We start from the raw sequence: 141,021 nt of genomic DNA, 5'->3' as shown, positions 1-141,021 counted from the left end.
TTAACCATTTGATTAAGTAGTACCAACATTATTATTATAGTCTATCTATACTGTATATTTTTTCACACCATCTTTAAGCTTAACAGCTCAGTTTGTTTATCATGTCACGATGGAAGTAATATCTTCAGCTCTCAATTTATTTTTCTTTCAAAAATATTCTTGAAATAAAATAGAGAAATGGAGATAAAGGAATTTAATCTGAAACAAACTATTCATCTTCATTAATTCATTCATTCATTTGTGTTCTTCAAACAAATCATTCATCTTCACCAATCTTTTCTTCCTCAAAGTTGAGATCTGGAACATCAAAACAACAAGAACAAATTGGGATCTGGAAAACCACCACAACAAGCTTCTTTGTATTTTCTAAAATTTGCATCAACCAAGACAACAAATAAGAAGAGAAATAAAATTGTATAGGATAATTAATTTGATTTTGGTTCTGAAGGAAATAAATTGGGGAGTTAGGATTTATTTTGATAAGTTGTTACTGAGTAATTGTCATTGCTTTCATTGCTGTTTGTGATGTTTTGAACTACACGGTTATGTGTTTTTAATGAAGTTTTGCACATGATTGTAGTAACATTGTTGCGTGTTAATAAACAAAATGATCCAAATGATGATGATGAAGCTAGTTTGGATTTTGATGGGATTCTATCACAAAAGAAGCAAGTTGATGTTGCTTCCATTACTGAATTTTTTTGGATAAAAAAATATGAAACTCTTGAGTTTTTGCTATTCAATAATGGTTAAGTATATGGTGGAAAGAAAGAAAAATTCAGATCTGAACAAAAAAAAAAGTGTAAAAGACAAAGGAAAAAATATGGTGTAGGCAATCCATGATAAAATCTTTAATCTAATGGTTGAAAAAAACTTTTCCATGATGGGAAACAACTCTCCATTCCCATGCTAAACCCCTCCTGTCTTTTTAGGGTGGCATTTAGCATGGGAAAGGAAAAGAGTTTCCCACCATGGGGAAGTAAATATTGACCATCAGATAAAGTAGGGAACATGGTTTTATCATAGACACTCAACACCAAATATTTTCCTTTCTTTTACTCTTAATATCTGTAATAATTCATTTTTTTTATATAATAAGAGAAAAAGTAAGCACTAAAACACGACTATAGGGGTCAGGCTCCCTTATTGAGAAGACTAAGACTAGAAGAGATATCATCTAGCATTACAAGAGAGAAATCAACATCATGACATCTATGTTTGGTTCTGGAGAGAAGTTGAGGAGAGAAATAAATGAGTGAGAGAAGTGAGAAATAGAGTATATTTGATGTATTGTTTGGTATATGACAATAGATTATGTGAGTTTGGTGTGGAGTTTGAAATCTGAGGCAACTAAAAAAATTGTGTCCCAATGTACTTTTGGGTTGTGGAATGAGAAGCTGAGAATTCCAGCTTCACTCCAGACGCACGTTAAGCCCTTCCCACCATTAAACCAAACATACACTATGTGGTTATCAAGCTCGGTTTATCTAAAGAACAATAGAAGAAGGCAAAGTGGAATTTGTTGGGGAGGATCCAAGAAGAATGAAACTATTGAGGCAAAACTGAGTTTTGCTGCTGAACACATGGTAAATGATGAGATGATAGAGGCTAATGTTGTGCCTTGTTTAGAGACCTTGGATTCTGGAATTAGTGGTCAAGATAATGATTATCAGGATAACAAGGTTGATGGCACTGGTGCTCAAGCCTCAAATGTTGTGAGTTCTGAATTTGTGTCCAATGACATGGAAATTGATGGTTCTCTTGAGCATAAAACAGTGGTCATTGAAGAAAGCTTGCCAAGCACTAGTGTTCCAGCAAAGGAAGAGCCTCTGAATTTTGAGGTATATTTTTAAAACATAAAGAGGAGGCAGATTTGCGACAAATAGGGTATGTAGTGTTAAAACAATGAGCATGGAAACAATGTTTGCATTCAGGAATGCATCTGATTACATCCTTGTTGTTACACTCTGTGAGGCATATTGAGCAACACCCGGTTCCATCATTGTTTTTCGACCCATCCTATTATGTTACAGCTAAATCATCTTTTAATTCAAGTCATCCTATTATAGAATACTAAATACATAGATTCTCATGCAAGCTCATTCCAAAGTTAACTAATTGGATTTTTTTTCTTTGTCGACATTGTTCCAGTTTAGCAGTTTAGTTTGGGTGTGATGATTTTTTTTTATCGGTGTTTGAGTTCAATCTCGAGTCACCACTCTTTCCATTCTCTGTGTATTTATTTGAATATATGTTTGAATTTGAATTTTTAACAGGTAGTTATAGATCACATACAATAATTTTGGCATATCTACAATATGAAAGATTGGATGAACGGCATATCTTTGGTGTTACGAAGAAAAACAGAGAGAGCAACTATGAGAGGATGAACCGCCTTCATCATTATTTAGGTTTATAGGTTAGATATTCACCATATGTTTGATTGTTTCATGGGATGACGTTTAAATAGTTAAACAGTTGAGTGCAAAGATCTCTTATTTGGTTCAATAGAATGGTCCAACACATCATGATCCATTCAGAAACAAAACTCAATCAAAACTATTCATCAATAATTAGTGCACAGTAACAATTGACCATTTATATATTAGTAATAATTCATAAATAATTGATTATGTTAATCCATAATTAATTCATTAAATAATTAATCCAACATTCCGCCTCGGTGAACGTGGGTCTTGAGGCAAATCTTCAACTCTTTTGATGGGGACAATGATGGTGTAATTACTGATGAAGAACTAAATAATCTCGAGGTTTCTACATTTCCTTATTAAATTTAAATGTATGTAGGTTTGTCGTGTGTGTTCTTTAAACTGAAAATTATGGTCAACTTGCAAAACCACTTACTGAGTTTGACAACCTTGGTTAGAGCTTCAAGCTCTACAACAGTGAAAAACAGAACCAATATGAGAAAACCATAGTACAATGAAACTCCTAATCCATAGGAATTTCTTGTCTCTTGGAAACTTCTTCTGTTATAGTGTTTTATGTGTGTTATAATAAACATAAGAACCTCTGTTGATACAGTCCCATAGAAGGTTTATTTCTATCAATTATCTTTAATTTCATTAGGATTACATGCCAATTATGAAATGTTTGCAGGTTACATGTTTTTATGCACCTCTGTTGCTATCTAACATTGTCAAGTTAAAGGAAAGCATTCCTCATGCTCGGAACAAGGACTTAGCTTTGAACATTTTTTATACGTTGATCAGAACCATTTCATTTATACTCATATTGAGCTAGCATGGGTTGTATTGAGGAAATTTGGTTACAATGATGAACTAAAGCTTTCTTGTCATATAATTCCACCAATTATACATACTTTTGATCATGTGTTTCTCCCTTGATACTATTTTCTATTTTTACTTGTGTGTGTTTATGTTGCTCTATATTATTTGTTGTACTATTATTAACACAATAGCTTGGTTTATTATATCATATATCACATGATATAATATATGTTCCATCTAATTATATTTACATTTCATTTAATGTTTGCAGAGTGTTGAATTGTCAGGCGCTGTAATTGCTTTCTTAGAGAGAATTTTGAATGAGTTTGATACTAATCATGTATGTCATTTTTTCTCCAATCTTTTTCAGATATTTTCTCAACCGTCTTTATTGTCATACATACTAACTGAGGACAAATTATCAATCCATTTTCTTTCCTCTAGGATGGAATTCTACAACATTCAAAATTAGTTGCATTTTTTTCTATGTTTCCTGAAAGGTAGACTGTTTTCTTTATATTTTGTGCTTAAAGACCAATTAATTTTAGCATATACATTTCTTCATAAGTTGGGAATGACTTAGTGATGTAGAAGATTTCTTATTTCCCATGTTGTGTAAGAAAGTGGTATATTCTTTTGACTTTTGTTATTCAATGTTCTTATAAAGCCCATGGATTGGACTCCATGTGAGCAGAAGGTCGGAGATCTATTTAATGAACTGTCACTAGATGCCTTTTTGGCTCAGGTGGATATATTTTATTCTCTAGTCTATTTTACATGATGTATGACTGTACTAGGTCTTTTGAAAAAATTATCGTTGTAATTATTTAGAAATATTTGTGTTTAGTTATTGAAAAACAATTCATAATAAACATATAGTGTGATCACGTGATTTGGTGGCCTCTCAAACCCTTCATAGTAGGTGCCAAGGGTTTGAGAGACCATCAAATTAAGTGATCACATATTTGTGTTTAGTTATTGAGAAACAATTCATAATAAACATATAGTGTGATCACGTGATTTGATGGCCTCTCAAACCCTTCATAGTAGGTGGCACCTACTATGAAGGGTTTGAGAGGCCATCAAATCACGTGATCACACTAGATGAAAAATAGCATCATCAGTACACCACATGAAAGTTAACATCTTGCCAAAAATACACATGCATAATCCTAATATGCCTTCAATACAAACACTAAACTCGGTTGTAAACTAATAACAATAATAACAACTACAAGGTATCACCGATTAAAACAAGCAAAATAAAAATACACAACCATAACAAAACAAAATTACACTCAACCAAAACAAACAAAAGAATTTAAACTGATATGTTTTGATATATCATGTTTAATAGTTAATGTACAACATTGATATATGTTTATTGTGGATTGTAATTGTTTGTTACATGTTATTGTTTCTCAATAACTAAACACAAATATTTTTTAATAATTACAGCGTTAATTTTTTCTAAAGACCTAGTACGGTCATACATCATGTAAAATAGACTAGAGAATAACAAAAGTCAAAAGAATATACCATTTTCTTACACATCATGGGAAATAAGAAATCTTCTACATCACTAAGTCATTCCCAACTTATGAAGAAATGTAGATGCTAAAATAAATTGGTCTCTAAGCACAAAATATAAAGAAAACAATCTACCTTTTAGAACATAGAAAAAAATGCAACTAGTTCTAAATGTTGTAGAATCCAATCCTAGAGGAAAGAGAATGGATGGATAATTTGTCCTTAGTTAGTTTGTTTGACAATAAAGACGGTTGAGAAAATATCTGAAAAAGATTGGAAAAAAAATGACATACATGATTAGTATCAAACTCATTCAAAATTCTCTATAAGAAAACAATTCCAGCGTCTGACAATTCAACACTATGCAGACATTAAATGAAATGCAAATAAAATGAGATAGAACATATATTATAATATGTTATATATGATATAATAAACCAAGTTATTGTGTTAATAACAGTACAACAATTAATATAGAGCAACTTAAACACACACAAGTAAAAATAAAAAATTGTATTAAGAGAGAAACACCTGATCAAAAGTATGTATAATTGGTGGAATTATATGACAAGCAAGCTTTAGTTCATCATTGTAACCAAATTTCCTTAGTACATCACATGCTGCCTCAATATGAGTAGAAATGAAATGCTTCTGATAAATGTATAAAAAAAATTTCAAAGCTAAGTCTTTGTTCTAGACCATTATGAATGGTTTCCTTTAGCTTGACAATGTCAGATGGCAACAGAGGTGCATAAAAACATGTAACCTGCAAACATTTCAGAATTGGTATGTAATATTAATGAAATTAAAGATAAAATATATTTGATAGAAAGAAACCTTATATGACAGTGTATCAACAAAGGTTCTTATGTTTATCATAACACACGCAAAACACTATAACATAAGAAGTTTCCAAGAGGCTTCTCATACTGATTTTGTTTTTCACTGTTGTAGAGCTTGAAGCCGTAAACAAGGCTGTCAAACTCAGTTAGTGATTTTGTTAACTGAGTTGGTGGTTTTGCAAGTTGACTGATAAATCTCTGGCAAGTGCACCAAATACTATCGAAGTAGTAAAAATATCGATCCCACGAGGACTGTTTTTAACTTCAATAATTCAATCGCGTTATAAAAATAGGATGTATAAAAGTTTATTTTTGTTTGCCACTAGGCAGTAGATTTGGTTTGATTTTATGAAATCAAATAAAAGAATAGATTTGATTAAGAAAATATGGAGAGAGATGAGATCAGGTCTTCGAATCCTCTATGTTTCCCCTAATTGGTTACTGCACCTATTATTACTAATGATTTTCTAGTTTCACGATAGTTAACAAATTAGCCCTAATCAATCCCTTGAGTTAGGACCCTCTTCTTAAACTACAGCCCCTAATTCCTTAGGTGGTCTAATAATCCTTGAAGGTTTTATGAACGTTAACCTAATATCACTAACAAACGATTATCTATTCCTAGACTAACCATGTTTATCAGAACAATTCAATTAGGTCTAAGTCGAAAGCTATGGTCAGTAGTCATTCGATCTCACAAAATCATGTTTATATTTGATCAGGATATAAAAAGCATTAAGAACAACTGAATTGAATAAAGACTAGAAATTCATTAATAAACATTAGAGTTTCACAGCAACATATGATCAATTAGGGTTACATAGGTTCATCTCCGACCTAATCTCTAAGAGATTTAGCTACTCATAATTGAGTTTACAAATAGCATAATCAATGGAAGAATTAAAACATACATAAACTGGGTTAGAGATGATGAAATCCTCTCCGCTGCAGCCTTCTGGGTGTTAAAATCGCACTTTAGCTCTCCAAAATCGTAATCCCCTTTGTTTGAGACTGACTTCAGCTTAAATAGGCAAATCTGGATCGCCCTCAATCGTACCACAATGGCACAAATCGTACCACGATTGGTACTTTAAACCCTAATTTCCTTTAAAGCCCTTCTTGAAATCGTATCACGATTGTCTGGATCGTATTGCGATCCAGCACCTTCAAAAACATGCTCTCTGACTTCAAGAAATCGCATTGCGATTAGAGAATCGCAGTACGATTGGCTTCAATCCAGTTCTTCCAAATTTGTTGCTTTTAACTGCTCCTGGACACTTAATGTTGCTTAGAACTCTATCAAAATGTCAAAATAAGTCCTAAAAATTACGTAATGACAGCATGTCATCATTGACCATAATTTTTAGTTTAAGGAAATGTAAAAACCTCGAGATTATTCAGTTCTTTATCGGTAATCACACCATCGTTGTCCCTATCAAAAGAGTTGAAGATTTGCCTCATGACCATCATTGTCCCTATTAAATAATTGATTATGTTAATCCATGAACATCATATCTTTGGTGCTATTTGGATAACAATAATCAACTATTGAAACAATGTGAATTTTAACACTAGAATATCAACTATGGTTAAAACAGTAATCAAAGAAAAGATAAGTAAGCTTCAACGCTTCAAAAATTGAACTCGATATGGAAAACATACCAACGAGTCAAAGACTTATATAAATACATTCATAACATAATATTATACCCGACAGAAAAATTAATATTCTATTTGTACTTTCATATTTACGACCTTACAAAATGTGAAATGTTTGTAAAACAATATCATAATATAATTGTATACTTATAGGTTATTGTGCATTTTTCAACCAATCCAAGCATCCAATTATGATGCTTCTTGATTAAAGAATTTTTATATACATCTCACAATAATATAGTGAAGTTTGTTATTTATACCAATTTTACGACCTTGTAAAATGTGAAATGTTGGTAAAATAATAGCACAATATAATTGCATGTTTATTTGTTATTGTACATTTTCCAACCGACCCAAACATCCAATTATGATGTTCACTAATTAAAAATATTTTTATATACATCTCACAATAATAGAGTGAAGTTTCTTATTTTATAATAAAAAAAATAATGACTTTGTTGTAGACTCCCATAAAGAGTTTGAAAAGACATCCTTGTTTCTTTTCAAAAATCATCAAGTTTATAATGTGAATGATATATACATACAATTAACAAGTTTTGCTTTAATAAACTACAATGATTTTAGATTTAGTATTGTATTATTGCACATGGCTTGTTCTACATTCCTAAAAAAAAAACTTGTTCTACCTTTTTTACTTTTTTTTAGTAAAAGGCTTATTCTACCTAGGGTAGATTCAACACTATGTTTTTGGTGTGACTAAAATAATATTATTAAATAATTTTGTCCAATGAGATTAAGTATCATGCATTATTTTACTAAAATAAAAGTTGTAGTTATTTTATCTGGACTAGTTTTATTTATCGAAATCTATTTGTAACTTTAACAATTGCTAGTTGTAACAAAATGAGTCATCAACTTTCTCTAATATTTTCCTTCAAAAAAAAAAAAATTTCTCTCACATTTGATTCTTATAGACATGTTCGTATGTCAAAAAAATTTGAGAAAAATTTGTAAAAAATAAATACTTTTATAAAGTGATATTCTTTTTGAAAATATTTTTGTAATATTAAAACTTATTTACTTATTTTTAATTTTTTTTAATATGTAAAATATGTTAAATAAAACTTATTTTTAATTTTTTTTATCTAAATAAAACTTATTTATTTTGCATAAATAAAACTTATTTATTTTGCATAAATAAAACTTATTTACATTGATTAAACTCGTTTAAGTCTTATTCAGCTAGGAAAAAAAACCAATTGTTTGATTCTGTCTTTTTTTTTTTTTATGAAAGCTTAAGTCTATCTTTTAAAACGATACAAGTTGCTTAATTATATAAAAGTAAAAATATTTAGCTACACATGAAGATATCATACGATCCTCTCAAAAAATGAAAATATCATATGAAAAATCAACGGAAGTTCTAAAGTTATTGATACGATCAACGTGTATTTCTTTAAAGTTACAGATATTTAGCCCAACCGTAATTGTCAATTTTTTTTAGATAGTAATTGTCAATTTTTATTTTATTTTATTTTATACAAATGAAACCAAAGTTGATCGATCACCCATATAGCTTCTATCCTTGGTGTGTAAATACCAAATGTTTGTTTTGATACAAAAAATACCAAATGGTTGTTAGAGGAGTATAATTTTTTCAAATTTTTTTTTCGGAGTTGTGGAGGGGAATGAAGAGTTAAGTTTTGGAGGTTGACAATAGAATAAAATAGAGAAACCTTTTAAATTTTTTGATAGTTTTTTTTAGAGAATAATAAACAAATACTTATAATTAGTATATTTTTAATCTTATAACAACATGTATTGGATTTGAAAAATTTATCAAAACCTATCAAAATCTTCCTCCAATACAAGTTCCACAAGATTAGAATTTTTTTTGTCTTGTGAAAAAAATAAACCCCGCAAAACTCTCCCCTCCTAAAATCTCATTCATCGTTGTTGTTCGTTAGTGATGCCACTTCAACGCGGTTAGGGCTCCTCCTCGTAGGCCTCCGTCTCCACTGCTCATGATGATACATTAGCCACACTCCACCACCACCTCGATGTACTAAGAAATCCTCCTTTTGGTTACGGTAAACACAAAAAACACATCCCCAAGCGGGATCACCACCATTCGTGGACCGTTCACTAGAAGATCATATATTATGTATTTTTGTAGCAGATGTAAGATTGATTTGGGATTTGATGCTTCCCATCCGTTATCATCACCAGCGGTCCAAACAGAGCAAGACGACACATGGGCAAGGTGGTTCCGAGAATAAATCTACCCCATTATTGTTGAATTGGTAAGTAAAGGAATTTTGCTAAGTTATTAGATTTTTTGGTATTTGTATTAATTACATGATCTTGAAATTTTTGTTCTGTTATTTGATACGGAAATTTACCTTATGTTTTTTAAATTATCGTAGGTTGCTTCGTTCTTTGAGTCCCGTCGCATGAAAAACGAGATTAAAGAGTTGGGAAAGTGCCCCAAGTGAGAAGTTCTACACATTTTCAAAGTTGCGTAATGTGGCAAATTGACACAATTTAGAAAGTTGATTTTTTGTTCTCAAAAAATGAAAATATCATATGAAAAATCAACGGAAGTTCTAAAGTTATTGCTACGATCAACGTGTATTTGTTTAAAGTTACATATATTTAGCCCAACTCTAATTGTAAAAAAAAAAAAATTAGATCGTAATTGTCAATTTTTATTTTATTTTATACAAATGAAACCAAAGTTGATCGATCACCCATATAGCTTCTATCCTTGGTGTGTAAATACCAAATGTTTGTTTTGATACAAAAAATACCAAATGGTTGTTAGAGGAGTATAATTTTTTCAAAACTTTTTTTAGGAGTTTGGAGGGGAATGAAGAGTAAAGTTTTGGAGGTTAACAATAGAATAAAATAGAGAAACCTTTTAAATTTTTTGATAGTTTTTTTTTAGAGAATAATAAACAAATACTTATAATTAGTATATTTTCAATCTTATAACAACACGTATTGGATTTGAAAAATTTATCAAAACCTATCAAAATCTTCCTCCAATACAAGTTCCACAAAATTATAATTTTTTTTGTCTTGTGAAAAAAATAAACCCCGCAAAGCTCTCCCCTCCTAAAATCTCATTCATCATTGTTGTTCATTAGTGATGCCACTTCAACGCGGTTAGGGCTCCTCCTCGTAGGCCTCCGTCTCCACTACTCATGATGATACATTAGCCACACTCCACACCACCTCGACGTACTAAGAAATCCTCCTTTTGATTACGGTAAACACAAAAACACATCCCCAAGCGGGATCACCACCATTCGTGGACCGTTCATCGGAAGATCATATATTATGTAACTTAAAGCCTTAGAGAAACCACAAAAGCTTGAAACTTACGGGAGTGGAGATCCTAACAAGCACCTCAAACACATAAGCATCCTTGGATTACCAGAAGGTAGCAAGAAGCATAGTTAGCAATGATACACATTCACATAGTCGAAAAACCATGGAACTCACTGGACGCATTTGCATTGAAAGTTGATCAAGAAGAGATCCTCCGTTCTTTGTTGGAAGAATACGGTGGAGAAGAGATTGGTGAAGAAGAGCATCCTCAGTAGCAAAGAGTTGTTGGAGACGATTCCCAAACATCAACCTTTGTTGACCTCATTTATTCAAAATTTGAACCCTGGGGACATCACCTAATATCATCTTTCCCTTGTGACACATGCACGATGGGGATGAAAGCCATCTTAGTTTAGCAATTGTACCATTACTAACTCTGGAGGGGCAGTGACTGAACTAGAAGGCACTTCATCAATAGAGAGAGTGACTGAACTAGAAGGACAAGCACAATAACTGAACTAGGCGTCCCTTCTTCCAAGTTATATTTAGTCAGGAGTTCAACAAGTTCAGAGACATCAACATCAAACACCTACTCGGATACATATTGGACAACTGAACATAATTAATTAAAATCCACAAAAGTTGCCCATCCAGGTAATTTGATTGGCAACACCTTTGATAAAGTTTGTAACCTTTTTACTTAATTGGTTGCGGTTGCAACTAATCCACAGTTATTTTTATGCTGATTTATTATTTGTTGAATACATTTTATCTCTACTTGTTGATAAAGTGGTATATTCTTAAACGTGAATATGAACACCAATAATTCTTAAATCTGATTAAGATGAAATTGTTTCGGACATCAAATTTTTTTACACCTACAATATCTAATTAATCATGTGTAAAAATGTTTCAATTTAGTTGAGTCGATGGTTAATGTTGATCACGAGAAACATACAAATTCTTTGAAATTAACATACTCATCTTATTTTTTTAGGGAACATACTCATCTTATTATCTATCCACTATTAACGATTCACATATATGTATAGAAAGATATAAAAATTCGAAAGTCATGTTGATACATGTATAAGATAAAATATTAAATATGTATTTATATTGATGAAAAATGAAAATTAATATTAACAATTATCCCAATTCGAGAAGGGACATCTCTCCAAAGAAAGGGAGGAAGACTAGAACTTTTGTTTACTAACTTGCTTGATTATTCATTCACAGATTACAACCTTAATATAACACACCAATAAGTAACTACATTCTTATAACTATTAACTACTAATAACTTCATAAAACTACTACTAATAACTACATACATATATAATTAATAATTAACACTATAATATAATATATTGACATAATATACACATATTATAATTTATATTACATATAAATACATATTTAATATTTTATCTTATACACGTATCACATGTACACAATAATTATTTAGAGATGAAATTATAATAAATAAATTGATGTCATTGAGAAAATAAAACAACAATAATTTGGACGACTTGGTCAAGTTTGATTTTGTAGTCTAAAGTCAAAGTTGAAGCGGTCTGGTCTGATGTGAAGATGGCCACTAGAGCAGCTTTCCTTTACCAAATTACTACCAGCACCGTTATTTATTCCTTTTCCATGGATTGATTGGTATCAGATATACGACTTTGAAGCAATGTCCATGTTCTATTGTCCCTTTCCATCGTTAGTATTAGTAAACTCTTTTGAAATACCAAGTCACTGCCGCTTGTTACAAGCAAAGCACTTATCTCTCACTTTCATTTATCTAAGTGTTTATTACTTATTTAGTTTCAAAACTTTGATATTCAAAATATATAAATGATAAAATAATAACATTATTCCCCTAAAAAAACATTACTAGCATTAGCAAGTTTGTTTGTCCATTTTTTCGATATAAACAATAGGAACTAAAATTAAAAAATTAAACAAGTTTTATTTAACAAAGATTAAATTGTTAGTAGGATAATTTTGTAGGAATTAAATGTGCAATTTTTGTTATGGGGAGGACGAAAAAAAATGAAAGTTTCTAATTTTGTAGAAATTAAAAAACATAGATACATATATAACATAAATCACATTGTTTTCAATGTGATACTTAAACATCCCAATAATAAAGCAATCACTATTGTCGTCTTTGATGAAAGTTTTAGTGTTTAGCCATGGATCAATAGATACAAATTATAGCATATCATCAGTAACAAAAGAAGGAACAAGAAATTGTGTACCTTTGAATTAGGTTGATGAAGAATAAACGTAGACAACCCCGACAACTATGAGAGGGATAACTACCCTCATTCCGTCTAGCTTTAGGTTTTCACAACACTGTTCAGAATAATTAACCGTCTAATGGGATGACGTTTAAATAGCTAAACGGCTAAGGGCAGGGACCTCTCATTGGGCTTATCTAGATGGTCCAACCCATCACGGTCCATTTAGTAACAAAAGCCCAATCACTCAAATTCATCATATAATTAGTGCTTAACACAATAGACCATAATTTATATTATGACATCAACTTATAATAATTGATTATTGTCAATCCATAATTGATTAATTAAATAATTAATCCAACAATCTCCCACTTGGATGACAATACTCAATTACTGAAAAAATAAAAAATTCACTTGTCATAAAGAATTTAAAATTTAAAATTACATGTATGGTCAAAGCACTAATCATTCAAAAGAAATGTAAGCTTTAATGCTGCAGAAGTTGAATCCGATAGGGAAAACAAATCATACAGATCAAAGACTCACTTTTCTAACAAATGATGAATCTATAGTGACACGTTTGAATTAAAAAAAGAATATGTCACTAAAGAATAGCCCAAGCATTTTAAAAAATGCTGTAACAAACTCCCACTAACTCAAAATAACATAGACTTAATCAAACCATTACGAGTTACAATACTCATATATATAAGTCTGTGGTTAGTGGTTCTGCCAATGAGTTTTCAATATTACAGAAGTCATATATCCACATAGGTACACGAATAGTAATTACTTATAGGGATAGCCTATTAAGAGAGTGTAATTACATATAGTCAAAATCAATAAATGTTCTACGACATTCAATTAATCCAAGTTTTATAAAAAATGTGACTATGAAAATCCATAAAAACAAAATAGGAAATTCAAGAATCTCCAAATTGGATTAACATAGACACTTAGTTTAAAGAAAAAAATGTGGATTAATGTGGCCACTAGAATGTCAATAACAAAAGAACATGTATGATTATCTCAAATTATAAGTACCACAAGAACACAATATCATACTCGATAGGAATATTGATATTATACATTGTACTTACTATTTATGACCTCATAAAATGTGGAATGTTGGTAAAACAGAAGCACAATATATATTTGCATGCTACGAGGTTATTGTGCATATTCCAACAAAATTGACTTAAGCATCCAATTATGATGCTCATTGAGATCGATAGAATTTTAACATATATCTCAATATAATAGAATGAGACTAAAGTTTAAAGTCTCTTAAGCTATGCCATATTTTATAGTGTGCACAAGAGTATATGGCGATAACAACAATAATATTGTGTACACATTTCTTCTTGATCTCACATATATATATATATATAAACAAGAGTGAGATTTCTCATTTGAGCTCATAATATATAATATTGTGTACACACTCCCACTGATCCCACATATATATAAACAAGAGTAAGTGGAATTCTCATTAGTGATCACTAATACAAAATATTATAATAATGTAATATTCAACAGTGGGATACTCAATTACTAGTGCAAGATCATCAACATAAGTGGTTATATAATTTTAGCCAATAGAGTTTCATGAACTCAACCACATATTTTGCACATGAGCATAGCAGAATTATTAACACAAGTGGTAACTCAAGAATAATATGAAACCCCCATAAATACATATTTTATCAATGGCAGATATTATCAAGAATTGGGTTTCGTAGTTAACCACATATTCTGCATTTACAATTAAGGAGAACGCAAATTTTCATTTAAGAATTTTATAACACAAGATCTCCTTTTCACAATTAAAATTCCACAGAATTTTATAAACATAGTAACCGTTATATGACAGAGTATGATGATTATATAAAAAATTTTATCATCATATGAGTGAGATGAGTCTCTAAAAATAGGATATAAGACTCTGTTCACAATTTTAATAACTCACTCAAAACTCAAACGCTACAATTATATATACTTACACAAATTTGAGAAACAATTAGGTTACAAGCAGCGGAAATACACAAGACTTATATTTTATTATTATTGAGGATATAAGAGAAAATAGTCATAAGCTTCCATAAGTATTAAAGAATAGCAATAACATAATTAATATCCTCAATATAAGTCTCTATTTCATATCTAAAATATGAAAACAAATAAATATATTTGTTTATGAGATATAGTTAGTTGACATGTAGAATTTTTATCACTTGTTGAAAAATGATAGTTAAACTATCTTACCCACAAAAGGATGATTATGTTAAGTAATGTCATACCGATAGGGTATGTCCATCACGTTACACAATACATAGCAATGATTCTCCCACTTGATAGAGAATAGACAATGATAGTTGAATTAAAAAAGTTTGAAAGATATTTTAAATAAAATATTCAACTATTTCTCTATCACAAAATGATATGTTAAGTAACGTCACACCGATAGGGTATGTCCGTCACTCACATAACAAAGGGATAGTAGCAATCCGATATATTTATATATATATAAAAATCACATTTAGGTAGAAATTTAATTCAAAATGTAATAATATTGGATTGCAAAATTTATACAATTTTCTACATGTCTTTTAACAAAGTAACTTACTTATATTAATCTCATTTAAGGATCTTAACGATAATAAGTAAGAACTATATCATCACAATGTACCATTCTTATGTATTACAAAATTTAAACATTGATAGAGTATTCTAATTATAATTGACATAAGTATAAACATTTTAGGTACATTGAATAATAACAATTATATTAATAACAACACATCGATAGGGTATGACTGTTACCAATATAATGTTAATCTATTTAACAAAATTCGCATAATTGTACCCACGATGGGTGAGATTACAATTATACAAATAAATAATGTTTATGCTTAAGAGAGTATGATACAATAATATCATGCATAAACAATTGTACTTAATTTACTCAACTTCGGTCATATTCAAACGATAGAAAAATGTGCTTAACAAAATTTTAAATTAGCACATCATAAATATGACTTTAGAATTTCTTTTATATGAAGTAGTATAATAACAAAAATTGTTATTTGGAATAGAAGTGTGTCAAATAGTTTTCTAATTTATCCAGAAAAGAACTCTTAGAATAAAATTTTTCAATGCTCCCACTATAAATTAGAAAAAACATAAATACAAAATGGAGCATTATAGTAAGAAATTAAAATAGTATATAACAACAGAGTTCTGTTTAGAATATTCTGAAAAAGGATTTCACTTCTATATAGGATATCATAATTGCTCAACAAAAGAGAAGAAAGACTAAATTTCTTCATATATGCAATAATAAGCAATAAGTCACAAGATGATAAAATAATTAAATCACAACATACCTCGGAGAGTGTGACATTCATCCTTATACTTAGAGCCACTGAATTTTGATGACTTAACGAGAATATCTTATAATATAGTCATCTCAAAATATTCATCAATGGAGAATAAGCAATTGTAAATAAACATATTGGAGACTCTAATTATAAATCAATATGATTTACATAAGAATTCAGGTGTAAGGATGATAAATATTTTCAAAATTGCCTCAATTCTTAATAAGTTGTTCTGATAATAGTTAACAGATAAACAACAAAGAGGCTTACAAATTTTAATTCATCATTAGAATTTTAGCATAAAAAAAAATGCAACAAGACAATTTAGACATAATTGTGATCCAAATATTTAATTGCGACAAGACACATAATTAGATAGTTAATGGTGTTTGTCACAAAATTTAGAGTAATAAATTAAGGGTCTAGATTAGAGAGTATAGCAGAAAGCATAATGTATATTAAAGAGAAATATGTCAATATTATATTCAATTAATATAAATGACATATATATACAACTCACTATACTCATTTTGAAAACAAAATATTATGAGGACCCTTCAAAACAATTTGTGACAAGAATCAAAGACAAGTGTCTTAGTTTAAATATGTTGCCAAAAGAATGATCAATTAGTGAACTTTGGATCTTTATGCTAAGACAATATGAATTCAAGAATATCTTACATTAGAATATTTATAATGCCAAGAATATTTAAAATCGTAAAATATAAATTAATTATACTTGGCATTAAAATTAACAAAATTGAGCCTTCTATAAATTCACAATAGTAAATATAAGAGAGAATTTTCAAAAACAGTTTAAGCTCAAATATTGAGAATACATGATTTGAAATAAATTATTCTCAATTTAATCGATATATGATCTTTTCAAGATTTGACAAAATTTTGAAATCCATGCATCAAAAAAAAAAAAAAAACAATATCAACAATTCTCAAAAAATATTAGTTTGTACAAGATATTTGAGACAAGAATATAAGACTGAGTCTAAAGGTTCTTCACAATACTAACACTTTAAAAGAATAATGTACATAAGTGTTATATTTTAGACTCAAATCTAAAGAATGCATGATTTAATATTAGTATACATCAAATATTTAGAGATCTCATAAACTAATTTAAATCCCAATTTTGTATGGGTACAGAATAAATCAATAATATTTACTAATTATTTGGGGATGTAAAATTTTCCGGTGACACATTAATCGCAGATGAGATGAGAAAGTGAGATTTCTCATAGTGTCAGATAAGAGTAAGGAATCTTACCATAAGAGAATATGATATTTTAGGAAACACAATTTATCCACCAAATAATAATGTATAAAATATCAACATATATCAAACTATTCCAAATTTATACCAAAATAATTAGATAATATAAAATAATAATTATTTGGTATAAAATAAAATAAAATTGGAAATTTAGAATATGCACGCTCTACCACGCGCCTGGGTGTCATTGTAGATCCGGAAAATAAAACTGAGTTCGTACAGAACATTGGATATGGGTTTTAACACAGAATATTCAACAACATCAAAACGGCAGATTCATATCAAATAAGAGATTTTGTAAATGGAATCATTCTATTTGCATATTAAACGGCAAAAATTAACATGCATCTATTAGAGAGAAATTGCATGTTGACCTTGGATTTTGTGTGTAAATGTTTGTCAAGAATAACCTCACTAATTTGGTGAAACACCAATAGCAAACTTAAAATTATTTTCACCGAAGCATACATGAGGTCTATTGATTCAGTAATCGTAGCGATTAGAACACACAAGCTTTAATTAAGAGTAGCCATAACATGTATCTAAGTGGCTCTGATACCAATTGATGAAAGTTTTAGTGTTTAGCCATGGATCAATAGATACAAATTATAGCATATCATCGGTAACAAAAGAAGGAACAAGAAATTGTGTACCTTTGAATTAGGTTGATGAAGAATAAACGTAGACAACCCCGACAACTATGAGAGGGATAACTACCCTCATTCCGTCTAGCTTTAGGTTTTCACAACACTGTTCAGAATAATTAACCGTCTAATGGGATGACGTTTAAATAGCTAAACGGCTAAGGGCAGGGACCTCTCATTGGGCTTATCTAGATGGTCCAACCCATCACGGTCCATTTAGTAACAAAAGCCCAATCACTCAAATTCATCATATAATTAGTGCTTAACACAATAGACCATAATTTATATTATGACATCAACTTATAATAATTGATTATTGTCAATCCATAATTGATTAATTAAATAATTAATCCAACAGTCTTCTCCTTTATTGTCCTTTACATGGGATGAAAGGAAACGAATTAAGTCTGCCATTGATTTTGTTGGTCCGCAATGCAGTTGGATGGTACGTAGCAGCTTCTTTGGTTGACTTAAAATGTGAATCATGAACTGCTTTCTTTACTTTAATCTCAAGATAACTGATGCATGGCTAAACCTGCTACACAAATACGTCCCTCTTTGTCCAATTAAAAAATAGAGTACGCTGTTTACTAGTAGATATTTGTGTAAAATACACTCTCTTAATTCTCTTGTAATAATCGTCACATTTGTAAAATAAAAATTATCCTAAAATATATAATTGTCACTTTTGATTTAGAGCCCGTTTGTTATAGCTTTTTTAAGAAAAAAATCACTTTTTTTAAACAAATAATCACTTTTAAGAGTTTTGCATCCGTTTGTTACAGATTTTTAAAAAAATCAGAATCTAAAAATAATCTAAAAACAGCTTCAAATGAGAAGCTGTTAGGAGCAGCTTAAAATAAAATAGATTTTTTTTAGAGGAGAGAGAAAATATAATTTAAAAGATTGAACTAATTTTGTAACAAAAAATCCCTTTTATATAGTTGTATCCAAACAAACTAGATTATTTGTTTAAAAAAAGTGATTTTTATTACAGTAAACAAACGCAAAATAGATTCTGATTTTTCATATAATCTCTAAAATATAATCTCTAAATTATTTTATGTCAAAATCACTTTTATTTTAATCTGTAACAAACGGGCCCTTAATTTCCAACGTAAATTAATTATTAGTACTTTTTCTATTTATACTCTTTAATCAATAGTAGTACTATATGTGCATAACTTCCAAGCTATTATTTACACTTTGCATTTATCATAATAAAATCAACTAATTTGGTAAAATTATTATCTTTTTTATTTTATTTACATAATTTTTTAATTGTGTGAAATTATCTACTATAACAATTTATTATAGGGTGAGATTTCAATGATGTTTTTGATATGAACCTCCAATTAAAAAGAGTCTAACTGGACCCTAAATCACATTTTTTAGGGTAATACCACATTTTTTTTTTCTTTCTAATTTACGAAATCCACTATTTTATCATAATTACGGAGGATCCACATCTTTAAACTCTTTTTTAAAGAATTTAGCGTCGAAATCCATGTACACACTAAAAGGTGATTGAGAAGAAGAGTATTGCATGTTCAATCCTAAGTTGTACCCAAATTTATAATGGAAATGTTACAATAGTCCTGTAAGTGACATCGTCACTTTTCTTTATTTATAAAACAATGCAGAATATATACATTTTTTTTTTAAGAAGAATATATACATACATATTTTTGTTTGGCCTGGTTTTCCCCGTTTTTTAATTACAAAAGTCCTTAAGTTCATATCCAAATATATCTAGTCTGAATAATTATATATGACCTCATTTTAGCAAGTATATATACCTTTTTTTTTTAAAAAAAAAAAAACTATGATCTAAAACTAGTTTTTTTATTTATTTAATCACCTTGGTAACGTCTTCCCCTCTAACTAGTCACTATATATCCTCTTGAGTCTACCACTAATTGAACTAGCTAGGTGACTTTATATATCTTACGTGGAAAATTTAATTTCTTGATAACAAGTAAACGAAGAAATTAAGAGTCCATGTACACACCCTTTATATAGTTCGGTAGGAAGGCTGCATCCATCATTCATATATTGTTGCTACAAAAATGGAAGGGAAAGTTGCACTGCAAAAACTAGTACAAGTTGATGAAAGGATATATGATAAAAATTCTGTGAGTTAATTTCCATCCATGTAATTAATTAGTATATTTATCATTCCTAATTAGTATATTGATTATTGCTTTTGAATAATAATTTATAGGGGAATTACATGTGCAGGTAGGAATAGGATGTAGTGGTCTCAGTTTGAGTCTGAATAGTAATTCAGAAGAGCTTCCAATGAATAATCAAGACCAGCCTATCCCTCAACTCGAAGTAATCTCATAACTTAAACTGATACATATATAGGTTATACAATTATTTTCTTCTAATCTGTGCTTAACTTTGAACTGATGCTGGTCCAATATTTTTTTATTTTTTATGAGTGGACTTAATTCAGTTGGGGTGGCTGGAAACTAAGGTAGAGGAGGTGAAGAGGGAGAATCAGATTTTAAGATCTATGTTAAATCAAGTAACTCAACACTATGCACTTCTTCAGAATAAGTTCTTAGTGGAGACGATGCAGCAGCAGAACCAACAATCTCCATCACCTAATAAAATCAATAAACAAATTATAATGGAAGATGATCGAGCATCTGAGTTAGCTTCTTGCAGAAAAGCTAGAGTGTCCATTAGGGCAAGATCAGATTTCTCATTGGTATGTATAACATCCACTTACTATACATATTTCAATCTTAATCAATAAAATCAATATTTTTCTTTCATTTGATTGCTATTATTGATTGATTATAACATCCATCTATATATATTATTTTATGCATTTAATTAACCGCTAATTAAGTAATTTGATTGTGATCAGATGAGTGATGGGTGTCGATGGAGAAAATATGGACAAAAGATATCAAAGGCTAACCCATACTGTCCCCGGGCCTACTATCGTTGCAATATGGGATTGGGAACAACACCATGTCCGGTTCGTAAGCAGGTAGTAATTCTTTAATTTGTGGACACAAGTATATATTGTTGTGCTTTTTCCACACCTTTAATTTTGAAGCAAATCAATGATCTTGATTATTGACGTGATTCTTATCTTTCCCCCCCACTTCAAAACCTTATTTCGATTTTCGATACTACTTGCATCACTTCAATTCAATATCTTCCATTTTACATTCATAGTAAACGTGAATACCGCAATACATGATAATGATTTTTTAGTAAAATTATTATTCTCTCTCCCTCTCTCTCACAAACACATTTATACATTTTTTAACTTGTGTGAATTGATCACCTAGGTTATTTATTAGTTATTCTATAAATTATTAATATAATATAGAAATGTGCATCATATTTCAAAATTTCTTTATTCGTATTTTAATAGCTCCAAGTGTAGTCCATAGATGGATTTGTGAAACTATCTCCTCCAACATTGATACTCTAAGGTACAATAATTGATTTTCAAAAGTATTACCTTCACCTTGATGTTTATGTTGTCTCACCTCTTGCCGCAATATTTGTTATTGGTCTTCTTTTCGGCCTTGTTGAAGACTTCGGGCATGAACCATTCTCGTTCTTTAGATGCGCTTGTGAACCCTCTTGTCGGTCTTGTTAAAGATTTCTAAATGGGACTGTTCTTGTTTCTTAGTTGCATGTGAATCTCCTTGTTGGTCCTTACAAGGACCACTCTTGCTCCTTAAATTACAAGGACCACATGTCTCCATTTTATTTATCGTTTGGACTTGTGTGCTCTATATGAACTTGAATCTTATAGCCATAAGTTTTCTAATTTAGTAGGATAGTGGTATTCCTATTGTAGAATAGATAGTTGAAAAAAATATATAGATGTTGACAAGAGAAATTATTTTGCTATGCCTATTGTATGACCGAATGCAACTCTAATACTACTATTAGAAAATACAATGTGAGAAAGTACTAGTGAAATGTTTAGTGGCATGAGACAAGCGGCAACCGGGTAGTGATTAACTTATTGTCGGAAGACAAATACAATGTTGTGAAGCCCTCAACGTTACTAACATTTCATCTCAAAGACTTGAATACAATTATATTCTAGAATTTTTACAACATTTACTACTACAAAAGTAGTATTGGTTTATGCTATGCACTACTAATGTGTTTTAGAAAATTTTAAACGTATGCATCATTAGTTCTTAATTAACAATAGTTATTCTATAAATTGATAGCTAATAATGCATTCTACAAATGTGCATCATAAACAGGTTCAAAGGTGTTGTGTAGATGAGACAGTATTCATCACAACATACGAGGGAAATCATAATCATTCACTTCCACCAGCAGCCAGGTTGACAGCAAGCACAACATCAGCAGCATTGAGTATGTTACTTTCTGGTTCAACTACTAGTTCACATGGAAGCACCACTTTCTCAAATGCAAACCTCTTCTCCTCCTCCTCATCTAGTATTTCCTCAAACTCCACTGGCTTGTCTGATTTCTATTCATCTGCATCATCACGTCCGACTATAACATTGGACTTAACCCAACCCTCTAATAACTTCTTCAAATTCCAAATGCCAATTTCTTCAAACCACTACCAACCGTTTCCTGTTACCCTCAACAGTCTGAGGGATTGTGTCTGTCTTCTAATGTTTCAATTAGGAAACCCTCAGACTCAAAGAAAAACCTTGCCTTTATAGATGTTGTGTGTGAAGCTATAATCAAGGACCCGTCTATTAAGGCAGCATTAGATGCAGCACTTTCTTCACTCACTTGAGCAGTACTGCCTCAGTCATGTAGCATAGATAAATTATTTTAGAGTTTGTTGTAATTATTATTGTTGACAAATTAAGCTGCAAGTTACCAAAATTAAACTTACATGTTTGAATACATATATCTTGACACATGAACAACGATTATTGTAAATTATATCAGTCTGTAATGCAGGCTTTATGAAATTGCCATTTATGAATATATTTTTGTACATGTATTAAAATCAAACTCAAATTAAGAAGATTTATTCAATATGTACATGTATTTGATAATAATAAATTAAAAGAGCATGTACATAAAATGAGAAATTCTAGTTTGGGGAAAAAACATGATGCCCATAACTTAACAAAATTTGAACTATTGTTGAAGGGGGCCGCGCGAACGCAGGCCCCCACAGCAACAAATTATGATGTAGGCTGTTCTACTTGAGAACACCTTAGGCAGGCGCCCCTCCTAAGTGCAATGGAGGTCACCAACCTAGGCCATGGACCTTCTTGATCGCCCATTGACCCCATCCAGGTAAGTATGTTGCTCATTCTCATACCCTTTCTTTTTATAACCACTCTCCCTCACTCTTTTTCCCAATCTCCCCGATGTGGGACATATACTAATGCTACTACACATACAAATTCTGCATAACCCATGTTATTTTATGCTATGGTATGGATGGAATTGGAGTTGGCCACAATGGAAGATCAAGCGAAATCATTTGCAACGATTGAAATCCATGAATCCCATAACCAACACCCTCAATCTTGTTAGTCTTTAAGTTTCCAACAAAAATTCTATGAGCACGTTGTAAGAACACAACATCACCATCATAAGGATGAAAAGCTCTTACTTGAGTCCCCCCATATCAACAATTTCATTCCTTCCACCAGTCATCAATAACTCTTCTACAATACAATCCCTCACTAGTATGGGAGGAAAACAAGTCACGTGCAACAAACTCCAACTATAATCATGTTCCAATTCCCACACCTTCACAAAGCATCGAAGAGTACAAAAACAAGCCATTCAAAATTTTCCACGACACACACCAACATGACCATTAAATAGAATATCATTTGCAGATGCATCACTAGGAAAATTAATGATCTCACATTTTTCATCACTGTTGAAAGGGTCAATCACCAGAATGCTACTTTTCCCCATGAAATACAAAATGTTTTCATGTGCAACTACGTGCGGCAAAATGGCAGATTGTGTAAAGCTAAGACCATTTGAGCAGGACACATTTTTTTTTGCTCCATTGTCCAGTTTCCGAAGAGAAAACAACCATTTCAAATTCAGACTCTGTTATACCCCAAAGAATCTCATTAATTGTTCCTTCAAAACAAGGAAAACGAACTACCCTGAACCTGTGATGGTTGAAAGATACTTTCTCTGTGTTTTCTCCGATGCTATAATAAGGTTCACAAACAAATCCTTCGAGTACACGGTCACGTTTATTGTGACCGGTTCGCGGCGGTGGAGGGAGTGGAAGTTTGATCCAATCTTTTGTGAGGATGTTGCAGACATGGTAGACTCTACCACGTGTGGTTTTCTTGCAGAGAAACAAGCCATTTGAAAATCCGACAATTCTCGAATACAAGACATGTTTTTTTCTTGTTATATTGTCGAGTTTAGGGTCGAATTTTCGGCCAAGAAAACTCAAGGAAAATTGGTTTTCAGGAGTAGAAAGATTGAGATTAGGGGAGAACGAAATGAGAAGTTTACGCTTTGAGATAAAATTGAAGTGCCATTTTTTCTGGTTTTCTTGTTCTTTCATTTGTTGGAGCAGAGTATGGTGATGAAGAATGGACCGTTCAATGAATTGGAGCTGTGAGATTAAAGCTAAGAAACGCTTTGAGATGGATTTGCAACTAACTGCTGTCTTGTATGAAACACGACTTGTTGGAACACTAGTTAAAGTCTAGTGAAAAAATTGGAAAGAAAGAAAACACTATGAGAAACTAGTGTGTGGGTATGCGACTTAAAAATGTCCCACATTGGAGAGTCACCCCAACTAGTAAGTGTTTATATAAGGGTGGGGTGACCTCCAAGGGTGTGCCCTTGGGGTACCCATTTTTGTGAACAGGTGAACGCTTACAAAATACATATATCACACGCGCGACGCCGCCATCCGTCCGACCGGGCCGGTCGTGGGCTGGAAAATTGATATATATTTTTTTGTCACTTGAAAATGTTAAATTAATTAATTAATTTTTCATTATGCGAAAGCGTTCGCGTAACAAATTAATGTGTTACATTTCGACCCGATCCAAACCAGTATCCAGAAACTTCCGGATATTTCCAATTAAAGAAAACGCGTTTGCTTTGCTTAAGGATTAAGCAAACTTAATCCCCAAGTCAAACGCGTTTGCTTAAGGATTAAGCAAACTTAATCCCCAAGTAATTCTCGCGAACTCTGCCTATAAAAGGAGAGCTCCCCCCACTCATTCTTCACACCAAAATCTCACGGTTGATGCTTCCTGTGCGATTTTCTCTCTTCTCCCTTCGATTTTAAATCGTTCTTCTTCTTCTACTCCTTTCTGTCCCATCGGTTTCGAATAGAGCAGCTGCGTACCGTATCGAGTGGCTTCGATCATACGATTGAACCATACTTTGAGGTGTAATTCTCGAGCGACTATATACTGTGCAGTATATACTCGTAACAGTGATCTGGGCTGTTTTATCCTGGAGACGGCGTGGTTGGTAGTCTACCTTGCACAAACTAGGGTAGTGCCGCGAAACGTCTTAAAGAAAGCGATCTGGTCGTGACTCACCCAGTAATTTCGTTCGGTATAATTTTTAAATCGAAAAACAACACGACTCCATATCTCTATCAATAAATCATCTGATAAATTCTCCATGTTGATTTCAGTAAATAGTGCTATAATATTGTTATTTGCACGAGCTATAAAGCTTACCAAATTTTAATTGGAGAATCGATTCTGATACTTGGCTGTGCAAATATTTGTTGAACAATTGTTTCTTTATATCCTTTTTGAATCCTAACATACTATATATGAACCGGTCCATCAACTATTTACTAACTAGGAGCTGGTCCATGCGTGTTTACTTGGTCTAAAATATAAAATATTAACTTGGAAAGCCAAGTATATATGTCTTATGAATTATTCGCATTTGAAAGATACAACATAAGCTCTCTACTCTTTGAATTTTCATTTGCCAAAACAAACAACTATATTTTCACTTTTTCTTTCTAGGAGCTTTTTTATGGTTACTTTTTCTTTCTAGAAGCTGCGCTCAAGTTGACTACAGCTTTTTAAATGTAATCTTGTTAAAAAGTCTGTAATGTTTTTTTTGGAAGGGTGTGCAATGGCTTTGTTTAGGATAATAATGGGAAAATTCTTTTAATGCATCAGCAAGTCAGCAACAACAAAAACTAAGGTGATGAGGAAAACGACGTCGAGTGAGCACTTTGGGGTGTTTGCTTGCGGAGAGAGGGTGAGGTACCTGCAAAAAGTATTACGACGCTCAAGCCAGTATATGAGTAAGAAAATAAGTTTAGGGTAGAATGAATCATACCTTGGAGGACGTTGGGAGTCCTTTTTTATCTAGATTTATGCAAAGATCAGTAGAGTGATGATGGGAAAAGTCGTTTGGAGGCTGTTATGATTGACGAGTATTGTAATAGTCAAGCATTAGTGATCTGATGAAGAGCAGTACTAAGCTCACGGGGCTAATGTGACTTGTGTATTTACTACTATGACAAATACAAAGTATAATATATTGATTTGGGAATGGTACATTTAGTATTAATTAGAAAAAAAAAATAGTAATTTGAATTAAAGAATTATCTATGGACATTTTTTTATTTAAGGACAATTTATTTTGAAAATAAATCATATATTTTGAAAATTAGGAGTATTAAATATTTTTTGGTTACTAACATTAAGAAAATCCTCTAAAAAAAATTAAGAAAAATGTTCCTCAAAAAAAAATATTAAGAAAAATGTTAACAAGTGTCATTATGATATTTGTTAAAAAGTTTGCTTTTAAAAATTCTAAAAAAAATCTCTTTTAAACATAAAACTTTCTTTTAATTTTTTTTTACCTGGTATACACTTGTTAGCATGGGGTGGAGATCCTCTCATGTGGAAAGTATGTGCAGCGAAATCACAACCACACACTTCTTTTTGAAACAAATAGTTATAAGAAAAGGGTTTTTCTATCATGAACTTGCACATGTTAAGAAATTTAATATAGTAACTTTGCATTGGAACTTGAATATTTTGTATTAAATATATAACTTTTTGTTAAATAATCGTTGATTTCAATAAAAACTTGCTGCTTTTAGTTACCTTAACATGTGCAATATTGCACATGTTAGACAAATCCATAAGAAAAATAATAAAAACTTGCTGCTTTTAGTTACCTTAACATGTGCAATATTGCACATGTTAGACAAATCCATAAGAAAAATAAGGTTTGTCTAACATGTAAAATATTGTACTGATAAAGCTACTAAAAGTAGCAACATTTTATTGAAAACAACAATTATTTATTAAAAATAGATATATTTAGTTAATATAAAATGGACAAGTTCCAATACAGATTTATTATTTTGATCTTCTTAACATGTTCAAGTTTGAACATAATAAAAAATGCTAAAAAAAAGTCCCCATGAGTTTAGCTCATTTGGTAAGGGATAATGCACAATATGTGCAGGGGCCGGGGTTCAAACCCCGAACACCCCACTTATTCATCTTTAAGGTGAATTTCTCTAGCCACTAGACTACTTGACCAAAAAAAAATGCTAAAAAAAAGGAAGATTGAAAAGTTGGGATTTTCACAGGACACCCTTCAGTAAAAAATTCATCGAAGGGGATCTACGTCCGTTAGCATGACCTTAACATTAAATAAAAATACCCTTAAAAAGTTTACAATGTTAATACTACTATTTGAATTGATTTTTTTTTATATGGACATGATTGATTTTTTTTTGTTTGTTGCTTATTGACATAAATGAATTGTTTTTCTCAAAGAAGATAATTGAATGTTAGTATTGTTACAAATTCAATTCAAATGTTTAATAATATTTTTAAAACTGCTAAAATATACTTTTAAATTAAAATGATTTTTTAGCTAGGACTTACTATACTTTTTTTTACCAAAGCTGGGACTTATACCTTAGTCTTTTAAATCGTTAACTTATTTGACTCATAGCTCAAATCAGTTAAGCCATCAAACCATATAGAATGAAGATTTAATAATGAATATTTTTAAATATCCTTCCATTAATTTAGATTTTATTTTTCGAGTTTTTTTCTTATTTTTTATAGCATAGATATAATAAATAATGTTTTATGCAATTTACTTATTCTTTTTTTTTTTAACCATGATATTTTCTGTTCACAACTGCAAAGATTAATCTCTCGAAATAATTATTTAATGGTTTTAATCTCTATCAGCAAATGTTTTTCATACTTTGCGACCAATGGTGGAACCGTGAATCAAATGGCTAAGAGCCCCAAGTAGCATTCATTTGTATCACACTATTTCGGTAATTTAATTATTCTATTGATTATAATAAAAAAATTAGATAAGATTAACTATTATCATGTATGTTCAGAATAATTGTCACATTTGCAAAAAAAAAAAAATCCTAAAATGATAGTCATTTTTTGATAGAACGTTTTTTTTTTACTAATTAGATACTCTAATTAAAACTATGTGTTTAAGTATAATTCTCAGGTTTTTGTCAAAATAAAAGTATAAATAGTTTTATTTTAGGGAAAAGTATAAAAAGTATTATTTTTCATTTTGGTTAGCATACAAAAAGAATTATTTTTCACTTTATTTTAATGATAATGAGAATAAATTAATAGTTAATATGGTTAATTTGGTAAAATTGTTATTTTATTTCCTTCATTTATATATATTTTTAATTTGTTTGAAATGATCAACTATAATAACTTTTTTTTTTTGGTAAACAACTATAATGATATTTTTTATGGCACGGATGGAGTATTATTTTTAATTAACATTAGATTCTTTTTTTGTTTTGTTTATATTGATCAAAATCAGAAAAAGTATTTGAAAGAAATAAATGCATTTCAAGTTAACAACGTTAAATAAGAATATCGACAAAAGAGAAGTCTACAACATTAATTAGTCAAAATAAAAAGTTTACAACATTAAGTATGACTTGAATGAAAGTTTTTGCTATAAATTCAAAGGTACTCTACCTCTTGGTTCAGTTGAGTCATTTAAGACAATGGGAGATGGGGTGGTGATGTTGGGTTTTCATCTCAGCATGTTTGATATACGAGTTAGGATTGCATTGGCAGAGAAAGGGGTCAAGTATGAGTACAAGGAAGAGGATCTTGTCAACACCAAGAGTGCACTGCTTCTGGTAATGAATCCAATTCACAAAAAAGTTCCAGTCCTTATTCATAATGGGAAGCCCATTTGTGAATCCCTAATTATTGTTGAATACATTGATGAGGTCTGGAAAGATCAAACTCCATTGCTGCCCACCGATCCACATCAGAGAGCTCAAGCTAGATTTTGGGCTAATTTTGTTGATAATAAGGTTAATTAGTTTAATTTTTTTAACTAAATTTTATTTTATCCATAAGATATTAATAGTTTTTTGAGAGGATACGACATTAATATACAGCCTACAGCACTATAATAAGCAAAAATTTATATTTTAGGTTCATTCAATTAATGATGTATATGATCTTTATTATAAACCACATGCATACTTTAATGAATGCATCGAAAATGTTATTTTTATTTATAGAAAATTTGATAGTGTTTAATGTGATGTGAAATTGACGTTGTCGGAATCGCAACCACATGACAATTGAATTCCGTGCACTGTGACTTTACGCAATCAAACATCTGCATCTTTAGCATTCGATCAAACTTAGATGGTGCAAATATTAAACAAATTTTCAATTTTTTTTATAACGACTCAAATTTTAAAGCAAGTTTTTATATTTTTAAACAGTTCAGAGTTGAAATGCTAATCATTCGATTTTCAATGGTCAAAATGTGTATGACCGCGACCCGTACATAACTTGAACTAAATCACAAATACATTTTTTATATCTCCCTGTGTGTCCTAAATTACAAGGATTATCTTGACATCAATGTTATTGTTAAATATACAGGTGCATGAAGTTGCAAAGAAGATGTGGACCGGAAAGGTGGGTGAACATGAGAAAGAAAAGGAGGAATTGATAGAGAATTTGAAGACATTGGAAGAGGTTCTTGGAGACAAGCCATATTTAGCGGGAGACACATTTGGTTTTCTTGATATTGCTTTAATTCCATTTTATAGATGGTTTTCTACTTATGAGGCAATAGGCAAAATGAAGTTAGACTGTCCAAAACTTATTGCATGGGGAAAGAGATGCTTAGAGAGAGAAAGTGTCTCAAAATTCCTCTCTGATGAAAAGGAGATTTATGAGTTTGTTCAGATGTATCGGAAAAAAATTGGAGTGGATTGAGATACAATGTTAGAGTTCGGGAGTTTGCGACATTGTGATCAGCCAATCCAAATAATCAAGGAATATGTGGAATTCCTCAATAAATAAAATTGTTATATTGTGAGTTGAGCTTGTCTATTAAGATTTGTTTTGCTACTTCAAACAAAATTGTGTTTTCTTTTCAACAAATTTTTTTAATTGTTTTCTTTTCATTTTTTGTTTTGTAAATTTCTCTTCTGAGATATATTTATTTATTTTATGTTTAAAAGAAACTATACAAAATTCTTTGGCCACCTGAGAAATACGGACAAAAAAATACAGTAAAAATAATACAAAAAGAATAGTATAAATTTGATAAAAATATAAATCTTTAATTTATTTTGGTTGACGGACTTTGTTTCAAAAATAAAATAATTTGGTTATCGGAAAATGAATACACAGCCGCAAAAAAAAGAGATCTCTAGCAATGTGTTTGTTTCTACAGTGACAAACCTAAACCTTGAACACATGTTGGTAGTGACCCACTGCTTCAATGCAATTGTTCTTCAAGATTCTATGTATAGGATGTTCAACATACCGCAAGATACTCCCTCACACACAAGGACAGATACACATGCGATGTATGAGAAAATGTACTTGTACTGTGTTAGAATTTGGACTATGGCTTAACTCTACTTCTAAAACTAGTTAAGGACATGTTTGGAATCAAGTTTGGTTTGACAAAATTACGGTAGCATTGTAATTCTACCAAACTCGCCCACTTTGGTCGCGAGTTTAGAGGGGAAGGAATGAGGGACTTTAAAAAAGAAAGGAGTAAGTGAAAAGAATATAGAGTTTTGGAAAGGGAGAATTTTGGAGTGTTTAATTTTCCTCACAATACAAAATCTCCCTAATTTGGGGAAACTCACAAATTGCATTGGATGAGGATTTTGGAGGATTTATATGAATTTTTCAAATTCAATTTATGTTGTTATAATATTCTTACAATTGTCTTTGTGAGTTTAACTCAGTTGGTAGGAACAATGCATAATATATGCAAAGTTCGGGGTTCAAACCCCGACCACCACAAAAAAAAAAAAATCTTACAATTCTTGGAAACAAACACAAAAAATAGTGGGACCCCTTCCCGGACCCTGCGTATGCTCCGTATTAGTGCACCGGGTTGCTTTTTTTATTTTATAATATTCTTAAAACTAAAAAATATATATATACTATAAGTATTAATTTATTATTCTCTTAAAAAATACTCCTTTGAAAAATGTAAAAGCCGTATTACAAATGGTACCCTACTCTGTTCATATGCATCGACGGTATTACAGTTTGTATAAAAACAATTGGAATCAATGTTAAATGGCACATCCATGACAAGAAAAGTAGTTAGAAGGAATAGCAACAGTGATAAAGCATAGAAATTAATCTTCTTGTCAACATAGTCAGCTCAGCATCTGACCTGAGCTCTCTCAAGGACCAGAAGGCAACAAGTGATAGATTCATTTTGAATGGGAACCCGGATTTTTGCAAGTGAACAAAGTTCATTGAAGGCGAAGAGGGATCTTGTTGGTCAAGCCCTCCTCTCTGTACTTGTAACTGATACCATTTTCTTTTTGAGCAAGAGAATTCAGACCCTCATCCTAAACGAGCAAGAGAATTCAGACCCTCATCCTAAACGTGTGTGAAAGGTAATAAAACCAACTCATCCACCATTGCTTAGTTTTTAATGAACGCCGGTCAGACAAGAGCAAGAGGCTCACAGAAAGCAAAAGCTGCTGGGACAATTAAGTGATTTACAGACAGTTTACTCTTGTTGTCAATTAACAGAGAAAATTCGAAATATCTCAGAGTTGAAAAATGACACCAAATGTCAAGGAAAGCAGGGAAGTTCCAATCATAGATAAGGAAAAAGTGAAACATAGTTCATATCGAAAAGAAAAGTAACTTAAGAAAAGAAAGAGCAAAAAACAGTGAGCTAAGCACACCAGTCTGCCAGGGATTTTGGATGTCTGTACCCACTAGGGGCTGAACATCTCATAAGGTGTCTTGCAAGGTAAGCTGAGCCCTACTAAGCTATATGGTTAACGGTATCAAGCTATGAAATTGGGAAAACAAGAAAAAGGATAAAAGAAAAAAACCTCTTCCATAACAATAATTTGGGATTGAAGACAGCAAAGCTTGAAGATCCCGACCAACTGCATGTCCCTTTCTGCAACTCAACCTCCACTGTTTCAATAACAATAATATTACACTACAGCATAACTTACTGTATCTATTGCAAATAGGTGAGTGAGTCTGTTCATTAGACAAAAGAATGACTATATAATTACAGAGATTTCTAAGTATATTTTGTCCAGGCTTCCAATTTGCCAACATGGAACAGAATTTGTTTGGTTGAAACTGCGACGCAGAACAGAGTTATAAGAGATTTTTAATCACTAACAAGCAAGAAACAATATTTAGAGCAAGCAATATTTGACAACACTGATGTTAAGCATATACACCCTTGCTCCTACTTATTTGGATTATCTTTGATATGGGACCATTGATAAAAAAATGTGTATATTAGGAGGAATATGAAGGGAAGCAGGGTATAATATTCAGTTGTATCATCTGAAACAAATAACAGCCCAGTTCTACAAGTAGGGTAGTCATAGTCACATGCAGTTATGACAGTTATGATAGGGATGGAATATAAGAAGGGAACAGAGGGAGGAAAGGGGGAAGGAAGTTGACAGTAGTGTATACGAGAGTATTCCAGGACTCTTGAATTTTCCCTAAAGATTGTATACAATTCCTCGTTCTTCCATTCTCTGACTCATGTTGTAAAGGATAAAGATTTGTTCTTGGTTCTTGCATACCAGTTGATACTTGATCGTATCAATCTTATTATACCAAGAATCCCTTTCTTTTCTAAAAACTATTTCTAAAAAGGCCATTGAAGAAGTAGCCAAGATAAAATGAACCTCAGAGAAAAGCCATCAACTATGATTTGTTAATTGTTTAGGTTATCCCGCATCAGACTACTAAGTCGCCTATTGATATGGATAGATCTTACTACGGTGAGAACCATGCTTTGCTTCTTTAAACTGATTCTAAGCAAGCCAGTGGAAAACGTAACAGCTAAGACGTATACCAAACCTCATATTAAAAAGCCATCGACTAAGATTTGTTCCTCATTTAGGTGTTTTCCTACCTCATAGGATAACCCTTGTACTCAATATCAAATCGGAAGAACAGCATATTGGAATAATTTATTTTCAGATTTCAGAATACAAATCCTAAAGGAGAATTATCAAAATTTACTGAAAACATCATACCAAACTAAAAATGTAACAGATAGTGATGGGGAAAAAGACCTACAACCTGTAACTTCTGCAATAACAATTTTATGTAGTAGATTTATATATAAGTTGGAGGAAACCAGCAACAGAATTATTGGGTACAGATATTGTCAGACAAACAGATATTGGATCAAGCAGCGTACACATCTAGAGAACATTCATTGTGACACAACCCACACTCATAATTGACATGTATTTCACTTCTAAGATGATGGATTGGCGCAAAAGTCTTATGTCCTCTAAAGCAAAGTAATCTCTCTTTTCGGAGACATACACAAACCGAATACCTGAAACAATATTTCAAAAAAGCAATTGAATATAGCTTAAAAACTCTTTTAAGTACAGCTTGGTTACGGTTTGAGCATAACTTGATGAAACACCACATTATTTTGGGTACACGATTAAATTTGTAAACTTTTTCGTCAGGCCTGTGAGAGAATAAGTTGTATTCGCATCAATCATTGTCTAAAGCATTGATCACTGTCTTCTCTACCTTCGTCGTTAGAGCTCAATGGCCTACTCTTTTATACATACAAATATTTGTTTCCTTTCAAGAAAGAGCAAGAGTTATAATAATGACGGTGAAACTAAAATGTGGTAAATTTGTGCTGTTATTTTCAGTAACAACAAGCAGATAAATAATGAAATAAACACCATAAAAGTATGATCTTCATAGACATGTCTAGATCTTATGATATGACTGTTGAACATTTTTCTAGTCCAGTTTCTTAGTAACAACGTGTTTGTGTAGACTAGAGAATTTTATTTTCTTATGCATGTGTTTTCTAAGTATCTATACTAAGGTAGCTGTAGCTGTGCCCTAGATTCAGTGTTGTCAGATAGTGGCACCATAACACTATATCATAGCGGAATTTGAACAAATCCCTTTTACTCTGTGATACGCTCCTTAGTACAAAGTGTTGTCAAATAGTCGCTATCGCGGCAAGCTGTAGTCTGTAGCATAGTAGAATTTGTACAAACGCTATTTTCCACAATCTGCATCTGACAACATTGCCCTAGATTTATTAATAATCTAACAAGTTATCTGTGAAAGATATATTATAACATGCAAATTACTGCATTTGAACAAGGAAGAACAAAAATAACTTACTCTTATAAGAAGCTACAATATGTGAACGATGCAATCAAACTCATCAACTAATCCTACAAAAATCACTGTAATTTTATAACAAACACAAACAACATTTGATTTGAAAAATGCAATCAACCTAATCAACAACTAGTCCTAATCAAAACCTGCCACAATAACACCAGAACTTGAACAGGGAATTTAATTCACAACAAGATAAACAATTCAACAACCTAAATTCCATTCTAAATTCCAATAGCAACGACGAAAAACACATTAATCTGATGATTCTGAGTCAGAATTCTGAGTACCAGAATCATCCTCCTGCTCCGTCGAACCGGCCTCTTGCACCTGCGCAACCACATCAGCAAAAAGCTCCAACGCTTCAACAGCTCTCTTCCTAGCTCCAACCGCAACCATAGCTCTTCTCTCAGCATCCAACCGAATCGCAGCAGCCGATCTAGTCAAAGTATTCGCCGAAATTTGCGCGGCGGCCGCAAGAACCTTGTTAGCATGAAAATCAATACCACTCCGATCAATTTTGAAGTAAGAGAAATTAGGATCGGCGCAAGGAGGACAAAGGAAAGCAAAATCCGGCGTCGACGAAGGAAGAACACAAGATCGATGAGCAATTGAAGGACAACGGATGCACATGATGTGAAGATTAGGGAGGAAAGTATCGTCGAAGAGTTCGAAGCAAATAGGGCAAAAAGTGCCTTGTTGTTGTTTGAGAACGCAGTTTGTGCAGAAACGACGGTTGATGGCTCTGTAGGTGATGGTGTGGAGGAAGAGAGAGGTTGTCGGTGTGAAACTTTCATACTTTTTCATACTTTTTCTAGGGGTGTTCATTGTTCTAAACTGCATTGGAACTGAACCACATTAATGGATACAATTCAGTTTTTAAAACCACTTTAAAAAAAACTGGTTAATTTTTCAAACCAGTTCTAGTTCGGTTTAGAACCGGTTCAGAACCGGTTTACAGTTTTGAACCGGTTTATTTATTTTGAACCGGTTTCGAACCGGTTTATAGTTTTAAACCGGTTTACTTATTTTTAACCGGTTTTGAACCAGATTTTTTTTGAACTAGTTTTCAAACTGGATTTTAGTTTTAAACTGGTTTACTTATTTTTAACCGGTTTTGAACCAGATTTTTTTTGAACTGGATTTTAGTCATTGTTTTTTTTTAAAAAACCCATTTTTTTAGTGACACTAGTAAAAATATTGGTTTTCAGTTATTATAATTTATTTGTGATTGTGACTTATTTTGTTCAAAAACAGATTATACGCAAAAGCTAGAAACATTATGACTTATTTGTTCAAAAACAGATTATACGCAAATGGTTCACAAATTATGTTTCAATTTTCAATTTTCAACTAAATGGTTCTCTGTTATTATTTTGAACTTTTTTTGTCCTGCACGAAGCATTTCTCCAGAAGCATTTTAGATTACCAACATAGAACATAGTCAATGGTAAAGATTCATTCATACAAACAGACAAAAGATCACAAAAAACTGAAAGGAAACTATAAGAAGAGCAAAAGCTTGCCACTTGAACAACTTAACTCCAAAGGAACATCCCAGACACTTAAAAAATAAATCTCCATAACACTGTAACAGATACTCTACTAATAGTAAAATAGAACAATATCCCCTCCTACATAAATGTCAAATTAAAATTGCTGAATCCTGCCAATAACAAAAATCCTATGTGGATAACAAAAATCCAAACTTGCGAATCGCCAAAGTATTGGCGTTGTGAATCGCCAAAGTTGAAAAATCCCGCTTCAAAGGTTCCAGCTGCAGAGACAAGCGTATCACTGTATTGCATAAACTGATTTGGAGCAATAGTAGTAAAAGTGTCCTGTTTACAGAAAGTGGGCATGGAACAAAAGAAGAAAGTAGACAACATTAGCATTAGCAGCTTATTATGGTTCAAAACATTCTAAGTCAGACAAATGACCAGATTCAATTTGATCAACTAACTATAGTCAGAGCCAGAATATAGAAACATGTTGTTCAAGCTCTGAACTCTGTTTTTGACATGATGGCATTATTGCTAACTTCAATTCAATTTTGCATTCTCTCTCCAATTCTCTAATTTAGTGATTCTACAAACATGTTGACTGGACCAAGCACATGGGATATGAAATTATGAAATTGTAACGTAACAGACAAATTAAATTCGAAACCGTCCTCCTCCAATATTTGTTATAGCACATAATCCCCATCACGAAATAGGTATTAATAACTTAATAATAAAACATGATTGAGGGATCCTAATGATCTTGTCATCAGCTATGGTTGTCTCTAAATCACAGACACAAAATGAACTAAGAAACTACGTCCTGTTTCCGTATGGTCAGTCACTTGGTCTTAAGACGTCAAACCTCAGGAAACATTAATTCTTGTGCTAACTATACAATATCTACTCAATCTAATCAAACGTTTCCTTTTGTACATGAACAAACCAACACTAATAACTGCACTAATCTCTGCATGTTACAGAACTGCACTAATCTCTGCATGTTACAGAACTGAACAAAAATACTTTAGAACAAATGAAAAGGCCAAACTTCATGTGTTAAGTAAATAAACTATGATTACGCTTGGTAAAATTGAGCATGACATAAAACAAAAGGGCAATGCATTTTTATTATTTTGAAAAAGGTGGAACCAAAGAGAAAAGAAAAGAACAAACTGTGAGCTGTCCTATTGCAAACATTGATTCATCTTATGTAAACCACAAACATGATTCACCAACTAATGATACTCAAAAACTTTACAAAGCCAACATTGCTAATCTTAAGGATGCTGCAACACCATCTTAAAATTCACTTTGCAAACATGATTCATCTTATGTAAACCACAAACATGATTCACCAACTAATGATACTCAAAAACTTTACAAAGCCAACATTGCTAATCTTAAGGATGCTGCAACACCATCTTAAAATTCACTTTACAAACATGATTCATCTTATGTAAACCACAAACATGATTCACCAACTAATGATACTCAAACTTTACAAAAACAAATAGGAGACTAGACATTTGACACCGCGTAGATTGCAAACTTTCAAAAGAGGTTGATTTTGTGATATTTAGAAAAACCGGTTCATAAACTTAAACCGGTTCAAAACTGGTTTTAAACTGAACTTAAATTGGTATTTAAAAAATGGTTCAGTTCAAAACTTTATTAAGTGGTTCAGATAAAATATGGTTCAGATACAGTTCAGTTAGTAGTTTGGTTCAGTTAACTGGATATTTTGAACACCCCTAGCCGCAACAGTCGCATGGCTCCGGTGAGGATTGGAAGGGATTCATCGGAATGGCATTGGATAGGGCTTCGATCGTGGATTGTCTTAACGGTAACCCTAGAAATGTAGTGAGAGAGTGTACAAAAAGGGAAATGTGAATAGGAAAACTGGTGGGAATTGTAGGAACTAAAATTCTCTTCTTTAGTTCAATGAATTTTTCCATTAAATTACCCACAAAGATATTTTGGTCAATTTTACCATAGATTAAATCAAATTGATTAATGAGCTCCTATAATATGAATAGTCAAGAGATCGGTTTGAGTTTCGATCAGACGTTATTACTCTAATAACTGAAAGGTTAACATTAACTAACTTTCTTTTTTTTTTTTTTGACAAGATTAACTAACTTTCTTTGTCATTGTAAAATTAGTTTTTTTTCTTCTCATAGTATTATAATAAAATAGTTCTATCAATATTATAATGATTTAAATTAACTTGTGTCGATTTGACCTTTAAGAATGCATTGAAAAATCTATCTTTTTTTTTTATAAAATAATGATTTATCTTCTAGTTTTTTTTTTTTAAAGAATTTATCTTTTAGTCTTAATAATCTGATTCAGTCCTAGTATTTATATTTTATCGAAAGATAAATAAATTTTAATTAATAATTATTTTAGATAAAGATAAAAAAAAAGTATGAAAAAACTAATTTTTTTTAGACTTAAGTGTAATTTTGCCCCCCCCCCTATTTTGACTAAATCGGAATTTTACCCCCCCCCCCCCCCCCCCCCCCCAATTTTAAAACTCGGAATTTTACCCCCCCAATTTAATGTTTTTCGAAATTTTACCCCCCCTATTTTAAAACTCAGAATTTTACCCCTCAATTTAATGTTTTTCGAAATTTTACCCCCTCCACCACATTATCTTATTATCCACTTAATTAATTATTTAAATTAAATAATTTTTAATTACAAAAAATAAATAACTTTTTAAAAAAATGGAAAAATTTTTTAAAAAATACCTTAAAATGCAGAAAAAAAACTAGAAAATATAGATAAAATGTAGGAATTACAAAAAATAAATAATTTTTTATAAAAATCGAATTTTTTTTAAAAAAATACCTTAAAATGCAGAAAAAATACTAGAAAATAAAGATAAAATGTAGGAAATAAACCAGAATAAACAAAAAAAAATCCATTAAAAATACATGGAAAAACAGTATAAATGGAAAAAAAAATCCCATTAAAAATACATGAAAAAAAACATAATGCACCTGTAAATATTTGGATGATCATTACCCAAATATACGAGTGCAATAATACACCTAATAATTGATCATCCAAATATTAGCCATGTATTTTTAATGGATTTTTTCGTTTATTCTGGTTTATTTCCTACATTTTATCTTTATTTTCTAGTATTTTTTCTGCATTTTAAGGTATTTTTTAAAGTTTTTTCGATTTTTTTAAAAATTTATTTATTTTTTGTAATTCCTACATTTTATCTTTATTTTCTAGTATTTTTTAGAATTTTTTTCTGCATTTTAAGGTATTTTTTAAAGTGTTTTTTGATTTTTTAAAAAAGTTGTTTATTTTTCGTAATTAAAAATTATTTAATTTAAATAATTAATTAGGTGGATAATAAGATAATGTGGTAGAGGGGGTAAAATTCCGAAAAACATTAAATTGGGGGGTAAAATTCTGAGTTTTAAAATAGGGGGGGTAAAATTTCGAAAAACATTAAATTGGGGGGGGTAAAATTCCGAGTTTTAAAATAGGGGGGTAAAATTCCGATTCAGTCAAAAAAAGGGGGGCAAAATTGCACTTAAGCCTTTTTTTTAAAAGGGTCAAATTTTATACTTTATTATTTTTTATATTGGGTCAAACTTGATACTCCTTATCAATTCAAATATTAGTCTTTGATTCTCAGACTTGATCCAATCACATTTGACCTATTAGTTCACCAAAGAACATTAGTATTTGATTCTTAGATTTATTCCAATCGCATGTTACCTAATTGTTCACCAAAGAACATTAGTCTTTGATTCTTAGATTTATTTATTCTAATCGCATTCGACCTAGTTGTTTACCAAAGAACATTAGTCTTTGATTCTCAGACTTAATCCAATCACATTTGACTTATTAGTTCAGCAAATAACATTAGTCTTCGATTATGAACATATATTTGTAGCATATATTTGTTATTAAAAGGTCGAATTTAATGTGTGAATTGTACATTTTAAAACAGCTTTTTGTTCTCTCTCTCTCTCTCCACACCGATTTGTAACATCTGTAACCTAGATACCAATATAAGAAATTAATTAAAAAGAAAGAGGAGAAAAACAAAGAGCGACATAAACCCTTCAAAAAAATCAAGCGGGTTTGAAATTGAATTGAAAGTTAGTAATGGAACCAGAAGACTGGGATTTGAGCGGTGAAGACCTCGATTCTCTTGAAAGAGACGCTTTCCAGAAAATCGCTCAACTCCGCTCCCACCCTTCAAACCCTCCTCCCCCTTCACGTCCTCAAAGAGTAACTAATTTCTTCATTTTTCGCTCACTCATTACCATAATAATCTTTCTCTATTTCCTCACTTAACTCTTCTCATTTCAGGTTGATGCTTTGCCCCAAGCAGCTGCTAGAGCACTTCCAACGTCGATAAAATCAGCCACAAACAACACTACCAATGTTGAGCATTCTAAAGAATTGACTAAAGTTTCGGTCAAATTTTTTCTCCATTCCACTGGAAACATTGCGGCAAAGTTTCAGTATGATCAGGTTTAATTCAAATTTGTTTTGTTTTTCAATTATCATGTCATTATTCCACAAATTAGGTTTTATCATTACACTCTTGTTTCTGTTAGGTAATTGTTGCTGCTTTTAGAAGAATCCCTAAATCTTTTTGGAATGCCAAAGAACGCTTATGGTTGTTCCCTCTCTCCTCTTTGTCAGAAGCCGAAAAGGTTCTTAAAGACATATCTGGTTATAACGTTCAGGTATTAATCAATAACTTCTTCCATTTATCATTTCCTTTACACTTAACAAATTAGTCTTACTATTTGCAACTGTAAGGACAATGTCTTGTGAATCGTGATCTGGTGGGCACATCAGCACATGTGGTCGTTATCCAAACAACTTCTCCACTCATAGGGATAACAACGTTTGCATGCGACCCTCCTTAGATTATCACTTTAAGACCGGCAATGTTCTACCAATCAACACGAAAATAAATTAAGTGTAGCAGAGAAGAGGGTGTTGCGTTGGATGTGTCGTAAGACTAGACAAGATAGGATTATTAGAAATGACTACATTAGAGAGAGTTGGGGTAGCACCTCTGGTAGAAAAGATGGTGGAAACTAGGCTTAGGTGGTCTGGGCATGTAGAGAGAAGACCTGTGGATTCTGTGGATACAAAATAATGAGTTGGATACAAATATGGTATTTGATAGAACATGAATACAATATCTTTGATTTTCACATTTTGAGAGTGAATATGAATACAATGAGAAGAGCATGGTCTAGGGAGTCAAATACATTTTGGGTAGGACTGAATGAGAGTGGAGTTATGATTTATGAAAAACTGATTACCTAACCATTTGCTATCCCCTGTATATCTGCTGGTGGATGGACCTTTCCTGGTCTGTTTTGGGAATACCATCGCACTGTTTGGGGTTTTATTGTGAAGTAGCTTAATCATGGGTTTGATGCAAGTTTCGTTTCTCAGCACATATTGGCTGTACTGTGGTCCTTCTGAAGATCTTTTGCATCACTAGTGACATTGTTCAACCACCGCATATGGTTGTTGATTGTCCTGACAGTTCGAACATAAGCTAGAAAGTAATGCTTCTCTTTTTGGTGGTCTGTTTCCTCCTTTTCTTTGCTAATAGACTGTTTAATGTGATTGATTGGGATTTTCTGGCTTGACAGAATCCATAGTGTTCACGAGCTTCAATTTAAATCTCTACAATGGAGATAATTTAATTTCATACATGCTTTGTAATTATTTTTTCCTCCACCATCTTTATTTTGTACAACCTGCACATACTGTATATGCACCCTTAGATGTTCCAAATTTCTAATGAGAGAGACAGATGACCAGAGAAGTAAAGCATCATATGCGGATAATAGGACTGGGCTCGAAGTTGGGATCACTAATTCAATAAATGTTTTGATCATTGAATAATAATAATCTATCCTAGGGTGATGATTACTGAGGATATATGCCATATTTTTGTAACTAAGTTTGTGATTTTATTTGAGATGATTTAGGCCCTTAATTTCCATATTTTTGTAAATATTTTACAGGTGGAGAACTTGGATCCCTTAGTGCAACGTGCTATTACTGCTGCCACTTCTGTTCCTGATCTTCGAGGTATTAGCTGAATGTTTTGACACTCAGTTTTTCTGTTCTTTCCTTTCTAGATAAGCAAAGGCTTTATGTATATATTGTTTATTCCCCAAAAATTTCTGAAGTTTCTTATTTTTTATCTTTACTGGAAGATCGATATGATAAGATCCCTAGCGATGTTGAATCAAAACTTTTGCCATTTCAGCGAGACGGTATAAGGTATGTACTGGCTTGCTCACTTTTCCCCCATCATTCTCATATAATATGGATTGTTAGTTTTTTTCTCCTCTATAATTTGTTCTTCTACTATTCCTTGATATTAGTTATTATTTATTTGTTTTCAGGTTTATATTGCAGCATGGAGGTCGTGCTTTTTTAGCAGATGAAATGGGACTGGGGAAAACGTTGCAGGCAATTCATTGTCTAAAACTAAACTATTTCCATACATTCAACTGTGTTCTGTGTGTGTTTGTATAGCAGTGCGACAAACATGCAACTTTTGTTGATTTTCTCCTTTCTCCTACCTTCAGCATTTAAAATGAGTATCTTAGTATCTTAGATGTTAATTAACTTATCATAGAAATCATACTTGACGCTATGGCAGTATCTATATATAACTTGATTCACAATAGTATGCAAGAATAACATCACAATCACAGTAGCATCCATGCAATGAGTTTAATTCTCTTTTGCAACTCAGGCCGTGTAATATGTTGGAGCTGTGATCTTCGTTTCTTAGGTTGATTCCTTATTATGACTGCAACTACCTTTTAGCTAGTACAGTTCTTGCTACCCCTGCACCATCAATGTGGGTGCTTGTTCATCCAAAATTATCTTGCCTGCGCAATTGCCTCTTGTAGGAGTTCTCGCTACCCCTGCACCATCAATGTGGGTGCTTGTTCATCCAAAATTATCTTGCCTGCGCAGTTGCCTCTTGTAGGATAATGATAATTTCTATCAATTTCGATCGACTATGCTGAATTTCATAAACTGAACTGGACTAAAATTAGATGGTAAAACTTTAAATTTTTAATTTGTGCAGATACATGTACACATCAGCTCTTTGTTCAAAATACATATACTTAATTGAAACCCACTTGGGTTGGCCTGGTGGTATTGGCTTGGGATCTGGGAGTGTGCTCCGCCTCAAGATCTCAAGTTCGATTCCCTCCGGTGCCAATTTGGGTGGGCTAATTTAGCTTCTTAAAAAAAAAACATATACTTAATTGATAGTCTGAAATATGATTATACTTTTAGTTGTCTCAAGGCCATGCAATAATTCATATTTTCTATGTATTTGTTTGCCTGTCAATGATAATCATTTTTTTGCACCCATAGCAATTGTGTATATTGTTAGATATAAGTTCTTTTCGTAGATCTGATCTTGTGTGAATAAATTGCTAGATCCTAATTATTTTGATTTTGGTGACTGGGCAGGCTATGTGGTGGTTCTTCACCAAAATTGCCCTTTTATTTCATAAGAGCTTACATTAGTTTTGAAATAAAGCATATTTTGAGGATGTTTTTATTTATACGCAGCTTCACACCAACCATTGATTATTACAAAGTCCAATATGATTTGGTTGCTGTCCCCTGTCTTCCCCTTTTATCTTCTAGAAGAAAATTTAGCAACATTTATTCTGTCGGAGTACTGTATTTCAGAAGAGTAAGTGAATAACATTTATAACTTCTCTTGGTTTTTGCAGGCCATTGCTGTAGCTGCATGCGTTCAGGATTCATGGCCTGTTCTCATACTTGCACCATCTGCATTACGTTTGCAATGGGCTTCTGTAAGGGTTATATTTCTATATTTTTCATCATTTATTGTAACACACTTGGTAACTTATGTCCTTATTGTTTTACTTTGATCTAGATGATTCAACAATGGCTGAATATTCCTTCATCAGATATACTTGTAAGTTTTCCATGATCCTTTTATAACTTCTGTTTTTTGTTTATTCTCTTATGGTTGTGTTAAAAAAATTATGAAGATTTTTTTTGCTTCTTTATGTTCCCCTTGTGATAAAGTATATCATTTATCTCAATATCTTAAATTATCTTATACTATCTAATTATCATGATTAGGTTGTCTTATCTCAAATTGGTGGATCAAATAGAGGAGGTTTCAATATAGTATCTTCAAGTGCCAAAAGCAAAATTCATCTGGGTGGACTATTCAACATTATCTCATATGATCTGGTGCCAAAGATGCAAAGTACACTCATGGAGTCTGACTTTAAGGTTAGTACCACCCAATTATGTAATTTTTCCGGCTTTAGTTGTGGTTCCTTTCCCAAGTCCTGATCTTAACCATATGTTAGTATTTGTTTTTAGTCTTCCGTCAGAGGCACAATGAGTAAAATGAGTGGAGGAAATCATCTAATATATTGCGACTAAGTGTTGAAATACATGAAATTTGAAAAAGTACATCATGTTTGAAAATTTGAAAAGGGGGAGCCTTGGCGCAACGGTAAAGTTGTTGTCACGTGACTGAAAGGTCACGTGTTCAAGTCCTGGAAACACGCTCTTGTGTAAAAAACAGGTTAAGGCTGTGTACAATACACCAATTGGTGGGACCCCTTCCTGGACCCTGTGTATGTGGGAGCATTAGTGCACCGGGCTGCCCTTTTTTTTACATCATGTTGAAAATTTAATTCTCGTTATGATCAACAGACGATGGTGCATTATGCTAGGGCTATTAAGGTGTGTTCATTGAAAAATGAACTGTGAAAACGTGGTAAAGATTGTTGAAGGCTATGGAGTATGCAAGATTTGCTACTCCCACTTCCGTTGGATCTTTTAGCAATGATGTTTTGTAGTCATTGATCATCAAATGTAAATGACTTTAATTATTATTATTATTATCATAATTATTATTATTATTCACACAAAACAAAATTATTATATAATGAGCGCATACATTATTACGTGATGTATTTCATTTCCGGTTGTGTGAATTTGGAATATCCAGGTCTAGCAACAATAGCATCTATTATAATCCAAAAGTAAAAAGCTGAAAACTAAAATGGAATTGTTTATCTTTTGGTTTCTAATGCAGTTTCCCCTTCCAGTATTTTGAAAGTCAAAATGGCTCGAGCAAGTGGTTCAGATGCCAAGAAATGTTTTTTTTTTTTTTTTGCCATTTAGGTGTTGTTGCAGTTGATATCGTTGTTGTTATTATTATCATTGTTGTTGTTATTATTATAGGATTATATGTACTTTACCGTCAGTTATTTTTCCTGAAAAGACCACCGGGTCTATACACACACACCTGTGTGCATGTACTTCACCAAGTGTTGCTGATAAATCACACTCTTAGCTGCTAACTATTTTTTTTATACAGGTTGTAATTGCTGATGAGTCACACTTTCTGAAAAATGCCCAGGCAAAGAGAACAACTGCTTCTCTTCCGGTTATAAAGGTACTAGTTCTTGAAAGCCACAATCACATGCTTGCTTCTCATCTCAAATTCTTGGTTCTAAAGTAAGTACATGATCAATGAACATAGAAATCAAACATAACAAAAGATAAAAGAGGAAGACTGAGAATCAGAAAGATATTTAAACATAAAAGAAAATGAATAAAAAAAAAGTCTCTGGTGTTACGGTGTGTACAAAAGCACGTGCAAAGTGTCTGTCACGCTGAACCATGTTTACCTTACCCTCCTCCCCAAAAGGTAGTCTGGTGCTATATGCGAAACATTTTGATTGGATCATATTTTAGCTTTTTTTTAGTCAAGTTGCTGTAGAGACTGCTTAGCTGCTGAATAATATCTATCTGACTCTTTCATGCTTTCTTCACTAAAAAGCTAAAATCTGTGTGCTGATTTCAGAAAGCACAATATGCAATATTGCTTAGTGGAACTCCTGCTTTATCACGACCAATTGAACTATTCAAACAAGTAAGTTATTTATTTGTCGTTAGGTCCAATACCTCATTAATGCTCGACATTGATGGAATCTAAATTTTGATAATCTTTTTGAAATTGTTTTATAGCTGGAAGCTTTGTATCCTGATGTGTATAAGAATGTTCATGAATATGGTAACCGGTATTGCAAGGGTGTAAGTCATCTCTTCGCTGCATATATGACTTTTAAATTACCCCCTTTCCGTTTGTTTTTACTGGATAAGTAGTCCAGCTTATCATTTGCATGGATCCTCCAGGGAATGTTTGGAGTTTATCAAGGGGCAAGTAATCACGAGGAATTGCACAATTTGATGAAGGCAACAACGATGATTCGGAGGCTTAAAAAGGATGTTCTTTCTGAACTTCCTGTAAAGCGTAGGCAACAAGTGTGTACATTCATCACCATTTTTTCTTTGCAATCTGTATGGTGCAACTTAAAAGTCATTTATTCTATTTGATTTATAATTGATTTTCAGGTCTTCTTAGACTTGGCCGACAAGGACATGAAGCAAATTAATGCTCTATTTCGTGAGGTAATTCCACATATTTGTTGTACATCTTGAGATGAGGGTTGTATCATTCAGTTTTGTTATGTTATAACTCAAGCTAGTTATGAAGTGCAGTTGCTAAGTGTCTTTCCAAAATATTCTTTTAGCTTTATGGCATCTAACATTTATCATAGGATTTTGAATTTGATAGATCGAACGAGTAAATTGATTTACTTTGTCTAGACTGTTTGATTGTTAGTAATATTATTTAACTTGCGTTTGTTAATAAATGAATTATAATCTGGCTTCCAGGGAGATGAAGAGATAACTGATTAATTTTTACTTCTGAAATGGTTTGGAATGGGCTCTCTTTATCTAGAAACATGTTCGTAACTTTTTTTTTTTTTATACCAAAAATAGGTCATTTTGCTCGAAAATGGCAGTATTTTTGTCTTGCACATGCAGTTTATGGTGGTAAAGCTGACCAGTATTGACTTTTTTTTGCAGTTGGAGAGGGTAAAGGCCAAAATTAAGGCAGCTAAGTCACAAGAGGAGGCTGAATCACTCAAGTTTTCTAAACAGAATATGATTAACAAGGTATTGGTGGAAGCAGTTGTGCACATAGATTTAAGTTGCACAATTTGTTTGAGAAATTATTACTATTTCATAAAATTAGAAAAGGTTTATACTTTATAGTTAACTGCAATGCCTGTTCATTCCCCTTCTGCATGTGGGCAAATTAAAATATTATGAATCTGCTATGTGATTAAACACTAAACCTTTGATTCATTCAATTCCAGCTTTATACTGATTCTGCGGAAGCCAAGATTCCAGCTGTTCTTGATTATCTTGGAACTGTAATTGAGGTATGCGCCAACTTCTTCTCTTTAAAGCAATTGAAGATAATACTTTCCATTGCTGGAACCTATATGAACTAAAAGAATCTTAAAAACTTAAGATATTGTTTTAGCTTTCTCACTCAACGCACACGCGCACAGTTATGACTTTGATTCTACAAGGATATATAAGGTCGCATCTCCCTAATTTTAATCCCTTTTCAAGTTCCTATATGTAGTTTATGTTTGTTGAAAAAATATAGTTAAGGGAGCTAGTGCTGGAGTGTTTAGTAGTATGGGACAAGAGGACACACATTAGGAATTAGCTCATTGTAGGAGGAGAGAATATGATTTGGTGAAGCCTTCAATATTATTGACATTACATCCCAAAGGCTTGAATATAATTGCACCCATATAAGTCTACTTATAGGTGCTTGTAGATGTTTCTAGAACTAGAATAATCTAGGCCTTTGTTTGCCTTATCTACACAAGATTATTATAGATGTTTCTAGGCTTTAACTTAACCTAGACATTAATAGAGCAATCTAGAAACATGTAGCAACTTTGTGTTATTCTAGTTTTCTCTAATGTATTCTAGAAATATCTAGAAATGTGCATCATATTTCAACAATGTTCATTGCTAGAAATTTTTGTGATGACTATTACCCTTCCATGAAACAAAATGGTGAAACATCAACACTGATTTATTAAATATCTAAATTATATTTCCACGCCATTGATCTTGGCTTGGAAATATAATATGGAAAAGGACAATGTAGGGCATTTTCCTCTAATGCAACAAATTGTTGGGTAATCTTTATTAAAAAGGTGGCTGCTTCGATTTTGTAGCCTTGCTTTTTTTCCTGTGATCTAATTCAAGCTGTTGATCACCATTGCATGTCGTAATTCTATATATGCAATGATTGTTGCAGGCAGGCTGCAAGTTTCTTATATTTGCACACCATCTACCAATGATTGATGCAATACACGAGTTTCTTCTTGTAAGGCCACTTAAATTTTACGCATCTCATCAAGAAGTGATGATAAACACTAACGAGAACTGTTCAAAATTTCCAGAAAAAAAAGGTTGCTTGCATCCGGATTGATGGAGGCACACCTTCTGGATCAAGGCAACAATTGGTTACAGAGTTTCAGGAAAAAGATACTATCAAGGCAGCAGTGGTATGGCAATTTCATTCATGATTTCTTGTAATTATCGTTCTGTTTGATCTGTTGAGATCTTAACTAGTTTGGACTATAATTCTAGTGTAAAATGCCGTTCAATTTAGAGATAGTGATTTCTTGTTCATATGTTCCTGCCTGTAGCTATCAATCAAAGCTGGTGGTGTCGGGTTAACATTGACTGCTGCCAGCACAGTCATCTTTGCAGAATTGTCTTGGACTCCTGGTGATCTAATTCAGGCCGAAGACCGCGTTCATAGAATTGGCCAGGTATTCTCAAACTTGGTTGTTGTTAAGTTGAAAAAGAAAGGAAAAGAGAGTGATCTTAAATACTGTCGTAGTTTAAAAGTCAGCACCAACAGTAAGAGTACTAGCACTGCACAGTATCATTTTAGAAATTGTGATGATCTCTTAAAAATTTGTGCTAGATTGTCTTTTTAAAGAAAATATTTGTCATTGCTAAGCTTATTTGATAGTTTAGTATCCAAAAACAATCTGTGCTGTGATGATTCTGACTTTCTAGCTCTTGTTTTCAGGAGTCTTCGGTAAATATATACTACTTGCTTGCCAATGACACAGTTGATGATATCATATGGTAGGTTTTATGTTTTTTTCAGTCCTCTAGGATTTGGTGGTTGGTATTGACTTGCGTCTTTGATGCATTGATAATCTTATAATTTTTCACTTCATAGGGACACAGTGCAAAGCAAACTGGAAAATTTGGGGCAGGTATATATCTCTATTTTGTTTGAGAACTCTGTTACATGTTTATAGTATCTTTTAGAGAAGATTTATACTCAAGTAGTTTTTATTTTATATTCTTAAGATGAATTCTAAACTTCAGTTATTGAAAAATTCAGATGCTTGATGGCCATGAGAACACCTTAAAGGTCTCAGATGATCAGCCACCATTGAGTAGCCCTGCAAAGCAAAAAACTCTTGATCATTTTGTCAGAAGATGCGACAACAGCACAGGTGGATTGGAACATCAGTCAACCCCCAAACGTCCCCGGTACTGACTCAAAACTATAATGAAATGGTAAGTAAATCCATAACTCCTGTGTCTCGGCAAGCATGTTTGCATCAGGGGATGGGATTGAGTGACTTCGGTGACGGGAAAGTCAGCATGACTTTAGTGCAATTTTGTGTATTTAATTAAAGAAAAAGATGAAAGAAAAATGATAGATAAGACGAGAGAGGGAGAGTAGTATAGGAGAGAGATAGCCTCAAAGTCATGGTGACTTTCCCGCCTTTAAGGTAGTGAATCCGGATCCCCTGAACATGTAGAATGTTGCAGCAATACTATTGTTTAGAAGCTTCCCTATAATATTACTTTGGAATTTTGAATTGACAGCAGGTTCTCATAGTGGAATATGATCACATGTTGACTCAATGTTACTCACCCCCGGATAAAGGCATCTATAGTAGCCAACAGCTATTTGACTATAGTTCATACTTCATATGAAGTAGGTGGTCAGCACAGCTGGCGACTCTAAACTATGCTGCTGGTGCTGGAAAAGCTGATCGTTTTATCAGATGTTACAATGGTTATGAAGTCTCCCAATAGATTTTTGGTGCACCCCTTAACTACTTCCCCCCTCCTAGTTGTGTGGGACTTGTACAGAGTACTTTATCATATGAATTTAGCTTGTAAATTACTCTACTCAATACAAAGTTTTGTGTTGCTGCCATGTAAGCTATCTAACTTTGTACTTCTTTTGACGGTGAGTTGCTTATACAAGAGTCTTTAGATTCCCCATTTTTCAATGTAAGAAATATCGTGGGAGAGGACATTCTGCCATTACCCCATAAAAACTTGGAATGCAGTCAAGTCGTTGAGTTCAACAATCAAGATTTTTTTAAGGTTAAAAACGCCAATTTTTGGTCAAATAGTGATCTGAGTCTTACTAATGTGACATAGCACATACTTCAAAATTACTACTATGACAAAATGAGAGTAAAGGAAATCGAATTATAATTATTTCATAAGTATTCTTTCTTTTTTATTCTTCGTCAATAATAAATAGTTAACCAAGGGCAAGGTGTACCACAGACAGCTATCACATTCTTGTATAATGTGGGACAGTAAGAGTTGTTAACAATTTAAATTCCCAAAGGAAATAAAATCCATAATACGTTTTTTTTTAAAGGAAAAATCCATAATACTTTGCTTTTGAGAAAATCCACAATACATGACTACATTTTTTATACCAAATGAAACTTTAGGAATGACAAATAACAATGATATTTTCTCCACGCTGACACATATACAATCAGCATACTAGCTAGCCATTTCTACGATTTTTGTTCATGAAGAAGTTGCAGCAACCATACCCACATCTTTGTAATCCTCCCCTAAAAACCTAGCCACAATAGTATCCACATCCTCTAAACCAACTCCAATGCAGAGAGGGTTACTTGGAATTTTAACAGAATCATCAATTCCCTGAACCATGTTAAGATCAACAGAATTCTGAATTCTCACATTAGGAGCAGTTTTACACTTCCCCATACACTTGCATCCAACAACAACACCTTCACCTTCAACACCTACTACCTTATCAAACTCTTGTAACAATGCAGCAGCCCCTGATTTTTTGCATTTGTTACCCATGCAAACTTCAATCCTCTTTTGAGCTGCAGGGATAACCACATTAGTCTCTTTCTTAAACCCAGTAACAAGAGATGCATTATTTGTAGTGCACACATCCATAACATGATGATGTGAAGTAGAATCTTCAGGTATGGATAGCATACGTGGCTTCAATTCCAATTCATCCACAGGCTTTGTGGCAACATCAACATTACCAGCTCCTCTGAAAGTGTTCATGTCAACAACTTCACCACAATCACTATCAATTGACTCAGATTCAGAGGATGAAGACGAGGACAATTCAGATTTATTACAAGTTTTCATCTTGGAGGGTTTTAGTTTAGCCTTTTTCTTCTCTTGTTTCATTTTTTTCTTCAATTCCTTCTCCCCTGCTCTTACTTTCTCTAGCTCTCTAAGCAATTCTTCACCACCATCCTGCATCTATTCATGTAAAAAAAAAAAATCAATTCAATTATTGTCATAATCATCATCATCATCATCATTGGAATTTGTGGTATAAATAAAGGGAAAACCCCCCCAACAAGAAACAGGAAAAAACACAGATCTTTAATTCAGAATCTGAAGGATGTAGAAATTCAATTCAAATAGAAGAAACAATAAAAATAAAAAGAAAAAGGTGGTGAAAAAAGTACTGTGAGGCTTTGGTGAAGTTGACCCAAGAGATTAGGTAGATTAGGATCTTGAGCAAACCCTAATTGAGGTAATTCAGAAACGTTTTTAGAGAGACGTTTGAGCAATTTCATCTTCTTCTTGTTGTTTATGATAACAGGTTCTGTGTTTTTCTTCGTGTCTTGGTAATACTGCACGTGACCCTCATCATGGAAACCAGACCCCATAGACACCCTCACTCTCCGAGGAACTACGCCATGAGAACGGGTGTGGGTCCCAACGCCAGAGATGTAGGTTGTATGACGGAGAACGGTGCCGGAGACCTCCATGACGATGACGGTGATAGTCGTCGTTGAAATTGAAACAAAACTTCAAAGTATTGTGTGTTGTGTTATCTTTTTGTTTATGGAATTTGTTTTTTGAACTGTGATATGCGTGGCGGTTATTGATTGGATAATGATGACGTGGCGTATGGTTTGTGTTTGAATGTGGCGGGCATGTGTTGTTTTGGGTTTGCGCATGGCGGGCTTACGAATTGGTTTGATATCTGTCGTTGGTTGAAGTTTTGCTACATCGTGCGGTTGAGATGAAGGAAAACTTGTGACAAGTGTAAGGCTTTCGTTGACGTGTCAGAAGACATGTGTACATTTGGAAAAAGGCTTGCCTAGGTAGGTAGGAGCAAAAATATTGTGGAAATTACGTAAAGTTAAACAAACTACTCCCTCCGTCCCGGAATAACTGACCAATTTTCTAAAAAAAAGTGTCCCAAAATAACTGACCCATTTCAATTTTCAATACAACTTTCATCATTCCCAATACAATATAACACTAAATAATACTACTTTTATCATTCCCAATACAATATATTCCACTTTCCCCTTCATTTATACACTTTTCTTAATCTGTGTGAAAAACCAAAGTAGGTCAATTATACCGGGACGGAGGGAGTAACAAATAGTATTGTGTCTTACATCAATTATACAGCTAATTGAGTACTCCATCCGGTCACTATTATAAACAAAAATCAATTTTTTAGGTTCATTCATTAAATGATGTATTTAGTCTATATTATTGACCAAATACATCATTTAATGAATGAACTTAAAAAGTTGATTTTTGCTTATAATAGTGATCGGAGGGAGTATAAATTATGGTTTTCCTCTAAATAAATGTGACGGTTTTATACATAATATAAGCTTTATAATTCTTCTTTAAAAAAAAAAACTTTATAATTCTTGGAGTATTTCTCTTAAAATAAACTTTATATAGGTCAAATGTATCTCGCGATTATGTTTGGACAGCATTGTTTTTTTCTTTTTAGTCAAGTTTTTTTTTCTTTGAATTTAACAATTTACAAAATTGCTAATGTGTCCATTACACATGTGACATGACATTAAACGTAACATTTTAGCCCTATGATGTGTTATAAATTTGGTCCATTCACCCGTTTTACCCCGAATTGAAAATTCTAAATCAATTTTTCCTCAAATTCAAAACCTAAACCTACGACTTACTAGACCTACGATTCACTAGTATCTCTACTCCTAACACTACATAAAGAATATGATCTATGCTATAAAGAAGATGGGTATTCTTAGACCTTTGCATATGTCATTTGATGGTGACAATCTTTACACTAATGTGCGCTCATCATCAAGGTATGAATTATCGTTAAACTAGTTTGTTGTGCATCCCTGTCAAGATCCACTACAACTAAAGAAAAATTGGGCATTAAATCCTGAAAGATTCTAATGGGTGTTATATTTCAGACTAACCTAAGACCCATTTCGGCTAAGCTCGGATCCGACCCAAGACCCGAGAGCAGGTGATACCATATGACGAACATGTCCTAAACTTCATTGGAAAATGGCCCGAACAAACAGATCTTGACTGTCCAGTTCGGATCCAATGCTAGAGGACCACTCAGATGGTCACACCTGTCCCTCAAGGACAACCGTTCAGATGAAGGTTTGACAACCAAAAATCAAGCTAATCCACTATATTACCCTTTTTAGCCGCACTCTCTCTCAAACCCCTCAATGATTTGGGTGTCGAAGCACATGCAGGTATACCCTCCCCTCCGATAGAAAAGGACTCACAACAGACCATCGTGGACGTAAAAAAGCTCAATCCCTCTACATCGGATTTCACCCAACAAACCATCTTTCTAGCTCCAACTGGATCATGTTCCATCAACAATGATCTTCTTCCTTTGATTTTCATATATATGACATGTTGTGGATGAATAACATTCCATCTAAAGCCAATGAAGCTTTCTTTAGGAATATGCTTGGCTTGCGTGAGTATAGATTTACTTAGTCATGTTTTGTTTTTTTAGCATTTTTCTAGTTGCAAAACACTCTTTTTCCTTTCATCAAGATTTTATCTCTTTAGATTTTTCTGATAAGGTTTTTAATTAAACAATTGCTTTTAGTGTTTGTGACTATTCCCTTGGATTTTGGTCTTGTTCCCAAGTTGCACCTTTCCTATTTTTATTTTAATATATTTAAAGGTGCTGCAAATGATATGTGATGTGATTGTTGTGGGGTGTAAATAACATAGTTGAGATGTCAAAATGTCATGTGATGCTTTTGCTTTTTAAAAAAAAGAGTACTCAATGAACGTGACTTAGTTGGTCAAGTAATAAGTATCACTCAACTTGTAGGAGAGGAGAGGAAAACAATTCAATCTCCACAGAACACACTCTTGTAGTGAGGCTTAAAGAGTTTTAAGCTAATAACTTCCCTTTTGGATTAAAGTACGGAATTATCAATTATCAATATAATACAAGAGATTGCTTCAATATGTATTTGACAGACACTACATATGACATGAAACATGACTGTTACATTATTAGAGGAATTTTGTAAATGTTAAATATATATATGCAGCTACAGCATTAGAGAGAACTATCTCAAAAAATTCACTATTGAAATTAAATAACTCAACCGAAGATCCTATTCCTAGATTGTGAGACAGGCTGTAACAATTTCATAGCAGACTTATCCATGGATTGGAGTTTACTTTCTTCACAAAATCCTCTGAGTGAGGGTTTCATACTTCATTGTAAGCATTGAGCATCGACGAAGATATTTAAAGAATATTGAATGTTTAGTCGCCAACATTTTGTAACCATTAGTAGCAGTATTAAAAATCAGTGACTTCTCATGATGATGCTATGCAAGCCAAAAGTTCTCGAGACCCTGCTAGGTGTCCTGGTACACGTTGCCTTATCTCTTCAAATGCACACAATGTTTCCGAGTCCAAACCTCCAGCAAACTACAAAACAATAAATAAAACAATGTTAGAACAGCAACCTGGTTCAAAAGATACAAAAAATACAAACAAAGAGGTATTTCGGTTCTTCATTGATACAATCACAAACAAACTTGTTTACATGCATCATCAATGCATTACATTTTTCCGAAACTTTTACAACCATTTCATTTTCACTTATTATCTATGAAACATTGACATGGATATAGACGCCGGACATGACATTGACACACAAAATCATAACAATAATTTAAGAAAATGGAAATGATTGAATGTAAGCACACATTTTAGTTTCATGTTAGTGCCGTACACCACACACATCTTCAATTCAAAGTGTTGGTGCCGGTACTTAGCTTAAATTTTTAATGGATGGAACAGAAGCCTGATTGTAGTAAACCTACTCATCATATGTTCTTTTGGTGGCACTTGCACATTAGGAGAATTTATGGCTTCAATTTATGATATGTTCAAATGACGCGTTTCTGAACAATTACAAGTTACAGATTTCATTTACATGCCTTAAAAGTTACTAAAAAAAATACCTGATGGGCTCGGTATGCAAAATGCACACCCTGTAGTAGAAGAGAATCTTGACTAGATTCTCGGTCTGAATTTCGAATGGATTTAAGCTCCATTGTCAATCTTTTCATGTACATCTTGACAAGAGTCATTGAAGCCTGCTTTATCTGCATCAATGGTGTATAACTAATCAACTCAAGTTCTAATAAGCATTTCAAAGGCCAATAGGGGTATTAGAGTCATTGTTTTTCATTTCACGACTAAAAGCATAGAAAACGATACCTTGCTTGATATTCCTGAATCAAGCATCCACGCAGTTGGAATGTTGTACATTTGATACGAACGTATGACAGAATTTCGCAGCACGATTAACTTCTGTATGCTCCGCTCAGACCTATCACAACGATGGAAAGAATTAGCCCCTGCCACCTGAAAATCTGCCATATCAGTAGTTCATAAATAGAATCATTGTCACAATAATCTTACTTGTCTAATAGGCTTGCCATCTTTTTCAAACTAGCTACACATGGAATGTCAGGGTCATCCTTGTAAGATGAAATCTCTTGTTCTAACATTTTAAGCTCACGATACTCAACTGCAGCCTCACGCATCGCATCAGCTTTCTTCTCAGGCCACTTAAAATGCTTCAAGACAGCACGCTCATCGGCCTGCGCAATACCGGATCATAAGAAGCTACTAAGAAACCATTTTGTTTTATGTACACTTTCAAATACATACTTATAGTTAGCTTCCGCTTAGTCTGACTTATTTTCTCCTCAAAAGAAGTTAGGCCAAACAATATTTTAAAAAGATCTTAAATAAAAAAAGAGCTTATCTTTTATGTATCAAAATTAGATACAAAGAAATTTTCAAAACTATCTATCTTATAAAGAATATTAACAAACATAGGCCCACCAATAAATAACTTTGGCAGAAACTTACCAAAGTGGATAGTTCACCATCAAGCCAATCAACAAACTTGAGGACGTCTTCAATGTCCACATAGGACGCGTCAACAACCTTATTTATAAGGCCATTAATGAACTCCCCTTTTGTTTGAATGTCCTCCCTAATCTGGAAATAATGGCCAGTCATATCAGTCATCACTCATTGATTAATAGAATAAATTTGAAAGTTAGTTAACACAATTGAATGCATTACTTACTGCTAAAAGATGAGCCGATCGGTTTTGAATTTCTCCTACAATGCTATTGTGTGCACTGTTAGCTATCGGTTTCTGATGATTAAGTGATCCTTTCAAGTCTTTCTTTGTGTCCTGATTCTTTAAGGAATGAAACAGTTGGACAATTGCAGGAGCCTTTTGAGTGTTGGCCAATTTTGCCATAGGCCGAGAGGGAATTGGTGGTGGCGGAGGTGGTGGAGGTGGCATGAGGCAGTGGCTGGGTGGAGATTTTCTTCCTAAACTTGTAATTTCACGAATGGCCGCATGACTCGGTGTTGGAGTTGGAGCTGGAGCTGGGATTGAAGATTTAACAAAAATCACCTCAGGATTAGCTTCTTTTTTTACCTTAGACATTTCCAATTTGTCAGCAATGATTTTTTGTATGTCTTTAAATTTAGGACTTTGGCGTTCTCCAATTGGCTCCTTCTTCATTCAAGAAAAACAAAAATCAGATTCATTGCTAAGGAAACAGTTTGAGATAGATACAATTTTAGGCATATAAAAACAAATAATTGATCTCAATTTTGTAATCACCATACAAGTTAACACTCTAAACTAAGGTAATTCCAATCAAACAATGATTGATTAAATGATTCTAATGAATGCATTAATACACTTGAAACTACAAAGAGATAAAAAAAAAAAAAAAAAAAAACACATTCCATGCACTTTGAAGCAAATCAAAAAAAAAATCATATATAAGTTTCTCACCTTTCTAGTACTACTAGTGCCAAAAGCTGATATCTTAGCTTCAGCAGAGGCAAGGTGCTGATTAAGCTTTATATTCTGAGACTCAAGATCAATGTTCAAGCTCTTAACTTGATTCAATTCATCCTTCAAGGCCTTAACCTCAGACTGCAAACTTTTGATCAAATTCTCACTCACCTCAAGCTTCTCCAGCAACTCTTTCTTCTCCTTCACATCAGGATCATCCTCCTCAATCCTCCTTCGCCGCGGAGGAGCAACAACAACAACCTTAGCCACTTCACCTTCTCTACTACCCTTGTGAGAACTTTCAACCTCTTCTTCAATGGATTTAACAACCTTGTTCATAAAAATACTTCTTTTGGCCTTTGAATTGTTCTTCATGTCTGGAGGCACTGACTTAGCTCTTGTTGATGATGATGAAATGGTAGAGACTCTATTAACAATTTCTGGTGGTGTTTTTGGTGATTCTTTAGCCTTAGAAGAAGCTTTTACTCTTAAACGTGTTGTTGCTGTTTGTGGAACACTTTGTAGAGACTTATTATTATCATTATGTTGTTGTTGTTGATGATGTTTCAACACACTTCTTGGTGTGGTTGTAGTTGTTGATGTTGGTGTTTTCTGCTTCATGGTTATGATTCTGAAAATGGTGTCTGAAAGAAGAGAGAAAAGATCAAAGAGAAAGTACTAAAGCAGAGACAATTGTGAATGAATGAATGAATGTATGTATGCTGTTGTAACAGGAACCTGACACGTAGAATAAATAAAACAAACTTTATGCGACACCCGTGTGTGTTATGTATGAGTGTGAATATAGAAGGTAGATAGTAGCCATAGATGAACACATAGAACCTAAACGATACACAAGTATCACCATGTACAAAGGAGATTGATAGATAGATAGATAATAATATATATTTCAAGTTGTAATCACTAATCACATGAGTGAGTGATTATGTCAAACACACTGACAAGTCAATGATACACATATTAGGATTAAAGACTTTGTTACCATTTTGAAATCTTTATTCTTATTTGCTCATGGAATTAGTCACCTTTTCAATATCCAACTTTTTTAGACTTGCGGCAATTTTTTTTTTTATGATAGCTATGAAAAAAACTATGTCTAATGTGCATAAATCTAGTTTCATCATTGAATCAATAAGTCGCATCATATTTAATCTAACTTAACGATGAAATCTATTGATCCAACGGTGAAAACAACTGTATACATGATATAAAACTGATCATATATGTGCACCATAGACTTCATCTGATAAGCCGTAAAAGATCAATATATGTATTTTCATGTTTAAATAACACACTCCCTCCGTCCAAGAATGACTGACCCATTTTCTAAAAAAAAGTGTCCCAAAATAACTGACTCATTTCAATTTTCAATACAACTTTCATCATTTTCAATACAATAAAACACTAAATAATATTACTTTTATCATTCCCAATACAATATATTCCACTTTCCCCTTTATTTATATATTTTTCTTAATATGTGTGAAAAACAAAATTGTGTCAATTAAATTGGGACGGAGGTAGTAATTCTTTTCAAAATGAAGATCAATTCCGTAAACAAGTACAAATAAGAGGATTGAAACCGCAATTAAATCTAGATTAGATTACCTTTTGTTATAGTTAAGTACAAAGTACCTTAAGCTATGTCATCTTCAACTAAACTATACACCTTGACGATTTAAAGCTAGCCACCCCAATAGAAAGTGACGTAAGGTGAACAGACACGAGGATCAACATGTACAGTAAGATGCTACTAGAGAAAACGGCAGAAAAAACCATTTTATTTTTGTGTCTTATTCAACTTGTGTTGGCACATGAACACAATATATCCTAGGTCTATCAATGTGTCTCTTTGTTTGCTTCCACTCGACCACCGAATTCAGATCATGACTTTAGGTAAAACTCGTTTTGGCTTCAAATCTATATTTTTGCTAAATTTATTTCTTGTCTTATTCTGAAAAAGAAAATAGTTTTTGTATTATGTTGAATTTTCTGTTACGCTTTTAGAATGAAAGGATCCAAAAAGTTCAAAATCAATTTTTAGTAAAACATAAATTTTATGGTTTATAATATATTTCCTTTTCTCGGTTCAACACAAGGCCTTAGTTTTATATCAGATTCCCTTCATACTATACAACCAATAAAATATCCAACTTTGGCACATATATATTTTCTGCTTCTTTGTATTCTTTCTTGTTCAAAATATATATTATTTTATTGAATTTTGCTTTCGTTTTATTGTGTGTCTTGTAATGTAAGACAGCAATTAGCAGTTGTAATGAAGAACCAATTACTCCCTCCGTCCCGGAATAACTGACCCATTTTCTAAAAAAAGTGTCCCAAAATAACTGACTCATTTCAATTTTCAATACAACTTTCATTATTCCCAATACAATATAACACTAAATAATACTACTTTTATCATTCCCAATACAATATATTCCACTTTCCCCTTTATTTATACATTTTTCTTAATCTGTGTGAAAAACCAAAGTAGGTCAATTATACCGGGACGGAGGTAGTAGTATATAGTGCATATACATAGAGGATGATGAATGCCATATATAATGACTATATGACTAAGTGGTTGTGTTGTGGGTCCAAAATTGTTTCTCAATGCAAATGAGGAGAAATTTCAATTATTGGGCCCTCAATATTAACTGCGAAGTCATATGGAATTTAGGAATGGAGTATTTTATGAATTTTATTTGTTAACAATTTTATACAAAAGTAATCGGTTAATTTTTACAGTTGACTTATATGTATGTCTCTCTCTCTTTTGCTTCTTTTTCCTTTCTCACTTCTAGTTGCTCACGAGTCAAGTTTCTATTCTAGTATTTAGGATTCTCGTTCACTATGTTCTTATGGAAGGACCATTTTTGTTATTTCAATGAAGTTGTGTCATTTGTGTTTTCTTAGGTGAAACTATTAATGGTGTCACGTATCAACGAACATCGCACATGTCTTCCAAGGGTAGATTGGTTTGGTTAAACTATAAAACAAGTATAACTTATTTTCAAGACATTCTAATGATGGCCTTAATTTGTCTTGCATTCTTGTTCTAGCTTTAAGAACAAGTAAACAACTAATTAACGTTTCAAAATGATTTTATTATTACTTGAGCAATAATTTCTTTTTACCTAACTAATCTCTTGGAAGTTTAAGGAGGGAACAACGATTTGATGATCATAGCTGAGACCACGAATAATGTTTAATGTCTCTTTTTTTTTTTTTGAAGTAATGTTTAATGTCTCTTATAAGCATAGAAATGTTCTTTGATGTCAAAATCAAATTTATAAAAGTCGGTTCCTATCGCATTCCTTTCCTTATCTTCACGTCTAATTGACACCACGAATTGAAGCTAAGACTATTACATAACATGCGGGGGAATCAAATTAAATATAAAGAAAGAAAACAAAATGAAAACATTCAGGAAAATAACATCATAGTAATTAAGGAATATTTGGATGCATATATATTTGGATGCATATATAGTCTTTAATTTTTTTAAAGTTTATTTATATTTTTAAATATTTGATTTTGAAAAGAAAATAAACAATATTATATTTTTTTAATCCTTGTCAAAAAAATAATTATATTTTTAATTTATTTTAATATGATGTATTCAAATTAAAATATAGTAAAATAAATTACTGTTTTAATGATGAGTGTAAAAGAGTTAATATCCTGAAACACTGGATGAAAAGAAAAAACAACCACAAACAACTTGCTTAGTCACAGCAACAGACAACTTTATTTAGACACACTCACACAAATGGAAAAAAGGTAAACACTTTTCTAATATGTTACTTTAAAAATAATGAATTTATATACTCACTCATTGTTAAAAATAATGACAAAGATAAATACATATATCGAACAAACACTTGTCATCAGATGAATGGAAGACAATGTACATCGTGTTTTTTCACTTTTCAATTATTATAGTTTACTGTGTCAAAAAAAAATTATTATAGTTTATTGCATAAACTATACATGTGCTCAATGTTTTTCACTGGTCAATTACCAGGAAGATAATCTTTTACAAATAAAAAATATATAGATTATTTTTTAATAAAAATCAAACAATATCAATCACTTCAACATGAATTAAAAAAAAAAATCAAGTTTGCAATTATTGTCTAGTTATTTTCAACCTCAAGTATATAACTAAGTAAGTTGCAAACTAATATTTAGTTATGGCTAATGATATTTGGGTGGTTTGATCTCTCAGTTGTACAAAAAAAGTTGAGAAAGTTATGCGGAGAATCTCACTATTAAAATGTTTTTTACCCCACTTACAATTTTTATAAGTTGTATAACCCGATGCATTATTAAGGTGAGATTTTTCACATAATCCTCTTAATTTTGTTTAACAATCGAGAGGATCCAAATCCGATATTTGGACACCTTTCTCCCACACTCATTACACACTTCATTTTCTTTGTATTTCTCCTAATATCATATTAATATATCACATTTATCATACCTCTCAAAAAAAATCTTTGTAGAATGCGTATTTTGGATGTCCGTAAATTATTTTCCTTACCCTTTAACTATAGTTATCAATCATTAACAAGAGGGCAATGCAAGCAAATCCATCCAAAAAGTAGCCACGCAAATCTAAGGCATAGGATCAAGTGTTTCTTTGAAGTGCATCTCCCACTTTATAAAGCAAAAGTGCAAAACCACTCACAAAAAGATGAATCTAAATTCTTGCTATAAGAAGGCTAACCCCCATAAGAATCACTTTATCAATAAAACAAAATTCTCAAATCCGATAGGCCCCAACACCTTTTAGTGCTTACCACTTTTCCTGCCAATGTTTATCAAAATGATTTAGTTTAATATACATTTTATATTATAAAAATAGGTTAAATTATACTAGTGTCCTTTAAGTTTGAGGTTTGCAATAAATTGATCATTTAAATTATTTTGGTCACACATAAGTCCTTTATCAATTTTTTTAATATCGGTTAATTTTCATTCCGGTGGATGTAAAGAATAAAATAAAATTTTGAGAGTGACACACAATATTGATGGGAGGGTACGATTGAAAAATAATAATTAAGGTTACATTTAAAAGTGACATTTTTTTTATATAATTACTATATGTATGTAACCGTGATTAAAAAAATCATTTGAAAATGGAATAATAAAAGTATTACAAAATATAAATTAAATAATTTTTTTATGTATATATAGTTCCTTGTGCATTTTTTTCTATTATTCTTTAATTATTAGTTTTATAGTTTTTTTTAATGGAAATTAATTTTATAAAATAGTTTTAATTCTTCGTCATGCCAAACAAAGCTTCAAGATAAAGTAGCTATATGTATTTGCTATATAGACTTGGCTATTTCCTCTTCTTTATTTTAAATATTTTGATAATTTCAATATTTTGTAGTATATTATTGAAAAGACACAACAAATCATAGACTTGGCTATTTCCTCTTCTTTATTTTAAATATTTTGATAATTTCAATATTTTGTAGTATATTATTGAAAAGACACAACGAATCATGACTCATATGAGCCCATAGTCACAACAAATTCCTTACTTAATGCTGTAAAAAGCAGAAAATTAAAATAGTTATGTTTCTCTATCGGTTTCAACAAAAGGGGTCATTATTTAGGGAATATATGCTCAGATAAACGAAAAAGGTGAAGAATACAATCAATCTTTGATGCGTTTTAGAAATAATTAAGTTAATTTTTTTAAGGAAGAAATAATTAAGTTAATTGTAGAGTCATGTATACCAAATGTATAGGGGCCATAACTCATAAGAAATGCATGTAAATTATGCATGTTTTTTTTGTTGAAGAAAGTGTAAATTATGCATGTTAATTTGTGGACCAATTTTAATAATTTGATTGTAAAATTTGTACGTAGCATTACTTAAATGGGCTGAACATGTATGATTGCCAAGTTTAACGTATATGCCAAAGGTGAATTGGTTGGTGTTATATAACTTTTTGTTTATCATCAAATAATTAGCTGAGTGAATCCGTGAAAGAAAGTGCAGAAGCATATCCACATGTGACAGGACATAAATTGTACATGAAAGTGAGAAAGAAATGAGAAACATGCTAGATTTTAGAGCCACCGTTTGCTACTCAGTACTTTGTTGCCATAAGAGCAAATGCAAACAACATGTTCACTGAATCACATGTTTGTCTCTATTGTTTTGATCAGAAATGTGGACCGCATTTAGCACATTTCTTTGTTAAAATTGGTCCAATTGTAGGTATTATTGTATTTTATGCATGTTTCCAATGATTTCTAGCTTCATGCAATGCAATGATAGATGGTCCTAACTAATAACTAGACCCAATTTAAGGCTACATTCCCTTTTTGTTCATCTTCTTCATATCTTTCAAAAATGGTACCTTCTTAGCAATTTTGCTATTGGAAGATGTCAATAACAAAACGCAACTATTTTCTTTTAAAAATCAAAACATAAATGTATGTATGGTTTTTAGTTATAATGGACATGGATCAAATTGAATTACCCGTTGTCTCAAGTGAGTAGTTCGGTTGGCCTGGTAAGTTAAGTATCGCTGAATGAGTAAGGATTCGAATCCTGAAAAACTAACGTACCAGCTAACTTACTAATATTTGCCTATAAAGATATGTGAACACCAAAGAAAAATTATTTAATTAATGCAGTGTTTAAATTTGTTTTTGCAAAAGCTATCAAGTAACAACATAAATACCTGCCTAAGAACTTGATGTATACTCTTTCACATGAATCACCAAGAAATCCTTTCCAAGCCATGCCAACAAAATCTCTTTGATGTCATCATCTAAAAAGAAATATGAAAATATATCAGTTTATTGTAAGAGATATTGTAAGATATGTATAGATGAATTATTATGAATGGCTCACGTACCTGCACAAACAAAGAAAATTGGTACCTTGGCTTTCATGGATTAGTCCCACCATTCACAAATGAATTTAGGTGGGTACTTGTCTTATATGTAGCTTTTTTCTTTGTGGCAATAAATATTTGATCATGAGAGTTGGAAATGTATAATGGAGGAGAAGGCTATGGGGAGAAAAAGAGTTGTAGGGGGTTGAGTATATAGGTAAATAAGTGATTCCCTTTGAAGGAATACTTAAAATATATTAGGAAAAATTCCAAGTTTTCACTTGTTTGTTGTGACTTCATGTCAGCTCAGGTGTCATATTTTAAGGCAGTTGTGATTTAAAGTAATATTAATAGGAGTTTGCATAATGCATTATTTTCTATGTTTTGAAATCCCTTGTCTTTTGTAACTTTGCTCTTGAATTCACGTGCTTAAATTCTAACCCCTTTTCCCATAGAAGTGTGAACACATAATTAACCCTTATCTAGTTGGTACATCGGTATAATTATAAGAATTAAGTATCTTAATATGAGAAACATCGCTTTTTTCAAACAAGTTTATCAAACTAGTTTTTAATTACCTTTTTAACAAACTTCTAACAATATACATTTGGATTCAAATTTTGTTTGTGTCCCTTTCCAACAGGTAATTGGCGGAATTGAATTTGTTATATTCACATGATCGTATGGTTGCCTATCTAGGCCGTCGAATTAAAATTAGATGGCTCATGTTCTCATTTTGTGTATTTTGAATCTTTTTACTTAAGTCTAAACATGAATAGTCTAATATTGATCAATGGTCCAAATTGTATGATTGCGTCAAATGCAATGTAGTCAGGAACGAGATCCTACTCATGATCGGTCCGACGTAAACACACGAGGGACATAAGACGGTTCATAAGAACTCACTCAAGGGCAAAATTTTAATTTCACATACACAATCATAAAATTTATAATACATTAAACTAAATTAATATGTCATAATCATCATTCCTCAAATTCATAACAACAAAGATGAGAGTTCATAAAGTAACTCAAAATTCAAAAGAGTAAGTTCATAAGTAGCAATAAAGAAACTACAAGTTCGAATTAGTTTCTCAAAAGCGAGTGAAAAAATTCGCCGAGAAAAGGAACACGGCCGTCTTTTGTGAAACGGAGACATGGCCCTCGTTCTTCGTGCTACTGTGCTATGTGAGGAAGAAAGATAATGACGACGGGTAGTTTCGGAGCTGAGAAAAGAAGAATGAAAAAAGGGTCTTGTTTTTGGTTAGGGTAGTTTCGGTGAAGATGAGAAGATCAAGAATGAAAAAACCGGGTTATAACTTTATATAGGGAACTTGGGTTTTAATTTTTGACCCGACTCGAGTCGCAAGGCCTAATCCAGATATTGCCAGCCCAACTCATTTTTTCATTACGTTCCTATACAAGAACCCGATCCTGACCACAAAACTCACGAAAACGACACAGAACAAGGTCAGAGCTCGTCGGCGTCGCTGTAGCATTTTGATAAACTCATTTATCTTTTCTCCCCGTCGTAAATATAAAAACAAAATCTAGTCTCTACGACATAGTTCAAGTTGTTGATTTGGGACTCCAAAAAAAAGTTGGAGAAAATAGTTTAGGGTTTAAACTCTAGCTACTATACTACTAATGTTTTTCTACTGTCATGTTGGAAGCTTGGTATGTTGGGAGCAGCTATCTGAATCATTTTTATACGGATCCCTACTAGCTAAAAATAGGCATCAAATTTTGTACTTGGGTTGGGAATTATGGTTCCTCATTTGAAAAGTCATTACCCTATACGGTATTTTTCACTCTGCACTCTTCTTTTTAAATCATTCTTATATTACTTGAGGAATACATTTACCTGTTTTGTTAGAAGCTTATATTTCATCATCAATTCATCATGTTGGTATGTCACCCATAAGCTAGCATAGGCCTTTAAACCTTTTGATATAAGATGTGAACAACATAGACGCATGGCAAATGCTGAGCCAAATGTGAAGGTTCGAAAGTTTTCTAGTTTTATAAAATGAGTTGATGAAAATGTACTTTATTTGGAAATTAAGCGAGCTGAGATATGATCTTGACATAAAGATAAAGATGGGCCCTGCATTTTTTGTTTCTTTCATGTAAATTGTGGATTTGAAGCTAAGCAGTTGACCCGATCAAGTGATTCGAGCATTTTTGGTTATCATTTTGATGCTAATTTAGTGGTTGATTTGATGATCAATAATATTGGTAGGACATGTTTTTATCTAGTGTATTTTTTTTAAGCAAATATCTATTATTTTTTTACAATTTTTTGATCATTTTATTGTATTAATTTTAAAGTATTCATCAACTTTGTCGACAACTTATCTTTAAAAAATTTATATGACTACTTTTTAGTGATGTCTCTCATTTCAACCCTTTTTTCTCTTTCATAAGACGTGAACTTTGCTTAAAGGATTAGGGTTTAGTTTCACTAAATATTTACAAAAAAAAATATTTACAAAAATTAAATATTAAAATAATCTTATAATAACCAATGTACTTTTTTGGGGGAAAATAGTCATTTTGGTCTCTGAATGTGTAGCGAGCAGCTAAAATAGTCTCTCAATTTATCGAAATTATAAAATTGTCCTTGATTGTGCACTCCGTTAGTCAAAATAGTCATTGATGTAAATATAGTTCCACAATATTTACAATAACTTTTTTATTATAAGGATTGATATGATAATAAGTAAATACTTATAAGGTTAATATGACAATAAATAAGTATATTGATAGATTAATATGACAATATTAAAAGAACATTTTAACGCGAGAGACTATTTTGATTAACGGAATACACAATTAAAAACTATTTTAAAATTTCTATACATTTAAAAACTTTTTAACTATTTGTCGACGTTGAGAGATTAAAATGGTTATTACCTTTTTTTCTTACTTGTGCGGCTTGTAAAAAATAGTGAACTTTTTTATTGTGAAAAATTCTCATAATGGGAGTCAGTTGGCCAATTAAAAATGGATTACAAAATATATTAAAGAGCTTCCTCACAACTCGGACATAATTTGGGTTTTTGAACGTAAGCCTAGCTGGCTCATGTGCTATAGCCACATATAAAATGGTGTAGTAATAAAATGAAGATAGGAAATTGGTATTTAAAAAAATAACTGTCCAGTACTTGGTACTGGTAGTAATGTTTCACAAATCGAGTGTTAACTCGCCGAGTGTACGTTTTTAGGTACCAAAATCGTGTTAACTCGGAGGTACATTCGATTTTTGGTAAAATCGGAATGTTTAACGAGTTTGACTCGAGTTAACTCGGTCAAACTCGGTAAACTCGGGTAAACTCGAGTAAAATCGGAATTTAAGTCTAAATTTTTTTGGATAGTTTTATTAACAACTTTAGAAACTTGTGAAACTTGCCTTTTTGAATGGTTAAGACTTAAGAGACTTATGATTTTGCAAGTTTGATGTTTAGTTGAACATAATGCTTTAATATGGTGGTTGAAAATCTTTATTTTATAATTTAGTCATATTTTGCACTAATAGACTATTTACAATATTATGTTCGTTTACACATGTCATGTAAATAATAAATTTTATTTAATTTTAATTTTAGGTAAACTCGTACGAGTTTTCGAGTCGAGTTTACCTAAGCAAAACGAATTGAGATAAACTCTTGAGTTGTAAAACCTTGACGGATAGTATTTATTTAATCACACAAATAATGATTTAAGTAAGAATTGTTGGCTGCAGCTTTAAGGAAGGGATAGTTATAAGCAAGTTTGAGGCATGAATCATGTTAAGCCTTCAGGTGTTTACACACTTTACACCACTAATCCCACAATAATGATAAGAAAGAGTAAAATACACTTGGTTTCCTAATAACAACAAACACAATATCTTATGGTGGAATCCTTAACACATCCTAAAAGAGTGGTTATGAAAGTGTGAACACTGAACAAATTTGTGTTGTGATATGGAACAGTGAGTAGGCGTCTTTGATCATAATTTCTTTTTTAATATATAACTATGTATAAGTAAAAAGTAATCATCGTCGTTTAACAGTGATTAATCACCGTTGAATAACATGTTGGATACATAAGAAAATATCTCTCTCCTTGAAAAAAAGCACTTCTCTCATCCAAACTAGATTTTATCTGGTGATTAATCACCGTTGAACATGTTGGATACATAAGAAAATTTCTCTGTTTGATACATAAGAAAACTCTATCATCAAAACTAGATTTTACCTATATGCAAGAGTTGGAGATCAAACATATGCTTGTATCAAATCAACCAAATATTAGTGGGTTGCTTGTAATTTTACGTGAGCGCAATGAAATGGTATTTGCATCTAGAAACATAAATAACACATAAACAAAAAATGAAAGGACAATGTTGCAAATTCTTTTTGTCATGTATGTATTTGCCCTTGAGTGGATCTATCATATTCGAAGCAACCAACCTTACTGTGTTCTCAAAGTTTTTTATACCCGACTAATAGAAAAAGAAAAATTCTTACGTGAACTCTTACCAAACACATCATTCTTACACCCAACCAATTAAAATCAAACACCTCGTTAAAATAATAAAAAGAATTAGTATCAGAATTTTTTCTCATTATTTTTAATATTTCTCTCTCTTTTTTCAACTTTCTTTAACCGACAAGAACCACCATTTATGTTTCCATTTCCTTAATTAAAATCACATTTCTTTTTAAAGTTAATAACATGTGTCATATTTTAATTGGTTGGGTGTAAGAATAATGTGTTGGGTGACAGTTCATGCAAGAATATCTCATAGAAAAATACTTTTTTTTTTTTAGAAAAATACTTTTATAGTCACAACTTTAAATAAAAATTATTTAGGCATATTCATGATCATTAAATTATTACAAAAATAAAAATTAGTTATTTTTCTTTCATATTTTAATTATTACAAAAATTGGTCCAATAATTTGAAGTCTGCGTAGTTACTCTGTAGAGTTGTCAGATTAGTTTGAAGCTTTTGTATCTTGGAAAGACGATTGAGACCAGAATTAATTGGACCATGGGAACCAGTATCCATGGTGTTTGAGAGAACACCTTTATCCCCAGATAGAAACACGATCAAGACAGAAGAAAGGAGGAAAGAGCACAAGAAAAAAGAGAAGGAAATCAAAGCAGAAAGACCCAAAGCAACACAGAAATCAATAACGAATGGGGAGAGGGAAGGGTAACAGAGGAGAGGTAAAAACAAGGAGACAGAACCAAAACACCAAAGGGTGTAACTACAAACCCAATCAGGGAGAAAACAAAGACTCAACTATCAACAATCTAGGATAGAAAGATTGAAGAAGGAAAACATGAAGAGCAAATAAAAAAGAGAGACAACAGGGAACAAGCTTGAAGATCTATGGGAATGAGAAAAAAAAGATGAATAGGGATCTTGGAGGATTCTTGATTCCTACCATGGTTCAGCTCTCTTAAACTTTGCCATTAAAACGTGGTCCAGGGCCACACACACCTTGCTTCTCCATAATCTTTTTGATGCGTACGGGAGATTGTATCATAAGCAACTTTAAACAAGAGTCACAAAAATGGCCAAAAGGGTTGTGAGAATCATCCTATATTGAATTAGCGATGATTCGAAGATGTTGGATGAATGAATATTAGATGTTTATGGTTTAACTACCACGATATTCTAAACTGCGATTCAAATCTCTGTCGAGAGATATCCATATTTATAGTTTAAAGGTATGCATCATCAAAACTGCAATTTTAAGAAATTTTTGGCAGTTTATCCTTAGGCCAAGTTACATATCCATTAGAAAAAGAATTGAAGAAAACGGCCGGGGTTACAACAAACATTCAACATTCAACATAAATACATTAGAGCCCTCACAAAATGAAATTAGGCAAGTCTCATAAAGCTAGGAAGCTTCAAGCCTGATTTAAATTTACAAATAGTGACCAAAACAAAATGAAAGAAAAAAAAACTTTTGAAATAGAAAACAATCGACCCATCTTTTAGAAATGTAGCTACCAAAAATGAAAGAAACAAAATATCTTTGAATGTGACAGATAAATACAATATTTGACTTGTTATACATCACATAAACTAAGAAAGTAAAGCCTTCCTTGTTTCATAAACGTAGTAAGAAAAAAATATATATAGACATTAGGCAGCTATGCTATTACTAGGAAACCTTGCTAAAATACATATTGCTTCCAAGATGAATCAATCTTACAATAAATTCAGACAATAGCTTTTGTAAGCGTTTCTGTCAATTGGAAAAATTAACAAAAAGAACAAAACACAACTAATACTTCTATCCGGAAGAAATCTAATACACCTAAACTATTCTTCCATTGTTTCGTTTATCTATAATGCTCCAAAAATTTAACCAGCATTTCTTGATAAACCAGCCTCTCAATATGCATACAACAATTCAAATATAAATATAAAAAATACCTTCCACAAAACAACATTGGAGAGAGATATAACAAAATACATTCATGATTTAGGAGGCGTAGGATGCAATGATGACATTGGGAGCCTCTCCTTTCTAAGTTCCTTGACAATAGCAGCAAGTGCTTCAGGATTGACCCCAAGATCACAGAGGGCAATGAGAATAGAAAGTGCATGACGGTCTAAACCCGTGTCGAGTATATTGGACATGTGAAATGCCAGGTCCAAAGATTCTCGTGCACTTCTTGCAGCTTCAGGGTCCATGCTTAAAGCTGAGATGTGCATATGATATGTTTACTAGTTCAGAATTGCAAAATGAAAACATCTAAATACAGGTCAAAGTTACCCTCTAAACTACTGTCTAAAACGCAAAATGAAAACACCTAAACACATGTCAAAGTTACCCTCTAAACTACTATCTAAAACCTAAAGTCAATGTTTTAAAACCAGACCTGAAGTTGAACCAGCGAGACCCCAAGTCATGGTCCAACCGTCGGTTGAACCAGTTAAAAATAAATATAATGCTAAACTTCATAGATAACTGATAGTGATACATGGTTATAATTTGTAAAATGAAACACATACATAACAAATCCACAAAAATCCATGACATATACATTAAAATCCCATCGTCTAAAACAAACAACAATAAAATCCTTAACAAAGATAAGTTTTCTTAATATAAATTAAAGGGAAATGTTAACCGGGGCACTGGTTAAGGAAGCAAAAATAGAAGCTTTTGCATTGAAAATTGTGTAATCAATGTTTCAAAAGTCAAAAAAATATCTTTTTCAATTTAATTTTTCCTTTTTTAGATACCTTAACCAGTGCCCCGGGGGCACTGGTTAACACAACCCTAAATTAAAACATCAAATCTCATGTGCAGTATCACCACTACAAAGAATACAGCAGGATCAATGGATCAATGGGAAAAATACTACACATAGGAAGAACAAAAAATGTTGAAGAATCACAAAAATGGGAACTTCGGTTCGATTCCAAGAGTACATGATTGACTTAAAAAATGTATTTTGTAAGTGCAAGGAAAATTAATTTGCCTTATTGAAGTTGGAATATGCAATCGCCTCTTAGAATTGAACTGAAGTCCCATTTTCCTTACAGTCCTCCTAACTTGACTTACATGAGGGCTTCCCTTGTAGCCACTAGTTTGACAACATGTATCAAAATTAGATGATGCAACCCAACCAAGTAAAGTCAATAACTGACGATTTTTATCATGTTACAATGATATTGCCAGGAGAATAACATGTGAAATTTGATTGAACATGATAGGAAGACTACTATTTTAGAGATTTTGTTGAATGCCTAAAATACAGCTAAATCTATGAGTGATTTGATCTTTATTCAACATTTAAAAGTTATATAAAATTCAGTTGTCACAATTATGCATTAATTTATTAGGTTTGGAACATATCATTCGTGTAGGTAGAGTACTTTGAATTCTAAGCGAAACACATTCTCAACCAAAGGGGTTCATGGCATTGTAAGGTGGACATTAATGTCACAAAAAGATGGTACGATGATACGCTTACTAGATAAAAATTTCAAAAACTTGCATGCAGGTGATGTTTTGGACAAACTAATTTATGATCACGAGGAAAATATTATCAAAGAATCATGTCTACATTTTTAACATTTTACATGAATTAACATGATAAAACCTAGCTACAAATTAAGTGAGTAGAAATTATACCATTCTAATCATGCTCTATGAAGAGGAGAATTTGTAAGTGAGAATTATTCCATTTTTTTTTTGTGTTCAGAAAATGGCTTTAGAGTGAGATTCTCCGAATAACATACAAGAACAAGAGTTATTATTGATGATCAAACACTGTTCAACTCACGTCTTATGGGGTTACGAGGAAACAACTACCAATTTTGATGTGAATCACAATCATGACAGTAAAAGGCAGAAATTTTCTAGTAATATCATGGATGATAATGAAAAGGTTAAGGAACAAGTTGTGTTGCTAAAAATTGATGTTATAAGTGATTTTGATGAATCATTAACGAATAATAGCCACGATGAAATGAAGAAGTTGGTGTTGAGGTTAAAGATTCCTAAAGACAAGATTTTTCAAACATCACAAGATTGCAAAGAACATGATTCCTCTAATAACGATATTGAAGAGAAGAAGGTTAACGAAAGTGAAACTGAATTAGGGTCAATAGTTGTTATGAATTTTGATTTGAATGAGCTTCCAAGTGATGGTTTTGAAGATGAAACCAATTAGTGTCTCTGTTTTGTTTATGTTTATTGTATGAGAAATGATAGTATCATTTTTGTGTGGGATACCCTTGAAGTTGTCATGTAATTTTCCTTATTGAGAATTTTTTTAGCTAATACATGTGATATTATAATTAAAAAAATTACCAATAAGGCAAATTACATAACAACATCAAGGGTATCCCACACAAAAATCATAATATCATTCCTATTAAAAAAATATAAACAAAAAAAAAAAGACGCTAAATGGTTTCATATTCAAAAGCATCATTTGGAAGCTCATTAAAATCAAAATTCATAACATGTATTGACCCGAATTAAGTTTCACATTCATTAAACTTCTTCTCTTCAATATTGTTATTAGAGGCGGTTCTTTGCAATATTGAGATGTTTGAAAAATCTTATCTTTAGAAATCTTGAAACTTAACGCCGACTTGTTAGCAGCACACCACATACCACATGTTAGCAGCACATTTTCTTTCTTCATATTTCACATATTGATTTTAAGCAACACGACGGTGATTCACGTAAACATTGGCAAATGACGCTCATAACTCTTCTAATGTTCTTGGGGAACCCTAATTCTCACTCTAAAGTCATTTTAGTGAGAAAAAAATGGGTAAAATTCTCACTCAAAAATTCTCCTATCGCGAAGTTTGTGAGTTTTATCCTGTTAATTCCTTTTTTAATTCCTATAAACGTGATTGATTTGATTGTTTCATTTAAAAATGATTAACATGGTTTGTTTGAGTATTATATGTTAATGTTGTTGAAAATCACACTAGCACAACTAATCAATATTGTCAATTATATTGAAAATGGTATGATTATTTTGTTTTTATTTTTTATTTATTGGATTCATCTTTTGAAAGCATTTGAATCCAATAAGTTCCTCCCCCGCTCATAAATTAGTATGTTCACAAGATCATGCAAACAAGCTCGTGACATTGTTATCTAGAATAGCGATAACAAGGGTATAAAGGGAAGCTGTGATGTAAGGCAATTGCAACTCAAAATGGAATCAATATGATGACAATAATAATAATTTAAGAAAATAACTAAATTCAATGTAGAGGTTGCGATTGTGATTCACAGTAATCGTAAAAATTAAAACACGGCTACAAAAAGTGTCAAGCATAATACTTAATTCAATTCAAGGTTAAAAATGTGATTCATAAGATAAGGAATCAGTAATAATTCTGAAAGAAAAGAAAATAAAATAAAAAACGCCAAGTAAAAGGATCAATAGAGAAAACCTGTTGATGCGAAGGTGAAAGACGTTGCGGCGTGGCAGAGAGATTGCAGAATCAGAACCGGCTATGCCAACTGCGAACGAAACAGAGATGAAGGGTTTGGACTGCGGCGGTGGAAGAAAGAATAAGAAAAGAATTGGAATTAATTGAGATTTTAGGTCGCAAATTTTGTATTTATAGATTCGTTTAGGTCGCCTAATTCTGTATGATGTACCGGTCCATCACCCAGTTAATTAATTAATTTATTTATTTAGGCAATTATTTTTCTCACCGTACTTTCTTCTTGTGCGTCTTTCGTCTTTTTTTTTTTTTTTTTTTTTTTTTAATTATATAAATCAAGAGCACAATGGCATCAAAAGAAAGGAATGGAAGATATTCCAAATTCCAGCGATGTTTAAATGTGTGGCGGATTCTAGTCCTTACCAGATACTCATATATATTACTATTAAAAAAAGTATAAAACAAATAGGGGAAATAAACCTAACCTAAAAAATTCACACAAAGTATATGTCAACCCAACCAGGTGATACAAAAAAATAAAACAACACTAACGGATATCTAAAGTGCAATGTATGGACCAATTGTCAATACACAATTTTCAAGATACTTTCGAGTGTATTATATAGTTCGAACTAGAAAAACACGAATCTATAATTCAAACACGAATCATGGATTTCTTAGCATAAGAAGGTGTATCACACATTTTTTAATTTAATAATTCAAACGCCCTTATACATGTTTCGAAGTATGTTGTATAGGGAGTGTATGGATTATAAAATTCGAAGTACTTATTTTTTTCGATTTTTTAATCTAAATTGGTGGAAGAAAAAAAAAACAAATTTTCCAAAAAAAAACTCTTTTTATATTATATAATCTGAAAATCTCAAGGATATTTTCGAATACAAAAGGGTTGCGTGAAAAGAAAAAAAAGATGAGAAAAGAAATTGCCTTAGTTTAATTTAATTAGCTTTATTATTTGTTTAGGGGTAACAAACCACCTTTCGGCTCCTTTTTTTAGTGAGCATCACAATGGTGGTGTGTGCTTTCTTTATTTAACATCAAACTAAGCTAAATATGTATCTATGTTGTTAAGCGATAATTTTGAGTGCTTTGAGAGAATGATGTTTATCCTTTATTTATTAATTTTATTAGGTTTGCAGCAACTTAACCTAATAATTTCCTTTTAAAATGTTGCATTTGGTTAGCAGCAATCTTATATATCTTATATATATAATAAAGCTTAACCCCTAAAGCTATTTTTAACCCTAATATTTTCCCCCCATTTCTCCCTTCACTTTTCTGAGCCATTGGATCTTGCACATTTAGGCGCCATTCAATTTTAGTCATTGATCATCTTACTTAATTAATGCCAGCCGAATTTTGTTATCAAGTTTGCTATAATTTTTTCTTCAAAAAAAAGTTTGCTATAATTTTGGCCAGCCGAATCCTTATTATTATTTTTTTTGAATTCCTATCCTCCTTTTTTTTTATTCCTATCCTCCTTTTTTTTCGAATCCTTATTTTTATTTTTTTTAATTCCTATCCTCCTTTTTTTTTATTCCTGTCCTCCTTTTGGCCAGCCGAATCCTTATTATTTTTTTTTTGAATTCTCATCCTCCTTTTTTTTTATTCCTATCCTCCTTTTTTTTTAAGCAAATATTTTCTACACTTTTAGGTTTGCAATTATTTCACATAACAAATTCCATCTAAAAAAATGCATAGCACCAATTTTATTCCTATCCTCTTGCCTTTTTTTTTTTTTATGAAGCAAATATTTTCTACCCTAAATAATAAAGCTTAACCCCTAAAGCTATTTCTAACCCTAATATTTTCCCCCCATTTCTCCCTCCACTTGTATGAGCCATTGGATCTTGCACATTTAGGCGTCATTCAATTTTAGCCATTGATCATCTTACTTAATTAATGTCAGCCGAATTTTGTTATCAAGTTTGCTATAATTTTGGTCAGCCGAATCCTTATTATTTTTTTTTAATTCCTATCCTCCTTTTTTTTTATTCCTATCCTCCTTTTTTTTTTCGAATCCTTATTTTTTTTTTTTGAATTCCTATCCTCCTTTTTTTTTCGAATCCTTATTTTTTTTTTTGAATTCCTATCCTCCTTTTTTTTTATTCCTATCCTCCTTTTGGCCAGCCGAATCCTTATTATTTTTTATTTGAATTCCTATCCTCCTTTTTTTTTATTCCTATCCTCCTTTTTTTCAAGCAAATATTTTCTACACTTTTAGGTTTGCAATTATTTAACATAACAAATTCCATCTAAAAAAATGCATCGCACCAATTTTATTCATATGCTCTTGCCTTTTTTTTTTATGAAGCAAATATTTTCTACCCTAAATAATAAAGCTTAACCCCTAAAGCTATTTCTAACCCTAATAATTTAACATAACAAATTCCATCTAAAAAAATGCATCGCACCAATTTTATTCATATGCTCTTGCCTTTTTTTTTTATGAAGCAAATATTTTCTACCCTAAATAATAAAGCTTAACCCCTAAAGCTATTTCTAACCCTAATATTTTCCCCCCATTTCTCCCTCCACTTTTCTGAGCCATTGGATCTTGCACATTTAGGCGCAATTCAATTTTAGTCATTGATCATCTTACTTAATTAATGCCAGTCGGATTTTGTTATCAAGTTTGCTATATTTTTGGCCAGCCGAATCCTTATTATTATTTTTTTTGAATTTCTATCCTCCTTTTTTTTTTCGAATCCTTATTTTTTTTTTTGAATTCCTATCCTCCTTTTTTTTTATTCCTATCCTCCTTTTGGCCAGCCGAATCCTTATTATTTTTTTTTTGAATTCCTATCCTCCTTTTTTTTTAAGCAAATATTTTCTACAGTTTTAGGTTTGCAATTATTTAACATAACAAATTCCATCTAAAAAAAATGCATCGCACCAATTTTATTCCTATCCTCTTGCCTTTTTTTAATGAAGCAAATATTTTCTACCCTAAATAATAAAGCTTAACCCCTAAAGCTATTTCTAACCCTAATATTTTCCCCCCATTTCTCCCTCCGCTTTTCTGAGCCATTGGATCTTGCACATTTAGGCGCCATTCAATTTTAGCCATTGATCATCTTACTTAATTAATGGCAGCCAAAATTTGTTATCAAGTTTGCTATAATTTTGGCCAGCCGAATCCTTATTATTTTTTTTTTGAATTCCTATCCTCCTTTTTTTTATTCCTATCCTCCTTTTTTTTCGAATCCTTATTTTTTTTTTTTGAATTCTTATCCTCCTTTTTTTTATTCCTATCCTCCTTTTGGCCAGCCGAATCCTTATTATTATTTTTTTTGAATTCCTATCCTCCTTTTTTTTTTATTCCTATCATCCTTTTTTTTTAAGCAAATATTTTCTACACTTTTAGGTTTGCAATTATTTAACATAACAAATTTCATCTAAAAAAAATGCATCGCACCAATTATATTCCTATCCTCTTGCCTTTTTTTTTATGATGCAAATATTTTCTACCCTAATTTCCATGTAAACTTGGTTATCTTACTTACTAAAGCTTATCCCCTAAAGCTATCATTAACCCTAATTATTCCCAACGTGGCATTTGTGTTCTCCATGCATATTCAAATTTTCTCTCTTTCCCATGACCATATTTTCTCTCATTCTTAACAGCTCCCACAATCTCTTCTCTTATCAATTGTTAACGCCCCTCCCTCTCTCTCTCTCTCCCTTTCATCGGTATGCATCGCAAATTTGATACGGCAACGCAACGTGACGAAGCTGAAGCGAAGGAGATCGAGTGATGGTTGGTCGGATTTTTTTAAATGTTGAATCTGATGAAGCGAAGAGATTTGTGTAAGGTGATTGTTCAACCGAGAAGAGAAATCAGAGGGATTTCAGAAAATTCATCGGACAGTGATTATCATGATCTAGATTGTTATTCTTCAGAATACTCATCTGTTGGATTTGATGACCTAATTCCCTTTCTCCTGGTTATCGATCTATCAAAGTCTTTTTTTAGTAATCATTGTAATTGTTTTCTTTTTATTTTTTTAAAAAATATTGGTTTGGTTACGTTTCATTTGAATTAATCTCACGTTTTGATTATGACATCTCTGATTAGGTGATTTCGATGAACAGTACCCCACAAGGATTTGACCGCCGCCGGCACCTGCGGTTGCTCCCTTCCACACCTCCAGTAGAGTTTCGATTTCGTCTTCTGTCTCACCTTTGGTGTTCTGTTCGGTTCTGTTTCACTATCAGTATCTTTGTCATGAACGAACGGTTGCATTTCTGGTATCGATCTTGGGGAGTTCTTCTCCTCTCTTAGTAAATTTCACGACATTTGTTTATTGTTGTGTTTTTGAGTTTTGATTTTCGGAATGGTTTGGGAATTGATGATGAATGTTTGGTGCCATCAAGAATGGTGCAATTGATTATTGGTTAAGAACTGTGAGTTTTGAAATTTGTTTCTGTGATATTTACAAAATAAATAAAGATAGTTTACCAGAATATGTAATTAGATGGAGCGGAAGCGAATGGGGAGTGATAGTTTACCAGAATATGTAATCAGATGGAGCGGAATCGAATGAGGAGTGATAGTTTACCAGAATTCTTGAATGTGTGATCAGATGGAGCGAAGTCGGTGGCGGAAGGTGACAATTCCTCACAAATAATCTTAAATTGGTTTCAGTTTTAGTCTTATTTTCACATTATTTTCTTAAATAATCTTAAATTGGTTTCAGATTTTTGTGCGGTTTTGCTATATCAATTATATAATTGAATCTGATACGACCGCAAGGGATTGCAGATTTGCTGGAGTAGGTAGGGAGGATTTTGATGGTGGTTGAGGTTCTTTCGTGTAATCACATAAGGATTCTTCCAGTCATTGAGTTAGAAAAGTTGGTTAACAAGTTGTGGATCAAGTATTGTATTACGTTGAGTACAATACTTATGAAGTAAGTATAAACTCATCATGTCCAGTTGCCTTATACAATAATTCTTCAAATGTTGTAATTTTTGTGTTGTGTATGAGTTTTATCAGAGTGTGGTTGTTTGCATCATAAATAAACATGAATTTATATTGTTTAAGTGATGAGATGATCATCTTGAAGTGTTTGTTCTTGAATCCTTTTTATTTAACATTGGTTCTATTAAGTTTCTAATGTCATTGTTGTTATTAGCTTCTGCTGTTGTACATATATAGAACCAAGTATATAACAAAGTATGCAATTCTAGGTTACATTTTTTAAATTTTTGTACCATATGAAATAAAGTGCGCTAATTAAATGTTTGGAGACTTGAATCTTTTTGCTATTATTATATGTCATTGGTAAATTGTTTTGGTGACTTACATCATTTAAATTCTTAATAGTATGCTATACAATGTTTTTCATATTTGTTGATATTTTTGATTTTTTTTAAGGGTGCTGTCATGTTGGCTAAATGCTTGGCTAACCATGCTGTCATATTTTTTTAACTAATGGTTGGCAAACACTACATGATTTTAATGGGATCCCTATGTTTTTTTTGGCATCAGTCAATTTGGCATTATTATCAAGGACATGGTTGGCAAGAACATAACTTATTGGATATTTGATACTCCAATGAAGTTCCTGGTAAACATGACTGTTGTAATGACTCATTTCCATCAAGTCTTTTATGGACTATGGTATGTCTATATTACTTTCCTCTACTTGAGTATATGTTAACTCCTTTGCAATAGTTATATATCAGCCTGTCATTTTCATTAGGTCCTCTGATCGAAAGTTTAATGATATGCCTTTCTTACCCTTTTCCATGTATAATCTTTTCTTTTTGTTTTTGCTTCATTTCTAGCTTAATTAAGAAACATTTCTGCTGCTTTTGAATTTATTTAGTCTTTTTCCCCTATTTTTATGGAAACAATTTTAGCCTCTATAGCTATGACTATCATATGCTTGAAGTCAATGTGATGCAAAATACATTTACAAAAGTTATCATATGTTAACCATTTAACTTATGTACGTGTATGTTTTTATAAGCCATGTTATATCCATGCATATTTATTTAACTTAAAAGTAATTTATTATGATCCTATGCTTTAGCCGTGTGACCAAGACCATAATATTGTCACACAAATATTTTATTTTTTTGGTCAAATATTGTAATATGTATTGCTCTTTAGAAACTATTTCAAGGACTCTGTTGGTTCTACTTTTGTTTATACAACTATCATTGAGGAGTTAATAGTTTTAACTATAGTGTTCTTCCATAAAAAAGTATCTTCATAACTTAAAAAGAAATTCAAAAGAACTGGGTTATCAAAAACTAGAAGCATGCGAAGAAAAATTTGTAAAAAGATGTGCATAGTAACTAATAGTAGTTGTGTTGATCAGTTGACATTGATTCTCTAATAGGATCTAAAGGTGTTATAATAGTTAGTTGTGATTATCCTTTCGAAAGAAATTGATAGCTCAGTATGTTTTTTGTCTGGTGTGTACAATGTGGACATGAGTCTTTTGTGAGCCAAACTTCGGCGTCCTATATCCTCATCCTCTCCTCAATACTTGGTGTAAGTTGTGCTTTAAGGATCTTGGTTGTGTTATGTCATACATTTTTTGTACAAAGCCATACTCTTAAACGTTGCTGCAATGTGCCAATGTTTATTGTCCTCCTTTCATACATTTGCATGATAGTTTTGTTTGTTCTGTTTAGTGCTTAATATTTTGTTTATCTGTTCCTATTTGTTGTGGTATCAATTAATATTCATATTGTTAGGAGGTTCTAAGAATCAACTATGATATTGATCGACTTGGTGTATTCTTTTCTTATTTGAAATCAATGTTATGTTGTTATATTGGGTGCTTTACCGAATATTTAATGGTTCTACAATAATCCAACTTTGCTTTTAGGCTATGATGTAAGTTTGTGTCCATCTCACACACAAAGGAAATTCAAAGTTTGTTTTAATTTTAATTTTATCGTTTTGTATAGGTTGTTTGAAAGCTGTGATTACTCCATCAACCAAGTCAAGTGAAAAGAGAAGAGAAAAGGGAATATAGGTCACACCAATCGATGATGGTGGAACACAGATGTTTGAGATTGTGTTGTAAACGAGCATAGTGAATGGATCTTGATGCTCTCCATCAATCTTTTTTTTTTTTAAAGACGATTCTTCTAATGTATTGTCTTCCACCTCTATATTTTCTATTCTCATTGCAATCGTAAATGTCATATGATAATGTTTCATAAATCAAACAATTGGGTTTGAATGGTTAATGAATTCCATAAATAATGAATTGTTCAAGAGAACTTGAATTTGATTTTAGGAGGACAATTTTTGGTCAAACTTTTCTTACTTTTCGACCGAACTCCAGATTACCATATCTCCTTTTTTCTTCGAACCAGATGGTTAATACAAAAAATATGATATAGTTTCATATGTTAATAACAAACTATATTCCTTCATCATTAAAAGAAATCTATTCTCATTAAAAAAAACTAAATACCGATTGTTCAAAATATACTACAGTTTGTAATTTTAAAAGACCCGTGCGACGCACGGATCGGCGTTCTAGTTTAACCTAACAAATTTCATCTAAAATGCAGTGCATCAATTTAACCTAACAAATTCCCTCTAAGATGCAACAATCCCTAACATTTCTCCTCACTAATGAGCTTTTCATTCCTAGCTTGTTGTGTCATCGTTTGTATAAATCTATTGTTTCTGTAGACTTTTTTTTTTGACAACTTGTTGCCTTATTATTTATTAATTTTATTAGGTCTGCAGCAACTTAACCTAATAATTTCCCTCTAAAATGATGCATTAGATTAGCAACAATTTAACATAACAAATTTCATCTAAAATGCAGCACCTAAAATGCTGCATTAGGTTAGCAACAATTTAACCTAACAAATTCCATCTAAAATGCAATGCACCAATTTAACCTAACAAATGCCCTCTAAGATGCAGCAATCCCTAATATTTCTCCTCATTGATGAGTTTTTCATTCCTATCATGTTGTGTCATCGTTTGTATGTATCTATTGTTTCTGCAGACTTTTTTTTTGACAAGTTGTTGTACATTTATTTAATATGTTTACAAACAGAATACCTTAATTTCCATGCAAACTTGGCTACCCTAATTTCAATGCAAACTCGACTACCCTAATTTCCATGCAAACTCGACTATATATAACAAACCCTAAAATTGGCTATCATTGAGGGGAGGGTCATTTCCGGGAGTAATGTTGGTGATCAGGTTTTTGTATCCAGGCTATCTCTATCGCCTTCAGATGTCAGGATTCCTTTAAGTTTCAACGAAGACAATTTCCTTTGACTGTATCATTTGCAATGACAATTAACAAAAGTCAAGGGCAGTCGCTTAAACATGTTGGTGTATATCTACCAACACCTGTATTTTCTCACAGACAGTTGTATGTTGCTGTTTCAAGAGTTACATCCAGAGAAGGACTATAGATATTGATCACTGATGAAGATGGTGAAGATACCATTGTGACGTCTAACGTCGTATATGAGGAAGTATTTCGCAATGTGTGATGAAACTACATGCCAATGTACTAAAATTTTCATATTTCTTTTACCAAATTATTGATAGGATTACCAAATTTTCTTTTATAATATTTTCAGATTTTATACATTTTATGAAGTGTTTTATTTTGTCAGCTATGGATTATCACCTGTTCTTTTTTTCATCGTTACCAATTATATATTGCATTTTGTTATTCGTATCTCAACCCCTTAACAATAAACCCGTGTGACGCACGGGTCAACAATCTAGTTAAAGGAATCTCTATTGTTTATTTTTTCGGACCCAACTTAATAAAATATTTTAAAATAAATTAGTTGTGTTTAATGGTAACAATATAGTTATTTATTTATTTAGTACAAAAATTGAGATGTTGGATTGAAGAAACTGAGTGCATTAGATATTATCAGTTACTGATATTTAAAAATACGAACTATATGTATGTGACATCCACTTGAGCATTTTTTTTAAGGATTAAATGTGTCATTGATCCCTGCACTTTCGCCCTTTTTTGACATTAGTCCCTGCACTTTTTTTTGTTTGGCTTTAGTCCCTACACTTTTTCCACGTGGACGAATTATTACATGTCACATGGCGCACTAAAAGACAAGATTGCTGAATTAAAATAAATCATATAAAATAATTCATTTTTAATTAGTTTTATTATTTTTATTGTTTAATGTTTAATTAGAAGGGTGCCCCTAATAACAGCAAACTCATTGAATATAGCTAGTTGACGCTCCTTGTACCACAAATCAATCAACACGGTAGTCCTCTGTTGTAGCAGGTTTTTTATTTACGGTAGAAATGTTAATGAATTTGATTTGATGAAACACCTCCCTTTAACGTACAAGCTAAGCAAATGCAATGATTACCTTAAAAAAAATACGGATATCCATTAACATAAGAAAAACAGAAACGCAGCTCAACGGTACAAAGTTGAAACGCATAAACGCATCTCAGTGGTAAGGGGATTAAACGAAAACGACGGTAAAATGGCGACATAGGTCGAAACCGCGAACAGAATAGAAAACGGGAATGAAATCGCGAAATCGAATTAACGATGGAGGTTGAAATTGATTTTATGGATGGAGGACGAAATCGAATCAAAACCTGATGAATGAAGGACGAAATTGAATGGCAACGTTCAAGTTGAAACCCTAAAATCACTTTCTTCCCCTTACTCATCGTTAGTGTTTTTGTTCTGTTTTGGATATCTCTTATCTTTTAAATTTTTAATTTTCAATTAAACAATACTAATAAGAATAATAAAACTAATTAAAAATCATTTATTATTATTTTTATTTTATTTCTATAGTTTTGTCTTTTAGTGTGCCACGTGGCGTGTAATAATTCGTCCACGTGGCACACCGTTAGTTTTAGTTTTTTTTTTTTAACACTTAAGTTAACAGAAGGACCAATTGCAATGTTTTTTCAAAGTGCAGGGACTAAAGCCAAACAAAAAAAAGTGTAAGGACTTAATGCCAAAAAAGGGTAAAAGTGCAGGGACCAATGACACATTTAAGCCTTTTTTTAATAACAAAAATTATTATGTTAATTTTTGTTAGTATTCATTTCATTACACGAACTTGAACCACCCTGAACTTTTATCACCTCAACTTCTTTAATTTTAAGCTCAAATCAGTTGAGCTATCCAACTTTTCGTACCCATTTAAGCATTTAAATAGGGGAGTTCCTCCGTGTCTCGTAATTGATTATCTTTTACTTACTTTTCTTTATCGTTAAATAATAATCAATTATCACATTTAAATTTTAGATTTTTTAAAATAAAACACAATGTGAAAAAATAGAATTAGAAAACAAAATGATGATGATAAAGCTTCTTTTGGAAGGAAAAAAAGAGTAGAAAATGTACATAAACAAAGCTAAATAATTATCAAATTTAATGAATTAGAAGGAGAACAAAAGATATAGTAAAAGTACTGTATGCAAAATTATATTTTTACCTAAAAATATGAAACAGTTATTAAATTAATTGATAGAAAATCAAGATTTCTTATAGAATATAAAAAGTAACAGTATATATAGATACAACAATGTGAAGGAGTCTGAAGATGAAGTGGTGCTACTTAAATTGTGCTAACCCTCTAATTTGTTGTTAAAATGACACAATTCATTGTTAAATGTATAATTAAGCATTTTACCAACAAAAAAAAAAAATATAAAATGTATACAATAGTGTCAATAGTACTAGAGGTAATATGCATTTACATAAATGCTTCTATATATTAGATGAAGCAGAATGTGTGTATATAAAAAAACTTCTTCAAAATAATTTATTCTAGAAAGATATATTACCTCTGTCTCTAAGATCTCTTTGACTAAAGGAATTAAGAAAGTTGATTGTAATATTAAATTTGTTGATAATTGATATATTGTTTTACAAGTTTATCTTTCATGATGGAGAATTAGTTAATATTTTTACTAAATATTTATTACAAATTGCAGAAAAAACATGTAAGATGAACAAGTTGAAAGAGTCTTGAGAAAGAAAATCAATTTTTTTTTTTTTTATCTTATAGAATATGTAAACAAACTGCATGCATATATATAAAGAGAGATTAAGAAACCATGCAAAAATAGATTGAATAGGTTGAAAGAGTCTTAAGATGAAGCAGTGCTAGTTGTATGCAATGCTACTAAAGAAGCATAGGTGCCACCCTTGTTGATCAATGTGTCATGTTTTCCTTTCTCTTCAATCACTCCATTTTTAACAACTGCAATTGAATTTGCACCCTTTATTGTAGATAATCTATGAGCCACCACAATGGTGGTTCTGTCCACCCTCACTCTATCAAGTGCATCTTGAACCACTTTTTCAGACTCTGCATCAAGTGCACTTGTGGCCTCATCTAGTAGTAATATTCTTGGACTGTTAACTATGGCTCTTGCAATTGCCACACGTTGCTTCTGTCCTCCAGAAAGTTGAATCCCTCGCTCTCCTACTATTGTATCATACCCCTGCATATGTTATTTTTCTAGAATTCAGAACCTCATAAGGCATGCAGCATAGGTAGCTAGTTATTTGAAATATTGCAATTCACACGTTCGTAGCAAAAGTTTTAAGAACAGATTCAGATCATTGAGTATTGTGTGCTATGTAGTATTGACACTTTAGATCGAAGACGTGTCTAGTGTCTAACACGATGATTCTGGCACACGTGGTTAGACATTTATTTTCTTAAATTCTTACAAGTGCCTTCGTGTTAGAGTCAACATCGTGTCCGTTAGGACTGTTACAAAAGAACGTATCGAACAGTTAAACCGAAGCGAACTCCACCATACCGAAAAATTCAAATTGTGACTGACAGTTCACGAACTGAACTGAACTCAGTTCGGCTCAGTTCGTGAACTATCTATCATAGTTTGGTTCTTTTATGAGTGATTCAATTTTTGGTTTTTTAAATAGTCATAAAATTCAATTTGGTTTCGTTTTTGGTTTTTTCAACAGCCCTAATTATCAATTAATAATAGCAATTTGGTACAATTAAATTCACAAAGAACTAGTTCGGTTTGAAAAAAGTACAGTTCGTTTTTTTGTAACGATATTTTCCGTTCGGTTTGAAACCACAGAATCTGTGCACCGAACCTTTATACTAGTTTGTTTTGGTCGGTTCATTTTTACCGAAGTAGTAAAAGTTCAGTTCGTTTTCCTTTCTTAACCGAACCATAAACAGTTTTAGAGTTTGTGTACGTGTCAATGCTTCATAAATTTCTGTAGTTTACCTGCTGCAAACTACTAATGAAGTTATGAGCATTTGCTAGTTCTGCTGCAGCTATAACTTCAGCCTCAGTTGCATTACCACCTTTTCCATAGGCAATGTTAGCTCTGATGGTGTCATTAAACAGCACAGGCTCTTGGCTTACCAGTCCCATTTGCTGCCTAAACCATTTAAGCTGTAGCTTTTGGATTTCTGTTCCATCCAGCTTAATCTGACCTGAATCTGGATCATAAAATCTTTGCAACAATGAGATCACTGTTGATTTTCCACTTCCACTTTCACCTACTAGAGCAACTGTCTGAATGAAACAACCAAACGTTAAGCTTCTCTCTAAGAAAAACCTACATGGATTTTGTGATAGTGAATTCTTGTGAGAATCATGCACTAAACCAATATATAATTTTTTAAGTTACCTGTCCTGAATGAATAGTCAAGGAAAGTTTTTTTAATATATGAACATCAGGTCTAGTTGGATACTTGAAAGTGACATGATGGAACTCAATCTCTCCCTTCACATCTTCCAGTATCATTCCTGATTCATCACTGGTATCTATTTTTGATTTCTGATCAAGAATAGCAAATATTGAAGCAGCTGAACTTTTGGCTTTACTAGCTCCTGGAGCCATGAAGCCGGATTGAGATAATGCGACAGCCGCCGTTGTGAGAGAGAAAAATACCTGAAAAGAAATTAAATGTTTAATGCTAAAACAATGTGATGAGCTCAGAATTCAACCAAAGAGCGCTATATCTGAAATGGCCTCCGAGTTGGGACTGTAACTTACTTGAAAAACTCCTGACATCGAAGTTTTGCCATTCTCAATAAGTTGGGCTCCGGCATAAAAACTGATTGCATAGACACAAAACAGAAAGAAGGTTGCTAATCCAAAACCAGTTCCACTGACTAAACCTTGCCTTTTTCCTGTCTGGAATGGTACTACACATTTCTTCTGGTATAATTCCATCACCTTCTCTTCGGCGCAGAAAGCAGAAACTGTTCTGATATTCCCTACTGCGTCGTTCGCTACTTGACTTGCTTCCTCGTATAGTTTCTGTGAAACATATTTAGAGCATAGGAACATCATGTCAGATGAAGATTAGTACTAAATAAATTTAGAGACAAAAATGCACTGTGACGCAATTGAAGCACATTGTGTAAGGCACAAACCTTTGCGTCTGTGCTGAATCCTTGCATGGCCTTGATTTGAAAATATCCATTTACTAATAGTAGAGGCAACAAAACAAGAATGATGAGAGAAAGCTGCCAATTTGCCTGAAAGGAAATTACCAAGGCTGTAATAACTGTAGAGATATCTTGAACAAGCAAACCGAGTGCGTCACCAACCAAAGTTCGAATTGAAGCAGCATCAGTTGACAGCCTTGCACCAAGTGCACCACTTGAATTATCAGCTTTATCAAACCATCCTACTTCCATGTGAATTATTTTCTCGAAGCACATTAACCGGATTCTTTTTATCAAATTAGAACCAGCTACAGCAAAAAAGTATGACCGTAACGGATGAAAAATAAAGGATGCCACACTAAGGGAAACAAATATTAATGCCCAAAATTTTGAGTCTTTACGAAGTTCATCTGCAGGCTCAAAAAATGTATTTATCATTTTGGAGATTAGAAGGCCCAGAATAGGTAACATTGCACCATTTACTGTTGCTGCCAGAGCCCCCATGAGTAACACTGGGATTTCAGGCTTGTTAAGACGAACAACGAGAAGAAATGGGACATCTCGAGTTTTAGTTGATGATGCTTTTTCTGAAGGAACAACTTCAGACCCTCCTACTAGTGTGGCTGGCATAGAATTTGATGCTATGAATGAGTTGCGACTACTGTTTCCAATCCCTGATGATCCGCGGCTTAAAGACCTTTGGCTTGACTCTCTTCCAGAGTCTACAAAGTTTTCTAGCTTATCTGAGTCATTAGCACCAAACTGTTCTGATGAATCCTTTTTAATTTCTTGCAATCTAATGAGTTGACTATAAGCTCCATCAGGATTTTTAGTGAGCTCAGCATGTGTACCTAATAATCAGTTAGTAGAAGATATAAGAATGCTGCATTGCGACGTACTTCGTATGTATGTATGTATGTATGTATGTATGTATGTATGTATGTATGTATGTATGTATGTATGTATGTATGTATGTATGTATGTATGTATGTATGTATGTATGTATGTATGTGTACCTTTTTCTACTACTTTTCCTTCGTGAATAACAGCAATGATATCAGCGTTCCTTATTGTGCTTAGGCGGTGAGCTACGATGATGGTTGTTCGGTTTATCATAATTCTGTCCAGCGTCTCTTGTACTACTCTTTCAGATTCTGCGTCAAGGGCACTTGTTGCTTCATCGAGGAGTAGAATTCTTGGATCTTTCAGAATTGCTCTTGCTATAGCAATTCTTTGCTTTTGGCCTCCAGAGAGTTGTGCTCCATGCTCGCCGACCATCGTTTCAAGTGCCTAAATCAATAATTTTCCAGTACTAGTAAGGTAAAAAGGACATAAATTTAATGAAAAAATATATACTATAAAATAGTCTCCAGTATTGTGAAAAAGCATAACAGTGTAGAAATTTTCACAAGATGGATAAATCAAGAAGTGAGATCTTACAAGAGGAAATTTATCGATGAAGTTAGCAGCATTAGCAAGTTCTGCTGCAGCTCGGATTTCTTCATCGGTTGCCGCATCCTTACCATAGGCAATGTTCTCTTTAATGCTACAAGTAAAGAGAACCGGTTCCTGACTCACTAAGCCTATTTTCTGTCTGATCCATTTCAATTGAAATTCTCTGAGGTCAATACCGTCAATGAGAATTTGACCATCCTGTGGATCATAAAATCTCTCTATCAAATTTATCACTGTTGATTTCCCACTCCCACTTTGCCCGACCAAAGCCACGGTAGTACCACTTGATATTGAAAGAGAAAATGCATTGAATATCAGTTCATTTGGTCTTGTAGGATAGCTAAAGCAAACCTCCCTAAGCTCTATGTCTCCGAGAATGTCATCAAGCTTTCGCCGGGTTGTGTCATAAGCATCAATTTCCGGCTTCCTTTTGATTGTTTCAAACATCTTAAAAGCTGCAGCTTGTCCAGCAGCAAATGCTGTTAAGCTCGAAGTTGCTTGTCCTAGAGACCTAGAAAATAAAATTAGCTCATAAAAAGTGATTTATGTATGAGAGTCTAATCTTGAAAAAAAAAAAACTTAACTTGACTTACAAGGAACCAGTTAGTACTGCAAAAAATACACTTATGACTTCACCTCCTGTATAACCTTTCTCAAGTACCATCTTCCCTCCAAACCATACGGCCAAAGCATAACTGCAGTAAACAAATAAACGAACTGAACCGAGGCCTAAACCAATAGCCAATCCCTCTTGTACTCCAACTTTGTAAGCTTTAGTTAAGGATTGATTGTATTGAGATATAGCTTGTTTCTCGCCGGTAAATGATGCAACCTGCACGCATCGGAGGAGCAGTTGCGTCGTGTATCCTTAGTTAGAAACATGAAAAAGGAAAGGAAATATTCTTTATGGAGGGAGTTGGCACACATACTGTTCGAATTGACCCGATTATCTGCTCTACTATAGTTGCTGCTTCAGAATATGCCGTTTGTCCACGGGATGCCATCATTGCGAAAGCAAAGCTCATTATGGAACCAGAAAGGACAAGAAGAGGAATAGACGATAGAAGGACAAGGGTTAGAAGCCAACCCAAGATGAATGCCACAACTAAACCTCCTAAAAAACATGACACGTATTGTATGAATTTTCCTACCTGCAAAACATATCCACCAAAAAAGGATGAATGAGTTATTATTATCTTTGAATTTTGTTATCATGGTTAGATCAAATGATGCTGCATTCATACCTTGTCTCCCATGGCCTCTTGAATAAGAACTGTATCACCTGACATTCTTCCAACAACCTCACCACTGTTTGTTTCCTTGTCAAAGAAACTGATATCTTGCCTTAAAATCGCTTTGAGGTATAATGTCCTTATTCTTGCAGCTTGTCTCTCCCCTGTGATCATCCAACAAGACACCTCTGCAAGATTTCATGTATAACAAACCTTTGCTATTTTAATATTAATCAAAATTATATTTAAAACTTTATGGTTATATTAAGTTGAATTATACTAATCTAGAAAGTTCGGCATGCTTACGTAGAAATGCTGCAAAAAAGGCACATGCACCCATGATTGCAAACTTGACAGACACCTGGGAGCATGAAATGAACCATGTTAAATTATGAAATGAAAATAGGAAAATTTGAAATCCAAATCGTTCTCATCAAAACTAAAGTTGATTCTTGTTGAATTAGATACCAACAAAGCACATACTTATTGCACAGATGAATCAATGACACTGATTGAACAGAACATAGACAGTTGGAATGTGATATGACATAAATTTATAATAAAAATTACTTTATACATGTATGCTTCAACAAAAAGAAACCATTCCAAATGACACTACTTTCACATCTTCCCTATAGAATATTTCACCAATGGATTCTTAATGAATAGTTGTTACCTTGGAAACTTGATGAACTACTTGTTTAGTGCTAACATTTCCTCCAAAAGCATTAATAGCATCTCCAATAATTATAGTCATTAAAGGCATAGAGATTCCATTTCCAACACCACTTATAGTCCCAACAAACATCAAGAAATAATCCCATGAGTCTGCAAATGTGAAAAGCTTGTAAAAGGGTACTGTCTTATTGCTTTGATCCTTCACCTTGTTATTCTTGGAATCCAGGTGCATGTCAGCCATTTCTTGAACATCTTCAGCACCTGCAGGAACTGGTGGATGATGACTTGTTGACCCTGTCATCTCAGTTGAAGCAATATCCCCATCCAAGCTAGCCTTGGCCAACATTTTCTCCAAGAAAAACAACAATGAAACAGCTGCTGAAGAAAATTCACTAGTCTGAGTTAGCAACTCTCATTCAGCTATTCCATTAAGCTTCGTTTGGATAAATACCTTAATAAAGTACTTATAACATAAGGGTTTATCATATATATGCTTATGTATGAACTGTTTTCATAAAAGCTATAATATGTTTTTATCAGCTATCTTGGAGAGTTTATGAAAATAGGCTGAAAAATAGTTTATGCCATGTAGTAAGTTGTTTCCATACGTGTATGCCAATAGAGAAACTCAAATAAGTCAATTCAAACTGGCCCTAGAATTACAAATGAAATGAGCTTTGATTTTTTAGATGTTAAAAATACAAAGGCTACTTAAATTGGAAACTAGTTGACTTAAGCAAATTCAACAATAGAGATGAATGAGAATTAAAGAGTGATAGGTAAAAATAGTTAGCAGGTTAAGTAGAAAAACCAGAATCAAACCTTTATGCAAACTTGAGGTAGATATGCTTCTTGTCTACAAAGCAACAGAAGAATGAAGGCAACTATAAGAATGAAGGTTGATGGAACACTTGGCAGTAGCCTAGCATTGCAAGCTAACTTCACTATCTTTAAATCATGAGATAAAGCAAAAGAATAATACAGAATTAGATGCTCATTGCCAAAGCTATCAAATCATGTATGGTTTAAATGCACCATGGAACAACATTACCTATTTGATGTTATAAGGAATATATATTTATATATTTAAAGTACTACACACCATCCACTAAAATAATAACAGTTGGAGGGTTTTTTGTGTGTCTAAATCCTCCGGTTTCCACGGAAGAGGTTCTGGTAATCCAAAGTTCGCCCGAAAAGCTAATAAAGTTGGGTCAAGGATTATTTTAGTCAGGACTCGAACCTGGTTTTCCAAACAATTCATCTTTAACCGGAGTTCATTAAATACTTGAAAGTTATAATCATAGATCCTTGAATTAAGTCTGAACTATTATTACATAACAAAATTGATATCAAATTCAAACATTAGTATAATTCTAGACTTTTTTTCCGGTTATCTGGCACTTTAATGTTACTAGCTAGGAAACCTACATTAAGTTTGAGCAGAATCTCTAAGACAACTGCGGTTAATGTTACAACCATTTGTTTATTCTAAGGTTAATAATTAAATAACATTGCATTGAATAGACAAATGCATCATTGGTTACATTACACAACTCAAAAAATTAATCTTTAGATTGCATCCTCTCATTTTGTTTTTATTTCTATATCATTATCATTATGTTACTGATTTGACTCGAGAAACATGGGGACCGCATGATGTTTGCTAAATACAATTATGTTACGATTCTTTTCCAAATAACATTATCTTAATATAAGACAACAAATTTTCCTGATCTTATCATATAAATATAGTTATACAACGTACAATCTTTGTTCTAAATTGATATAACATTTGGTTGATTCATATAGTATTATTTGATATGGTACGATAGCTATGTGCAGCATATTTAAAAGAGGAAGCTAACAAAAGAAAAATGGTAGAGCCCTAGGATAAAAATATAGAGTAGGACAGCTGAGCCTAAGAGTTTTATAAGAGTCAACCCTGTTGGAGAATATGAAATTATAGGTTGATTGAATACAAAAAGTTTATGCTTGAGTGAATGAGTCCAATAAGTTTATGCTTTGTGGGACAAAATTGTTGCTCCCAAACTTGTGACCAGTCAATTCACACTCATTATTAGGAACCAACTTCCCTCATCCCACATGTATTTTTGGAACTGTACTTCAGATCCATATTTTCTTCGGGACGGTAAAAAATGTATGTATATAATTATATATATATATATATATATTTTAAATTTATACATTTGAAATGACATTTGAGTAGGTAAATTCTTAGATACATTGTGGGGAATTTTTTTTTTGTCTGCCCTATAATGAAAAAAAAATTCTAAATCTGCCCTACATGAAAAAGAAAGTCCAAAACTGCTCTACTTTTTCTCTTTCTCTTTATTCCCTGCAAAACAGGTTTGGGGGGTGTCCTTCCCAGCAATTTCATTTTGGGGGGAAGGCCCTGTTTTTTTGTCTTATTATGTGGGAAGGACACCCCCCAAACCTGTTTTGCGGGGAATAAAGAGAAAGTGAAAAAGTAGGGTAGTTTTGGACTTTCTTTTTCATGTAGGGCAGATTTAGAGTTTTTTTTTCATTATAGGGCAGACAAAAAAAAAATCACATTGTGGTTCGGTTGAATACCGATATATTCAAATAAAACTTGTTTAATATTTGAATTTATTTTAAAATAAATTTATATAAAAATATGATATGACATTAGTTTATTCGATGAGGAGTATATATTCTATCAAATCATATGGATACCTTTGTGTGCACTAGAGTATCTAAAATGTTCCTCTCGAATATGTTCAAGATGGTATTAGAGTCCATCAAATTTATAAAACTAATGATGTGTGACATCGTTCAGAACTTGAAAAAAGAAAACATTAATTTATAAATATCTACAAAAGAAAATAAAATTCATTAAAATAACAGATATTACAATAAAAACATTAAAAGACTTTTCAAGCTTCCACACAAAAAAATGATGATGTGTTTTTTTAAACATATTACTATAAAAAAAACCAGTTAATTTGTAGATATCTATAAAAAAAATGAAAAATCATTAAATAAAACAAGAGATATCACGACGAAAAACATTAAACATATTACTAATACATATTTTGGAGAGAAACGTTTTAGAGTTCGAGAATGTGAATTTTGGAGAAGATGAATTTTGATTAAGCAAGACAGTATGGTTGGTGTTGGAGCAGATGACTTTCGGAGAGAAAGGGATGATCAAAATCGATATGGAAAATAAGATGAAAGATATAATGACACACCTTATGAGCAAATGTGCAATACACCATGTAATCTGACGTGGCATGGATTAAATACACAAAAGCTCAATGATTGGTCATAGGGTTAACTTCGCCAGAAAAGTCATTCTTATGATGTCACCATAGAATTTTCCGTTTTTAATCGATTGGGTATTTGCGAAACAATTGTAAAGGTTAATCTCTTGAGTTGGGTAGTACTACAATGGATAACAAAACTCCTTTTAACATTGTTGCATTCTTATAGTTGAATTCAAACATAAGACCCCCGGTTAAATTGAAAAAGATCATTTGTCATATTATTTTTTTGGTAAGAGATCATTTGTCATATACAATTACTTTTGGGTCTAATATTTTTTAAAAGTTGTAAAAAAAAATTATTCAAATTTACTTCTTTTAATACTTTAATCAATGTTCTAAAGATATTCATTAAGAATCTTCTAATTTATAGATATCTTTTTGAACAACTAATATTATTAATGCCTCAATCTACTCAAGCTCTTTTATTACTTAAAAAAGATATATTTTTTACTAAAACAAACATTTTTTTTCGAGTAACCTAACGACTAAAATTTCACTTCTTAAGATGAATAAGTGAAGCGTCCCGAGTTTGAATATCAACTCATTCATACATAATGTAATGTCCCTATCAACTGTGTTGAGCTTACGAGGACATTTTTTTATCGAGTAACCTAGCGACTAAAACAAACATATTTACTATTACTAATCACGAAATTATAGTTATGAAATAAATTTTAATAACATAATTTACATGATTGTGACAAAATGTTTTAGCTCCCATCATCTCCGGCCAACCATATGCTTCAGATCGGTCCACTTTTAGCATTTTCATGTTTTTTTAATTTTTTTATTAATAATGAATTTAAAAAATATTAATTAAAATATATTTAAATATATAAACTTAATAAAAAAAGAGATATTCGTATGCAAAAACCAAATGTTCAAGAGATTTAGGCCAAAAAATATATATATTTTAGGAAAATGCTAACATGTGCCCTTGGGACACATGCTAAGAAATTTAAAATAGAAATAATTGAGTTGTGCATTCAACTTTATTCAACTTTTAAAAGTCAAAATTGTGTTGTTTTCTATGGAAAGTTTCTAATTTTGAGTTCTTTAACTTGTGCCCTTAGGGCACAAGATAACAAGACCCTATATTTTATAATCTATTTTGTTATCTATTTGAAATTGTTTTGATGATAATTATTTTGCTATGTAAAACTGTACTTTGTAACAAGTATTTGTACAAAGTGATAGATCCTGAAAATGTTGAGAGTTTGATACTAATTTATTCTCACTTGTTTAGAGTTTGATACTTGCTTGTACATAATATTCTTTTCAACGGCACTTATTTAGCCTAGCTAGCTAAAGTAGTGACCAAGCCTTGTACAAAGATTTTGACATAAATAAATTATGTAAATGAGAATCATATGAGCATGAAACATTTTCTGAGTTAAAACCAGAAGATAGTCAATAAACAATAGAAACCTTTATCACTAATTCAATTTCAAGAATAAGAAAAATTATTACTATTACTGTATTACATATAAAGAGAGCCACCAGATAGCTTGGCATTTATACTTAACTAATCATGGAGGACAACATCACAAACATCTATGTATATAAGATAAAAGCATGTAAAAAGTGGGTGGTCTAGCTAAGATGTAGAAGCACTTGTATGTAATGCTACTAAAGAAGCATAGTCACCACCCTTATGGAGCAATGCTTCATGTTTTCCTTTCTCTGCTATCACACCATTCTTAACTACTGCTATTAAATCTGCACCTTTAATAGTCGATAACCTATGTGCCACTATTATTGTCGTACGCTCCACCATTACACGGTCAAGTGCATCTTGTACCACCTTCTCAGACTCAGCATCAAGTGCACTAGTTGCTTCATCTAGTAATAGTATTTTCGGATTCTTCACTATAGCTCTTGCAATCGCCACACGCTGCTTCTGTCCGCCAGATAATTGAACTCCTCTCTCACCTACTATTGTATCATAACCCTGCACACATAACATGTTTTTACTAAGTACTAGATCATGTACTCGTGTGACGCATGCATGAGTCAATTACATTTAATTAAGGTTCATACATGACGTATAATTTAAATATAAGAGCATGAGATATTAATTGATATTGCGATAATATTTAGTGACGTTTCAATATGATTATATAAATTACCTTTTGCAAACTACTAATAAACTTGTGAGCATTTGCTAATTCTGCCGCAGCTATAATCTCTGCCTCTGATGCATCTCCTCCTTTACCATATGCAATATTTGCTCGGATTGTGTCATTAAACAGCACAGGCTCTTGGCTTACCAGTCCCATTTGTTGTCTTAGCCATTTCACTTGAAGACTTTGGATTTCTTTTCCATCAAGTGTAATGTGGCCTGAATCTGGATCATAAAATCTTTGTATCAATGAGATCACTGTTGATTTTCCACTTCCACTTTCTCCAACAAGTGCAACTGTCTGATGTTATTATCAACAATATAATCAATATGTTAGTTGTTTTGTTCCTTCTTTACATAGAACAGTTTGGAGTAGTCATTAGAAAATTACCTTGCCACTTTGAATGTTCAAGCAAAGATCTCTGAATATTTGAATATTAGGTCTAGTAGGATACTTGAAACTGACATGCTTAAACTCAATTTCTCCCTTGACTTCTTCCAATGTAATTCCTGATTCATCAGTTGGATCTATGAGTGATTTCCTATCAAGAATAGCAAATATGGAAGCAGCTGCACTTTTCGCCTTAGTTGAATCAGGTAACAATGACCCGGATTGAGATAGTCCTATAGCTGCCATGCTTAGAGCGAAAAAGACCTGCACATTAGGAAGCAAAAAGCTCAATGCTAGAAAAATTAGCTCAAATAATGTACCACTTGTCAAATAATATGTTAGCTCAATATGTCTGATAAGTATATTATTATGGAGAGTAACTTACACGGAAAACATCTGAGAATGAAGATTTTCCATCCTCAACGAGACGCGCTCCAGCATAAAAACTTAATGCATAAACTCCATACAACACGAAGAATGATATCCCGAAACCAAATCCACTTATTATCCCTCTCCTTATGCCTGTCTTAATTGGTCCCTCACATTTTTGCTTATATAATTCCATCACCTTCTCTTCAGAACAGAAAGAAGCAACTGTTCTTATACTCCCTACTGCATCATTCGCCACTTGACTTGCTTCCTCATACAACTTCTGTTCATTGAAAAGAATATCAGTAAGTATGTAGAACATAGATAAAGCTAAGTCAAAAATGCATCAAGAGATCATGATTGTATTGTAATTGAGTCATGATCATGAAGTAATTTTCTTACATCTTCTTAGTATGATGCCAAAAATTGTACAAAAATATTTATCTGATTACTATTGATTAATTTGAAAACATATTTTCAGATTCATTTACAATATTAATTGGTTAATGGAAGTCAAGATCAAGAAGAAACCTTTGAATCATTGCTGAACCCTTTCAAGAACTTCACTTGCAAAAATCCATTAAGTCCTAGTAAAGGCACCAAAGCAAGGATTATAAGAGCAAGCTGCCAGCTAGCTGTAAAAGCAATTACCAAGCCAGCTATAGCTGTTGCAATATTTTCAACCAGTAAACCGAGTGCATCACCAACCAAAGCTCGAACTGAAGCTGCATCAGTAGAGAGCCTTGCTCCAATTGCGCCACTTGAATGCTCAGCTTCATCAAACCAGCTCACTTCCATATGAACTACCTTCTCAAAACACATTTTCCGGATCCTTTTGATCAACTTACCTCCAGCAATGCCAAAAAAGTAGAATCTACATGGAAAAATGAATAACGATGCCACAGCAAGCCCAACAAATACTAGCGCCCAAACTTTTGAATCGTGACGAAGTTCGTCAGCTGGCTCGTAGAAAATACTAATCATTTTCGAAAGCAAGAGGCCAAAAATTGGTAATATTACACCATGCAACACTGCAGCTATAGTTCCTATAAGTAAGACAGGAATCTCGGGCTTGTTTAAATAGGCCAGGCGATAAAGTGGAACTTCTGGTGGTGAAGAAATCGTTGAAGGAGGAACTTGTGGTCCACCATCCGCAATTTCTGAGAAGCCAACTGGTACAGTTGGCACAACATGTGATGCTGAGAATGAGTGACGACCGCTGTTCCCACCTACAGATGACACTTGGCTTAAAGACCTTGAGGAGAGAGATCTTTGACTCGATCGTCTTTCAGATAGCACTATACTGTTTGACTTGTTTTTGTCATTGGTAACATTCTGTTCTGACCCCTTCATTTCTTGCAGCCTAATAAGTTGGCTATAGGCTCCATCAGGATCTCTTGTGAGCTGAGCATGTGAACCTGATCAATTGAAAATATAAGAATGCAATAAAATATATAATAAACATTCAGTTTGATTTCTAGTAGATCATAATATGTGTATACCTCTTTCAATTATTTTTCCTTGATGAATAACGGCAATGGTATCAGCATTCTTTATGGTACTTAAACGGTGAGCTACAATCACAGTTGTTCGGTTTACCATTATTCTATCCAATGCCTCTTGTACAATTCTCTCAGATTCAGCATCAAGCGCACTTGTAGCTTCATCGAGAAGTAATATTCTTGGATCTTTCAGAATCGCTCTTGCTATTGCTACTCTCTGCTTTTGTCCCCCAGAGAGCTGAGTTCCATGCTCACCAACCATTGTGTCTAGTCCCTAAGATCATTATCCATAATTTTACGTAAATTAAGTCAAAAAAGTCCGTGTTCGATACGAAGGAACATAATATTTCAAGCTGCTAAACAAGAATTTATTGTGCAGTTCATACATTTAAATAGATTTAAGAGTTCACCTGAGGAAGTTTATCTATAAATTTGGCAGCATTAGCGAGCTCGGCTGCAGCTCTGATTTCTTCATCAGTAGCACTATCCTTGCCATATGCAATGTTCGCTTTAATGCTGCAAGTAAAGAGAACAGGTTCCTGGCTGACTAGGCCTATTTTCTGTCTGATCCATTTTAGTTGAAATTCTTTGAGGTTGACACCATCAATGAGAACTTCACCAGCCTGTGGATCATAAAATCTCTCTATCAAACTGACAACTGTGGATTTTCCACTCCCACTTTGCCCTACCAAAGCTACAGTAGTCCCACTTGGTATTGTTAGAGAAAATCCATTGAATATCAGTTCATCTGGTCTTGTAGGATAACTAAAGCAAACCTCCCTAAGCTCTATGTCTCCACGAATGTCATCAAGCTTTCGCCCGGTTGTGTCGTAAGCATCAATTTCGGGCCTCCTTTTAATCGTTTCAAACATTTTAAATGCCGCAGCTTGTCCTGCAGCAAAAGCACTCAAGCTTGGAGATGCCTGTCCTAGAGACCTGTAATTGGAAATAGAAATATACTTAGGAACGTAAAACATGTTCTCTGTCTGTAACAAAATATAAGGAAAAAAGTGCATGTATTTGGGCCAAATTGTAAATTCTCGGATAGATGAAGAATGTAAATTTAGAAATTATAAGCTCGAGTGAAGAAAAAGAACAAAAAACTTACATGGAGCCAGTCAATACAGCAAAAATTATAGTCACAACTTCCCCTCCTGTATATCCTTTCTCTATTACCATTTTTCCACCAAACCATACCGCCAAAGCATAACTAGCAATAACAACAAAGTAGAGTGAACCAAACCCTAAACCAGAAGCTAGTGCCTCTTTTACTACAGTTTTATAAGCATCAATTAAGGACTGATCATATTTAGCTATGGCCTGTTTCTCTCCGGTGAACGACGCAACCTGCATCAGGAAAATAGAAGTCATCTAAAAATCTGCAATAAAAAAAAGAAAAAGAAAAAGGAGTTCTTTCTGGAAGTTTGCATACAGTTCTAATAGAGCCTATTGTCTGTTCTACAACAGTTGCTGCTTTAGAATAAGCTGCTTGTCCACTGGATGATGCTTTTGAAATAACCATACTCATCATTGCACCCGACAAGACAAGAAGTGGAATACAAGACATCATGACAACAGTTAAAAGCCATCCCTTGATGAATGCTATCACAAAACCTCCAAAGAAAGTAGCCATTAACTGTATAAACTGTCCCACCTGAAATCAAAAGGGGAAAAAATAGATTTTAGGATTTCCACCATTGGATGAGGTATGATATGAAAATGTATAAAACCTAATCACTGATTCAGGTCATCCTACATTTTACAAGCCGGATTTGTAATGATGAATTAGTCTCAATAAAAGAAAACCTAATATTGGATTCGAGTCTATCGACCCAGACCGCCCACCATATTACCCATGCACCAAAAGTGATGAGCGTGACCGTTGAACCATCCACTATCAGGCCACTAGGGTCACGCTCCAGATGTCCAATATAAAATCCTTTATAACAAAAACAAGATTTTCGCTAAATTCTTTTTTTTGGGTACTCATAGGAAAACAAAATGATGATGATGATTTATGACTTTTATGGTGGTTCATTAATACCTTCTCACCCATGGCATCTTGAATAAGAACAGTATCACCAGACATTCTTCCAACAACTTCTCCAGTATTAGTTTCCTTATCAAAGAAACTCACATCTTGCCTCAAAATAGTTTGGAGGTATAAGCTTCTGATTCTTGCAGCCTGTCTCTCACCAGTAATCATCCAGCAAGTCAACTCTGATACATATCAAAAATGGCTTCTTTTAGACCGTAATGAACCAAACTAATACATTAGACTGTAAGAACTAATAGATGAACTAATGTACTTACGCAAAAGAGACGCAGAGAAAGTACCCGCGGCCAAGTATACGAATTTCAAGGACACCTGAACACAACAAGTTGTTATTAAGTCTAACAATTTTGATTTTAAAAATGTACACTTCAAGTTCAAACCAATATTCATGTTATTCCATGAAGGGTATATTTACCAACAAGCTTCACCAATTCTACTAACATATAACATGGATTAGGCACTATTTATATAAACAGATTAATTAAGTGTTTATAACACATGCACTTATCATATACTATAAGTGCTTATGTATAAAACATTTCTGTGACAAAAAATGAAGTTAAATTATATTCATATAAGCTATAAGTTGTTTTCATAACCTATCATTAGAGCTTATGGAAATAAGATAAAAACAGCTTAAGGAAATAATTTATTTTCATAGGCTCTGACAAAAAGGCTCATGATAAAAGGGATTAGTGAGGTGGGATGATGATTGGATTACCTTGGAAACTTCATCTACAACTTCTTTTGTGTTTGATGATCCACCAAATGCATTGATCATATTTCCAAATATTAAAGTCATCAAGGGCATGGAGATTCCATTCCCAATAGCACCAACAGTCCCAACAAACATCAATAAATGATCCAAAGGATCAGCAAATGAGAAAAGCTTGTATAATGGTACTGTATTGGTGGTCTCATCTTTAACCTTTTTCTTTTCTGAATCCTGTTTGCTGCCAGAATCTACTACTGGCTCAATACTTGCAACATCTTCATCCATTTCTCTAGAAGAAGACTTGCTTTGCTTACAAACCCTTAGACCAATGACTCTAAATTGTGAAAAACTGCAGAAAAAGCATTCGAAACCGGTTCAAGTCATGAAAATTAAATGGACAATATTTTCTTATTCCTAGTTTGTTGTGTGTGCATTGAGTTAGTGAAGAGATAGTAATCAACCTTTTAGAACCAAAAGCTGAAGTAATTTTTGAGAACTAGCCGTAGCAAGCAAATTTAGTAATGAATGAATGAATGAAGAAATAAAAACAATTGTTAGTTAGAAAATGGTTGCCAACTTATGTGACATGTCTTGTTCTTACTATCTTATATAGTTAGTAGAGAAATTGGAAACTACGTATGCATATTTGCTTGGCCCGCAAGTTGAATTTTATTCTAGTCCTAATTATTTGTTTACTTTTAGCTGTCTGAACCAAAATATTTGGTTTATGTGTTTGAATTTAATAAATAAAGTTAACCTTTTTTCAATTATGTTATCTTGGATTAGTCATAGATCACTGTCACAGTCAAGGTAGACCATTCTTTTTAAAAAAATAATTTGCAAAAGACAAAACAGAATTTAATTTGAAAAAACTGATTATAGGCATGTGCTCTCAAGTTTAAGTTGGCTTATTACCAGTGATTAAAAAAAACTCGTAAAATCACTAAAACTGCATCTAAACAAGTCCATATTATTATTTGCCTAAAAAATCAGTCCTTATTAATATTATTATAATTATTTTTTTTATAATTATTATAATTTTTTTTATAATTATTTGCCTAAATATTATTATAATTATTATTATTTTATACACACACACACAATAACTTATCCTAATTTTATTAAAAATAATTAAAAAAATTTATATTAGTTCAAAACTAATTCATTGCTTTAAAAATAATAAAACTATGTTACTTATAATTAAATTAAACTTTAAGGAAATAATTTCAGTAAATTAAACTTGTGATATGTAAAAGGAAGTTCAAAAATTAAAATTGATAAATCAGTGAGAGTTTATGAAAGCACCAAATTAAAGTGAAGCGAATTGGTTACTTGGCAGTCACGGTGAAATAGGGATGGCCACCGAATATGAATATGAATATGAATATTATACAATTATTATTACATGAAGATTATTCCACATTTGACTTGAAATCAAATCAATGATGTGGTTAGAATCCAAAGATAGATACGTTACGTGATCCCCAAAAATAAACACTGTGCAGTACAAGTACCAGGTCCAGTCTTTCACAAATTAGATAGAATTTTGCATAATTTCCTGGAAATTACCATCATTGACCTTAATTCCACATTCCTCTTTCTGCATATATCATCAATTTCCTCGAAATTACTATCCCAAAACATGCATCATAATATTCTGAACCTCCTCAAAAAAGTAAGATCTCAATTAGGGACACGTTATAACGTCTGTCACATCATCGTTTTTATAATGTTTGGTTAACAGAATTGCTAAATCAAAAGCGTTTAGAAACTTAAAGTATTTATGTGTGACCAAAATAATTTAAAGGACTAATATGTTACAAACCTCAAAAAATTTAAAGTACTTATGTGTAACCAAAATAACTTAAAGAAATGTAATTTAATCTAATTTTAACCAATCAAAAAACATTGTTGCTAAAGTCATTCTTTATTTATATATATCACGGTTAAGAAATTGGTAACGAGTTTCTTTAATTAAAGATAATTGGTTAAAAATTTACATTAAAGGTATGTTTGTTACGGATTAAAATAAAAGGGATTTTGCCATAAAATAATTTAGAGATTTTATAAAAAAAATCAGAATTTGTTTTGCGTTTATTTATCATACTAAAAAATCTTTTTTTTTAAATAATTTAGTTTGTTTGGATACAGCCATATAAAAGCGATTTTTTTTGTTAGAAAATTAGTTCAATCTTTTAATCCATATTTCTCTCTCTCTCTCTCCTCTAAAAAAAATTATTTTTTGAGAAATTGCTCATTTGAAGTTGTTTTTAGATTCTGTTTTTTTTTATTAAAAATCGTAACAAACGGATGCAATATTTTTAAAAGTGATTATTTTCTTTAAAAAAAAATCATTTTTTTCCTTAAAAAAATCATTTTTTTTCTTAAAAAATTTATAACAAACGGGCTCTAAATATAGCTTGATCAAACCAAATTTTAAGAGATACTATTATAATTTTTATTTATCTATACTATATATAAAGAAAACTACCCCTTTCAGCACTTTTGGGTTGGATTTTTCTTTCCAAAATACCCTCAATTTCAATACAAATAACACATGTAACAAATAGATAAGAATAACTTTAAATATTAAAACAAATGTAACAAACACGATATAAATATATATGTCTATATTTTTTTTCCTTTATCATTTAAAAAGTGTAACAAACTAGATGATTATATTTATACTTACTTTTTCATTATCCCACTTATACCCTTAAACAACTTTTTCTGTAATAAAGATTTTTGTTGGTGTCATTAAAAAAAAGAATTTAGATTATATTGTTTTTGTTATATTGTTGGTGTCATTGAAATAGATAATCATAATTAATTTGGTCTGTTATAACTTGAAAGGAACAAACATTTATATTTTTAGGTTTAATCAAAATCAAAATTTTATAAAAAAAATATTGTTCATAATTTTCAAACGTTAGCGCAATGTGCCCGTCTTTTCGCTAGTGTTAAATAATAATATTACAGCCACTCACATGTGGTACATATACCGTTTAAAACTGAAAGGAACCGAAGATATCTGGAACATTTTTCGGTGTACCAAATGAAATAAACAAGTCAGATTACACAACTGATCTGTGAGAAACTTAGAAGGAAAAAAAAGGGAGATTAGTCACTTTACTCCCTGAATAGGAAATGAGTAGTCACTTTAGTCCCTGAATGCAGATTAATTGCAAAATATTCCATGAATGCAGACTCTGTTAGTCAATTTAGCCCTGAATGTAGACTCCGTTAGTCACTTTGGACCCTGAAATTGACCAACAGAGTCTACATTCATGGACTGTTTTGTAATTTCTCGGCATTCAGAGACTAAAGTGACTACCCCTTTCCCATCCAGGAACTAAAGTGACTAATTCCCCCCAAAAAAATGACATGGTTCAGGTCAAGTGGGCAAAATGGTTCAGAGAATTTTAGCGCGGAAGTAGAACATGCAAAGAGGAATTGAAAAAATAACAGAAATAGTTGTACCAGATAGATACAAAAAAGTGTGCATTAAGTAACATATTTGCAGAAAGGTTAAATTTAATTGGGTTAATTAAGTTTTTAGTTCCTATTAATATACCGAGTTTTGTTTTTAGTCCTCATAAAAAAATTTAACAAATTTTGGCCTCTATAAAAATTTTCAGCACGTAGTTTTAGTCCCTATTAAATTAAAATTTGTTTAATTATGCTTAAAATTTTAAATTTTATAATGATTTTTTTACTTACTTGTTTAAAACATTATAAAACGTTCCGCCGCAATAAGTTAGCTCAAAATTTTATTTTTAGGTCCAAATTTTCGTTAGTTTAATTTTTAGCATTTAACAAAAAATTATATTTAATTCATTACATGTTAAAAAATTCTAATTTTTTTATAAAAGAGACTATTATAATGTTCTTAACATGTTTATTAAAAATCATTTAAAAATATAAAAGTTTAAGTATAATTAAACAAATTTTAATTTAGAGGGACCAACACATACTTTTAGTCCCTGTAAAATTAAAATTTGCTTAATTGTGCTTAAACTTTTAAATTTTTAACATATTTTTTACATACTTATTTAGAACATTATACAAAGTTCCTCCGCAAAAAAGTAACTCAAAATTTTATTATTAAGTCTAAATTTTGATTTATATAATCTTGAAAAAGCTTTTAGAAAAATTCATATTTAATTCATTACATGTTAAAAAACTAAAAGATTTTATAAAAGAGTGTCTTACGATGTTATAAACATCAAGGTTATCAAAATCGGGACTTTACTTCAAGTCGAAAAAGTGTAGCAAAATCGGGACTCGTAAAATCGCAATCAAAATCGAAGGATTTTACTCAAGGACTTTTGTAGAATCGATATAGGATAGCAAAGTCGGGACTCGTAAAATCGCAATCAAAATCGAGGATTCTACCAAAACAAAAATAATGTTAAATATATGTTATATATTGCATATAGTCATAAATGACTAAAGTTCAAAGTCCACAAAATACATATACATAAATGTGGGGGGAAGTGAAAGAATGAAAAAAAAATTGCCTTTTGGGTATTTATAGAACGGTTCATGGATTCAAATCAGGTTAATTTACGAACCGGGTCAAAAATTGACCCTTATAAAAAAAAATGAACAAAATCCTTCAAAATCCATCAAAATCCTGCGATTTTGAATGGATTTCATGATTTTGTGCGATTTTGTGCGACTTTGATGAGATTTTGCCTGTTTTTGGGACTTTGCTATGGATTTGAGTCGTTGAAGCTACGCAAAGTCGCAAAAACCAGGATTTTGGGACTTAAGTCGCGTTTTTGATAACAATGATAAACATGTCTGTAAAAAATCGTTCAAAAATTTAGAAGTTTAAACATAATTAAACAAATTTTAATTTAACAGGGACTAAAAACACCAACAGAATATTTTGTAGGGACTAAAAAGTGTGATTTGTTTTTATAGGAACTAAAAACAAAACTGCAGATATTTATAGGGACCAAAAACTTAATTAACTCAATTTAATTTAACATTTTTGGATTTTAGTTCAAGCCTCAAAACACAAAATCTTGCTACCCATGTCACCTTGTGCTTAGAATTCATACCGGACTGTTTCCACCCTGATTAAAAATCATGAAACATCACAAAGCACAGATCCAGACTTTGTTAATGATGCGATGGAGCATTAATGGTGAAAATATATTTTATCCATTTGAATGTACTATGCCTCTATTTGATGACTGAAACTTACTGATACCAGTTTATCAAAATAAATGCAATTAAGTGAAAACAAAATGGAGAGGGAAAAGGTTCAAAATTGTGGTATTTAATTTTAAATGGGTCTCATTTTGTAAAATAATGTAATATGGTATAGCCAGGTCATATCCCTTAAGAAAACTTTAAACCCCACGATGCAACATTTGGGATTCATTCACAATCTTAATACTTCTGATCAATCTAACATTTGGCCATCATAGCGACTGGGACTACATTCTCAAACACCTGTATCAGAGACGTTAGCTCCATTACTTAGCTTCAGAGTCATTTTAATGTTCATTGCTGCTAACTCTGCTGCCAAATATCTAAATATATAAGGCATGGCGACTGTCTCCATGCCTTTACTGGTTTGGCAAGCATGACAAGTGACTTTTCTTGGAGCTCTTCTTACTGGTATCCCAGGAATATCCCGAACTGGCCGCTTTTGAGGCTCAATGAATGTTGTTGAAAGCATGCTTCCACAAATGGAACACACATCAGCAATGTGATAATCAGAACAGGTGTGCAGCCTATCATGCAGAAGATATGCAGCCCCATGTGCTAGTAGAGAATCACGTTCCATTTCTCCAAATCGTATTCCCCCACCACGCTTTCGTCCTTTTATTGGTTGCCGGGTTATCTGGTCAACAGTGCCTGTAGATCGAACCTGTAAAAGAAAAATCACTTGGTGTTAACAACAAAAGTCAATACAGCGCAATATTTTACTGACAAAGGGTGCAAACCAGGGATTGGCACTAGAGGATGCCAGACTTAACCTTTCATCAGGAATATATAAAATATAACCATTGGAGTGGCATATAAATAACTATATGAATAATGCTAGCAACAAACTTTCTAATACTCTTTTATTGGTTAAAGTTTAAATGGGTCCCACATAATTTGGTGGAACCCAAGTGAACTCTAACCAATGAAAATGAGTGTGTTTGAAAGTATGTTAAATAGTGTGTTGCTGACACTCCTCACAAATACTCCCACTTTGAAAGCTTTAAATTTAAATTGCCAAAGCAAAAAATTGATTGTTTTTGGTTTTCAGATTCAGAAGACAAAATAAATCTTGCAAAGGTAAGATCAGATAATAGAAAAACACTGAATTTGCTCACCTGGTATTTGTCTGAAACCATGTGACGAAGCCGTTGATAATAAACAGGCCCAATAAATATCTCACATGTCAGTTCTGTTCCATAGACCCCACTGTACAGAACTTCACATCCATGGTAATTAAATCCCTTCTCTTTTAACATATCACCAAGCTCATCAACAAGTGAAGCCGATTTGGATCCAGGTTCCACTGAACTACGAAATGGAGTTGCATCTTTAAATTTTCCATGTAAACTGCCTCCCTAAAAGAATAAATTTTTACCAAGTATGGTTAGAAACACACTGACAGAGATGTAGTATCACTTAGATACAACATATGAAATGGATATAATATTAACATACAAAAATCCTAAATCATAATGAATTATGAAGATATCTATGTTTTTTAAATCAGCATTATCAAATCATTGTGGCACCCCAATTAAAAAAATAAACAGTTAATGGGAATAAGCTAGAAGTATCTAACAGACTGACATGATACATGTCAAACACTAGCATAGCATCCATTGAAGTTCAAGATTAAGTATGGTGCTTCATAATTCATAAACATAACTTTTGGAAATGAGACCTCATTATCGTCCCCAAGTAGTGGAGATTCATTGTACAACAATAGAAAAGGTCAAATGCATCTTAGGGAATCGAGACAGCATAATAACTCATCTTGGACATTGCACTTGGCATTTATTTTCCTCCTAATCTTTATGTGTATAAATTAAGCACTCTGCTGGGTGCTAATTCACTGAAGCATGTTCAGAAAAGATTTTGCCTGCATAGTTTTCACATGACATTAAAGCTTTTGATTCAAGGGGACTTTGCTTCTTCAAGCAGCGTTTTCAAAAAACTAACTGGTTATTAGGATAACTATCCGTAGACAGAAAACCACACCAAAAAAAAGGTTCCTTTATTATCTTGAGGAACCAAAATTGTCCACCACACCAAAAAAAAAAAAAAAAACTTGCCTCATTCATTCGGTCAAAGTCTGTAGTTTCTTGTAAAAACAATAATTAATGTTTTTCCATTGTTGATTACAACATCTTCCTTATTATTAAGGGATAAAAGTTTTAATTTTTTTTCTTGTTCATATTGACGTTTAGGGCCCATCTTCTATTCCAAATGTGTTACGGTTTGTCCATGTTCATAGTCAAAATGGGAAAACATAACCTTTCAGCTCTAAAATGTATATTTGTATGGTATTCCACTAAAAAAAGATACAAATGTTTATCATCCCCTTCAAAAAAATAGTGACTCAGGATGCAACATTTTAAGAGGAAAAAGCTTATTTCACACAACCTTATCTTCAGTGGAGAATTTAAGGCAAGATAAGGAAATTCATCTTGTAATTCTTGCTCTTCACATCCTTAATTCAAAAGTAGCTAAGTATGAGTCAAAGCAAAATTGAGCCTAGACGTAAACCTAAACATGAACTTAAAGTGGATAAATGTTTTGGAAAAAATTGGTGATCAGGAAAGGCTTTAGGTCAATCCTGAATCAAGACACAGTCAAGAGTCCAACCCAACTCCTTCGCACCAGGTAACAAATTCTAATTTTTTAGCACTAAACTTAGATTGATGTGAGGAATGCTTTCGCCGATGGACTTATATGAAGATGTATACATGGATAGTCCTCCAGGATTTGAAAACAAATTTGGTTGAAATGTGTGAAAAATACCAATAGCCACTCTATGGACTCAAACAATCTACACGGGTTTAGTTTGAAAAGTTGACCCAGTCAGTAAAAGGAAAAGGGTACACTACACTCAGGGACAACAGACCGTACCTTATTCATAAAATTTACCTCTAATGGGAAGATTATTGTTGTAACAGTCCATGTGGATGACACCATTCTTACAGAATATAATGTTGTGGAGATGGAGAAACTAATGAAAAACTTGGCAGTAGATTTGAGATCAAGGATTTAGGAGTATTGAGATATTTTTTCAACATGGAGATGTTTCACTAAAAAAGGGAATTTTGGCTTCTAAAAGAAAATACATTCTAGACCTTTCGGAGGAAACTAAGATGAATGGATGTAGACCAGCAGACACTTCTATGGATACAAATACAAACCTTTGAAAGGAATGAAGTGTTGCTATTTATTGGAAGATACTAGAGTTTAGTTGGGAACATCTCCCTTTGAAGAACATCTCGAGAAACAACAATTTGTTGCTAAAAGTAGTGTGGAAGCTGAGTTTAGAGCAATGGCACAAGGAATTAGCGAAGGTTTGTAAAATTGTAGAGTCTTGGAGGAAATATAAAGGATAGTCGAGTCGACCAACAACATTACATATTTATTATTACATCAAGTTAAAATTATATCAAATTACTTAATTACATATTTAATTTTTAATATTGTATAAAATTAAAAATAATACAAAATAATTTGGAAATAAAGGTGATTGTTTCACAAGGGTAACTTTGTCATTTAAGTATGACATTTTCCTATCATGACATTATGAGGTGTCAACAAAAAATATGATATGATAAAATAATATTATCTTGTGTTCATCAAACATATGATAACTGCTTATCCTATCATTATCCTGCTTTATATCATATGACGATGCCTAATTTTGGGTGGCTAATAAAAGTTGGACATGACAGATGTCTATGCACCAACTTGGATAGGGCGTGTAGCAGAATCAGGCGAGACACTCTAAGCAACATCTATTATATGTTTGCATATATGAACAGTCATGTACTACAAAATAAAATATGAAAGTATTTTCTTCATTACTTTCTACAAGTTGTAGTACCTTAGCAGCAACAGATTCCAAAAGCATGGCAATCGTCATCCTAGAAGGAAATGCATGAGGATTTATAATGAGATCTGGGCGCATCCCCGTATTTCCAGAAAATGGCATATCGATGTCTGGCCACAACTGAGAGCAAACACCTTTCTGCCCATGTCTACTACTAAATTTGTCACCAATGATAGGGTTTCGAGGGTGTCGAAAGCGTATGTTAGCCTGCTCCAAAAAATTAAATGCATAAGCTAATACTTAACAGATCAAGCTCATATTATAAAAAGTTTAAAGATATCTACAAGCAAAATAAATAAATCATGTCAAACTAAATAATAAACAAGATAGGAGCCCAATAACTAAATCAAAAGAAATATAAATATTATTTAAAATAAATAAATATGATAGTACAAGATTATGTTATTAAGTAAATATTATTTTTAAAAAATATAAATAAATATGGTAATGTTAACTAGGGTCTTCACTGTAATTTGGCATATATATAGCATAGCTTTAGTGCTTAATACATGAACGCAGCATAGCGCTAGTGCTTAATACATGAATGCCATCACTTTTCTCTCTTTTGCTCCTCAACATGGTATCTTCAATCAACCTAGAGCCTAAAAAGAGGACCCCATAATTTGTGCTTAACTGGTGGACCCGATATCCACAGATGATTTTTTTTAGAAATCATGTCTCCCTTTCGGTTTCCACTCTCCACTATCAAGTTCTTTGCAGGTGATACCTCACCAATAGAACCACCGTCCACCAAGCCCTAAAATCTTATTTCTATGAGAGCTTGCATGTGCTCCAATACATCAGTTCTCTCCATTTCCATGTGCATTGCCTCAACCGCACGTAGTGGATCACCTCTGGAAACGTGGTTTCTACTTTGCACTAGAATTATTTACAATTTAGTCCATATACTTCACATAGCCTCTTCCCAAAAGAATGATTCCAACTAAACTAGATATTGACAACATTGTTGAGAAAAATAAGAACTCTTTAATATATTTATGGTATTATCAACTGAATGGAAATAATAGGAATGAACAACAAGATACCCTTGCAGACAAGGCTATCCCAAAGGAGCACACACTCTGCACACTAGATAATCTCTAGTCAAGAGAATATCATAAAAAGAATATCCTCCATTACAAAAGTACCCAGTTATATTCTAACTACCTAACAGACTTCTCTATCAACTCTTAACTGCTTTAACTACAATATTAGCCTTCATATGCCAACAGTTCCTAGTCAAATGAATACCTTTGTGATGAGCAATTAGCATGTCCATATGTTGTTTAGGTTGGGTCAAAGAAAGTTGAACGATCAAAATAAGAGATGGAGATGAATCATCAGGTCTATTCAATGACAACTTCCTCCATTAGTGCAAGAGAAGGATGGCATTGATAGGTAAGGAGATGAGGAACCAAAGATATGCAAGGCTTTGGTGTATCTGATGCGAGTAACTCCCGATTAAAAGGAAGAGGAGGGGGGAACTAATAAACCTGAGAGACACTCTTTTGTTACTAAGGAATTGAAGAACATAATATCTTTAAAGAAAGTTACATCAGCTAATACATAGAGAGGATGAATTGAGGGAGAATAGAAACGGTGTCTTTTCTGAACCCGAGAGTAACCAATGAAGATGCACATGATTGAACCAAGGGGAAACTTTGAAGAGAGGTTCAACAGACCCTATATTTTCTTTTTGCAATACCATTTTGCTGAGGTGTATGGCTAAAGAAGATCTGTGACCCAAACCATGAGATACCACATTTATTGAAAAGAACTAGAAAATACTATTTTATTTGTCACTGCGCAAGACACAAATAGAATGCCCAAAGTGAGTTCGAATTCATTGCAAAAACATTGAAATATTGTAAAAAACTCTGAACGTTCTTTTATTACGGAAACCCGAGTACATTCAGAAAAGTTATCAATGAAAGTAACAGAGTACCCAAAACCTAAGGTAGAATTGATACAACTAGGACTCCACACATCCGTACCTAAAACCATTAGGTAGAGCATAGGTTATATAGTCGTATTAGAGCTAGTGTTTATTTCTTTAATCATAATAATATTCAGAATATTATTTCTACAGTAGTTACAGAGAGCAGAAATTATCCAGGACATGAATAAAGAACAATGGAAGGAAGGCTTAAATATCATCCTTCAAATTACATTAACAAAACAGCAACAGGAGAAAAAATACATAATCGGTATAATACCTGGCTATTCAGTCATTAGCCTATAGCCCACTAAAATAGATAGGAACTCAAAAAAAAAAAAAAAAATATACAGAGCATCAACAGTGAAATGAAGTACATTATATCATTAACAAGACCAATATGTCCCAACCTATCTAATTAATTATTTTTAATGTAAAACATCCATTAAAACACGAGAAAATTGAAGTGCAATTTTTCAACTCACCTTCCTTAGATGCTTTTTGAGGTCAACAGCTACACAGTCAATATAAGCAGGTTCGGTGCCCTTTTTTCTGATGAGACGTGTTTTATTTGTTACTTCATTGTAAATGCTACAATAGGGTTCATCTGGCCCTATCATCTGAAAGTGATACATTCAGACTTTTTGTCGAGAAAGTTCACGTTGAGAGAGAAGAGAGAAGATAGACAATGACAAACCTGACCAACATGTGGAAGTCCATCAGAATCAATCGAAGGACAACCTTTATCTAGGTTACTTTTTCTGAATATTGTTGAAGATCGTTCTGCTTGGCTGCCTAGCTCTGTCAAGTCAATAGTTTCTGTCTGCCAAAACAATTGTAGAAGCAAGTCAAGGTCACAATTTCTAGCTGGAAACATTTTCTCTATATTCAAATAACACAAAATATGAGAAAACTAAGCACTGTCAAAAAATGGGGAAAAAAAAGGACAGATACATACATCGTTAGATACAAGACTAATCTAACTTTGTATATTGTCCAGGTTTTTTGTATACAAAATTAGCTCGATGCAGGATCATTGTACATGCATTAAAAAGGGAAACCCGGTGCACTAGAGCTCCCGCCTATGAAGCACGGACACTCCTCGGAATAGGCGTGTCCCGGAGTCGGACACGTGTCGTGTCCGACACCGACACGACACCGACACTTGTAATTACACTGAATTATGTGACTTTTTCCAATTATTAGCTGTGTCGGCGTGTCAGTGTCCGTGTCGTGTCCGGTGTCCGTGTCCGTATCCGTCCCGCATATGCAGGGTCTGGGAAGGGGTCCCACCAATTGGTGTATTGTACGCAGCCTTACCCTGTTTTACACAAGAGGCTGTTTCTAGGACTTGAACCCGTGACCTTTCAGTCACATGACAACAACTTTACCAGTTGCGCCAAGGTTACCCCTCATCATTGTACATGCATTGTTTGGAAATAAGGACTCCATATTCAATGCTGACCTCCATACTGACACAATTTATAGCACCGGCGTTAAATCAAGAGGTAATTTGTGGGATCACACGATTTTTCCTATCACTAGTGTTTTAAATCCAGCTATGGATCGTTGTGGTATCACAAAGTTTTCTTTCAGTAATGTAAGATTGCATGATTTGTTGCGTCTCACGAAATGGAATTTTCAAGCTCAGATTTTTGCAGTTCGGATCACTCAAGAGGTTTTTTGCTGTGTAATTAAAAAGGTCCAATTTGGCTTCCTCTTCCTCACTCTGCAAACTACTGAAATCTCCCTCATCCTCTTTGCCAGTGATTTGCGAGTGCAAATTGCTGGTCTCAGCAACCAGATCAACCTTCCCTCTTCTCCAGCCTAAGTAAAGCTTCTGTGGGCGGCAGAAGCTGCGACCTCATTGATAGCATCTTGCGACAGTGTTTCATTGGACTGTTTTTGCAAGTCTTTGTTTTGGGCGGTTCTGTTGTTTGCCCTGTTAGGGGAAATATTGTTGCTGAACAGGGCAGCAAAATTGGTCAGGTAAACTCAAGCACTTAGGATTGCAAAAGTTGGCCAATCTCGCAATGAAGATCAGTGATCCAACTGCAATAACACACCACAGACATAACCCGGCACAGAGAGCCAACCAAAATCATAGAAATGTACAATCCTACAAGTAAAAATGTGATCTTCAAACAATACAAAAGGGTGTAGAAAACTTGGAGAATTCAACAATTAAGTTTCAATCAAAACAAAATTAAGTAAACAGATTGCTTTCTTTTACACACAGTAAAAAAATTGCTAAAACTTCAAAATCATGGCATCCCACAATAAAGTGCCATGACTAACGGCTCATAAAAATTTAACTGCCATGCATTCAAATCAAGAAAGCTTAATCGAACGAACCTGATATATTTGTCCATGAAACATTCCACGTTCTACAGATGACTTGTTTAGAATCATGGCATCCTCCATATCATATCTGCATATCTTAACAAAAGGTTATTGATTATAGCACAAGGAATGTTAAAATTACAGTTGTCCAATTATAGTAATTACCCTGTATATGCCAGAACTGCAACTATAGCGTTTGTGCCTGTTGGAAATTCATCAATGTTGTATTCAGTATATGCACTTGTGCGAACGATGGGAGTCTGAGGAGTCTGAAAATGTCCGAAATATTGAACTTATTATAGTTGAAGAGTAGGAAAAATATAGGTTATGCTGTATCAGATGCAAGGGATGTATCTCCTAAAGAACAATTACTATAGCTCTTTTCCGGTTTGGATTTGAATATTATAAAATACCAAACCTGCATCGATCTGGAACATAAGGTATGTGCAATTTCAATCAAGCTGAATTTAACAAACCTGAAGATGATATAACTTCTGATCTGCACGATGTTGAATCGTTTGTGACGAAAATGCCATTGTTTGCTTTGCCATCTATGTAGAAAATAAGCAACATAAAAATGTGCAACTGAAGAAGATATGGACCACCTACACACAATTAGAAAGATTGTCGAACCTGACACTGGTACATATTTCGTGGGCTCTGATTATGATCTGACCATGGTGTAAGATTAGCAACTACACTTAGCATTCCTGTTGGATGGATTTCCTCATGAGTTGCAGGAAATGAACTTTTTCTTCCACCATCTCCACCGTCAGGACACCGTATCTCCATAAAAACCTGAAAAGAAACATAAAATTATCACTTAAAATTGACAGATCCCCATTTAAAAGTACTATTTTCCATAAAGATGTCTTTTACATGATTATTTCTAATGAAGTATATGATGCTAAAAAAAACTATATTGACCTGTTCAAATGGACCAATGAGTTCAATGTTTTCATTTCCATTGGAGGGAATTGATATATTTCTCACTGGGCGAATAAATCTCGAAGGGGATGTGAAGAGGTAGAGGCCAGGATATGCTCCACCCATGCTCAAAGGAACATATCCCACTTCCAGATCATCTGGAATCTGCATCACATGGCATGATATTTAACTCAGCATCAAGGAACCAACATATTACTAGGGAACAAAAGAAATTTTGACATAAACAAACCACTGCAGCAGATGAAACTTTCAGTTCTCGAATGTGAGCGACAACTTTCTCAACCTCAGTGGAAGGGATATAACCAACAATACAACCATCTAGAAGAACAGTAAGAACTTCAGGCGGTCCAGGTAGAAATATCTTTGGCAATGATTGTGTCATTCCAATCTCAATTAAAATGTTGAGGATAGACAACTTAATTTTATAATAATTTTTAACTTTTCCTTGAGAATCATAGAACGACGTAATCCCTGAAATAGAGAAGAGAAAGAAAAAAAACAACGAACAATGCTTAACAATGAATGAATGACATTTCTGATGAACAATTAACATTGCTGCTAGTCAATAAAAATAACAATGAAATTAATGTGGAAAATAATATTTAAATTTTATACCATACAAGGATAATATAAGAGTACCATGTGCAACAGTTTTCACTTAAAACATTGAATATATCTTAACACATATTATTTTAGACAGATGTTAACTGTTGTCATAAACGCATAGTGGGTATAATAAACTTGAGAGTGATACACATAATATTAATTTGGGAGTAGAATTGAAATAAAATGATTAATGTTACATTAAAACATATATATATAAAAAAAAAAAAAAAGACACGTAATTTGACTGGGATGAACGTGCATCAAAAGGCTATAATAGTCCTTGTATACAAATAGGGAAAATTGGAATAAATATGAGGTAGCTAAGGATGAGGCCAAATAGGAAGAAAGCAAAAAGCAGGGGTTAAAACGAAAGACCCACATACAGAAAATCAGTTGGTGTTATGCTAGGATCAACCATGCAACGATGATTGACTCGGATATTGGATCAGAAAGACCAGTCACGGTTTTATTGATTTGAAAAATGCATGAGATGAAGTACCTAGAGAGGTTTTGTGGAAGGCGTTAGAGAAGGAAAATCTTGAGATTGTTTAACATCAAACAATCTTATAACATACTAGTGTAATAACACTATTTTTTTTTTTTTTAAAATCAAAAAATATATATTTAGGGGTCCCGAGTCACAACTAGTGTAATAACGCAGTGCAAATATAAAAGATTTTCTGATATCTATAGTTGTGCACCAAGAACTAATTTGGCCCTATAACTTGTCATCTCAATTCTAAACATACATATTGCACATAAACAAGAGATAGTGCCAGTCCATACTTTTTGAGGATAAAATCAGTCGACAAAATATCTTTTCATAATTTTGTCCTTCTGATACATAATTGTCACAAAGTTCTTCATTATGGAGTTCTAAAGTAGGGTCACACAAGGGCTAATGTTGCAGGACTAATGTGGTGACATTTTGAAATTTTAATCTTTGAGGGACTAATTTGGCAACAGAAAACATGACAAAAATCATGTGACGACACTTGCCTTTGAAGGTTCAATTTGAGGGTTACCCTTTTTCAATAATTTTTAAGAGCAAGAGAGAAATGAAATAAATAAAAGAGGGTTTAAAAAGAATGCCAACTTACTACAAGTGCGAGTCATATGATTCAACAATCCACAAGGTCCCCCATCAGGTGTGTGAACAGGGCAAAGAAAACCCCAAGATCTATTCATTAAAAAGAAAAACCCTTAAATAATAAATTTTAAGATACATGTATATTACAACACAACCATGTCATTAACTGATTACGTAAAAATGTACTAACTCGGGCAATAGCTTCCGCACGGTTGTAGTACGAAGTCCGGCAAATAAGGCACCTCGATGGACATGACGAAAATGTGAGAGAAATCGTAAAAAGTTCAACCGTTCAGCCTGGAGTGTTAAGCCTGAAGTCTGATTAAGAAAAAGTAGTTCGTGAATATTTTACAAGGACATCAATTTAAAATAACAAGTTTAAAGCAATTAACCAACAGTTATTTGCATAATTAATATTCAATTTAATAGAGTTCGCTCAATATCTTTTTAGGCTTAAATGCAAGAAACTCCAATCAACTACAAGCCAAGTTCAGAATATCTCCTTGCAATAATAAAGCTCGACCAGTCAATTCCTTAAAGTAGTCAAACTATGCATGCCGAAGTGGTTAATTTTGCACTACTTTTCAATATTTGGAAAATGAGACAAGTTGTCAGGTCTTGGTTCTGATTTTCTTGTCAAATATCCTTCCCTTCTAAAAATGTTGCAGGGTGAGAAACATGGAGCAGCAGTTCTAAGTTTGAAGTATCCTGTTAGAACTTACGGTGTTCTTACAAAAAGCCTTTGGTCAGAGAAAGGTGTTGGTGGATTAGTGTATGTGTCATACAGAATGTGATTGGGAAGTGTAAGTATATCAAACCAGCGATGGGGGGAAATTTTGCTTAGAAAATGAAAGCATAAAAAATATAATATCTGGATAAGTCATGATTTTAGAAAATGATATGCACCAAATCCTTTAAAGCACAGGGCGTTGAGCATAACAACAGAACATCAACAATATATGCAATTAATAATCTGCACAAGTGATAGAGCATCAATGTTTTACTGAATAATAAGAGTAATTTAATCACTGAACATAGAAATTACACATTACACACAAGTACACTTTGCTGTTCCAGAGACCTAGTCTCCTACATAAAATATTCCCTGCCAAAATACAGAATAACCACCCTATCTTCTGAAAATATCAATCACACAAACATATTAATAATTAACTGCCAGAAGTTATTTTCTAATCATAATGCCCATTAAAATTCTTAATCCTAATAACTGCTGTTATAAAGTTCTGTTACTAACTATTTCCTAATTAACAACCAGAAGGTCTGACTCATTTATAGACCATTGGTTCAAACTCTTGGATGCCATCATGAAGGAATATGCCAAATATCTAATTATATGTAATTATGTAGTGTAACCGTACAACTATCAATATTTTATACTTATGAAACAGAGACAATCGGCACCCAGCAAATACATACTGAGAAAAAAATTATCAAGCGCTGGCAAGTCCATACCTGAGGCAGATCCAGAGGTATACTTGTAGCCAACCTTCCAGTTGTCAACATACTTTCAATTGCTTTACCGACTCCGCTTGCATGATTTTTTTCCAAGACTTTCTTGACGTGATTAACTGCAATACCGAGTGGGAAAAATTTACAGACAGCAATAGATAACAATATGAAGAATGTACTTATCATTTAAGGTCACAGAAATATTCTAGAGTTCATACTTGACAAAAGTTAAACAAATAAAAATTTAAGCACATAGAACAATATGAGAATGCAAGGAAATAACATTTTGAAAGAGCCAATAAACATATACATACAGTTCCTGAAATCAAACTTATCTCCATTTTTGCCAATCTTCCCTCCTCTTTTAATCTCGTCAAGAAGTAATGTTTTCCCCTTCGCCAGCCACTCTTCTAGTTTTGCCTAGGATCCACGTCAATAGATGCAGGAAATAACAAAATATGTAAGACTCAAGTTTTAAAACCTGTGTATTGTTGCCTCTAAAAAAACTGTGTATTGGTAGTTAGAAACAAAATTGCCAAAGTTTATGCAATACAGCTCTTTAAACAACAAAATCCTTATACAAAGAAGTGGAAAACAGAGGAGTATTACATTTTTTCCTCATACCTAACACCAAGTGAAGAGGGGACACATCAGATGGCAGCATGACCCATAGTATTGGGTAACACATTGTTTTACAAGATTTTCACTGTTAGGGCTGCTACAGCCACTATTTGGCCACTATAGTGGCACAGCAGGTGCTACTCAAAATCGCAATGCAATGGAGTTTGACGTAGAAACTAAGGGATGCTGCACTAGAGCGGCCGCCGCTATTGACTACTACACTTTGGCCCATCAAAATGAAAGATTAAGTTTTGGCAAATGTTGTGGCAGTATTGAACATTCAAATTCTGTGGTTAAAAACTGGAAGTGTTAAGATATGTAGTAGAAACTGTGGTCAACAAACACATATAGGTGCTGACGTTAGTACTTCAAACATGGGTTATTGAAAAGTGACGGGGCCAAATATAACAAATTTGGGAAATTTAGACATTACTCTCTGAACTCTTATATAAGCAAAATAACCAATTGCACAGTAAACTACCCTTTTTCTTCATTTAAATTTTTGAGAATTTGTTTCATAAAACTATTAATTGAAGGGTACTTTTGGAATGCTAACATTAAACATGTTAAAGTTGATTAGAATTTGCTTATATTTAAGTCCACCAAATATGACTTGTTTTTTGTTTAAATTCGAGTATGGAGGGAATATGTAATAAGGAACTTGATCAATTCAAAAAGGTTAATTGAGAATTGATATTTAGATTTTGATATCCCATTCCATGCTTAAATAGAGTTCAAACCAAAATTCTAAATGGAACCAGAGAAAAAGTACAAGCATAGGCCTTCAGCAGAGAAACTCAAGGCACTGCACCAAGCCAGTAAGCATATGCCTACCAGCCTGATACTGAAATACAATTGAAACTAATCAGATTCACAATGTAGACGACGTGTTCTTACTACTACTTTTTTTGGGTAGTGATGTTCTTACTACTACTGATAATATTAAAAATATTTTCAAAACAGTTAAAAGCTGTATACCTTAAGATAAATTGTAATCAGATGCCCAGGGAGTAAAACCTCCTGATTTTGCAAGCTATCAGGGTTATCCGGCACTGATGTCTGATCTACAAGTGAAAAAAGTTTCTGCAACATGAATCTGAAAGGGAGATGAAAGGAGGGGCCAAGGTCAAATACTAGACTGTGGGAAAACAATACATAGTACATAGTAGATCCTCTACCAAGTAAACTAGTTGCCCATAAGAAACAACATAGTGCGACTAATTAATCAAAATATCACATAGAAAAGGAAAGCAACAGACTAACATGAGCAGATTGAACTTGTCAAAATTGTTCTCCAGATGAACAAATATGTAGTTCTTCAGAACATCATCAGCGACCTAGAAAATAAAGGAACTCATAGAAGCATTAGTCAGAATTCAGAAATAAGGGTAAATGAAACCTTTTCTCCAATCAAATTAATGAAGGGTAAATTGCAACCTCAATCCCATGAAATCCAAGGTTTTGCCGCTTATTATATTTTGAAAAACTACACTACCCCTTGAGATAAAATGGGTCACACTTTGGATTCATTTCAATGAACGAAAACTCGCAGTTTATATGAAGATAAGAAGCTTTGCTTTGGGGCTTCAAATTCTTCGCAACTAGGAGGCTTATTCACATTAAACAATACTAAAGTGAAGCATATTTAAATCTCAGGAGAAATCGGAGTGTAATTTTTTAAGAGGGAAGGGTGGCGATACTTAATTTCGCAGGAAGATTGGTGTAATTTACCCATTATATGACATGATAAAATAGGACTTACAATATAATGACTTTCATTTCTGAGATCATGCATAATTGGTTGGAAATGCTCTCCTGAATTTCAAATAAAAAATTAGTACAAAAATATGTGAATTGATCAAGAAAACAAAGGGACTTGAGAATAAGTACCAATATATTCTAGACATTGAAGACGAGTGAAAAGAGACAAAGCACGAACTTCATCTAAAATTATTTTTGCCCTTTCACCAACAAGCTGGGTCCCAACAACGCCCTTTCCCTTTTCATACTTTTCATTATAACAGCTTGTCAAATTTACATAAATTTCTCGGTCAGTGGTGTCAATGAGGGCCTGTTACAAAGTATTTGAAGAACCATGTTATACAACTGAACTTCAAAACCAAGCATGGGAAAAATAAAGGGGTTGTTCAATAAAGTTAGCAATAATTACCTTCAAAAGAATGCCCACAGGAAGCATGTACTCTCTTCCGTGTATCCTGCAAAATGATATTATGATGAAACATTTGCTTTAACCTAAAATCATAGCCACTTTTTTTAGGCTAAAATGAGGGCAGGAAAGATGATTCATGATGTTGGGTCTTTTGCATAAACCAGACTTCTTACCAGAAACCAAGCCTTGCACTCCCATTACGAAGGTAATAAAGTTTCACTGTTAACGAGGTTTGATCAGCTCTTACACACCTGAACAAGTGAAATATAAAGTCTTGAAGAAAAAAAGGCAAGTAGTATTCAAAATCGAGGAGTGAAACATTACAGGAATAAATATTCTTAACATTTTGGACACAGCATAAACTAATTTCTATAGGACATGATGAACAAGATAGTTGACTTTCCTTGCAAACATATACTACACAAAATAGTTGACTTTCCATGCATATCAAGTACAATTGCAATTTACAACTATTTCTTCCAATTTTAGTCAAATTGGACAAATGAAAAAAACTATGCATAGGATGTATAATTAGATTGGTGCTGTCAAAATTGCGGCCAAATGAAAAACACTATGCATGGGATTTTTGCCAACCGCTGTGGTCAATTAGTGAAAGATGGCGGCGCCACAGCGTTCTATGACAGGAATTGTGGCTTAAAAATAGCGGGATTCTTCCCTTCCACCATCCGCAATCAATAACACTGAATTCAAGGCATACAAAATAGCTTGCAGCCTATGTTTATACTAAATTCTAAATTTTTATTGGGGAATTATAATTGGGATATTGAGATAGAGTTTTTAAAATAAAATAAAATAATAAAAAACTATCTCAATATCCCAATTATCATTTTTATTATTTTATTGTAACAAAATAAATTAATAAAATAATAGCACTACCAGCAGATAGAACAAACCTTAAAACAACTGCTTTATCAGTATATCCTTCCCGCCTCTCACTAAATGAACTTCGCACTGTACTCATCGGCTACAACATTTAAGGAACCAGAAAAAAATAATTGATGAGCAATGGCAAGAGTTTTTAAAATCCATTATCAACCTTGGTCAACATATCTGTTCCTAGACTAGTATAACAAATTTCAACTCAAACAGAAACTAATCTAGGTATACAAATGCTCCTGTTCACTTGCAGCAAAGTATTTTCATAAGAATAAAAGATTGCTTACATAATTCCGTTTTGATAGAATTATAGGTCGAATACATCTCTCAAGGCCATTCACGATGAAGTAACTGGAAAGGAACAATGTGTGATAAAGCAACAGTCAGTCAACAAGTCAGCTACAGAAAATAATTAGGCATTGCAATAAAGTAAAAAAAGAAGCAGAGCAAGAAAATTGAATAATGCTGATGCTAATAAAACAAAATAATTTTTCGTATACTTTTCCGTTAGAACTCTTTTGTTGATTCAGAATTGATTCACTGATGGTAATCTATAGTATTATCTAATCCAACATCAGTAGGAAGTTTAAGTGGCACAAACATGGTCCAATAACGTACCCGCCCATTTCCGATGCCTCTTCCTTGTAGGACACAAGTTTCCGAGGAGGAAAGTCTCTCAAGTTGCATCGCTTAGACTGCATTAGTAACAGGCAAGTGAACAAAAAATATCCATATATTTTCGAAGATAGATAATTATTAGTTAATTATATGTCACTTTTACAATGGTTACCACTTCCCAGCACTTTTACTTCATTAGAACAAAAACAAGCAAGTACTACAAAAAATTAAGAATCAATTATCAATTATTATCAGTTATAAGGCTAAAAAATGCAAACAAATCATTAAGGTAAGACTATTTCATGAATCGCGAGTATTATGAATATGATTATTTTACATAGTATTAGTTATTTAATATGCATAAAAATTATTTCTAGCAGTCATCCCGTTGTAGGGTTTTTGGAGGACACTAGTTGGGATTGATAAGTTGCAACATTTTCCCACGAGGTGGGGTCGGTTTCAGGGATCAATTAATGCTATGAAGTCATTTAATGTGTAGTTCTGAAGACAAATCATTTCCCTCTGTTCTAAATCTCTCTTAATGGTTTGGTCTACGGTTTTCGTTGGTCTCCCTTTACCAGTTTACCTCTATCTATTTCTCAATATCTGTCTGGGACTACTCCCTTCAACGAAGCTTCTATGCCTTCATCATGCATACCCAAACCACCCAAGACAATATTCTATAATTTTCCCAACCACAGGGGTCATTCTAATTTTGTCTTTAAGATTGTATTTCTAGTCCTATCTTGCTTAGTGCAATCCCTCATCCTTCACAATATCATCATTTCTAAGACACCAAGACTCTTTATGGTAAGGTCAAACAGCTAGTTTAGAGCAGATAGCTTATACCATATAAGCTCGTAAGATCAATGTAGAGTTGTTTGGTAACAGTTCAAGACCTATTTTGCTACTTCAAGTAACGATTTAGCTTATAACACATCATTTTTTTGACAATTTTACCCTCAATAACTTAATTAAAAAATCCTCTCCAACATTCGTTTACATACAACATTGAGTCTTATCATTGTGCAGAAAAGAATTCCTAAGCATGATAACTATTTTTCATCCCATATCACACTCAGAATATCTCCATTTCATTCACTCTACTTGGATCCTATAGGTGCATCTCCCTCAATCTTCTCATCACAACAAATGGCATTTTAAAATATATGTAAATGTAAATATATATTGTTCAAATTCAAATGTATACCAAAAAATTCAAACAATATAACATGATCCAGATCCAATAGTCGAAATGGTAAATTTTGCATTGTACAAACCATTATTATGCAAAGTAAGTATCTCACTACTAGTATCGTCCAATTTGACTATACACATAAGTGCATTCTCATAAGCCGGAAATTTCAAAAGTAAATGTAAAATCACAAAGTAACAAACCTGTAGCATTATGGGAAACTGCCCAAAATTAAAAGTTTCTCTTAAAATAGCCCCACCGTCATCATATTTAAAACACACATCTGCTGTGAACCTCCCTGAATATGTGAGTTTTGCTTGTCTACACTGCTCATAAAAAATAAAAAATAAAAAATTACAAAATAGAATCAAACACTAAATAAAAATAAACAATCAAATTCAAGAAATTTAAACAATAAAGTTTAAAAAATTGAAACTTGCTTCAAACGGATACAGAGTTTTGCGCGTTGTCTTGGCGATTCCATCCTTCTGAGGCGAGAGTATTTTAGGAGCTTCCAACGTAAGTAAGATCCAAGTTAAGAATAAACACAGTAAAATAAACATGTAACTAGAAACAAATTGAAAGTAAAATAAAAGCAGCAAATTATTGAACTGAAAAAAAGGATATTAATGAGTTTTTGGAATGTTGTAGGATGCACAACGACGAGTTTGATGGATTTGAAAATGGTTTCCAATCCAGCTTCAATCAAATGATCGAAGGATTCGATGTGTGGTTTGAAAAGCACTTTGAGAGCATCGAAGTTCAAGTTGTCGAGCGAATTCGATTGTTTAGTCAGATTATTGATAGGTTCACGAGTTTCTTTGTCTGGCATCTTGGAAACTCAAAGAAGAATTAGGGTTTGGGGTTAGAGAGTAGTTGAAGAATTGGGGAAAGTTTCAGAACCAAACGGTGGAGAAGATGACTTTGTAGTGTTTAGGGTTTTAGATTGAGGGTTTTCAGTGGTGTCTTATATGGTGGTTCGGTTGAACCCGGTTGGACTCGACCGGTTAAAGGCTTCTCTACGTATTTCATGTATGAGAAATGATATTTGAACATCACAACTTTTGTGACAACTTTCTCTCTCATACTCACATTATTTTTCACTTTATCTCTCTATTGTTATGGTTTCCGTGCCAACGTTAACTACATAAATATGTTAGCAACACACCTTCTAACACACACTTTTTCAACTCACTCTATTAAAATTCACATAGGACCCACTAAATTTATATGGGACCCATATGAATTGGTGGAACTCATGTGATTTTTAACCAATTAAAGATAGTGTGTGTTAGAATGTGTGTTGCTAACATTTATGTGGTAAATAAATCTATTGACCGAAGTTCACACATTCTTTAAATATGAAAAAGTGAGGTATCTGGAGTTCGAACACCGGCCTCTGCAATGTAAACTAGCGTATTTTTACTACATTGCCTAAGTAATTGGAAAATTTTATTTTCCTAAAAATAAAATTGATTAAACAAATAATTTAATTTTATTCAAATAACTATTTAAAATTTTATGTCGATGTATTATTTAAAAAATAAATTATCTATTAAAAAATTGGTTACAAAAATTTTAGGTAAGCTTCGGTGCTCATGAGTCATGCAGACGTCAAACTCGAAGAGTGATATATATCTAATTATTAACCACCCGTCAAAGATGTTCTCACATAGACAACGTCAATCAAACCTACGGTCTTACGCATGATTCAACTATTTACCAACTGGGTCGATTTTCGTTACAAATTATCTATTAAATCTGACAAAACCTATGATGAGTTTAATATGATTTAAACTAAAGTTTAATGAAACATAAAACTGAAAACCAAATAAATAATTATAAATAAAATGTAGTATTATGTTTAAAAAGAAAAGAAAAATTGTACATACATATATATAGAGTCAATTTTAATAACAACAATAATAATAATAATAACAATATTATTATTATTGTTATTGTTATTATTATTACTATTATTATTGTTTTGTCACCCATTATTGGATGAAATGGTAGGGGATCTCTTCACACTTAACCAGAGGTCGTGCATTATTGAGTTTGATTTCAGCCCGATTAATGCGGCAGTTAAATCTTGAGGTGTGTTTTGCTAACCATTGTGGATTTACCTGGTTCAAGGGTTAGTCTCTGTAATTGTACGGAAATGATATTCGGTTCTTGCAAAGCAAAACAGTGATAGCGGCAATTATTAAGGAGGGCCATAAGAAAGCTATTTTGTTGATATGTGTATATAAAGGAATAATATAAGCATCATACGCGTACATAAACAAAACAAGGTGTTTTGGGTTAACATTTTTTTTCTAATTATACTTTTAAGCAAATTTGACTGTAAAAATGTTATTTTATTAATATCATTAAAAAAGATAGCTATAATTTGTTGCAATATGAAAATGCAAAATATCTATTATCTATGCATATAATTATAATCAAAATTTAATAAAAACTATTGTTTGTAATTTTTATGCATTAACGCGATAAGAAGATTAACGTTGGTATATAAAGGAAATAATGTATTTTCACCATCTAGCGTAAAGAGATAAGAAATCTGAAAAAGATGGTCACAAATTGGATAAGGACTCTTCATCATCAACATAATGCAAGCAAATGTCATGTATTTGATTCTTAATATAGATTAGAGTCATACATAATTGTAATATAAATTAGAGTTATACATAAATGTAAATTGACGAGTAATATTTAAAGAGTTGCAAGCCACACATTCAAAAACTAAACTTCAGTTAACACTTGATATTAAAGATACAATGGCTTACAAGCCAAACACATGTCCAAATAACGCCACAAGAAGAACAAAGAAAGTCAGACCCGGGAAGACCTAAAAGGGATTGGATGCTGCCATAAGCTTGCTTCAAATGTTATTTTTTAGTGTGGACCATATAAAAACTTTATCTTGCATCATTCAAGTTATACTGAATAAGGAGGTTGTTGTCCCGCATATCATTGGCTTTTGCATCAAAATTGTCAAAAGTATATCATTCGGTCACTATTGTAAACAAAAATCAACATTTTAAATTCTTTCATTAAATAATGTATGTGGTCTATAATAAAAACTATATACATCATTAATTGAATGAATCTAAAGTAAGTATTTTTATTATAATAGTGACAGGAGGGTGTATAATGAACCAAATAAATGACTACTATGATCTTGTTTTTTCCAAATATCTATAAATGACCACTATGATCTTGTTTTTTCTAAATATCTTTTTTCCAAAGAATCATCTTGTTGATCGATAACGTGTCCTTTTTGAGTGAGTGTTAATTAAGACCTATGAAGCCATAATACCTGACACAATACGATACGACATCAATACGTTATTAAAAAAAATTAAATTTAAAATTAATAATATTAGTGCACAATGTATAAACATAACTAAAAATGACAATAAACAAACATTAACATTAATGAAAATAATCAAAACAAGTGACAATTACGTATTTTTCCATGCAAAACAGGATATAGCTAAATATATCAGTACCAACATCATTATCATTAGTACTATACAAAAGAACACCATTTTATATTGTTGACTACTTAATAGTTAACACTAATTGTGTCAAAAGACAACTATGCTAATTGAGGAATAATGTAGTTTTCAACTTTGGTTCATCAAAGAGATAAATCTGTTAATCCAATTCCAACACTATCAAGTGAATTCATGTGCGTAAACTAAATTATCTGCCTTTTTGGATAGTTTTTATTTCTTTTAAAACTAAGACGTGGACTAATAAAAAAAAAGCAACAAAAAAATCATACATACCTATCGCGAGAAATTATTGGTTTATTCAGATGTATTGGAGTATAAGTTAACGTATTCGACATGTATTGGTCATTTTTTTTCTTCAAAAACATAAATATTAATTGCTCATACTTCTCTAATATGCGTATCAGGACGTATCGGGGTGGATCCGTGTCGGATGCACGTACACAATTTTTCGCCATTTTTGGGGTATCCGGGTTTTCACAGCTTAAGATTTTGGTGGCAACGACCCCTCCTTTAGCATGATGACGGTCCAGATTGCTTAGAGCAACAGAGTGAAAATCTTGGATTCTTCCAAGGAATTGGTGGCAGGAACATGAACATCAACATAAAATAATCTTGCGTTCGGCCTCCATGAGTTACAATTTTGATGAAGTTGGTATCTATTACTCCCTCCTCTTGTTCGTCTTCTTGTCGTCAACCATGGTTGCATTTCTCACAAAATCTCAAAGGTAATGTAATGGCTTCTACATACTCAAATTTTATCAAAGTTATTGATACCATACACAATAGTGACAACACTACAATACAATACAAACTTGAGAAATGATATTTGTACAGACAACTTTTGTTTGGGTTACACACTATATCAATTCTGCTAGTATTTAGGAATTAATCAATAATTTCTTAGGAGTTAGTTACTCAATTAGTCGGTGCAACTGAACCCTTTAAATAGGACAATTTATTCTATTATACGGTAATGATTCAAGCTTTCTCTATTGAATCCTAGAGTGAAAATCATTGAGGCTTGAGAGAAAGGGAATGACTGGAGCAACTCACATACTCATAACTCAACTCATCATGTTCACAATCCTACACACACAAATGAAATGAAACTTTGATAGGGACTAAAGTGTCCAAGCATCTTATTTTACAACAACTACTGATGCACAAGGGATCTAAGATGTAGAAGCACTTTTATGTAGTGCTACTAAAGAAGCATAGTCACCACCCTTATGGAGCAATGCTTCATGTTTTCCTTTCTCTGCTATCACACCATTCTTAACTACTGCTATTAAATCTGCACCTTTGATAGTAGATAACCTATGAGCCACTATTATTGTCGTTCGCTCCACCATAACACGGTCAAGTGCATCTTGTACCACTTTTTCAGACTCAGCATCAAGTGCACTGGTTGCTTCATCTAGTAATAAGATTTTTGGATTCTTCACTATAGCTCTCGCAATTGCCACACGCTGCTTCTGTCCCCCAGATAATTGAATTCCTCTCTCACCTACTATCGTGTCATAGCCCTGCATATATAGTATCATGTTCAGGATTTCAGACCTATTTATGTATGTTTCAATTTTAAAGATGCATATTAGTTGCATAGCATTTAAGAGAGGTTGGATTGAAAGGAATTTACCTTCTGCAAACTACTAATGAATTGGTGAGCATTTGCTAGTTCTGCCGCAGCTACAATTTCTGCTTCTGTTGCTTCTCCTCCTTTTCCGTATGCAATATTGGCTCGAACCGTGTCATTGAAAAGAACAGGCTCTTGGCTTACCAGTCCCATTTGTTGTCTTAGCCATTTCACTTGCATCCTTTGAATTTTTATTCCATCAAGTGTAATGTGTCCTGAGTCAGGATCATAAAATCTTTGTAGTAATGAGATCACGGTTGATTTTCCACTTCCACTTTCTCCAACCAGTGCAACGGTCTGTGTTTTATATCGATATGATGATTTGTTAGTTGTTTTTTAAATTAGGAAGAACAATTTAGAGTAGTTTACTAGATTAGATGTGAAATTAGAAAACTACCTTTCCACTGCGAATGTTCAAGCAAAGATCTTTGAATATTTGAACATCAGGTCTAGTATGATACTTGAAACTAACATGGTTAAACTCAATATCTCCCTTGACTTCTTCTAGTGTCATACCAGATTCATCACCAGCGTCTATTTGTGACTTCTGATCAAGAATAGCAAATATGGAAGCAGTAGCACTTTTTGCATTAGTTGAATCAGGAAGCAAGCTCCCAGATTGAGAGACCCCCATAGCTGCCATGCTGAGTGCAAAAAAGACCTGCAAATCAGGAAACACAAAATCAATGGTAAAAAATTGTGTTAGGTCAGATTTTCTTTTCTTCATTTTTTGAAGGTTTTCATTGCTATATCCCTTTGCGGGTCATTGTTGTTGCTTAATGGATTTTACGATTTTCGTCTTTAAGTGATAGTGGGAAAGAATTGTTTGTGGCATTTTTATTGGTTGGAAATTATTGTTATTCTAGTTATATTTCACAGTGCAATTTTTTGGATCGAGTCTATTTATCTTCACTTCTCATACTGAAGGAGTTTTGTGTTTGAAAAATTTAGATAAGCCATGGAGAGTAACTTACAAGGAAAACATCTGAGAATGTAGTTTTGCCATCCTCTACGAGTCGAGCTCCAGCATAGAAAATGCAGGCATAAACTGCATACAACATGAAAAATGATAACCCAAAACCAAATCCACTTATTATCCCTCGCCTTACGCCTTTCTTAATTGGTCCCTCACATTTTTGCTTGTATAACTCCATCACCTTCTTTTCAGCACAAAAAGAAGCAACTGTTCTTATGCTCCCTACAGCATCATTTGCCACTTGACTTGCTTCTTCATACAATTTCTGTTTGGCAAAAAGAGTATATGAGTATATTGGCATAACATTTAGCCGAGTCAAAAATGCACTCAGAGCACATGCTTGTAATGCTTATGGTTCATTTCATGCTCATAAAGTATGATGCCAAAAATGTAGAAAGGCGTAGATCTGATTACTTCTATTCAGATTTATCATACCTGTAATGATCTAAGATATGCCCATTAGAATAGTATAAGTCCAAGTTATATTAGGTGATGAGTCATGGTTTTCTAGAAGGATCTAGAGAGATATTTTGTGATGAGTCATTAAAATACCCTATAAATAATGGGTTTGTGATTGTAATCATTATCAAATGAATGAATGAAGAAATTAGTTTGTTAGAATAGTGTAGTTGTAGTTTTTACTCTCTTTTAGAATATTATCTCTCTCACTTATGAACAACATCAAAAGTGTTGTTCATAACAATTTGTGCTTTCATTGAAAGTTGGACCACAGAAAGGGCTACCTATAGGCTGGATTAAGGTGTTCCACCGAATACTGATAGGTGAGTGAAGCCGCCAAAACGGAAAGGGCTACCATCGGGTCAGTGCCGATAGAGTGAAAGTCGTCGTGGACGTCGGCTCTTGAAGGGCGTGATAATGTTAGGAGTCCCACATCGAGTGGATCAAAGTGCTTGATGTGGTACTTAAGCAATGAGGTTCTCCCACCTATTGGACTAGTCTTTTGGATTGGGCTCTCCTCATGGGCTTAAATAAACATATATTTTCATACTCATTCACATTAGTGTTAGTTGGTTGATAGAAGAAGTCGCTAACAAACCTTAGCATCTGCACTAAATCCTTTCAAGACCTTTACTTGCACATATCCATTTAGTCCTAATAGAGGAGCCAAAGCAAGGACTATGAAAGCAAGCTGCCAGCTCGCTTGAAAAGAAATTACCAAGCCAGCTATTGCTGTAGCAATATTTTGAACCAGCAAACCTAGTGCATCCCCAACCAGAGCTCTAACTGAAGCTGCATCAGTGGAGAGCCTTGCTCCAAGTGCTCCGCTTGAATGCTCAGCCTCATCAAACCAACTTACTTCCATGTGAACTACTTTCTCAAAACACATATTCCGGATCCTTTGTATCAACTTACCTCCAGCAACACCAAAAAAGTAGAATCTACATGGAATAATGAGTAATGCTGCCACAGCAACAGCCACAAACACAATTGCCCAAAATTTTGAATCATGACGAAGTTCATCAGCTGGTTTGTAGAAAATATTTATCATTTTAGAAATCAATAGCCCAAAAATGGGCATTATTGCTCCTTGCAGCACTGCAGCTATTGTCCCCATTAATATGACCGCAGTCTCAGGCTTGTTATAATATGCCAGGCGATAAAGTGGCACTTCCGGTGGTGAAGAAACTGTCGAAGGAGAAGCTTGAGGTCCACCATCTGCAGTTTCTAAGAAGCCATCTGTTGTGGGTGCAACATATGATGCTGAGAAAGAGTGACGACCGCTGTTTCCAGATGACCCTTGGCTTATAGATCTTAAGGAAAAAGATCTCTGACTCGATTGTCTTCCAGAATGCACTATACTGTTTGACTTGTTTTTGTCATTTGCATCATTCTGTTCTGACCCCTTCATTTCTTGCAGTCTAATAAGTTGGCTATAGGCTCCATTAGGATCCTTTGTGAGCTCGGCATGTGAACCTAACCAATTAAAAAATATAAGAATGCTACTAAATTTATTAACATTTGTGCTTCATGCTTTATACAAAATTTTGTGTCATGGAGAAGTTAGATTTTGTTACAAAATAATTTGTGTACCTCTTTCAACTATTTTTCCATGATGAATGACAGCAATGGTGTCAACATTTCTTATTGTACTTAAGCGGTGAGCTACAACGATAGTCGTCCGGTTTATCATTATTCTGTCCAATGCCTCTTGTACAATTCTCTCAGATTCTGCATCAAGGGCACTTGTAGCTTCATCAAGAAGTAGGATTCTCGGGTCTTTCAAAATTGCTCTTGCAATTGCAACTCTTTGCTTTTGACCTCCAGAGAGCTGTGTTCCATGCTCACCAACCATTGTGTCTAGTCCCTGAGATCATAATCCATGATTTTACAGAATTATTGAGGTAATCCAGTCAAATGTCTTGTACACTATGCAAATAGAGATAATTCAGTCAACTGAAGGAAGAGAACATTTCAATTGTAAAGCAGGAATTCACCAAGAAGTTTCTTTTTAAATGAAGATTTGAAAGTTCACCTGAGGAAGTTTATCTATAAATTTGGCAGCGTTAGCAAGTTCTGCTGCAACTCTGATTTCTTCATCAGTTGCACAGTCCTTGCCATATGCAATATTCTCCTTAATGCTACAAGCAAAGAGAACGGGTTCCTGGCTGACTAGGCCTATTTTCTGTCTGATCCATTTTAGTTGAAATTCTTTGAGGTTGATACCGTCAATGAGAACTTCACCATCCGTTGGATCATAGAATCTCTCTATCAAACTAACAACTGTGGATTTCCCACTTCCACTTTGTCCTACCAAAGCTGCAGTAGTGCCGCTTGGTAATGAAAGAGAAAATCCATTGAATATCAGTTCATCTGGTCTTGTAGGATAACTAAAGCAAACATTCCTGAGCTCTATGTCTCCATGAATGTCATCAAGCTTTCGCCCACTAGTGTCATAAGCATCAATTTCCGGCATCCTTTTAATCGTTTCGAACATCTTAAAGGCTGCAGCTTGGCCTGCAGCAAAAGCACTTAAGCTTGGGGATGTCTGCCCAAGGCACCTGGGGTTGGAAACAAATATAGTTAGGAGAAGGAAAACATGTTCATATATCTTACAAGTGGAAAGAAATAAATTTTAGAAATTATTGGCTCATAGTAAAGAAGAAAAAACAGCACAAATCTTACATTGAACCAGTCAATACAGCAAAAATTACAGTCATAACATCTCCACCTGTATATCCTTTCTCTATTATCAATTTCCCACCATACCAAACAGCCAAACCATAACTGGAGATAAAAACAAAAAAGAGTGTAGCAAATCCCACACCAGATGCTAGTGCCTCTTGCACTGAAGTGTTATAAACCTTGATTAAGGACTGATTATATTTAGTTATAGCTTGTTTCTCCCCAGTGAATGATGCAACCTGCAATCGGAAAATGGGACTTATTTCTATATTATGTAATAACAAAATAAAACAAAGTTTCAATGTTATTTTTTGCTAATGTACTTACAGTTCGGATGGAACCTATTGTCTGCTCAACTACACTTGCTGATTTAGAATAAGCTGCCTGTCCAGTTGATGATGCTTTTGCAATAACCATACTCATCATAGCACCAGACAAGACTACAAGTGGTATACTAGATAGCATGACGACAGTTAGAAGCCATCCCTTAGTGAATGATATGACAAAAGCTCCTATGAAAGTTGCCACAAACTGTATAAACTGTCCCACCTGAAATGAACGAAGGGTGGACAATAAAGAGCTTAAACTCTTTTTTTTAGGCAGTTGAAAAAAACAAAATGGTGGTGATTTAAGATAGTATGATGGATGGTTCATTGATACCTTCTCCCCCATGGCATCTTTAATTAGAAATGTATCACCTGACATCCTTCCAACAACCTCTCCAGTATTAGTTTCCTTATCAAAGAAGCTCACATCTTGCCTCAAAATTGTTTTAAGGTATAACCCTCTAATTCTTGCACTCTGTCTCTCCCCGGTGATCATCCAACAAGTTAATTCTGGTACATAGCAAACAGATTTTATCTAAGTTCATAATGTACCAAACCAATAAATTAAATTGTAAGAGCTAACTGAGAAACTAATGTACTTACGCAAAAATGACGCAATAAAGGTACCCGCAGCCAAGTATACAAATTTCAGAGACACCTGATCACAGTAAGTCGTCGTTAGCAAATTTCAAAATGTTTGAATCAAAGTTGTAGTAAGCCATGTGGGGTACACCAGAAGAAATAACCTTCACCAATTACATGAGATCAGTGAGTAAATTACCTCGGAGACTTCATCGACAACTTTTGAGTTTGTGGAATCTCCAAATGCATTGATCATAGTTCCAAATATTAAAATCATCAAGGGTATAGACAGTCCATTCCCAATAGCACCCACAGTCCCCATAAGCATCAATAAACGATCCCAAGGATCAGCAAATGAGAAAAGCTTGTATAAGGGTACTGTATTGGTGGTTTCATCTTTGTCCTTGCTCTTGTCTGAATCTTGCTTGCTATCATGATCTACAACTGGTTGAACACTCGCAATATCTCCTTCCAAACTGATATCTGTTGCCATTTTGTTGGAGAAAGACTTGTTTTTCCTACAAACCCTTCTGCCAGTGATGCTAAATTTAAAACTGCTGCAGAAAAAGCATTCCAAATTCAAGCTAATAACAAACAACAAGATGGTGTTCTTCAAACTCTAATGTTTTCTTTTTCCAGGTTTGTTGTCCTGTGTGTGCCTTTAGTTTGTATAGAAGATGGTAGCTTCTTTTTGTTTTCATCAATGAAAGGAAAAGAAAAGTATTAGCAGTAGTACTTCAAAACAAACCATGAGTCAACTTTGTCAAAATTTCTGCTGAAGATAAAATGGCAACAAAAAAAGCAAAAACTGTATGAAACAATGGAAAGAATCAGAGTCAAGAGGGAGTAAGTCTTACCTGCATAGAAGATGGAAAACTAACTAGCCGTGGGAAGCTACAGAGGAATAAATTGTCAGTTGGAAAGTGGAATTTTTTTGCTGGCTAATGTAATAGGTTGATGTATGCAAAATTCCTTGTTCTACTAATATATAGTTCAGATTATGTTGTATTGGTCAAATAATTTTTAATAGAATAATTGTAAATTACGTCTACACATTTCTTGAGCTGCAAGTTTACTCTGTTATCGTTCACATTGTTTTTTTATTTTTTATTTAGATGTCTATTCCAAATTAACAAGTTTATGTTGTGTTTGAAAGTTTGATTATTGAATATAAAAGAGTTAATGACTTCATAAGCATCCCTGCTGGCCAATGTTATTATTAAGACATAAATAACTGTGAGTCTGATAGTTGAACAAATTGAAGTAATTTTGCCAACCATGGTGGCCTGTACTCCTATGTTATAACGTGCGCTCTCAATAGAACTGGATGTAGACTTATGATTGTGCATACAAAAACAAAAGATCTTCTGAAGTTATTAGATTAGAAATTAGAATATTAAACGTGTCAATAATAATAATAATAATAATAATAATAATAATAATAATAATATGATCCAGAAGTTCTAGCTCAACTGGCAAACATGCCGAAATTGTTAGGCCGGATGCCATGACCGGGGTTCGAACCCCGGTACCTCCACTTATATGTGTAAGTTTATAATGGCTTTGCCATTTCGTCTATCTACCAAAAAAATAATATTTCGTCTATCTACCAAAAAAATAATAATATGTTAATGGAGGTCAACTTGGAGATTACGAACATGCATTTATTTAATGATTTGAGGCATGGATTAGGGGATGGATAGGCCAATGGCGTGTCTGAAGAAATTTAAGGGTGGGACCTCCAAGTGGTAAGGGAAAAATAACATCTTCAAAAAAGTTGACCTCCAGTTGAATTTGGTTTTATCATAAGGAAATGTCGATTTCTAGTTGAGTTTAGTTGTAACAACTTTAATGTTGAGTTTTCTAAGAGAAAAGTTAATGTGGTTGCTCATGAACTTGCTAAGGCGGCAATATATAGTGTTACCTTTCAAGATTATATTTGATGCCCGTACGTGTATTGATGTCATTTTAATAAAATGAATTTGTTTTCCCTTGTAAAAGAAAACACATCTTAAAAAAGTGGTTAGGGGATTGATTTTTAAGCAAATTTTCATTGAGCACTTGCTTCAATGGCCTAAATCCTTCATCACTTTGACCAATTCATTGTTGGTGTAATAAACAAACTTTTTTTAGTCGAATAATCTAATCGCTAGACTCTCACACTATAAGTGTGTAGAAGTGGCAAATCTGGAATTCAAAACCCCACTTACAACACTAAACAAACTTTTTTTTAGGCTCTAAATTTATATTTGGCAATATCTAGACTCCATTTCAACCGAAAATCACAAAAAATTAAATAATAACTAGTATGTCGACCCATGTCAAGCACGAGCTAGAATTTCGTCAGTAGAGTATATTGTGATTTATCAAGTGTCACTTAAAACTCAACATTGGATAAAATAACGGAAGTGGAACAAAAATTAAGTGAAAAATCTCATACTTATGCTTTAAAATTTTGGAAGAAGATTGGATATCATTCTCACTTGTGCGATTGCTCTTTTTTGAATGTGTCGATCCACAACAATGTTGACTCCTCCAGAAGGGCCGACAGTTATATCATGTCCTGGTTCCAACACTATGGGGGAGCGGGAGTGGTTTTTGGTGGTGGATCACACACACAGAGAGTCCAACACTTAATGGAGGTGTTAATGTGTCAAGTGTGAATTAACATAAGACTTTGAATAATGATGTGATGTCAATCTCACTTGTGTGGTTACTCTTAGCCTAATATGATGATACAATCCAATGTACGATCCCACGGAAGTCCCAATATTATCATGATTTATTTGGTTAGTTTTTAGGCCAATTCTAAATGGGAAATTTTATTTTCTTGGTCATTTTAAGGAAATGCTAAGTGCTAACGAGTGTCCTTGAGACACTTTTTAAGGATATTAAATGATAATTTTATTTGACTTTTTTAAAAAATAGTTTCTTAATTTAATACCCTTAGAGAGTGTCCCTGAGACGAGTGTCTAGAGGACCCTCGCTAGTCGTCAGTAAGAACCTTTTCTTTAACATGGATAAAACTGCTTGATTTTTTTTTTTTGACAAGATAAAATTGCTTGATTATCAACCACTTAATCTTTTTATCAAATACCTACTTTTCTATTTTGTGAGAAGAGAGAAATTACAATCAATATGGTGTGTGTTGGGGGAGAGTCATAATCTAATTTCCCCTATGAAAAGAACATCAATTTAATTTATGGGATCGCTCATTTGAAAAGCAATTCAACTTTGTGTATTCAACTTGGATATTTTGCGATCGATTTAATGATTAGTTTTATATTAGACTCATTTGAAATGCATACCGTTAAGTTTCTAAAGATACATTTTTATTAGCCTCTAAGGATACATATTTAAAAAATTCACTACAGTAAAATTGTCTCAGTATTTGTGTATTCCATTTCTTAAAAATTTAAACAATTGTTATTTTTTAATATGAAACTAGCAAAATATTTCTGCATCCCCATAAGTCCGCATATTTTTAATTGACAAATCATATTCACATTATTATAATTATAAAGTTATTTTCTTTAAAAAAATGATAAAGTTATTTGTTGAGTTTTAAAATAATATTTACTTCATTGCAAAAATCAAATAAATAGATAATACTGCAGATTCACACACAAAACACAAATTTATTATATTAAGGTAGAAAAAATAGAATTAAAATATTTAGAAATTTATTATAGAATGTGATTAAGATATAAGATAAATTGTTGTCTAAAAAAAAGTTAAATTGTTGTAATATAATATATTTTTGTGCATTTTTATCCAAAATTTATTGGTTCGATACAATTAGGCTTAATATATCATTTGGTCCCTTAACTTATTTTTGGTTTTCAATTTGGTCCCCTAACTATAAAGTGTCTCAATTTGGTCCCATAAATCTTCTGCCGTTTACTATTTTGGTCATCTCCATTAGTTTTTAATCTTAAATGTCTAAGGTGAACCAACTTTATAGGTAGTCCACCATAAACCTTATTAAATCTTTTATTTTTGATTGTTTGATCTTTTTTTTTAAATGAAGACCGTTGGATCATGGAGGGATCTACTGTAGCTTATAATGCACCACAAACACCTAATTTTTTCCTCCATCATCTTCCCTATTGTTCTTCTTCATCCCCAAATAAATCTTTCTTTCAACTTTATTCATCATCTTGAAAAAAAAACCAGAAAATCAAAAATATAAAACTCTCATTCATTATTTTTAATTAATTAATCTTTAAACACTAATAAATTCACAAATCAATTTGTTAAAAAAAAATAAATTCGCAAATCAATATCATTCATTGTTGTTGAACACTCATTTGGATGTGTTACGATCCAAATCTTCACCAACACATGTTATGGGTTTCTTCTCTCATGCCTTCACCTTACACTATCATACACATACAATTAGAATAAATCACTTTTTGATAATGTCGATTCTCGTTAAAAAACCAAAACCCTAAATTTGATTTTAAGAGGTAGAGGGATGAACAAAATTCTGGGTATTTTCTGGAACCATGACATTCACCTCTCTGATTTTGGAACCATCAACAACAACCTTATCAAGCACATACAAATGGTATAAAGTTGAAGAAAAAGGAATGAAGAAGTTTATGGTTTTATGGGTTTGATTTAGAAATAAAGAAGAAAAAGGTAAAACTTAGATTCTATGTTGATGTTGATGATGAAGAAGAAATCATAGTTTGTTTTTGTTGAAAATAGAGGAATGATTTGGGAATATATTTGCAGAGGAAGAGGGAGTAACTGTAGAAAAGAAAAGAGTTTTTTTTTTTTTTGTTGCTGTAAAAAGAAAACAGATCTGGAGAGAGGGAGAGATAATTTCTTAAATGAGTTTGTTTTATTATTTATGGATTTGTGTTGCTGGAATTTTTTGTTTGTTTTAGATATGAACTTAGGAGATGAAGAGGGAAGAAGATGAAGACTTTGGTGATTTTTAATTTTTATTTTTAATAAATTCAATAGAAATAATCACATGTTGTGAGTTTACAGTATATTTGTGTGCTCTCTAAATCTAGCCCTTAATCACCAATCTTAAATGACAAGTGGATAAGGGGTTAACGATTTTTGGAAAAAACTAACGGAGAGGACCAAAATGGTAAACGGCAGGAGAGTTACGGGACCAATTTGAAACACTTTATAGTTAGGGGACCAAATTGAAAACCAAAAATAAATTAAGGGACCAAATGATGTATTAAATTATTTCTACTAAATATTACAATCCCTATTTTGTATCATCTTGCTTAGGCACCACACAATATCTTATTTTATACAACAGTGATAAACATTTCTTTCATGATTGGATCAATGACACACATTCCTCTTTTAAATATAGAATGAAATACATTCTTCTATCCTTCTAAAATAATACACCCAACTCGTTTAACGGTTATGTAACAGGTTCTACATACTGAAATTTTATTCTGATACTTGATATCACACACAACACTACAATACATGCTTATATCCATATATTTGTTACATTTTCTGATGCCAAAGGGATCGAAGATGTAGAAGCACTTTTATGTAGTGCTATTAAAGAAGCATAGTCACCACCCTTGTGGAGCAATGCTTCATGTTTTCCTTTCTCTGCTATCACACCATTCTTAACTACTGCTATTAAATCTGCACCTTTGATAGTAGATAACCTATGAGCCACTATTATTGTCGTTCGCTCCACCATAACACGGTCAAGTGCATCTTGTACCACTTTTTCAGACTCAGCATCAAGTGCACTGGTTGCTTCATCTAGTAATAAGATTTTTGGATTCTTCACTATAGCTCTCGCAATTGCCACACGCTGCTTCTGTCCCCCAGATAATTGAATTCCTCTCTCACCTACTATCGTGTCATAGCCCTGCATATATAGTATCATGTTCAGGATTTCAGACCTATTTATGTATGTTTCAATTTTAAAGATGCATATTAGTTGCATAGCATTTAAGAGAGGTTGGATTGAAAGGAATTTACCTTCTGCAAACTACTAATGAATTGGTGAGCATTTGCTAGTTCTGCCGCAGCTACAATTTC

At 32.8% G+C, this 141,021-nt stretch overlaps 10 protein-coding genes, 3 long non-coding RNA genes, 1 other non-coding gene and 2 pseudogenes across 43 annotated transcripts in view; 6 read left to right on the top strand and 10 right to left on the bottom strand.

Moving 5' to 3' along the window:
* The first annotated feature begins 20,183 nt into the window (after window positions 1-20,183).
* LOC146902828 (uncharacterized) lies at window positions 20,184-23,100 on the top strand (annotated as a pseudogene). Its single transcript, XR_015022504.1, has 5 exons — window positions 20,184-20,272; window positions 20,379-20,474; window positions 20,599-20,856; window positions 21,019-21,144; window positions 22,394-23,100. The product of XR_015022504.1 is annotated as an uncharacterized LOC146902828 (transcript).
* Window positions 23,101-23,267: 167 nt separating this feature from the next.
* On the bottom strand, window positions 23,268-23,428 carry LOC146902827 (U1 spliceosomal RNA). The gene has a single exon (XR_015024298.1). It is a non-coding gene; the product is annotated as a U1 spliceosomal RNA (small nuclear RNA).
* A 5,699-nt stretch (window positions 23,429-29,127) lies between these two features.
* LOC146902826 (glutathione S-transferase U25-like) lies at window positions 29,128-30,471 on the top strand. Its single transcript, XM_085734998.1, has 2 exons — window positions 29,128-29,445; window positions 30,032-30,471. The coding sequence occupies exons 1-2, from the start codon at window positions 29,128-29,130 to the stop codon at window positions 30,368-30,370; spliced, it is 657 nt and encodes a 218-aa protein (XP_085591124.1). The 3' UTR covers window positions 30,371-30,471.
* A 3,259-nt stretch (window positions 30,472-33,730) lies between these two features.
* On the bottom strand, window positions 33,731-35,592 carry LOC146902825 (uncharacterized; annotated as a pseudogene). The gene is made up of 2 exons (XR_015023248.1): window positions 35,086-35,592; window positions 33,731-33,971 (listed from the first exon to the last, which is right to left on the bottom strand). The product of XR_015023248.1 is annotated as an uncharacterized LOC146902825 (transcript).
* A 4,777-nt stretch (window positions 35,593-40,369) lies between these two features.
* On the top strand, window positions 40,370-50,482 carry CHR18 (chromatin remodeling factor18). Of its 3 annotated transcripts, none has more exons than XM_085734994.1 (23): window positions 40,370-40,563; window positions 40,645-40,809; window positions 40,896-41,027; window positions 42,336-42,402; window positions 42,531-42,597; window positions 42,723-42,789; window positions 44,085-44,168; window positions 44,252-44,293; window positions 44,464-44,619; window positions 45,722-45,799; window positions 46,211-46,279; window positions 46,375-46,440; window positions 46,543-46,671; window positions 46,762-46,818; window positions 47,281-47,370; window positions 47,574-47,639; window positions 48,542-48,610; window positions 48,687-48,791; window positions 48,936-49,061; window positions 49,328-49,386; window positions 49,484-49,520; window positions 49,652-49,830; window positions 50,149-50,482. In XM_085734994.1, exons 1-22 carry the CDS (start codon window positions 40,438-40,440, stop codon window positions 49,808-49,810), a joined length of 2,016 nt encoding a protein of 671 aa, XP_085591120.1. In that variant the 5' UTR covers window positions 40,370-40,437; the 3' UTR covers window positions 49,811-49,830; window positions 50,149-50,482. The 3 variants fall into 3 exon arrangements, with proteins under 3 accessions (XP_085591120.1, XP_085591121.1, XP_085591122.1); XM_085734995.1 differs by having other exon boundaries at window positions 50,146-50,482; XM_085734996.1 differs by having other exon boundaries at window positions 40,896-42,195.
* Window positions 50,483-50,769: 287 nt separating this feature from the next.
* DGAT3 (diacylglycerol acyltransferase) lies at window positions 50,770-52,407 on the bottom strand. Its single transcript, XM_085734997.1, has 2 exons — window positions 52,038-52,407; window positions 50,770-51,825 (listed from the first exon to the last, which is right to left on the bottom strand). The coding sequence occupies exons 1-2, from the start codon at window positions 52,341-52,343 to the stop codon at window positions 51,100-51,102; spliced, it is 1,032 nt and encodes a 343-aa protein (XP_085591123.1). The 5' UTR covers window positions 52,344-52,407; the 3' UTR covers window positions 50,770-51,099.
* Window positions 52,408-54,740: 2,333 nt separating this feature from the next.
* On the bottom strand, window positions 54,741-64,781 carry LOC146902822 (hydroxyproline-rich glycoprotein family protein). 17 transcript variants are annotated; one of them, XM_085734982.1, is made up of 10 exons: window positions 64,622-64,781; window positions 64,445-64,534; window positions 64,241-64,350; window positions 57,704-58,350; window positions 56,975-57,418; window positions 56,752-56,883; window positions 56,296-56,477; window positions 56,092-56,203; window positions 55,833-55,976; window positions 54,741-55,293 (listed from the first exon to the last, which is right to left on the bottom strand). In XM_085734982.1, exons 4-10 carry the CDS (start codon window positions 58,325-58,327, stop codon window positions 55,180-55,182), a joined length of 1,752 nt encoding a protein of 583 aa, XP_085591108.1. In that variant the 5' UTR covers window positions 58,328-58,350; window positions 64,241-64,350; window positions 64,445-64,534; window positions 64,622-64,781; the 3' UTR covers window positions 54,741-55,179. The 17 variants fall into 17 exon arrangements, with proteins under 17 accessions (XP_085591108.1, XP_085591115.1, XP_085591110.1 ...); XM_085734989.1 differs by having other exon boundaries at window positions 56,975-57,415; XM_085734984.1 differs by having other exon boundaries at window positions 64,647-64,781.
* Window positions 64,782-70,767: 5,986 nt separating this feature from the next.
* Window positions 70,768-74,692, bottom strand: LOC146902821 (mitotic-spindle organizing protein 1A-like). 2 transcript variants are annotated; one of them, XM_085733806.1, is made up of 2 exons: window positions 74,547-74,692; window positions 70,768-71,314 (listed from the first exon to the last, which is right to left on the bottom strand). In XM_085733806.1, exon 2 carries the CDS (start codon window positions 71,304-71,306, stop codon window positions 71,088-71,090), a length of 219 nt encoding a protein of 72 aa, XP_085589932.1. In that variant the 5' UTR covers window positions 71,307-71,314; window positions 74,547-74,692; the 3' UTR covers window positions 70,768-71,087. The 2 variants fall into 2 exon arrangements, with proteins under 2 accessions (XP_085589932.1, XP_085589931.1); XM_085733805.1 differs by having other exon boundaries at window positions 70,768-71,339; window positions 74,547-74,677.
* Window positions 74,693-77,857: 3,165 nt separating this feature from the next.
* LOC146902820 (uncharacterized) lies at window positions 77,858-79,462 on the top strand. The gene is made up of 3 exons (XR_015023553.1): window positions 77,858-78,548; window positions 78,643-79,174; window positions 79,265-79,462. It is a non-coding gene; the product is annotated as an uncharacterized LOC146902820 (long non-coding RNA).
* A 513-nt stretch (window positions 79,463-79,975) lies between these two features.
* On the top strand, window positions 79,976-81,795 carry LOC146902819 (uncharacterized). The gene is made up of 2 exons (XR_015023552.1): window positions 79,976-80,190; window positions 81,495-81,795. It is a non-coding gene; the product is annotated as an uncharacterized LOC146902819 (long non-coding RNA).
* Window positions 81,796-85,552: 3,757 nt separating this feature from the next.
* Window positions 85,553-92,512, bottom strand: LOC146902818 (ABC transporter B family member 11-like). Of its 4 annotated transcripts, none has more exons than XR_015024245.1 (13): window positions 92,160-92,390; window positions 91,336-91,715; window positions 90,966-91,020; window positions 90,672-90,847; window positions 90,357-90,578; window positions 90,021-90,259; window positions 89,413-89,938; window positions 88,989-89,262; window positions 87,958-88,823; window positions 87,575-87,841; window positions 87,206-87,469; window positions 86,797-87,086; window positions 85,553-86,031 (listed from the first exon to the last, which is right to left on the bottom strand). XR_015024245.1 is itself a non-coding variant. In XM_085739472.1 (13 exons), exons 2-13 carry the CDS (start codon window positions 91,681-91,683, stop codon window positions 85,675-85,677), a joined length of 3,888 nt encoding a protein of 1,295 aa, XP_085595598.1. In that variant the 5' UTR covers window positions 91,684-91,712; window positions 92,160-92,512; the 3' UTR covers window positions 85,553-85,674. The 4 variants fall into 4 exon arrangements, 2 of the variants coding, with proteins under 2 accessions (XP_085595598.1, XP_085595597.1); XR_015024246.1 differs by having other exon boundaries at window positions 91,336-91,712; window positions 92,160-92,375; XM_085739472.1 differs by having other exon boundaries at window positions 86,797-87,090; window positions 91,336-91,712; window positions 92,160-92,512.
* Window positions 92,513-96,093: 3,581 nt separating this feature from the next.
* On the bottom strand, window positions 96,094-102,382 carry LOC146902817 (ABC transporter B family member 11-like). Its single transcript, XM_085739470.1, has 13 exons — window positions 102,265-102,382; window positions 101,810-102,152; window positions 101,346-101,400; window positions 101,077-101,252; window positions 100,465-100,686; window positions 100,141-100,379; window positions 99,443-99,968; window positions 99,033-99,306; window positions 98,062-98,948; window positions 97,547-97,813; window positions 97,162-97,425; window positions 96,778-97,071; window positions 96,094-96,599 (listed from the first exon to the last, which is right to left on the bottom strand). The coding sequence occupies exons 2-13, from the start codon at window positions 102,086-102,088 to the stop codon at window positions 96,246-96,248; spliced, it is 3,837 nt and encodes a 1,278-aa protein (XP_085595596.1). The 5' UTR covers window positions 102,089-102,152; window positions 102,265-102,382; the 3' UTR covers window positions 96,094-96,245.
* Window positions 102,383-107,062: 4,680 nt separating this feature from the next.
* Window positions 107,063-125,737, bottom strand: NRPA2 (nuclear RNA polymerase A2). The gene is made up of 27 exons (XM_085739468.1): window positions 125,422-125,737; window positions 125,235-125,317; window positions 124,998-125,120; window positions 123,600-123,676; window positions 123,269-123,332; window positions 122,999-123,069; window positions 122,258-122,335; window positions 122,085-122,130; window positions 121,805-121,985; window positions 121,677-121,729; window positions 121,178-121,251; window positions 120,893-121,010; window positions 119,608-119,713; window positions 119,297-119,412; window positions 118,014-118,141; window positions 117,834-117,913; window positions 116,357-116,598; window positions 116,107-116,271; window positions 115,813-115,977; window positions 115,656-115,730; window positions 115,345-115,448; window positions 115,192-115,267; window positions 113,534-113,659; window positions 113,322-113,456; window positions 110,895-111,107; window positions 108,145-108,384; window positions 107,063-107,690 (listed from the first exon to the last, which is right to left on the bottom strand). The coding sequence occupies exons 1-27, from the start codon at window positions 125,624-125,626 to the stop codon at window positions 107,262-107,264; spliced, it is 3,573 nt and encodes a 1,190-aa protein (XP_085595594.1). The 5' UTR covers window positions 125,627-125,737; the 3' UTR covers window positions 107,063-107,261.
* Window positions 125,738-128,727: 2,990 nt separating this feature from the next.
* On the top strand, window positions 128,728-136,072 carry LOC146902814 (uncharacterized). Of its 2 annotated transcripts, none has more exons than XR_015024243.1 (3): window positions 128,728-129,043; window positions 130,474-130,660; window positions 135,622-136,072. It is a non-coding gene; the product is annotated as an uncharacterized LOC146902814 (long non-coding RNA). The 2 variants fall into 2 exon arrangements; XR_015024244.1 differs by having other exon boundaries at window positions 128,831-129,043; window positions 130,474-130,643.
* On the bottom strand, window positions 129,252-135,943 carry LOC146902815 (ABC transporter B family member 11-like). Of its 3 annotated transcripts, none has more exons than XM_085739465.1 (13): window positions 135,840-135,943; window positions 135,182-135,669; window positions 135,004-135,058; window positions 134,735-134,910; window positions 134,402-134,623; window positions 134,075-134,313; window positions 133,425-133,950; window positions 132,983-133,256; window positions 131,988-132,865; window positions 130,929-131,195; window positions 130,352-130,615; window positions 129,958-130,251; window positions 129,252-129,844 (listed from the first exon to the last, which is right to left on the bottom strand). In XM_085739465.1, the coding sequence occupies exons 2-13, from the start codon at window positions 135,473-135,475 to the stop codon at window positions 129,491-129,493; spliced, it is 3,843 nt and encodes a 1,280-aa protein (XP_085595591.1). In that variant the 5' UTR covers window positions 135,476-135,669; window positions 135,840-135,943; the 3' UTR covers window positions 129,252-129,490. The 3 variants fall into 3 exon arrangements, with proteins under 3 accessions (XP_085595591.1, XP_085595592.1, XP_085595593.1); XM_085739466.1 differs by having other exon boundaries at window positions 135,182-135,539; XM_085739467.1 differs by having other exon boundaries at window positions 135,182-135,536.
* A 4,184-nt stretch (window positions 136,073-140,256) lies between the features above and the next one.
* LOC146902813 (ABC transporter B family member 11-like) overlaps window positions 140,257-141,021 on the bottom strand; it is a 6,343-nt gene continuing 5,578 nt past the window's right edge. For all 3 annotated transcript variants that reach the window (XM_085739461.1, XM_085739464.1, XM_085739463.1), the window contains 2 exons: window positions 140,962-141,021; window positions 140,257-140,848 (listed from right to left, as the gene is read on the bottom strand). The exon at window positions 140,962-141,021 is cut by the window's right edge and continues 234 nt beyond it. In XM_085739461.1, coding sequence (XP_085595587.1) covers window positions 140,453-140,848; window positions 140,962-141,021 — 456 coding nt within the window. In that variant the 3' untranslated portion in view covers window positions 140,257-140,452. The remainder of the gene's footprint in view (window positions 140,849-140,961) is intronic.

Source organism: Medicago sativa, chromosome 8 (genome assembly GCF_051527215.1).
Source record: "Medicago sativa cultivar Bolivia chromosome 8, Bolivia_mono, whole genome shotgun sequence".
Lineage (NCBI taxonomy): Eukaryota > Viridiplantae > Streptophyta > Magnoliopsida > Fabales > Fabaceae > Medicago > Medicago sativa.
Note: the sequence above shows the minus strand (reverse complement) of the source record. Positions and strands in the feature narration are given on the sequence as shown.

Coding starts and splice junctions, on each gene's coding strand:
- DGAT3 (XM_085734997.1), bottom strand. CDS start 52,343: ATGGAGGTCTCCGGCACCGTTCTCCGTCATACAACCTACATCTCTGGC. Junction 51,826..52,037: donor AACTTCACCAAAGCCTCACA/GTACTTTTTTCA, acceptor TTACATGAATAG/ATGCAGGATGGTGGTGAAGA.
- LOC146902821 (XM_085733805.1), bottom strand. CDS start 71,327: ATGCACATCTCAGCTTTAAGCATGGACCCTGAAGCTGCAAGAAGTGCA.
- LOC146902826 (XM_085734998.1), top strand. CDS start 29,128: ATGGGAGATGGGGTGGTGATGTTGGGTTTTCATCTCAGCATGTTTGAT. Junction 29,446..30,031: donor CTAATTTTGTTGATAATAAG/GTTAATTAGTTT, acceptor TTAAATATACAG/GTGCATGAAGTTGCAAAGAA.
- LOC146902815 (XM_085739465.1), bottom strand. CDS start 135,475: ATGGCAACAGATATCAGTTTGGAAGGAGATATTGCGAGTGTTCAACCA. Junction 134,911..135,003: donor CTTTATTGCGTCATTTTTGC/GTAAGTACATTA, acceptor GCTATGTACCAG/AATTAACTTGTTGGATGATC. Junction 129,845..129,957: donor TCATTAGTAGTTTGCAGAAG/GTAAATTCCTTT, acceptor CTATATATGCAG/GGCTATGACACGATAGTAGG.
- NRPA2 (XM_085739468.1), bottom strand. CDS start 125,626: ATGCCAGACAAAGAAACTCGTGAACCTATCAATAATCTGACTAAACAA. Junction 121,730..121,804: donor TCAATGTCTAGAATATATTG/GTACTTATTCTC, acceptor TTTGAAATTCAG/GAGAGCATTTCCAACCAATT. Junction 116,272..116,356: donor AAGTTTCATCTGCTGCAGTG/GTTTGTTTATGT, acceptor CATGTGATGCAG/ATTCCAGATGATCTGGAAGT.
- LOC146902818 (XM_085739472.1), bottom strand. CDS start 91,683: ATGTTGGCCAAGGCTAGCTTGGATGGGGATATTGCTTCAACTGAGATG. Junction 89,263..89,412: donor TCATCGATAAATTTCCTCTT/GTAAGATCTCAC, acceptor TTATTGATTTAG/GCACTTGAAACGATGGTCGG. Junction 88,824..88,988: donor AGGAAAAGTAGTAGAAAAAG/GTACACATACAT, acceptor ACTGATTATTAG/GTACACATGCTGAGCTCACT.
- LOC146902817 (XM_085739470.1), bottom strand. CDS start 102,088: ATGGATGAAGATGTTGCAAGTATTGAGCCAGTAGTAGATTCTGGCAGC. Junction 100,687..101,076: donor AAGATGCCATGGGTGAGAAG/GTATTAATGAAC, acceptor TTTTGATTTCAG/GTGGGACAGTTTATACAGTT. Junction 97,426..97,546: donor CATTCTCAGATGTTTTCCGT/GTAAGTTACTCT, acceptor CCTAATGTGCAG/GTCTTTTTCGCTCTAAGCAT.
- LOC146902822 (XM_085734975.1), bottom strand. CDS start 64,506: ATGGCTTGGAAAGGATTTCTTGGTGATTCATGTGAAAGAGTATACATC. Junction 55,977..56,091: donor ATTCAGGAATATCAAGCAAG/GTATCGTTTTCT, acceptor CCATTGATGCAG/ATAAAGCAGGCTTCAATGAC. Junction 55,294..55,832: donor TTGCATACCGAGCCCATCAG/GTATTTTTTTTA, acceptor ATTGTTTTGTAG/TTTGCTGGAGGTTTGGACTC.
- CHR18 (XM_085734994.1), top strand. CDS start 40,438: ATGGAACCAGAAGACTGGGATTTGAGCGGTGAAGACCTCGATTCTCTT. Junction 46,280..46,374: donor CAATTGAACTATTCAAACAA/GTAAGTTATTTA, acceptor ATTGTTTTATAG/CTGGAAGCTTTGTATCCTGA. Junction 48,792..48,935: donor ATACTATCAAGGCAGCAGTG/GTATGGCAATTT, acceptor TCCTGCCTGTAG/CTATCAATCAAAGCTGGTGG.